The sequence below is a fragment of the Pelophylax lessonae genome, assembly GCF_965119305.1.
Source record: "Pelophylax lessonae genome assembly, chromosome: 4".
NCBI classification, from domain to species: domain Eukaryota; kingdom Metazoa; phylum Chordata; class Amphibia; order Anura; family Ranidae; genus Pelophylax; species Pelophylax lessonae.
The window spans coordinates 323,648,612-323,792,790 of NC_138771.1; the positions used below are offsets into that span (position 1 = coordinate 323,648,612).

The following is a 144,179-nucleotide window of genomic DNA, read 5'->3' on the forward strand; positions in this document are numbered from 1 at the left end:
TCTTTTCCACCCTTTATTTAGGCACTCAGTTCATATACTCACTGAGAAATGTGGTACGTTTATAGCAAATCCCTTATTCATAACCACTATAAATTGCCTCTCTGGGGGAAGAGAGAAAACACAGTGCACTACTTAATATCATTATGAACAACCATACTCAGATAATTACTAAAACAAAAGGTCTGTGTTACCTCCTGTGTCCCAGCTTTATCCAACCACTCAAATCCACACACCAGCAAAGGAGAAGTATATTGAGAAAAATGTTTCTTACCTGGGCCTCCAGAATTCCTCCCCTCCTGTAGTGGGTAGACTGGAATGAAGGAGTCGGTGACAAGGAGACACGTCTTCGGGGGCACCAATGTTAAGTTTAGTCTTTCAATGAAGGACTTTAACGCCAATCAGCTTTCTTTATCTGTATATAGTTTATTCAGAATATACAATGTAATCGGACCACAAGCAAGACGCAGTGTGGTAATCTCATGTTTGGTAACAGCAATCTTTATACACATATTTTTGGCTATCTAAACTATGGCCACATATCAGGGACAGTGGAAATTTCCTAACTGATCTTTAACAATTATCATGATCATGCGCAGGTGTCAACATGTCCTCATCACTCATTGTTTGAGCCAGTAAGGTTACACAGACCCCATAAACATAAATGATTATAAGAATAAATGGACCGTTTTAATCAAATATGACATGACTTTAAAACAATCCTAGGACAAACTGCAAACTAGGACATTTCTCAGAACTAACTTTTAAAGTCCAAAAATCTCAATATTTTTAGTCTATCTGCATTATTCCAAGGAATCTGACAAATACATTCAATGCAAGTTATGTATTAAAGTTACAATGTCCCTTTATGCATATAGAAGAAATCCTGAACAAAGTATTAGTGTAGAATACATTATTATATTTTTCAAACAATATGATCTTCATATTTAGTATTCAACTTATCAATTATAATGCTGAATAACTCCTTTACTTTCTGGATCTCAGCAAGTGTTAAATCAGTTGGGGACCTATTTACTGACCCACCTAATTTCCTTTCAACATCTATGTACACAGTAAGGACTGGAACCCAACAATTTCTACAATTACATTCGGTGCTCTCTCGTGTGACCACCCTTTTACTCTGGGGATTAGTAAAAATGTACGCTTGCTCCAATCCTCAATGTAAGAAAAAATTTCCTTTATTTATAAGCTTCTAACTGAACCGCCACCTTACCTCAAAACATCATCGATGCACTACTGGGAACGAGTGACTCAGATAACTTTTACTTCTTTATAGTGGCACCAAGCTCCTACCTCTACTTTCAAAGCATACCCTTAAACAACACAATGGGAATCTGTCCAAACAATTTTCCATAATTGATACTTTACCCTATCTAAGCTAGCACATATACTGTATACCCATCTTCTTCTTCTGCATGCTGGAAGAACTGTGGCAACGCTGGAACATTATTTAATATCTGGTAGGAATGTTCCCGCCTTACCAAATTGGGTAATATATTGCTCTTTTTTTCCATAACTCACACTCCAATTACTACTACTCCTCAGACAATCCTACTGGCAATGGAAACCAGCTTATGACTTACTAAGCTCCAAACTGTCATAACACATATTTTTAAAGTGACCTACTGCTAGAAAGTGGAGATGCCCAAAATCTCCATCACTTTGGGAGGTTATCATCATTCTAAATGACCATTGCTACCTTGAATACATGTAGCCAAAAGCCCATCTATAAATTTCTAAATTTCTAGGCAAAAGGAACACCTGGCTTTCAGACCCCAGAAGCCCGACTCTAACAAAATATCCCCCCAATGTTATATCATCCCTTCCTGCGTCAACATTCAACCAGAAAGCGGCCTTATTCATGCCTGCTAGGCTGTCTGCCTAATATCTTTTGCTTAATTGGTAATCATTATAGTATGGAACACCTCTTATATGTAGAGTTGAGCGGACACCTGGATGTCCGTGTTCGGCGGGTTCGGCCGACCTTGAAAAAAAAGTCCGGGTCCTTGTCCCGGACTTTTTCCGAACTTTACCCGGACACCGAACCCCATTGAAGTCAATGGGGACCCGAACTTTCAGGCTCTAAATGGCTCTAAAACACCAATGGAAAGGGCTAGAGTGCTGCAAATGGCAGCAAAATGTAGTTAAGAGCATGGCAAGTGCTCTTAAAAAAATCCCCTTTAAATTTGTAATTTTTAAATAGCAGATTAGAACAGCAATCTGTAGTAAAATATAGCTGAACGCTGCACACAACAGACTGATAAAAATAGATTTTTTTTTCTCCCTCCTCCTCCTCAGTGGGCTCAAGTGAGGGCAAAAAGATTGTTCACTGCACCACCCCCCACACAGCAAAATCGATGTAGACTGTCCCTGCCTAATCTCTCCAGCCTGTTCCTAAAATGCTCAAAAAGATTGTTCACTGCACCACCCCCCACACAGCAAATCGATGTAGACTGTCCCTGCCTAATCTCTCCAGCCTGTAGCTAAAATGCTCAAATAACCGTCCCTGCCTACACTCCGACCTGTCCCTGCATTCTTTTCGGGCACAATTTTTCACTGTCTGTCCCTAATCAGCAGCAGCCAGCACGTATGATGTGTGCTCTCTCCCTACACTACAGCAGAATGACGGCCGCGAACTTATAAAGACATGGGTCACATGCTTCAGATGGCCAATCAGAGCTACTAATACATTAGTAGGCATGGCTGTGATGTCACACACCAGTTAAACGCTTGTTGATTGGCTGTTGAAAGTCCGCCATTAAAAGCGCGCCATTACATACAAAACAGGAAATACAATTACCGAACACGGATTTTAAACCCGAACATACAGTAAAGTTTTCGGGTCCGTGTTCGGGTAACAAAAATCCAATTATTCGGTACGAACCCGAATAATACAGTCCGTGTTCGCTCAACACTACTTATATGTAGACATGTGCAGAACTAAAAATGTGTTTTGTTTCGTTTTGCATAGATTGGTTATGTTACTAATTTTGTTTTTGTTTTTTATTTGTTTCAGAATTCATTTAGTTTTGTTAAATTTAGTTTTGTTTATTTTTTTCTAATGAATTCCCAATTTTCTGAACAATTCGCATTTGGAGTGGTCAAAAAATTATGGCCAGTGGTTGTGGGGGTTTTCAGGCAGGAGGCTTATCAGAATTTGAAAGCCCCCTCTAACAATAGGGGGGTCCCCAGATCCTGCCTCCCCTATGTGAATGAGTATGGGGTACATACCCCTACCCATTCACCAAAAAAGTGTAAAATGTAAGTAAAGACACAACATTTGTGTTGAGTTGAGTTTTTGACAAGTCCTTTATTAAAAAAAAAAAGTGTCCCCCTGGTGTAGATCCAACATCATTTACGATGCCCGCCACACCACTGAACCCGAAAAAATAAAATAAAAAACCTGCTCCTTTGTCTGACATTTCAGGGGCAGAGTCCCCTGATGTTATCATCTGGTGACCCTGCCCCCTTCTGATGTCATTGTGATGTGATGCCTGACCTCCCAAATGCACTTCTGGAAGAAACATTCCCATAGACACACTCTGAAATATTGTGGCCCAGCTTCCAAGAAGAGTTGAAGCTGTTATTGCTGCTAAGGGTGGGCCAACTTAATATTGAACCCTACGGACTAAGACTGGGATGACATTAAAGTTCAGGTGGGTGTAAAGGCAGGTGTCCCAATACTTTTGGCAATATAGTGTATGTGGTAGATATGTTTGTGGTAGATATTGTTTCCAAGATATACAAATAAATGCTAAAAATAGTTTTGACTAATGAAACAAAATATCCTGGCATTGCTATTGCCAAAAAAGATTGTTTCTAACAAACGCCACAGGCAAAAGTCTGTGAGCCAGGGTGTTGATCTTGCACACTGCACTCTTTGCATTTACCAAAAAATCCATAATGCACTATATTGGTAAGCCATAGGCATTAGCCATGCATTATGCCCTCAAGTAGCTAATAGACACTCATCCTTCCTGCAAATGCTATTTTTTGTCCAGGTACTTTTTAATGTTTTCTTCACATTCTTACATTGGTTTATTTTATACTTTTCTGTTTGCTCAAGTTTCAATTTATATAGAAATAAAATGTGCTAAAAAGCTGATGAACCTGCATGTTAAATTGATTTTAAACCATGTTGCATTACGGCAGAGCTGGTGTAGGTGCACTTGCCTCCAGCACACACTGAACCAGCTTCTTAAATTCTGCATTACAGTGCTGAATGCCTGTGTCAAGTCATAAATGTGGGGAAGTGCAGATTAGTACATTAGCACCATGGCCCAACTTTAGCATATTTGTGATAGCTGTAATACATCAGCGCCAATTTGATCTCAAGTTCTATGCATAATAGTTTTAAGCATAGCATTCAAAATTTCCTCAGCCAGCTGAGCAGTTTAGTGGATGCTGTAAACACTGTTCCTCCCAGCATGTGGAGAAGCCATGCATGTACTGTATTTTAACTTTGGAAAGCATCCAGGCAAAGACATTGCAAAATGAGGACATGGTCAAATTGGGAAAACAGGAGGTGTTTTTGAGAATGTGGTCAGATTACAGCTAACCTTTCAACTGCATGTACAGGTGTGAACAGCTAGCTACAAATACCAACTTCTACAACCAAAAAAGTAAATAACCCCCTTTTCCATATAAAAACTGGACGGCAGCTAGAACCCCTCATATGATAGCCAAGAATCCCACTCCCCGATTTATAGTCATCTCTCTTCATATGATTAAAAAAAGGTTTGCAATAGTCTGAGCAACAACTTGATTTTGGGATTCCTATTTCCAATAACTGCTAACTACTCTGACTTGCCCCTCCACTCCCCACATCAACCCCACTGACCCCCTGCTCAGCTAGCAGAGGACCGGGCCCTCTGCTAGCTGAGCAGGTGGTCAGTGGGGTTGATGTGGAGGGTGGAGGGGCAAGTCAGGATTATCAGGTAGGAAGATGGATTAATGTAGTTAAAGGGAGTGGTAGGGGCTCACAGAAAAGGAAGGCCAGTCCTGTGTTTGTGCACCAAAACAAATTTGGCAAGTTGAGTGAAGATGTGGCGTGGCAAACACAGAGGTGGCAGCCCTGGATGTCACTGCTACCCCTAACAGCCGGGAGAGCAGCCTATCTAGTAGGGGTGGTAAGGTTAGTGCAGATAGGCCTAGACAGTTGGTGGTAAAAGGGGATTCTATAATCAGAAGAACTGATAGAAAAATGTGTTGCCAGGATCGTTTCAACTGAATGGTTTGCTGTTTCCCTGGTACTAGGGTCTGGCATGTGGTGCACTGCATTGATAAATTACTGGGAAGGGTTGGGCACGACCCAGCTGTCTTGGTCCATGTTGGAATCGATGACAGAATACACGGAGGGTGGAGGTTCCTTAAGAATCAATTTAAAGAACTAGGCTGCAAGTTGAAGGGAAGGACCTCCAATGTTACATTCTCTGAACTATTGCCTGTGCCATGTGCAACACAGGAAAGACAGGGGAATATTAGAGAACTGAATGACTGGCTAAAGATCTGATGTAAGAAGGAATGGTTTGGGTTTCTAGAGCACTGGGCTGATGTTTCATTGGGGTGCAAACTATATGTTAAAGATGGTTTAAACCTGAATAGAAGGGGGTCTGCTGTGCTGGGGGAGAGGTTTATGGGAAGGCTAGAGGAGTATTTAAACTAGGATTGGGGGGGGGGTGAACTAGAATTCAATCAGGCAGACAGGTCAGTAAGGGGTCCGACATTATTAGAGGGTGGAATGGGGGGACAGTTTTGGCAGGTGGCAAGAAGGTTTGCATGTTGCAAACAACCATTGGAAATTATAGTGCTATTTGCACTACTAAAAAAGATATGCAAAACACCAGAGCAAAATGTAATAATGCATTAAAGTGTTTGTTCACCAATGCCAGAAGTTGGAAGCTTTAAAATGAATGACAGATTGCAAGAGATAATAGGACAAACCCCCAAAAATTCTTCAAATATATTATTAGTAAAAAGGTCAGGTCTGAGCATGTAGGCCCTTTACAAAATAATCTAGAGTGGATGACTGAGGAGAAAGAAAAGGCATATTTATTAAATGACTTCTTTAGCACTGTGTGTACAAAGCATGAGGGAGCTCAAGTCCATAATGGGGATAGTATTGACATAGCCCCAAATGAACCACTATTGCTCAAAATTGATATGATCCAGAAATATTTAGACAGAATAAAGGAGAATAAAGCACCTGAACTGGATGGCACACACCCACGGATTCTAAAAGACTTGAGCTTTGTCATTTCAAAGCCTCTGTTTCTAATTTTTAGGGACTCTTTAAAGATGATAGTACTGATGGTAACTGATAGTACCAGTGGATTGGTGTAAGGCCAATGTGGTGCCTATATCTAAAAAGGAATGAAAATATTTACCAAGTAACTATAGACCTGTTAGTTTAACTTCTATGGTTGGGAAAATACAAGAGAAGATACAGGAGAGTTTAACAAAATACCACATAGATGAGTTCTTGCTGGAAAAAAATATAACAGGCAGCATGGATTCATGACAGACAGAAGTTGCCAGACAAATGTGATTTATGAGGAGGTAAGTAAAGCCTTGGACAGAGGGTGGCTTTGAGCGTGGTATACTTGGATTTTGCAAAAGCATTTGATACAGTTCCTCACACATGGCTAATGTGTAAGGTAAAGTAAATCAGTTTTTACATGGATAGAAAACTGGCTAAAAGACCGTATTCAGAGTGTAGTGGTTAATGACTCATACTCGGAATGGTCTAAGGTTATTAGTGATGTACCCAAGGTTTAGTGTTGGGACCTTTACTGTTTAATATATTTATAAATGATATAGGGTCTTGGATTAAAAGTATAATTTCAGTCTTTGCAGATGACACCAGGCTATGCAGTGGAAAAATGTCCTTACAGGATGTCTCCAACTTACAAGTCGACCTCAACGCACTGTTTAATTGGGCAACTATGTGGCAAATGAGGTTTAATGTTGATAAATGTAAAGTTATGCACTTGGGGGCTCATAATATGCATGCATCATACATATTAGGGGGAGTACAACTGGGGGAATCAATGGTGGAGAAGGATCTGGGTGTTCTGGTAGATCATAAGCTTAATAATGGCATGCAATGCCAAGCTTCGGTTTCCAAAGCAAGCAAAATCTTACTTGTATTAGGAGAGGCATGGCTTGCAGAGAGAGAGAGAGATGTAATTTTGGCCCTGTACAAATCATTAGTAAGACCTCACCTGGAATACGCAGTTCAGTTTTGGGCACCAGTTCATAAAAAAAAAAAAAAAAGATATTGGGAACTGGAGAAAGTGCAAAGAAGGGCAAACAAACTGAAAAAGAGGCATGGAGGAGCTTAGCTATGAGAAAAGTTTAGAGGAATAAATGGGAAAAAAGGGGAAGGGGTTTCAAGACCCCCCTTTTCCCCTTTTTTCCTCATGGGAAGGCAGCAGCTTTAGGCAGTTTCAAGTTTCCCCCCTTTCTCAGTGGAGTGGGAGGAGACCTGAAACGGGCCAGCAGTGTGGTACTCCTTAATCTGATTGGTTAAATTCTAAGAATATTCTGGAAAGGGGGTAAGACCCTATAAAAAGGGGGCTCCGCGGGCGCGGGACAGCCAGTTACCTCAGGAGGCTGTCAGCAGCGGAGCGACCCTTCCTCCCTTTTTTTTATGTCGCGGCCTAAGATTTATGTGGTGGGTCACCTTTTATAAAGTGGGACAAGTTTATGGTCAATTATTAATGTTTAAGATAACCCGAGCTTCGATAGCTGGGTTTTGGTTATTTGTTTTCAGAATTTTGGTTATGTGAAAAAAGTTTGATGGTGAAGTTTATATTGCATTGTTAATATATTTGTTTGAAAACCAGTAAATAAAGGCCGCGGCCAAAAAGTTATCCAAACAAGGTCTCTGGATTTTTCTTGACGTCTGTTTATTATTATTATTTAGAGTAATAGCTGCCTGCTTTCCCATGGAATTTATTCTCTCCTGAGAAATGGAGATTAAGGAGGGATATGGTCAACATGTATAAATACGTAACTGGTCCATATAATGAACTTGGTGTTGAGTTATTCACTATACGGTCATCACAGAGGACAAGGGGGCACTGTTTACGTCTGCAGGAAAGGAGATTTCATCTCAAATACAGAAAGGCTTCTTCACAATAAGAGCTGTAAAAATATGGAAAAGACTCCCTCAAGAGCTGGTTCTGGCCAGCTCAGTAGATTGTTTTAAGAAAGGCCTAATTCTTTCCTAGATACACATATTATAACTGGATACTAATAATTATAGGTAAAGTTTATCCAGGGAATATCCGATTGCCTCTTGGGGGATCAGAAAGGAATATTTCCCCTGTTGGAGCAAATTGGATCATGCTTTATCTGGGTTTTTTCCTTTCTTCTTATGGATCAACTGTGGGTATAGGATTGTATATATTGGATTGTGTATGTATGTGTGTGTGTATGTACAATATATATTTACAGTATGTGTATGTGTGTATATATATATATATATATATATATATATATATATATATACAGTATCTCACAAAAGTGAGTACATCCCTCACATTTCTGTAAATATTTTATTATAACTTTTAATGTGACAACAGTGAGTAAATGACACTTTGCTACAATGTAAAGTAGTGAGTGTACAGCGTGTAAGTGTCCTTTCAAAATAACTCAACACACAGCCATTAATGTCTAAACCGCTGGCAACAAAAGTGAGTACACTTAGTTAAAATGTTATGATGTGCAAATTGGACCAAAAGTGTCAATATTTTGTGTGGCCACCATTATTTTCCAGCACTCCCTTAACAATCCTGGGAATGCCCTTTGGCCTTCTTGGGCCAGCTTCACAGTTTGCCACTGGAGTCCTCTGCCACTCCTCCATGACGACATCACGGAGCTGGTGGATGTTAAAGACCTTGCGCTCTTCCACCTTCTGTTTGAGGATGCCCCAAAGATGCTCAATAGGGTTTAGGAGACATGCTTGGCCAGTCCATCACCTTTACCCTCAGCTTCTTTAGCAATGCAGTGGTCGTCTTGGAGGTGTGTTTGGGTCGGCATCAAGTTGGAATACTGCCCTGCGGCCCAGTCCATGAAGGGAGGGGATCATGCTCTGCTTCAGTATGTCACAGTACATGTTGGCATTCATGGTTCCCTCAATGAATTGTAGCTCCCCAGTGCTGGCAGCACCCATGCAGCCCCAAACCATGACACTCCTGCCACCATGCTTGACTGTAGGCAAGACACACTTGTCTTTGTACTCCTCACCTGGTTGCCGCCACAAACGCTTGACACCATCTTAACCAAATAAGTTTATCTTGGTTTGCTTGTCTTCAGCAAACTGTTTGAGGGCTTTCTTGTGCATCATCTTTTGAAGAGGCTTCCTTCTGGGACGACAGCCATGCAGAATAATTTGATGCAGTGTGCGGCATATGGTCTGAGCACTGACAGGCTGACCCCCCATCCCTTTAACCTCTGCAGCAATGCTAGCAGTACTCATATGTCTATTTCCCAAAGATAACCTCTGAATATGACGCCTAGCACGCGCAATCAACTTCTTTGGTCGACCATGGCGAGGCCTGTTCTGAGTGGAACCTGTCCTGTTAAACCACTGTATGGTCTTGGCCACCATGCTGCAGCTCAGTTTCAGGGTCTTTGCAATCTTCTTATAGCCTAGGCCATCTTTATGTAGAGCAACAATTATTTTTTCAGATCTTTAGAGAGTTCTTTGCCATGACGTGCCATGTTGAACTTCCAGTGACCAGTATGAAAGAGTGATAGCGATAACACCAAATTTAATACACCTGCTCCCCATTGACACCAGAGACCTTGTAACACTAACGAGTCACATCACACCAGGAGGGAAAATGGCTAATTTGGCCCAAGTTGGACATTTTCACTTAGGGGTGTACTCACTTTTGTTGCTAGCATGCACCAGCCCTCATGGAAGAGGGCTTTTGACATTTTGACTTAGGGGTGTACTCACTTTTGTTGCTAGAGGTCTAGACATTAATGGCTGTGTGTTGAGTTATTTTGAGGGGACAGCAAATTGACACTATTATACAAGCTGTACGCTCACTTCTTTACATTGTAGTAAAGTGCCATTTCTTCAGTGTTGTCACATGAAAAGATATAATAAAATATTTACAAAAATGTGAGGGCAGGTTCACCCTGATGAGAGCAGGTTCACCCTGAGCACATGTGACAGATGTGAAAGGGTCTGGAGAAGCCGTGGAGAATGTTATGCTGCCTGTAACATTGTTCAGCATGACCGGTTTGGCAGTGGGTCAGTGATGGTCTGAGGAGATATATCCATGGAGGGATGCCGCACAGACCTCTACAGGCTAGACAATGGCACCCTGACTGCCATTAGCTATTAGGATAAAATCCTTGGACCCATTGTCAGACCCTACGCTGGTGCAGTGGGTCCTGGGTTCCTCCTGGTGCACGACAATGCACTGCCTCATGTGGTGAGAGTATGCAGCCAGTTCCTGGAGGATGAAGGAATTGATACCATTGAATGGCCCCCACACTCGCCTGACCTAAATCTAATAGAACACCTCTGGGACATTATATTATGGTCCATCTGAGGCCACCAGGTTGCACCTCAGTCTATTCAGGAGCTCAGAGATGCCCTGGTCCAGATCTGGGAGGAAATGCCCCAATACACCGTTGTCTCAAAAGGAGCAAGCCCTGATGTTGTCAGACATGCATACAAGCACGTGGGGGCCATACAAAATACTAAGTACCACTTTGAGTCGTTGCAATGAAATTTCACCAAAATGGACCAGCCTGCTGCATCATTTTTTCACTTTGATTTTCGGGGTGGCTTTGAATTCTGCTGTTTGTACGTTGATAATTTTCATTTCTATTAAAAGATGTGGCATACTTTTGTTTCTAACACATTACCCAGTCCATATCAGTATAGATATCCAGCATGATATTCTTCTCCATTGAGATCTGATTTGTTTTCAAAGTGTTCCTTGATTTTTTTTTGAGCAGTGCATTATTATATACATACAGTATATATATTATTCTTTCTTTCCCTTCTATTGGTTGAACTAGGTGGACTTGTGTCTTTTTTCAGCCTACTAACCACGTAACTATGTACTTACTTGTAAATGACTTTCATGGCTGGCTCTGTACTCAGCATGCACAGTGTAGTGTAGACTGTAGTGCTGACTGTGGTGGTAAATTGGAGTTCTCTGAAGGTCTGCCATTACACACATGTAAATCCTACTTGTTAGAGGTAGAAATTAGATGACATTTTTGTGTTTGTAGCTGTGATGGAAGCAAAACAAGATAGCCCAAACAGGACACTATGCAATCTGAAGGGGGCGTTCAGCAGATAGCAACGGAGAGCAGGGGCGGACTGACCATACGGGCATTTAGGGCACTGCCCGGGGGCCCGGGGCCAGTAGGGGGCCCATGATGCTCGCCATCTTACTATATTCAGGGAAGCTGTCAGCATGGTAGTGAAGCCGAGTATAACACGGATGGACTATTTGGTGTGAGCTGGAGCAGGCACGGGAAGAGGAACACACAGCAGCTCTGTGCTCCGAGGTTGTGTTACACTTTGAGCTATGGGAGAGTAAAAACAACATCTGATGTGGGAGTGCAGAGACAGTATTTCAGATTTGATGGACCAGCAAGCTGTAAGTAGAATTGAAAGTCGGTAAAGCTTTCTGCTCTCTGTATGACCACTCTGACTTGCTGACATCCGTGGAAGAGCCCTGAGTGTTAACCATTGCTTATCTGCTGCAAGGAAATGCTACACTGCTGCTATCCTCTGTTCTTGCATTAAAGCATATGTAAAGTGAAATTCTTGCCTCTGCTCACTGATTTTCTTACACTGAGCACAAAAAGCTGACTTGCTATATGCTTGCTGACAGCAGCGTAACTAGAACTTTCAGGGCCCCAGTGCAAGAACCCATGGGGCCCCCCTGATCCCCAGCCTTGGCCCATCCCACTGATCCTTGAGGCCATTTGCTCCCATTTCAGGTTTCTTTATTACAATCCAACAGCAGGACCTTTTCACATATTGGGGATGTATGTGGACAGGCTGGGGATGTATACGGACAGGCTGGGGATGTATACGGACAGGCTGGGGATGTATACAGACAGGCTGGGGATGTATACAGACAGGCTGAGGTGGTATGCCGACAGGCTGGGGTGGTATACGGACAGGCTGGGGATGTGTACGGACAGACTGGGGTGGTATACGGACAGGCTGGGGTAGTATACGGACAGGCTGGGGTAGTATACGAACAGGCTGGGGATGTATACAGACAGGCTGGGGTAGTATATAAAAGGCTTCCCCTATGTTGTTCCATAATCAGAGTATATTCCTGTGTTCAGGGGATTTCTATGGTATTCTACATATAATAATAAACACACACAGTTTCATGTTGGACTGTGACAACAGTCAGGTGACTGCTTCTGCCAATCAGGTCCCCTCTGCCCTATGACCCCCAGTACAGAGCCCAGGAGGTACTTCTCCCCTCTGCCCCTCATCACCTCCCCTCCAGGCTAATCTCCCCAGACAGGTCCCACTCACGTTCCATGAAGGAGGCTGCATCCCGGCCGCTTCCTTACTCTGTTCGGAGCTGACAGCACACAAGGTAGCAGCAGCCTGAAACTTGGATCACCTCTGCCAGCTCTCCACCCCATAACGCGCACAGCCCCGCCCCAACTGGTGAGCCACACCACCAACCTCCGCCTCTAATACCTTAGCAACACACAGCTCTGGTAGCGTTTTGAAGAGGCGGCGGTGGGGCCGGGAGACGGAATGTCACAGGAAAGAGCACTGACAGCAAGCGCCCAGCAGCCCTTCTGCCCGGGGGGGGGGGGGGGGTAGCGCGGGGGCGGCGACCCTGACTGATGTGTGCTCTAGGCCGGCGCCTACCTTGCCTATAGTTAGCGCCGGCCCTGGACACAGCCCTCCTTACAGTTTAGCTGCTGCTAGAAGGTGACACACTGCTTTTCTTATATTGCTGCTTTTAAGCATTTGTGAGTAGTGCAATATGTAGGTGGGGCTTTGTGTGGGTGTGGCTTGAGTGTGGATGGGGACACAGGGGGCGCCATGATCTCCTATTGCCCGGGGGCCCCATGAGTTGTAAGTCTGCCCCTGACGGAGAGTCATATATATAAAGGGAAAGATATCAGGCAACAAGCAGAATTATATTCCTAGACTCAACACATGGGGCACAAAACATGTGGCTAAGCTTAGAAATGCCAACAAGCATAGTTGCCTTAAATACCTTTCTGCCCTAGTCTTTTGTTTGTAATTCTCAACCCTTTTTAATTTGGTTGCTGTTCACTGAATGGTATCTTAGTCATTTTCCGATTGAATATTTCCTGCATTTGATATTACCCAATTGACATCTGTCAAGTAAATATATCTAATTCCATTCATGATTTATAGTTTAGATTTCAAGTTATAAGCCTTTTAAATATACTTTATTTGCTATTTTTCATTCTAAAATGTTCTGCCAGAACTTGTTTAAGTTTCTGTTGAAATGCATGTGGTTTTGGAGTTATTCCAGGGACATGCTAAGCCATGTAAAACAATCAAAATGAGCAGAGCAAAAAATTTTTTCAGGTACGTTTTACACACAGAACCTATTTTCACATTATTATTAAAACCATAAGAGACAAAAATATATATTGGCTTAGGCTGTAATGGGTAATACATTTATGTTTACTGTCTATTAATGAATTTATCGGCAGAATGTACTGGGTCATTCAGAAAATCTAAATTCACATAATTCCTTTTTTTTCCCTCCAGGGCTACGATATTCTATAATTGTCTTCATCAACTTAAAGTGCATGTAGATCCAATAAATAAATTATCATATAAGGTTTAAAGAGGTTGTAAACCCTCGAAACTTTTTTTTTGCTGCAACCTAAAAGAGAAACCCATAATGAGCTAGTATGCATCGCATACTAGCTCATTATGAAATACTTACCTAAGAACGAGCCCCCGCCGTGCCTCCCGCTCACCTCTATGACGGGCGACATGTCCAGTCGCCCGTCTTCCGGGATCACGGCATCTGGCCATCTGATTGGCCGGAGCCACGGTGACGTCACCGCACGCGCGGGAGCCGACAGTCACGGCATGGGTCTCTGAAGAAACGGCACCAGTGGCCGTTCCTTCAGAGCGCATGCGCCAGTGACGTCACCGCCAGTGGCTGCATGTAAGGTAAATATCTCCTAAACGGTACATGTTTAGGAGATATTTACAGTACCTATAGGTAAGCCTTATCATAGGCTTACCTATAGGTACAAGTGTCAGAGGAGGGTTTACTTCCTCTTTAACATGCAGCAACAGGGTATACTCCGTGTTAGGAGTAGTCGAATAATCACTAAGGGATGCATGCACTTAACCATTTCAGTCCTCCAAATTTATATACTCCGTATAGCCCAGAGCAATTGTTACATCGCTGCTAAGGGCCTATTTATCCAGCGATACCTTTGTTATTACTTGCTAACAAAAGAGCTTTTTCAGGACAAACATAGTTTTCTTTTAGTAATATTGTCTTACAAAAATTATTATATTTTTTATACAATCTATACACAAACAGATGGAAAAAGGTTTAACCACTTAAGCCCCGGAAGATTTTACCCCCATTCCGACCAGGGGGTTTTTTGCGATTTTTTACTGCGTGACTTTAACGGACAATTGCGCGGTCGTGCGACGCTGTACCTAAACGAATTTCACGTCCTTTTTTTCCCACAAACAGAGCTTTCTTTTGGTGGTATTTGATCACCTGTGCGATTTTTTGATCATGCGCTATAAACAAAAAAATCGCGTAAATTTTGCAAAAATAAAAATATTTTTCACATTTTTTTATATGAAATTCCCAAAAAAAAATGTAAAAATCAAAATTTTTTAACATTTTCAGCCAATTTGTTTTATGCTACATATGTTTGGTAAAAAAAATCGCAAAAAGCGTATTTTGATTGGTTTGCGCAAAAGTTATCGCGTTTACTAACAAAGGGAAAGATTTTTGTCATTTTTGGTGTTTTTTTTTTTTAACGAGTAATGGCGTCGATCTGCGATTTTTTTTGCGGGACTGCGACATTGCAGCGGACAGATCGGACCCTTGAATTACATTTTTGACACTTTTGGGGTTACCAGTGACATTACTGCAGTAATCAGTGCTATACATATGCACTGTTACTGTAAAAATTACACTGGCAGGGAAGGGGTTAACTGTATTGGAGAGGGAGGGGTTAAGTGTGTCCTAGGGGTGTGTTTCTAACTGTAGTGGGACAGGTCTCCTATTGTAAAAACAGAGATCAACGGTTCTACATAGTAGAACCGTCTGATCTCCATTTTTACACAGGGGAGAATGACAGGCGGCTTGTTTACATAAGCCGCCCGCCTTTCTCCCGCTCTACCGACGATCGTAGTGTGACCGGCGGACATCGGGTCTGCCGGTCACACGCGCGGACTCCTCCGTGAACGAGCCGCGGCGGGCGCGCGCCTTAGCGGGCGCTCGCACGCTATTGGCTCACAAACCGGTCACAGGCTAGTGACGTATATATACGTCACTTTGCCTGGCCGGGGGTGACCACCGCAGTATATCTACTTGCGGCGGTCAGCAAGTAGTTAAAAAGAGCACTTTTTCTACTTTAACCACTGTTAGTTTTTTTTTTTCTTTTGTAAGTGTTATTGTAGGTAAAAGTTTAAATTCATTTTCAAATGTATAATGGAACCAAACTATGTTTCTGGTACAAACACTGCAAAGATATTTACAAAGAATTAAACTTTTTTCTTTGTTTCAATTTTGCATTTCTTTAACACAACACTAAAAAAAACGATCAAACAAACTGAACAAGATCCAACTGAAAAAAAAAAAATTAAAACAGTAATGGTTTTAAAAATAGCAATACAAAAATAACATTAGAGTTGATTAGGGTTAACTAAGGGTCAAAAAGCCACAAATTTTAAACTTTTTTTCTTTACTCGTAAAATCACTTTGACTGACATATGCAAATTGAACCTCATGCATGATCAATAAAATGGTACATGAAAAATAAGGATGCCACACACCAAGGAACAGCACCTGTGAGATAGTGAAAAATCATCTTCAGCCTAACTCTTCATAGGCCACACCACTCTGATGCATTCTGAGGCCTCTATGACTTTGCCCGGTGGGCAGGATGAAACACATCAGAGGATGTGGCTTATGAAGAATTAGGCTGAAGCCACTTTTTCCTCTCACAGCCAGGCTGTTCCTTGCTGTGTGGTGTCCTACCTGTTGTTGTTCGTATGATCGAGTGGGCTGGGATGAATTCCCTAAGCACCTGGCAGCAATGAGTCACCAGACATTTCTCTAACTTGGCACTTATGTACAAGTTTCTTGTGTATAGTCACATTAAATACAAAGTATTGTAGCAGAGCATTCCAGAGAGAGCTGGGAAAAGTCCTGTTCTGGGTTAATGCATCCCCCCAGGCACCTCTCATACACCTTTAGGGATCTCTGACCATGATCCAGTTCAGATCTTGGTCCTCTCCCCCAGGCCAATTTAATCTTACGTGAGACAGACAGCCAGTGCTCTCTCAGCCTGGGAAATCAGACAACGTTTGTCTATGAGAGTAGAAGGTTGGTAAAATGGTCATATTGTGTCTGTGGGAGCTGACAAGCGGTAGGCTTGCTCAGCCTGTTAGTGAGGGCCTGCATTGTGTATAGTAAGCGCAGGGACACGGCTAGGATTTTGTTTTGTTCTTATTTCTCCTGTTTGTTTTTCCTTATAAACAATGTACAGCACTTGTATATAGACTTGTATATAGCACCAATAAACACTGCACTGTTTGTCACTACCTCACTGGATTTGGTATCTGTGCCTGAAAGACTGCTCATCCCAGGGCTTTGTACCTGCTACCTGTTCCCCAGTTTACAGTATTCAATTCTATAAACTGTTACAATAAATGTTACTTTGTATCTTTGAATTCTGAGCATAAACAATGTTTTTAAACACTGAACAAAAGGTTAGTTTTTGACAGCAATAACTAGAGCTGGCTGCTATGTTTATACAGCAAGTCCAACTGAATTACTGGGGAGGGGGGGGGGGGGCAGTAGAGGGAATACAGGGTGTGCTAAAAAGTCCCTTTTTACTTCAGTAAAGTTTTTTTGAGTGTACATAGCATGCCCAAAGTACAAGACCGGTTAACATTAAAGTGGTTGTAAACCCCCCTCTAATGTTTGTATCTATAGGTAAGCCAATAATAAGGCTTACCTATAGGTACTGTAAATATCTCCTAAACTTGCTCCATAGGAGATAATATAGAGAGAAGATATTAAGTAGTACATAAAGAAAAACTGGACAGAACTTCATTGCAGCAGAGGATTTCCAGGCAAGATCAACAAATATTTTTTTTTTCACATTTAGCAGATATAACAAAATGTTTTCAAATGTATACAGTATGTAACATAGAAAAAGGAAGCAAATAGGAGAAGTTCATTGTTTACATATACTATAACCACTTGCCAACTGCACACTGTAGCTTTACTGCAACAGTGCAGGCCGGCTGTGCAGAAACATGTATATATGTGTATATATATATATATATATATATATATATATATATATATATATATATGTATATATATATATATATATATATATATATATATATATATACACACAGTATCTCACAAAAGTGAGTACACCCCTCACTTTTTTGTAAATGTTTTATTATATCTTTTCACGTGACAACACTGAAGAAATGACACTTTGCTACAATATAAAGTAGTAAGTGTACAACTTGTATAACAGTGTAAATTTGCTGTCCCCTCAAAATAACTCAACATACAGCCATTAATGTCTAAACCACTGGCAAAAAAAGTGAGTACACCCCTGAGGGAACATGTCCAAATTGGGCCCAATTAGACTTTTTCCGATGTCATGTGACTTGTTAACGTTACAGGGTTTTATATGGGAATGGGGAGCAGGTGTGTTTAATTTGGTGTTATCGCTCTCACTCTCTCAAAGTGGTCACTGGAAGTTTAACATGGCACTTCATGGCAAAGAACTCTCTGATGATCTGAAAAAATAATTTTTGCTCTACATAAAGATGGCCTAGGCTATAAGAAGATTGCCAAGATCCTGAAACTGAGCTGCAGCACGGTGGCCAAGACCATACAACAGTTTAACAGGACAAGTTCCACTCAGAACAGGCCTTGCCATGGTCAACCAAAGAAGTTGAGTGCACATGCTCAGCGTCATATCCAGAGGTTGTCTTTGAGAAAAAGACATATGAGTTCTGCCAGCATTGCTGCAGAGGTTGAAGGTGTGGGGGGGTCAGCCTATCATTGATCAGACCATACATCGCACACTGCATCAAATTGGTCTGCGTGGCTGTCGTCCCAGAAGGAAGCCACTTCTATAGATGATGCACAAGAAAGCCTGCAAACAGTATGTTTAAGAAAAGAAGACTAAGGACATAGATTACTTTAGCCATGTCCTGTGGTCTGATGAGACCAAGATAAAAATATTTGGTTCAGATGGTGTCAAGAATGTGTGGCGGCAACCAGGTGAGGAGTAAAAAGACAAGTGTGTCTTGCCTACAGTCAAGCATGGTGGCACCCCTACCTCAAGGTCTCTGGGGCTGCATGAGTGCTGCCGGCACTGAGGAGCTACAGTTCATTGAGGGAACCATGAATGCCAACATGTACTGGGGCAATAAATGATCCCCTCCCTTCAGAGACTGGGCTGCAGGGCAGTATTCCAACATGATAAGGACCCCAAACACACCTCCAAGATGACCGCTGCCTTGATAAAAAGAACCTGAGTGTAAAGGTGATGGACTGGCCAAGCATGTCTCCAGACCCTATTGAGCATCTGTGGGGCATTCTCAAATGTAAGGTGGAGGAGAGCAAAGTTTCTAACATCCACCAGCTCCGTGATGTCATCATTGAGGAGGAGAAGAGGACTCCAGTGGCAACCTGTAAAGCTCTGGTGAACTCCATTCCCAAGAGGGTTAAGGCAGTGTTGGAAAATAATGGTGGACACACAAAATATTGACACTTTGGGTCCAATTTGGACATTTCCACTTAGGGGTGTACTCACTTTTGTTGCCAGCAGTTTAGACATTAATGGCTGTTTGCTGGGTAATTTTAAGGGGACAGCAAATTTACACTGTTATACAAGCTGTACACTCACTACTTTACATTGTAGCAAAGTGTAGTTTCTTCAAGTGTTGTCACATGAAAAGATATAATACAATATTTAGAAAAATGTGAGGGGTGTACTCCCTTTCATGAGATACTGTGCATATATATATATATATATATATATATTTAATTCTGTTCCTCCGGGTAGGGGGCACGCACACTCCTTGCCGGCACCCTGGCTGTGATTAGTCACAGCACAAGCCAATCAGTGTGTGCCAGCCAATGGATGACTGTCAACACCCACTGATCATTGAGGAGAAAGACAGGATAGAGTTGTAACAGTTTTTATTTCCCTGAAAGCACGACATAGTACATCCCTAGATGTTTAACCCCTTAGCAGCCAGTGTCATTAGTAGAGTCACAGTGTATATTTTTAGCACTGATCACCATATTAGTGTCAACAGGTTCCCACTAAGTGTTAAAAGTGTCAGATTGCCCGCCAGACTGTTGCCGTCCCACTGATTGTTGATCATCGCCATTACTAGTATAAAAATAAATAAAAATTCCAGGATATATACCATAGTTTGTAGACTGTATTACTTTTGCGCAAATGATTTTATAGCAGCAAGTAAAAAACATTGTGATTTTTTTTTCAAAATGTTCAGTATTTCTTTGTCTAATTTTTTTGTCTAATACCACCAAAAGAAAGCTCTATTTTTTGGGAAAAAAAGGCTATACATTTCATTTGTGTACAGCGTTGCATGACTGCGCAATTGTCAGTTAAAGTAACGCAGTGCAGAATCGCAAAAAATGGCCTGGTCATGAAGGGGGTAAATATTCTGGGGGTCAAGTGGTTAAGATAGAGACTGAAATAGTCTGATATACTGTGCTGTTGCAAATGTTAATCTCATCTAAAAAACGAATTAAAAAAAAATATACAGAAACACTTTAAATTAAATGAAAGTGCAATTTTTTTTCTAATTACATTTCAGATATATGACTCCTTAACATTTTGCAATGTTTATTTGCTTTCTTCAAATTCTGAAAAAAATATACCTAATCCTAGGTGTTTGAAATCCAACTCCCACCCTTGTTTGAAGGATCAGGAGTTGAAAATGAATAGAACTTTTGTCCCTGTTTTTTGTAATACTTTTGTCCTTATTTCGAAATAATATGGAACCTAAGAACAATTGCAAAAGTTTGAGATTTAGGGACATTTCACAACCTTTGTTGACAATAAGATCATATTTAATGTCATGAAGTGATGACACCATATAAGGTGATGACAAATCTGTCTTGTAGGGTATAAATACATTGGCAGGTGGTGGCAGTTCTATGTCATCTTCTCTATCTACCAATCTTCTTTGGTCTGAAGAATTTATTGTCTGCCATCATGAAGACTGCAGTTGCATTTTTATTTGTGGCAGTAACCTACTGCTTTGGTAAGTTGATTTTCTTTTTCTTTTTCAGTCACTTTTTTTATTTTATTTTGTAATTTAGTATCATTTTAGATTTGAGTATTAGCTGTCTAATAAATGGTAAGAATTTAGTGTGTTGATTAATTAGCTGCTTAGCTGTCTTTTCAAAGAAGCAATATACTGTATATTAGTGGGTCATGTCTTTAAAAATGTTTGATTTGTCAATGTATAACCTTCATATTTATGTTTACTTGTGCAGCTTCTAGGGTAAATGGCTTTACTGCCCTTGGAGGACATGAGGCCAGTAAGTGGACGCATTTATGTATTATGATCCTGTATATGCTATGATCCTGTATATGCTAAAATTGTGATATGTTATAGTAAAGCATTCTAGCACTGAAATGATAAAAAATAAATTTTAGCATCTCAAGATCTTAACAAAATAAATTCATTATTTAACTAAATTGATAAGTAGCGGTAGGGAGATATTAAGCTACCTTGCAAATAAAATTATATCTTCTTTACAAGCACAGAAAATCCAGTTCTCTAAAGATCTTAAATTAATCTTCTCTAATGAGGCCAGTAAACCTCATAGGGCCAAGCCACAAGGAAAAGGGTTGCTCACTTTTAAGCATTAATCTTTTACACATAGGTCCCTTTGCAACACCTTCAATATGCTGCAAATGAAGTGAGCTTCAACACAAAGACAAAATATATGTAAAGTCAATTTTTATTATTTATTTAACATATAAATAGAGAGGGTGAGAAAAATAACCCTTATCAATATGCATCATGACTGGATTAGGGTATATTCCAGTCCCACCTTTTGTCCTTGTGATCATTGTCCTTGAGACAAAAAATGATGGGACAGCCAAAATGTCACAGTTGCCACCAGAACAAATGGTAAAGGGAAATGCTCCAGTGGGAACATCTCTTCACTGGCTCTGGTGACAAGGGAAGAATAACCCTCATTTGGTAGAGATTTCCTCTCACATTGTGTTGCATTTTCAGGACAGGAAGTTGAAGAAAATCTTGTTAACAAATAAAAAATAAACTTACAGGGGTTTTAATCTTTCCCCATTCTATGGAAACTGAGGGAAAAAGCTTAGACTATATATATATATATATATATATATATTTAATGTCTTTCTGTTTTGCACTTAATGCAGAACTTCAGCAAGATATAAAACCTCATATTTAATCTTTTTATATGTTTATTAAATCAATAAACCCTAAAAAATATATATCAGTTGCACTTAATCTGTCTTTATATAAAAAAATAAAGCAGGAAGAGGAAGGAGAAGTATGTTGCATTGCACACGACTGTCAAGGTAACATATGGTCCTTGCTAATAGAAGGCAATGGAACAGTGAGCTGCTTCTCTTCCACCTTCCAAACACAGGTGTGGCCAAGTTAATAACCAAGGTGAAGATGCACAAGATATAACATTTTTAAAAGTGCAAAATCACCTAGTAATAGATGTAGCCTATCTTCTAGCAGTGACACCTTTCCTCAAACAACAATAACCTAGATAATTATCATTTTTGGTTGTTTCATTTTTGCTCAAATATATTTCTATTCTTAACCATCATTGATGTGTAATTTGTAATACACTTCTCTCTTTATGCAGCACCTGTGCCTAAGAAAGATCTTCCTACCATCCCCAAAGATTGCCTACAGAAGTTGATTCAGGTATACATTTAGACATGTTTTTCTACAATGTAGCCTAGAGGGCAAGAAAAGGAAATAGTGATATATTTTATGCAACTAGGGAAACTAATAATATATCAATATACTGTACCTCAATAAAATCAAAAGTCTCCACCTTGCGCTGTGGATAGTGAATAAATGTACATAAGTTAAATATAGTACAGCTGCTGCTATAAACAGAATGATACAAAACTATAAATGCTTGTCATTAAAAGATGTCAAACATAAAGCAGCGCTAATGATAATGTAACACACATAAAAAATAGAGTCTTTTAAGAAACAAATATGAACAACTGTCCAAAAAGCACCAAGTGGGCAAATTGCCAAACGGAAGGTGGATGTGGCTGAAAGACTGGTAAGTGGACCGTTACCACATCTCGTGGATCCCTCTCCCTATGGTGGAAAACTCACCACAATCCGCAGACACACAGGCGTATAAGCTATTGGTCACACTCAGCTGACCATCCTCCATTAAAAGCCAACAGCTGAAGTATTTGAAGTTGATAACTTTTAATTTTTTGGGGAGAGACTGAAGCCACCTTTAAGGTTTTGTTTTTTTTTTACCAAACTTGCAATCTTATATTAAGGCTCCTAGTAAGAATATATGATTTAAATATTTTTTTTCATTTACAGACTGATCTCAAAAATACTCTTGACACACTAAGGAAATTGATATGTTTGTACGAGCAAGGACAGGTATGTTTGTTTGGATTTTCAACTATGTTGTTATAATGAAATTTGGACCTAAAACCTGTATCTCAAAATGCTCTTTGTACGAGTTAAAATGTAGTAAAACACATATTTTTCTTTTTGTCACAGAAAGAAAATAATCACAAGCTGTTCAAGGACTTCTTAGTAGAACTGCATGAGACTTTGGTAACACATTTTACATATGATTTCCACAAGTTGTCATATGCTATTCTATTACATTTGTAAGCATATTGAATCATCTGCATTTACTGTTGCCTTGTATTTACCACCTACATAATATTTAATAATGCATGATCAGTTTATTTAATTTATATTTTATGTCATGAATCTACTGCAGCCAACAATAAGGCGGCATTTATTAATGGGTTTAAATCAATTGCAGTTTTCAGTTTCAAATTAAAAAGAAAACATAAAATACCTCAACAAAGGTACTGCTGTGCACTAGATTGGAACATTTTGTATGATTGAATATTGTTTACCATATCTGAAAAGAATTGTGCATGTGTGTAATGTATGTCAGTAGAGGGATTTACTGGTGAGTTGGTCGCTTCCAAGCATCAGGCTGCCCTCTCTTGTCTACGGGTCCTAAAGTTTTACACAAGGTTAGCAGACCTGTGTATGATTCTCTAATCTTAACAAAATAGAAAGAAAGTAAGTAGAAAGTTAGGAGCTTCTTCAAATATTATTACAAGAGAGGTAAGAATTAAAAAAAAATATATATATATATATACTGTATATATTTACTCACCTAGGTCGATGCAGCATCGATCTGATCTCAGCATTCTGTGAGCAGAGAGCTGGGGATCTGATCTCAGCATTCTGTGAGCAGAGAGCTGGGGACTATCTCTGATTTGACCACCCCCCCCCCACCCCCCAATGCTCACTTGAGCACTGGGCCATGAAGGGGGCAGGAGGGGCTGGCTCAGGCTCTCAGCAGATTGGGATCTTTCAGAGCCTGGACCGGCTCTGTGATGTCATGGGCTTTTCCTTTTATATTTAAAGCTATTTTGGCTATACTGCTCCTGTAGATCCCAGAAGTGCAGTTTGTTCTTCACTCCTGTGATCGTCTGCACTCCTGTGATCTATAGGAGAAGCATAGCCAAAAAAGCTTTGGCTATACTTCTCCTTTAAAGGAAAAGCTCATGTTTAGTGGACATCTAGTAGTTCTAGTAGCCCATAGTAGGTCTTTCATAAAGCTAATCTCTTGGCAGATATAAAAACACGAACTTGTCTTATATTCTTAAATATATCTTTTTCTTTTTAAGATGTGTTAGTACATGATTTTGATCTGATATCAGCCTTTTGCAGTCCCTGTACGAAGATTGGCAGTGGGAGAAGCAGCCAAAGAAGCCAGTCAGTTATGTTGCAGTGAAAGGGGCATCCTTATGGCAGGATAGAGCATAGTGACAGAGAGGGGAACTCTTCTTTGTGCTTCTTCAGCTTTAACTGTCTACTCACAGGACCTGTAAGTGTTGCTTAACTGTAAAAATTAGGTTTCCAGGATGGCTGTGCTGTTTGGTGGGGCTGTGGAAATGACAGGACTGGTAAAACCAAATTTAGTCTAAGTCTAATTGTCTAAGTTCGGGAAGATTAACTTAAGCTGGCCATAGATGGGTAGCTTTTTTTTTTCACTCAACACAGAGATTCCTCCATCCTCCCAAGTGAAGTGGATTAAGGAATTACCTCCCAGTGGAACAATGAATTCTGACAGCTGCACCTACAGCTGTCAGAATACAATGATCAGTGGCTGCTGCTGATTCATGAAACAATTGCCTTCTGTCGAACAGAGACAGCCACACACTGATTGAAATTTGGTTTGTCCCCGTTGAACCAGCTGGATTCTGATCCTTCTATGGCCAGCTTCACTAGTTATCTAATTGATGTTTGGGGAAGGGACCAAATGTTTAGATCCCCATCAATTTTGTTGGTTCTCAATACTCACTCCAATCCAAACTCTGCACTGATGAGACCCAGCAAGCTGGAATTAGCCATATTCTTTAGAATAAATGACTCATCTTAAGGATGTATTGTGCTTTGTGGTTCTGGAGGCACAGTAGGCCCATGTGCATGGAGGCACAGTTGGCCCATGGATGACTCTGCCTTATAAAAAAATACACTTTCCATTAATCATTAATTGTTCTCTATCATTACAGAAGGATCTAGGCTGTACCGTTGATCAAATCCTGACCCTTGAAGAATTCCTGGTAAATGAAATGTGTAGAATATATGAAATGGCAATGTTATTCTAGAAACATTTGGTTATTTAGGAAGGTTCAAAAAACTGCAGGTGCAGTCATTTAGAATTCTATTTATATTTTAAATCAAAGGCAAATGTTGTTGTTTATTTTTTTAGGAAAAAGTTGGTGACCAAGTTGGTGAAGTGGCCGAACAGCTTGCATTTGAAGTTTTAAAATTAGTGGTAAGCAGTTCTGTTTAAAGCTAAAGTATATGGAAAGAACAGCTTTTGTAAAACAAAAGCAATAGAGAACTTCTCTAATGACCTTTTATGCTTATCTGTTTTCTAGGATGAACTGCAAATTCTTGGACCAGTGAATGGCCTCCTGTGTGGCTTGCTGGTAGGATATAAAAAATATTGAATTTGTGGGACAGAGTAGAGTTAGAACAATTATCTATAAATAAAATATATGATTATAGTTTGTATGTTATATTGTCTATTGTGTACTCTGCATAGTGAATAATGTATTTTTAATTATTTTTGCAGAGTGAACCTCTTGGAAATCTGATCAATGCACTGGTAAGAGTAACTAATTCCTGTTTTGAATTATTGCATTTAAATATGTCTTAAAATGTGAAATCTTTGTGCAAAAAAAAGGCAAACATAGGGCAGATGACTTGTCATCGATTTGCCTGTAGTTCCCTGCAGCTGGTTTTTCCCAATAACTGACATACCATGCCATGTTTTTACTGAATCCCTGTTGACCGGTGATGTGGTGGGGGAATATCTGTAAGAAGCAGCAGGAAAGATGGAAGGACCAAAGATTTACAAAATGTAAAGGGCCATACACACCCGGGCTGAATATGAGGCTGGTTCAATAGAAATCGGCTGACATGTGTGTGTATGGCAGCCGGTCCGACAGAAGCCGGGCTTCTGTTGAAGGGGCATGATCGAAAAAGGTCTGCCGATCAGCACCCAATCAGCGATTGGCTAAGAGCACTGACTAGTGTGATTGTTAGTACAGCGGCTCCTTTAAAGCTCTTCAGTTATTTTTTTCATTAAGCCCACTGGGTTTAATAAAAAAAATTGGATAGTGTATACCAGGCTTAAGAAACAGGAAGATCTTTACATTGCCGGTCCTCAGATGCAGCTCTATCAAGGAGAACAGTGAACAGCAAATTGAACTCACCAAATCCCATTTCAGATCTCCTAAAACAAGCAGTCAGAGGTTCAGTCAGTGCTCACACTACAGATATACAGCTATAAAAATATAAGCACCTGGCTGCATAGGGAGATTGAGTACACTAGAACTGTTCAGGAGAAATTCAAGACAAAATGTTTTTGGGTTACGTGTTGTACATAGGCACAATCAGCATATTCTTGATGTTTCTCTTAACATAGTAAATCTTCCCCTTTCTTTTTATTTACCGTCCACTTTAATTATTGCAGCTTTAAGAATATGTAGGTACCCATAAGCTCATCAGGGAAATAAACAGAAAACAAACACATTTCCATTTTGATCAATCTACTATATTTAAATGTGTATGCCTTGCATTTTGCAGGCACACGTCATCATAATTTTATTATATACAGTATATATATATATATATCTCAAATATACCAACATGTGTTATGATGTTTGCCTTAGGGTGGTAAAGCTGAAGGAGGAAAAACCGGTGGAAAAAAAGGTGGACTTTTGCCAATCCCTCTTTTGGGATAAAGACTACTGTTCTCAATGTGAGTAATTGGTTTATTTTACTTTGAATTAAATCCAATCATGTTTTTTTTTTTTTTTTTTATTGTTATACTGTATTATACTGCACATTAAACTTTATTGTACAATAAACTTCCTTTCATCTTTCAGGTACCAGTTCTAAAACAAAATTAACCCCAAATCAGAGAGTTATTACACAGCATCATATTCTTGAAAATTTCAAACCATTGATTACTACCAGTATAATAAACTGATAATAAACTGAAGTTCATATTATAAATTGTTTCCTTGTTTTTTTTTCTTTTACTATGAGTGCCTGATGTTGTTTGAAGCTAGGTGAGGTATAGGAGAGTGAAGTGGAGCTAATGTGTTCACTTCAAACACTTGAATATGTGAAAGATTCAGAATCTACATTTTTTATTTTGCTGCAGGTGATTGGAGATCTAAAATGTAGCTTTATTTGCTCAGCATTATACACTACTTGCATAAAAAATTAACTGGACAGCATGTTTACAGATAAATGGATATAGGGATTCCTCAAACGTACTACAATTACTATAGTGTTTGTGAGGGTACTGTCTTGAACACTGCCAGTGATAAATGTTTCCATTTACATATAAACAACATGATCTGGGGTGTTTTATGCTCACAGTAAGCTGAAAACAGACCCTGCACTTGACTGAAGTTGTAATCCATGATGTTATCTTCTACCTACCTACAAATGAACCTACATTATGCTTGACCTGTGAACCTTTACTCACTTTGTTTTTTTAGAATATTCCTAGTAAATCAGCCCATTAAAGTTCACTTTCAGCATCCACATACGTTTAGGTTAACCACTTCCCGACCACCCACCACCTTTTTACTGCAGCAGGATGGCTCTCCTGCGCAAACCGACGTAGGTCTACGTCGGTCGCGCGCAGGAAGCTAGGGGCGAGTGCGCGCCAGCGGCATGCTCCCGCCCCCACTTAGCAGCGGGGAAGCTGATGCACGGGTCAAGTGGCTCTGATCGCCGTCTGACACCCGCGATCGCTCCCCGCTGAGAAAGAAGTACGGTCAGCTGTTGTAAACACAGCTGACGGCTCTTTTCCCTGAAATGATCACATAGCCTATGTGATCCTTCTATATAGGATCACATGTCTCTATGGTCATTTCAGAAGGCACATCCTCCCACAGTTAGGATCATTCCCCTAGGCTTACATTTAATCCCTTGATCATCCACAGGGTTAACCCCTTCCCTGCCAGTGTCATTATTACATTAACAGTGCATATTTTTAGCACTGATTACTGTAGTAATGTCACTGGTACCCCCAAAAGTGTCATAAATGTCAGTCAGGGGTCCGATCTGTTTGCCGCAATGTCGTAGACCCCCAAAAAAATCGCAGATCACCGCCATTACTAGTAAAAAATACAAAAACAATAAATCTTTCCCGTAGTTAGTAAACGCGATAACTTTTGCGCAAACCAATCAAAATATGCTTATTGCAATTTTTTTTTTTACCAAAAATATGTAGCAGAAAACAAATTGGCCTAAGATGTTAAAAAATTTTGATTTTTAAATTGTTTTTTTTTAGAATGTCATATAGCAGCATGTGAAAACAATATTGTTGTTTTTTTTTTTCAAAATTGTTGTTTTTTTTTTTGTTTATAGCGCAAAAAATAAAAATCACACAGGTGATCAAATACCACTAAAAGAAAGCTCTATTTGTGGGGAAAAAAAGGACATCAATTTTATTTGGGTACAGTGTCGCACGACCACGCAATTATCTGTTAAAGTAACGCAGTGCCGAATCACAAAATAGGGCCTGGTCATTAATGGGGCAAATCCTTCTGGTCTTAAAGCGGTTAATAAAACAATCAACCCCTCATCACAAAATAATGTAAAATGAGAAATCAAAATCAAAGCATTCTTCTTGAATTTATAGATAATTCTCTGCAGTGGATAGCATAAAACAGACATATTATGACTAGTCACTATTAAATCTGCTAGGCTATGATCTGTAGCGAACGCCAACCATGTCCAAATATATAATAATTTCAAAATTTAAGGCAAACTCCATTGAAGTCAAATGAAAACCAGTTCTCTCCATTTTCAAGTCTAATAATCAAGGGGTTGTCAAACAAAGGGCATGGAAAGCTGGGCAATGCCAGGGAGTGACATGTTCCAATGCAAACATTTTACCATTTTTAACATTTTTACCATTCAGAAGGGAGCAGCTCTTTTAAAAGGGCTTAAAATGAAAATCTAGAAATTCCTTGAAATAGAATGCTTTGGAGATGCATTAAGCCAAGTATTTTTTAATAAGGTTTAACCTACTATATTAAAAATACATAATTCCTTTAACTAACATTCCTAGGGATGCCTTATAACTGCCTGTAAAAGGACCAAAGATGATCCCATTGTAGCGCTACATGAACCCAAAGGGGTTGGTGTTGATGACAGCACACAAAGTCAAAGATGGTGCAACACTCTATGATAATGTATAGAAATAGTTTATTTAAAAATGTTAGCTATGGACAGTATTTGACCAACTAAAAACTTAAAAACAGAAACCTCCAGACTCAAACAGACTCAAACAGAACTCAAAGGAGTGCAATTAACTCACAGTTGGCTTGCTGGGAGAAGGATGCCAGCAACCAGGTCAGTGGAGCAGTTAATTGGCCCCACTTAAGTCCTGGCCATGGAGATGGAAAGGTATCCAGGGGAAGGAATGCGGAGTGGGAGTCCCAGGTCACAAAGTGCCCACGGTGAATGGGCGAGGAGGAGTATGATGTGGTGGCGGCATCTCCGTGGCTGGTCCTGAGCTCTGCGATTGATTCACACCCGGACGACAGCCCGACGTGACAGCAGACTCTAGGAGGGAAGCTGACCAGGATGAGGCTTGAGCCGCAGGTGGCGAACAGGCTGAAACTACTGGTGAACACCAGGCTCTGGGAGGGAAGCCGGCCACAACGAGGCTAAAGGCTGCAGATGGTGGCTGTCTGAGACCACTGGTGGAATGCAGATCGCAGATATAGAGACGAAGAAACCAGGGAAAGCTTGCTGTGACAATCTGTTGTCCTGACAATGCGTTTTGGGTAGGGCCCTTCTTCAGGTCATGTGATCTGGACAACAGATGGCTTTTAAATAGGGACTGGCGTGGGGAAATTATCAATTCTTAATGAAGTTGCAGATCTTTTTTGTAGATGAATATAAGGAGATGTAAAGGAGAGAATTTATATATATATTTGTAAAACTACAAAGAATTGTAACTCTATGCACAAAAACACCGCTGCACAGTCCTAATTGGTTGAATTAATGCTAATATATAAAAAAATATATAAAAATTATTATTAAAAAACGTCTGTAGAGGATGAGGAAACATATCATACATACAGTGATTACTAGCAGATAGCACAAGCTCGGGAAGGAGAAGGGAAAGGGAAGGGTGGGAAAAAAGAAGAGTCAGTGAACTCATAGGGACTGGTGGCACAAGTAAGCAAACCTTATTTAGGAATGGAGGGCCGGAGGTTACAAAATGTTGAGTACCTCCAGCTCCTTATTGAGCCCTCCCATTGCCTGTTTTTTTCCAAATAGTGTGTTTGATTATTGTCATCCCCATTTTTTTCCTTTCTTTTTTTTTTTTTTATTTAATATTTTTTAGGACCCTGAAAATCAATCAGGCTTTCTAAGGGTGTAAATTGTTGGTTTCACTCCTCACTACCTTTCACAGTTTAGGAGGCCATGAAATACCAAGATAGCACAACCCCCCCCCCCCCCTCAAATAACTCCTTTTCGGAAAGTAGACACCCTGAGCTATTTTCTAATAGGCATTTTGAGTATTTTACATATGTAGCACCCTACAGGTAGGTGCTAGGTAAATGCATAGTGGGCCTTGTCTGCATAACAGCAGGGCTGTGATTTATTTGGTTAGGGTGTCAGGACTTCCAGATGTGCCTGCTGAGGGGAGAAGTATCCTCACTGGCTCCTTTGAGAGGCTTCTCATAGGGCAGTGTGGGAAGCCCAATCAGGGGACACATCCAAGCTTGTAACTACCCCAGAAGGCAGATTATGCTGCAGAGGATTCTGGAAGTGGATATAAGTTTGGGGGAAGTGCGTGACAGGGTGTCTTGGGCGGGAGCAGAGTCCAAGGAGGGAGAGTGCGGCTGCCTCTCCTCCTGTCTGAGGATATATACTATATATAGTATTACTGAGCTTTAAAACCCTGTGATTTACTAGCTTCAAGATAAAAAAAAGTTTTACATATTGGTGTCTAATGATCCTAGGTTTAGGTGGATTTGTCACGGATATATTTACAGGTCATTGGTATAAGAAGGTTGCGCAGTATGTACACTTTTTAATAGTAATGCATACTGAAAAGTGTCACTTTGCATTGCTCAGTGTCAACTTGTCAACCCTTAATGAAAGGGGAAATAATCATCAGAGCAACACATACTGCCTTCCCTCCTACTCTGCAAATTTGAACTCTGGCAGCAAACATTTTTGCTACAGCCTCCAGTTGACTGCTGGTCTTAGTAATATCTGCGGCTGTGGTGGTGTTTTTCCACATCAATAATCTTTATATTATATGAATAAAGCTGGCACACGAAAAGGCTTCTTCCAATTAAAATTCTTTATTCCAGCATGGATAGCAGTGACAACATGACAAATGCTGACACGTTTCGGCTTTACGCATTCCTCATAGCATGTACAATAAAATGTATAACTAACTTATATAATGTGAAAACTGCTCCTAAAACTATGGGCGGTACATACTTCATTGCAGTTAACATCAATGCATAACACCGGGGAAGAGGTGGTGTGTTAAAATCGGTCAAAAATCAAGGAAGGTGTCCAATAAGAGTATAAACATTAACCCTTAATAAACTTCACAATTATTTCAAGAACAGGTTAATGTTCATCCTATTGTTCATACCACTAGGTGCTCTTGTATTGAGCTGAATGGATAAGTATCAGCGCTGCTCAATGTATCTATAAAGTGTGCTAGTGCCAATTCTAAGCGTACATCTATTATTAAATTCATATCCTACCATAAATGATAAAGTGCTTAGTGATAAAACCATCTCATAAATATATAAATATGATGTGTGTAGGGGTGCGCTAAACAACAATATAGAAGACCCAAATTAAATGGGATATAATACAATCCATAAATGTCATAAATAAATAAATATTCATGAACTGGTGACACTCTGGTGATCCATACAATAAATCAACATAAACAGAAAAGTACATAAGTGTCCATAAGTAAAGTAATGAAGGAAACTGAAGATGAAAAACAAAAGTGCTTCCAAATCCAAAATATATAAATCCACCACTGAGTAAAATTCCTCCTTACCAGACGGAAAAAGTAAGTAGTGATGTCGCGAACATAAAATTCGCCGTTCCCGAACGGCGAACGCGAACATCGGCGAATGTTCGCGAACCGGCGAACATTGCGAACCGCCATAGACTTTAATAGGCAGGCGAATTTTAAAACCCACAGGGACTCTTTCTGGCCACAATAGTAATGGAAAAGTTGTTTCAAGGGGACAAACACCTGGACTGTGGCATGCCGGAGAGGGATCACACAAAAAAAAGTTCTTAGAAATTTTAATTTTTTGATAGAGAGCCAATTATTGGAAAAATTAAAAAAAATAAAAATGAAAAATTTCTTTGGATTTAGCATCTGGGGGGTCTAAAAAGTGTACCTGTGAAGTTTCAGCTCTGTAGCATGTCCGGAACCAGAAAAAAATATGAATTAGGGTTAGGGCTAGGGTTAGGCTTAGGGCTAGGGTTAGGGCTAGGGTTAGGGTTAGGGTTAGGGTTAGGGCTAGGGTTAGGTTTAGGGTTAGGGTTATTTTTATGGCTAGGCTTAGAGGGTTAGGGTTAAGGTTAGAGGGTTAGGGTTATGGTTAGAGGGTTAGGGTTAGGGTTAGGTTTAGTGTTAGGGGCTAGGGTTAGGGTTACGGTGAGATACTTAGGGTTAGAGTTAGTAGCCCTACCCCTACCCCTCTAACTCTAACCCTCTAACCCTAAGCACTAAAAATAACCCTAACCTTAGCCCTGACCCTAACCCTAGCCCTAACCCTAACCCTAGCCCTAACCCTAATTCTATTTTTCTGGTTCTGGACATGCTACAGAGCTGAAACTTCACAGGTACACTTTTTAGACCCCCCAGACAATAAATCCAAAGAATTTTTTTTTTTAAGTTTTTTTTTTTTTTTTTTAAGTTTTTGGCTCTCTATCAAAAATGACAATTTTTAAGAACTTTTTTTGTGTGATTTAGTGTCTAGGGGGTCTAAAAAGTGTACCTGTGAAGTTCCAGCTCTGTAGCATGTCCAGAACCAGAAAAAAATATAATTTTTCAGTAGAGCAGGGATGGTGGGAACCCCATTTACACCTATATGATCTTTTTTTCCTGGTTCTGGACATGCTGCAGAGCTGAAACTTCACAGGTACGCTTTTTAGACCCCCCAAACAATAAATCCAAAGAATTTTTTTTTTTTTTAAGTTTTTTTTTTTTTTTTTTCAATAATTGGCTCTCTATCAAAAATGACAATTTTTAAGAACTTTTTTTGTGTGATTTAGTGTCTAGGGGGTCTAAAAAGTGTACCCGTGAAGTTTCAGCTCTGTAGCATGTCCAGAACCAGAAAAAAAAGATAATTTTTCAGTAGAGCAGGGATGGTGGGAACCCCTTTTACACCTATATGAATTTTTTTTTCTGGTTCTGGACATGCTACATATATGTATATATATTAAAAAAATACTCAAATACCAGCCCTCAAAGGGGCTTTTGGGGACAATATATATATATATATATATATATATATATATATATATATATATATCACAGAACAAAAAAAATTACACAAATACCAGCCCTCAAAAGGGCTTTTGGGGACAATAGATATATATATATATATATATATATATATATATATATATATATATATATATATATATATATATATATATCACAGAACAAAAAAAATTACACAAATACCAGCCCTCAAAAGGGCTTTTGGGGACAATATATATATATATATATATATATATATATATATATATATATATATCTCCAAAAAAAAACTCAAATACCAGCCCTAGGAAGGGCTTTTTGGGGTGCTGTCCTTACAGCAGGAGTGTACCAAGAACACTGGCTAACAAGACCGGGAACTGTCCCTAGCTATAACAACAGCAGCAGCAGCACCAGCACTTTCCCTGCTCTCAGTAACACAGAAATGATCTAAGATGGATGCTGCCCTTGCTTATTTATAGGAGGTGGGAGGGTGTGGGAGGGAGGTATGCTGATTGGCCTGAAATGTGTCTGCTGACTGTGATGTTCAGGGTCAAAGTTTGCCTCAATGATGATGTATAGGAGGCGGACCGAACATCACATATGTTCGCCCGCAGCGGCGAACGCGAACATGCGAAGTTCGCTGGGAACTGTTCTCCGGCGAGCAGTTCTGTACATCTCTAGAAGTAAGGTGCCAAAAAATAACACATGTGTTGAAAACAAACAAGGAAATCCCACAGTGCTCCAAAGCGCCTTGTGAAAACACCTGAATTGGTCTCTTACCAGATAACAATCAAATAAACGCTTGCAAATGACTCTCAGAGAACACTATCTTCTCCTCCTCCTTCACATTCAAATTAATCTCTTCAATATGTCACGCTGCCGATCACTCTCCACCATATGACATAAAGACAGAAGCAGGCTGATAGTGTATTACCTGTTAAGATTTATTTACAACAAGCGGTATTGCACTTACATTGGTAGTCTTGTATTCAGCATGTATAATAGTTCGTGCAGGGAATTTCTAATGGGCGCTTGCGTCCGGCTGCAGCACGGATCGCAAGCAACTTGTGTGACGGGTACGCCTCCTATTCTTGACGCGTTTCCTCCTATTGGACTTCGACTGAGACAGGAGTGGCTTGCGTACCGTCATTTCCGTCTTTATATACACAATGAAGCAACTTGCCCTACTTCCGGTGTCTGCAAGGAAAGTCCATTGTGTATATGCCAATGCTAATATGTATTGATTAAAAAGCTGGTTGTTTATTATATTAAATAGATACTCTTTAAAATAGACTTTATTAACTATTTAAAATCAACCTTTATGCATATAAATTTGAAATAAAATATTATCACGTTTAGGTGACATCGGAAGTAAGCACTTTCCTTCCTATCCTGCATGTAACACACTCATGAGTGTCCATAGGAAAAGGGTGACACTATTCAGGTACATAAAATTGGCATTAAAATCAACATTAAATACTGCAGGTTTTAAACATGTTAATACATTAAAAACATACAAATTTAAAAAAGGAGAATCAACTGTTATTTATGTGAGCATTGATGTCCCACTCTATGTTATGTCCCAGAGGTCTGGAGCATCTGAGCTCATATATCCAGAAGGTTTCCCTCCTGGATATAGATCTCTTCAGATTGCTCCCTCTCCAGTGGGGTGGGTATTTTTCTATGGCGATAATTTTCAGATTTTTGGGATTTTTCTTATGGCATTGGGCATAGTGTTGGGACAGACTATGTCCTGGAAAGCCTTTATATATATTGGCCAAATGCTCTCCAATATGTATAGAGGCGGTACGTATGGTCCTACCCACATATTGTAAGTTGCACTCACACTGTAATAGGTATACGATCCCCTTGGTATGGCACAAAATGAATTCCTTAATGGGATATTCCTTACCAGTTACAGTGGAACAAAAGTTATTGGTCCTTATAGTGTTTGCTTCTTTACACATCCTGCAATTCCTGCAGGGGAAGTAGCCCTTCATATCTGGAAAAACTTTTGATATAGTCTGTTGATCAATGGGATTTTGGGCTATCAAATCTTTTAGATTCTGAGCCTTCCTGTAAATAATCTGTGGAGTCTCTGGTAATGTAGGTCCTAGGATTTTATCCTTTTGTAGGACTCCCCAGTGTTTACGAAACACATGGTTTAACCATTTATAGTTTTGAGAAAATTTGGTGACAAAGGCATATTCAAACCTAGAACTTTTTCTGTTATGAACATTCTTCTTTAGGTTTCACCAATGTTTCCTGTTTAACCAAACTCAAGGATTGGATCTCTCTTTCTAGCTCCTCAGACTTGTAGCCCTTTTCAAAAAATCTTTTTTTCAGAATAGGAGGCGTACCCGTCACACAAGTTGCTTGCGATCCGTGCTGCAGCCGGATGCAAGCGCCCATTAGAAATTCCCTGCACGAACTATTATACATGCTGAATACAAGACTACCAATGTAAGTGCAATACCGCTTGTTGTAAATAAATGTTAAGAGGTAATACACTATCAGCCTGCTTCTGTCTTTATGTCATATGGTGGAGAGTGATCGGCAGCGTGACATATTGAAGAGATTCATTTGAATGTGAAGGAGGAGGAGAAGATAGTGTTCTCTGAGAGTCATTTGCAAGCGTTTATTTGATTTCTATCTGGTAAGAGACCAATTCAGGTGTTTTCACAAGGTGCTTTGGAGCACTGTGGGATTTCCTTGTTTGTTTTCAACACATGTGTTATTTTTTGGCACCTTACTTCTTCCGTCTGGTAAGGAGGAATTTCACTCGGTGGTGGATTTATATATTTTGGATTTGGAAGCATTTTTGTTTTTCATCTTCAGATTCATTCATCACTTTACTTATGGACACTTATGTACTTTTCTGTTTATGTTGATTTATTGTATGGATCACTAGAGTGTCACCAGTTCATGAATATTTATTTATTTACTTATGACATTTATGGTTTGTATTATATCCCATTTAATTTGGGTCTTCTATATTGCTGTTTAGCGCACCCCTACACACATCACATTTATTCATATATTCATCAAGCACTGAATATCGGGAGCAACTTCAACATTCTATCAGCGCACCCATCCCCCCAAAACACCTAAATATATAAATATGCTTAGTGATAAAACCATCTCATACATGTATAAATCTGTGAATACAACCAAATATACAAAATTCATATAAATTATAAAGTGCTAAAAATGCATAAGTGTAAACGTATGATTTAAATCAAATAATAAAGTGTCCAGTGCTCAGTGACAATATTTAAATTATTATCCTCTTCATAAAAAGTGCTCAGTGCTTGTCTGCAGTCTTATTTGATCAAAGTGCTCAGTGCTCATATGTCCGGTTGCTCCCCTCTCAGTCCCCTACTCAACGGACTGTTAGAGGAATTGAGCCTTATAAGTATAAATGAACGATCAGGATCCCAGGACCGCAGCTCAGATCAGTATCTCCTTATATGCATCTCACAGCAATCTCCGATATATACCTTCCAGGATTAAAGATCCACCATAAAATTTAAATGGAGAGAGACTTCATTGTGCAGTATTATTAATTTTATTTAAACATAATTAAAATTGCACTTACAGCAAGTAAGATCATAATCAGCAATAACGGCTCCAAATACGGGGACGTATCCACCACACCTCATGCTGTAGTATAGTGCAGTGTATATCACCTCCTCTAACTGGTCTACCAACCTGTTCTAAACCAAAAAAGGAAAAAGAACTAAGGTTACCTCCATGGATTTCTCTGAAATGTTTAGACACACTAGAAATATTTTTGGCATTGATGTTTGACGCATCATTAAAAAGGTTCGGATATTCTTACCCTTAAATTCCAAATGGCGCATCCAACGTACTGTAATTGAAAAACACTACATTCTATGATATACAGTCAGGTCCATAAATATTGGGACAACGACACAATTACCTATTACAGATTACCTACAAGAATGTAGGATTATATCAGAAAGATTAGAAGAATGTAATTATATTGGAGAGTTGATAAAGAGAGGTAATAGATTAGCCAATGAGAAAGAATGTAATCTGTTAATTTACCCGGTCTTTGAAGATAGAAAACGTTCTTCTTGCAGAATTAGAAAAGGCATGCATTTTGTAACATCATATTCAGCACAATATGACCAGATAGTGAAAATTGTCAAATGTTGGTTTCCCATTTTGTATAGAGATAATGCACTGTACAACATTTTACAGCAAGGTTGAAATTTTTCCAGTAGGAGAGCTCCCACTTTAGGAACTATGTTATCACCGTCGGATCATATTCATGTGGTTTTCTCACATGTAAACAATGTGTAAGACATAAAAAAAGTAAAAACCTTATCTCCTTTTCTAAAGGAGAATCTTATTTACTTAGGCATTATATAAACTGCAATTCTAAAATGGTCATTTATATCATAGAATGCAGTGGCGGCTGGTGAAGTTTTAAGATGGGGGGGCGCAAGACCCTGCCCTTCCATTTTGACCCCTCCCATTTCTCAGAAGCCCCACCCCTTATAGACTCCACCCATTTTGTCCCCTGTATTTTGCTTGCGTGAACCAATTCTCCCAATATATCACATATTAAGGGGTCCATCAGTACTAGTATATCCCATAATAGGGAACAGGGGCCCTATTATGGGATATACTGTGAGAGACATCCTATTATGGGATACATGGACTGAGAGTGGCACAAACCCCACAGTACAGACCCCCCCAGCACAAACCTCACAGTACAGACCCCTTCAGCACAAACCCCTCAGGCACAAACCCTGCACAAACAACTCAAGCACAAACCCCACAGTACAGGCCCTCTAGCATAAACCCCACAGTACAGGCCCCTAGCACAAACCCCACAGTACATGCCCCCTTCAATATAGTGACCAGTATAAATGCCCCCTTTCAATGTAGTGACCAGCATACATGTCCCCAATGCAGTGACCAGTATACATGTCCGCAATGCAGAGCTATGCGTGCATGCCTCCAATGCAGTGACCACCAGTGTACATGTCCCCGATGCAGAGATATGCGTGCGTGCCTCCAATGGAGTGACCACCAGCATATATGTCCCCAATGCAGAGCTATGCGTGCGTGCCTCCAGTGCAGCCAGTGACCACCAGTATACATGTCCCCCAATGCAGAGCTATGCGTGCGTGCCTCCAGTGCAGCCAGTGACCACCAGTATACATGTCCCCCAATGCAGAGCTATGCGTGCGTGCCTCCAGTGCAGCCAGTGACCACCAGTATACATGTCCCCCAATGCAGAGCTATGCGTGCGTGCCTCCAATGCAGCCAGTGACCACCAGTATACGTCCCCCAATGCCGAGCTATGCGTGCGTGCCTCCCATGCAGCCAGTGACCACCAGTATACGTCCCCCAATGCAGAGCTATGCATGCGTGCCTCCAATGCAGCCAGTGACCACCAGTATACGTCCCCCAATACAGAGCTATGCGTGCGTGCCTCCAGTGCAGCCAGTGACCACCAGTATACGTCCCCCAATGCAAAGCTATGCGTGCGTGCCTCCAGTGCAGCCAGTGACCACCAGTATACGTCCCCCAATGCAGAGCTATGCGTGCGTGCCTCCAATGCAGCCAGTGACCACCAGTATACGTCCCCCAATGCCGAGCTATGCGTGCGTGCCTCCAATGCAGCCAGTGACCACCAGTATACGTCCCCCAATGCAGAGCTATGCATGCGTGCCTCCAATTCAGCCAGTGACAACCAGTATATGTCCCCCAATGCAGAGCTATGCGTGCGTGCCTCCAATGCAGCCAGTGAGTGACCACCAGTATACGTCCCCCAATGCAGAGCTATGCGTGCGTGCCTCCAATGCAGCCAGTGACCACCAGTATATGTCCCCCAATGCCGAGCTATGCGTGCGTGCCTCCAATGCAGCCAGTGACCACCAGTATACGTCCCCCAATGCAGAGCTATGCGTGCGTGCCTCCAGTGCAGCCAGTGACCACCAGTATACGTCCCCCAATGCAGAGCTATGCGTGCGTGCCTCCAGTGCAGCCAGTGACCACCAGTATACGTCCCCCAATGCAAAGCTATGCGTGCGTGCCTCCAGTGCAGCCAGTGACTACCAGTATATGTCCCCCAATGCAGAGCTATGCGTGCGTGCCCGACAGTGCAGCCAGTGACCACCAGTATACGTCCCCCAATGCAGAGCTATGCGTGCATGCCCGACAGAGCAGTGCACTTACCTGGAGGCTGGAGCCCTGTGAGTCACGGCGGCTTCTCCCTCTCCTCTTCTCCGGTCTCCTCTCCGCTCCACTCTCTGCAATGCCGGTCCACGCGACGTCAGCGGGGTCAGCATGGGGCCATGGGATGTCCTGGATGATGATTGGTCCAGGCTGTAGACTGGACCAATCACAGCCAGGATATCAGGAAAGTGGGGGTGTCCAAGCGCAATGACTTGAGCCCAGGTTATGCCCCCATAGCCACCACATAGGCCGGTGTAGCGGCGAACACAATTTATTTTTTCAAAACTTTATTTGTTAGTTTCTTCATTTTTTTTTTCAAAACTTTATTTGTTCGTTTTGTAATTTTTTTTTCTTTTTTAGGGGTAGGGGGGGCGGCGCCCTGGCGCCCCCTATGCACGGGCCGTCACTGATAGAATGTAGTGTTTGTTAATTACAGTATGTTGGATGCACCATTCGGAATTTAAGGGTAAGAATATCTGAACATTTCAATGATGCATCTATCATCAATGCCAAAAATATTTCTAGTGTGTCTAAACATTTCAGAGAAATCCATGGAGGTAACCTTAGTTCTTTTTCCTTTTTTGGATTACAACAGGTTGGTAGTTGATCTTTACTACAGTGTGAGGTGTGGGGGATACATAAGCTTAATACAAGAGCACCTAGTGATATGTATAATAGGATGGACATAAACCTTTTCTTGAAATAATTGTGAAGTTTATTAAGGGTTAAGGTTTTTTTCTCTTATTGGACACCATCCTTAATTTTTGACTGATTTGAACACACCACCTTTTACCCGGTGTTATGTATTCATGTTAATTGCAATTAAGTATGTACCGCCCCTAGTTTTAGGAGCAGTTTTCACATTATATAAGTTTGATTTTATTGTACATGTACATGCTATGAGGCAGGCGTAAAGCCGAATCTCATCAGCATTTGTCATGTTGTCACTGCCATCCATGCTGGAATAAAGAATTTTTCTTGGAAGAAGCCTTTTCGTGTGCCGGCTTTATTCATATAACATTTGGTTTGGACATTCAGCCTGAGCACCGACACTTAGCTCCTTATCTTCTCACAGTGTGGTAGAGCTAGGGTGAGTTGTTGTCATAATCCTATATAAACTGCTTTCAGGTAAAGTGCCTAAATAAAACCTTAACTATGACAGCAGACACAAGAGCTCTGAGCAACAGCTACTGTACATATGGGGAGAAGTCAGCTGCGCTGGACGCTTACCGTCTGACCTTCAGAACACCGGAGAGCAATCCGCTGCCATCAGAGCATACATAGCCGGACTAACTCCCGCATCCAACCCCAAGTGACTGGACACCCCTCGGGGCACCTGGGGATACCTTCATTTCCCACCCAACAGTCCAGATCGGCGAGCAGTGGGACCTGCGGCCTAACCGCGAACCACTGCCTCTGCATCCCCGGAGTCACGTAGGCTGCCATCGGCGAGAGGGTACGCCATCCAACCCTCGGTCATCCTGAATCGATCCCCCAAGACCTCCGCCCCACCACCACCAACACGGAGTTATAAGGCCCTTACCAGCACTACCAGCCCAGGCCTACTACGGCCGGCCGCCATCTTGATTAGGCCGCAATAACAATCAGCTGCATCCAGGCTCCCCCGGGGTCTCACCACTCCTGGCAATTAGCCCTCCACCCCCCATCTGCCCTGAACAGACTGCCTCTCCTCTGCTTGCACTCTGCAGATCCAGGCCACTTCTGTATGTGCTGAGGCACCCCCCCCCCCCATACCGGGCACCACAGAACATTACTTGAGCAACTTGGCATACTAGCCCACGCACCTTAAGGCCCTCACACCAGAAGAAAAAGCATCTGCTGTGCTGACAGACCCCATGCTTTAAAACTGAGGCCCGCAGAACAGCAGGGTGACCCCTATTCTTTATTCTGCACTGAAACAGCCCTGCCAGTCAGGCAACACTACCATCTTCGCTACTAGCACCTTTGCTGTAAGTGTTTGCATGCTCTTGTGCATCTCACTGTGATGAAATTGAACTACGTATACTACAGTGTTTAATATAGGAGGATACCACCACTCTTCCATACTGACTGCAGCACATTGCACCTAAGCTCCATTGGCTGTTCACCTCCAACCAACCCTGCATCCAGCTCCTATAATCTCAGTGGAAACTGGGGTCATTCTTATCATCCTATATGACAGCGGGTGCCTCACATCAACCTTTCTCTGGCTCTCATTCTGCCTGCACCCAACTCTCAGTAGTGTCTGCTCTCAGCTCCCCCCCGTCCTTACATGTTTAGGTCCTGAACCACTCCACATTTCATACAAGTTGTGACTCTGTTAATTTCATACGTTTTGGGGCATGGTCTGCACATGACGGCCTGAACCCCTACACTGACTGGCTTCTCACCCTGTGGCTATGCCTTCTAAAGCACCCAACCTTCGCCCCCTGTCTGGTAAACGTTCTGGGACCGGCTCCGCATCTAAGAAGCAAACTCCAGTCGCTATGAAACACTTCCTTTCTGCCAGCGGCTCCAGCTCACAGTTGCGCTGTGCCCAGGCCGGAACCCCGCGCTCGAGTAGAGGGGCTTCCGCACATGCGTCCACTCCCAGAGATTGATCGCCTTCCTCTTCCTACTGCTCTGAACTGTTGGAGGAGCCACCATCACCAGCTGCCTCAGATATGACCTCTCTCCTCCAGGCAAGCCATGGAGCCGTTGCGGTTTGATCACACCCACCGAGCTCTCCGCCCCCGCAACCTGTCATCAGAGCTTCCTAGGGATGTCATCTGTTGTCTTCATTATTTCGAAGACAAAAACTCGATTATGACTAAGCTATGCGGTACGCAAACCATGGATTTTGATGGTGCCGCCCTCAGCATTTTTCCGGATCTTTCTAAGGAAACCCTGGAACGTCGACGAGCTCTGAAACCGCTTATGAGGTCCGATGGGTTCACTTTCAGATGGGGGTTTCCTGCCTGCCTCATAGCTACTAAAAATGGTTGCTCCTCCACAGTGCGTTTCCCAGAGGAGCTCCCACATTTCTTGCACGAAACGGGCCTCCCCCCCCTGGACCTACCTGGGTGGCATGATGGTATCCCCACATTTTCATACATGGCTGATTCGCCCAGGTGCAAGACACCCTCTTCTGCTCAGAAGTGTGGTAATTCTCCTTCATAGCTTTTTCATTGTTGCTATGGGTACTATTAGTGCCTTAATTTGGTAATTGCTTATTCAGGTCCTGTTACTTGTGATATATTTGCTGTTCAGCTATCTCAGTTTTTTCTTTTTTGTTGTTTCCCTGAATGCCCCCCCCCTTTTTATGGGGAGGGCTTCTCCACTTGCCAGAGGTTATTTTGTTGTCATGGCTTACGCCACAATGTTTATTTTGCCGAATGTCAGTTATATGTTATGTTTAGAACTTGAGGTGTTATGTTCCCCCAGTTCTCTTTGCTTCCCCACCTCCTCTGGGGTTTGGGGGGTGCCAGAGGCACCCGCTCTATCCAACCCCTTGTATTTATTGCATGTGGTCTTGCCTCACGGCCCACCCACCCCCTAAGGGACCACTGCAGTTCACTGCGTGTGATAATTTTTTGTCCCACATGTTACAGATTGCTTTTACCATTGATTGTCTCTTGTGTGCTTCTCTTTTCTTTTTTCCTTTCTCCCTCTGCTTCTTCCCTCTAGGGCTATACGCAGGCCAGGATGTTTTACTAGAATGGACAGGGGTATTACATGACCCGATGGCTGACATTAAAGTAGTTTCCTACAATGTACGGGGCCTCAGCACCCCTGTGAAACGGCATCAAGTACTGCAGGAACTCCCCAAGGCCTCCTGTTTCATTCAGGAAACCCACCTGACTCACTCCACCAACGTTCAACTTTCTTCCTCCTCCTACCCCACGTGGTATTATAGTCTCTCATCCACCAATAAAGCTAAGGGTGTGTAACGCTCCTGCGTTTCTTATATGGTGTGGATTTTCAGCTTCAGAAATAGTTCCACGTCAGTAGTCATGTAAGAGATATGCTGAGATACCATTCCCAACCTCAATGACTCATCATGTGTGGAAGGTCTTATTTCAGCCAGTAAATACACACAATTAGCAAGCTGGTTCCTAGAGTGACTTTATGTATGTGGTAACACAATGATGAAGGTTGAGGGATAGGTTGAGTGGAGGTGATAGGTGATAGACACTTGAAGGTGAGACAGTAGCAGATGGATGCAGGAAGGTTTAGCAATGTTGTATGATAGCAGATGATAGAATAGCAGGTGGACATACAAAAGAGATCAACCCAGTGCAGAAAAGTAGCAGTAGTCTCAAGAGCTAGCAATCTAGTTTATGCAGATGTAATAAACAGTCTTTACTATGCAGAGCTAGATAGTGTAAGCTTAGTATAAGTTTATAGAGAATTCCCCTGCGGGGTACTTAGCACTATTAGCGATACAGCCGAAGGGTGGTTCAGGAGAGGCGGATGATCCAGTAGCGGGATACAGGGATCAGACCAGTGAGGTTCTGTCAGCGAAGTAAGCTCGCAAGCATGGAAGCTTCAAGCAAGGTTAGCATTCAAGTAAGGGTGTTTGAACGAACACATGTGAGTGAGAACCGACGCCTTAAATAGCCATCTAGTCCGGCGCTGAGTGATGACAGCTCCAGTCTTAAAGGTGTATGCGCACCTTTCCAAAAGTAAATGGTAGGGCGCATACACTTGTGGAAAGTGTAATTTAGGGTACCAAAGGTACCGGAACATTACAGGGTGTAGCCATCGGGTTCCACAAATCTACCCCTTTCCAGCTCGATGACAGATTGACGGATGTTGATGGTAGGTTTATTTTCATCAAGGACTCTATAGGCATTACCCGCTGCACTTTTGCTAATGTACATGGCCCTAATCACGCCCAGGCTTCTTTCCTTTCTTCTACCCTGGCTAAACTTGCCTCCTTTGCTGAGGGCCTGACATTTCTAGCGGGAGACTTCAATATGACCTTTGATACCTCCCGTGGCCATTCCACTATTTCCTTTTCAAAAGTCTTGCTGATTAAGAAGTTCCTTCATAACTTACAGTTGGTTGATGCTTGGCGCATCCTCCATCCCACAGTGAAAGATTACTCCCACTTTTCCAAAACGCATAACTCTTACTCAAAAAACAAGTTTTTAGTGATAGACAGGGAGGTACCAAGGGCTAAACAATGTCACCACATCCCCAATATATTGAAGACAGAAAAGATGGAGGCTTGTTCACTGAACTGACTAAGCAGTCAGTGAGCCACCCAAAATGTGGGACTTTAAAGGTGAGTAGTATTAGCACAGACAGATCAAAAACCATTTGTATTAAAAAATGTTTATTTCATTACACATAAAATTGTACAAAACGAATACACTATGAAATAGATCCATATACAATACAACATCACAGATATCGTATCTTGTAAACAAGAGGGATGTACAGAGTCAGTGGAATCCTAAATGTTTCGCCAATTCAATGGCTTCGTCAGGGACCACATGGCTTTTCACATCTTATAACAGTTCAACATATAGATGTTGGGGACAAACTTTCAACTGCATTGCATTGTAGGTCATATATACCCAGGAGGTACTGAACCATCCTCGGGATCTCTGGGAGACACTGGGCAAGGATTGCCTACACAGGCTAGCCAATGCTGTACCGGGCCAAGACAGAAAACGATTGGCAGATGTATCTGATCCTGATATTAGACAGTAAAGATATCCCGGCCTCTCAGACAGAGAAGCCTGTCTGTGCGTTCACCACGCTGCAGCGTCAGGTAGTCGTGATCTCAAAACTCATTGAATTGGCGAAACATTTAGGATTCCACTGACTCTGTACATCCCTCTTGTTTACAAGATACGATATCTGTGATGTTGTATTGTATATGGATCTATTTTCATAGTGTATTCGTTTTGTACAATTTTATGTCTAATGAAATAAACATTTTTTAATACAAATGGTTTTTGATCTGTCTGTGCTAATACTACTCACTTTTAAAGTCCCACATTTTGGGTGGCTCACTGACTGCTTAGTCAGTTCAGTGAACAAGTCTCCATCTTTTCTGCATAACTCTTACTCTAGAGTTGACAATGTTTTCATAAGTCATTTCCATATTCCCTGGCTGCGCTCCGCCTCCATTGGATGTACTTCTATCTCTGACCATGCTCCGGTGTCCTTCTCTGATTCTGCCCTCCCTACCCACCCGCCCCAGCAATTGGAAGCTCAATGACTCTCTCTTGTCGAATCACACTGACGTATCTATGCTGTCTACTGCCATATAGCAGTATTTTACTGATAACGCTTCCCCTGATATTTCCCCCATGCTTCTGTGGGAGGCCCACAAGGGTAAGCTTATGGAGCTGGGGGCGCGTAGGAAGCGGGAGCGCAGTCAACAACTCGCAGACCAGCTCAAGTTCTTAGCGGATTTAGAAAAGTCCCACAAATTGTCTCTACACGCTACCCATTTGGAGGCCTTGGCGCGAGCCAGGGAGTATCTGAAAAACATTTTGAATGCAGCCACTAAATGAAGGTTCCACTTGGTCTCCCACAAATTTTATGAATGGGGCAATAAACCCGGTAGATTTCTTGCCAGAGCTTTGTGGGCGAAGAAGTCGTCTTCTTTTATCTCCAAGATAAAGGTCTCCTCCGGGCATCTAGTCCACTCCTCCTCCCAGATAGCTGACGCCTTCCGAGACTTTTATCACTCTCTTTATTATGTACAGGGGGACCTTGACCATTTGTCACTCACGAAGAAGTGTCAGCAGATATGGTCTTACCTGAAGCGGGCAAAGGTGCGCAGGTGCGTGTTAATGGCGTTTTGAGCTCGCCATTCACATTGCATAATGGCACAAGGCAGGGGTGCCCCTTGTCTCCCCTGCTTTTTGCCATCTCCCTTGAACCCTTCCTTGCAACAGTCAGGAATGCTCTGGACATCCACTGAGTCACTGTTGGACGCACAATGCACACATACGCTGCTTACGCGGATGACATATTGTTTTTTTTCCAACAGCCACGTATCTCCCTCCCCAATCTCATGCAAGCTTTTCAGGACTTTAATCGTCTTTCGAATTTTAAGATTAACTTGACCAAGTCAGAAATTTTAAATATAAATCTCCCTCGCTCCAAAGTCGCCTTGCTCAAGCCTAGATTTGAGCGGACACCTGGATGTCCGTGTTCGGCGGGTTCGGCCGAACTTTAAAAAAAAGTCCGGGTCCGTGTCCCGGACTTTTGCCGAACTTTTCCCGGACACCGAACCCCATTGAAGTCAATGGGGACCCGAACTTTCAGGCACTAAAATGGCTCTAAAACACCAAAGGAAAGGGCTAGAGTGCTGCAAATGGCAGCAAAACGTATTTAAGAGCATGGCAAGTGCTCTGCAAACAAATGTGGATAGGGAAATAACTTAAAACAACAAAAAAAACCAGAAAAATAAAACAATGTTCTTCATCTCTGAAGGACGAGGCCCATATGGAGTAGGAGGGAGGTTGAGGTGGTGGTGGATGTGGCGGTGTCATAGGCGTGCGCACAGGGTGTGCCGGCTGTGCCTGGGCACACCCTAATCACCTAGGGCACATTAGCATTATCGCTCTGTTTGCCAGTGAGGAGATGGGAAAGATCTCCCTCGGACCTGCTCTGCTCTATTTCACTTTGCCAGCAGGGAGAGTAATGTATCGGGGCCATGTACATGTAGGCAAACACATGCATGTGTATTTAAACTTTGGGGTGCACACCCTAATGCAATAGGCTGCGCACACCTATGGGCGGTGTAGGTGGGAGCGGCGGTGGAGGAGGACCAGGGCCGGATTAAGAGCATCATGGGCTTGGTGCTGAGGATTTTGAAGGACCTTAAGGGCCGTGCCTTGGCATGCACCCAGAGGAGGAAGGGTGCAGCCATGCATGCCTAATTCAACATGGGATGCTGTCTCTGAAGCCCATAAACACATCCATGCATCGGCAACTGTCCCTCCTTGTCCGGCCTTCGTGCTGTGTGGGGAGGTTCTGAGCGAGCTGTCTGGGGAAGCAAGCATAGAAGCCAGACTTCTGTGTTTACAAGTGACAGAAGAGCGGTAACAGTGAATATGGCCAACCCGGGGCCTATATAAAAGGTAGGGGCCTGGAGCTGCAGCTCCAATAGCCCCTACGTTAATCTGGCCCTGAGGAGGACGAGGTAGCCAACACTGCTTCTTTTCACAAATTTTAAATGAGGGTACACCCCAAAAGAGTGAGAAAGAGCAAAAATGGAACAATGGGTGGGTAAGGTCGGTATCCATCGCTATTCTGCACAAGGTACGGAAAAGTCCCGTGGGATCCATGCCTGGTTCATTTTAATGAACGTGAGCTTGTCCACATTGTCTCTGGACAGGAGGCTGCGCTTGTCTGTTATAACGCCCCCAGCCGTGCTAAATACCCGTTCAGATAATACACTGGCTGCAGGGCATGCCAGCACCTCCAAGGTGTAAAGGGCAAGCTCAGGCCATGTGCCCAATTTGGAGACCCAGAAGTTGAAGGGGGCAGACCCGTCATTCACTACATGTAGGCGTGTGCACACATACTGCTCCACCATGATGGTAAAATGCTGCCTCCTGCTAAGACGTTCCATATGAGCTGCTGGTGCTGCTGTTTGTTGTGGCATGCTGACAAAGCTTTTCCACATTTTAGCCATGCTAACCCTGCCTTCTGAGGTGCTGGCGGTGCCCTGGTTGCGTTGGCGACCTCTTCCTCCTCCTCCTTCTCCTCCTCCTCCTCCTCCTCCTCCTCTGCCTTGTGCTTCTACTGTGGCCCCGCTGTCAGGTGGGAATGCCAGCAGCATCGCGTCTACCAGCGTGCGCTTGTACTCGCTCATCTTGCGATCGCGCTCCAGTGAGTGAATTAAGGACGGTACGTTGTCCTTGTAACGGGGATCCAGCAGTGTGGCCACCCAGTAATCAGCACAAGTTGGAATGTGGGCAACTCGGCGGTCGTTGTGGAGACACTGCAGCATGTAATCGCTCATGTGTGCCAGGCTGCCCAGAGGCAACGAAAGGCTGTCCTCTGTGGGAGATGTATCGTCCGTGTCCTCTGTATCCCCCCAGCCACGCACCAGTGATGGCCATGAGCTGGCCTGGGTGCCACCCTGCTGTGAACATGGTTCCATCTCCACCTCCAGCTCCTCCTCCTCATCCTCCTCATCCTCCCCATCCTCCAGAACTGTGCCCCTGCTAGACAATTGTGTCCCTGGCGTTTGTGTGTGCAGGAACCCACCCTCGGAGCCCTTGCGAATGACTGCCCTGAAAGCCTTGGAAATGTTACCTCTTCATCCTCCTCCTCCTCCTCCTCCTCATCCTGTGCCACATCCTCTTCCATCATCGCCCGAATTGTTTTTTCAAGGAGGCATAGAAGTGGGATAGTTAAGCTGAGAATGGCGTCATCGGCACTGGCCATGTTGGTGGAGTACTCAAAACAGCGCAACAAGGCACACAGGTCTCGCATGGAGGCCCAGTTATTGGTGGTGAAGTGGTGCTGTTCCGCAGAGCGACTCACGCGTGCGTGCTGCAACTGAAACTCCACTATGGCCTGCTGCTGCTCGCACAGTCTTTCCAGCATGTGCAAGGTGGAGTTCCACCTTGTGGGCACGTCACATATGAGGCGGTGAGCGGGAAGGCCGAAGTTACGCTGCAGCGCTGACAGGCGAGCAGCAGCAGGGTGAGAACGCCGAAAGTGCGCACAGACGGCCCGCACTTTCTGCAGCAGCTCTGACATATCTGGGTAGTTTTTAAGGAACCTCTGCACCACCAAATTCAGCACATGCGCCAGGCAAGGGATGTGCGTCAAACCGGCTAGGCCCAGAGCTGCTATGAGATTTCGCCCGTTATCGCACACCACCAGGCCGGGCTTGAGGCTCGCTGGCAGCAACCACTCATTTGTCTGCTGTTCCATGCTCCTCCACAACTCCTGCGCGGTGTGTGGTTTGTCCCCCAAACAGGCAAGTTGTAAAACTGCCTGCTGTCGTTTACCCCTGGCCGTGCTGAAGTTGGTGGTGAAGGTGTTACGCTGTCCGGATGAGGAGGCGGTAGAGGATGAGGAAGCGGAGTAGGAGGAGTTAGGAACAGGAGGCAAACTGAAGCGCCCTGCAATCCTCAGTGGTGGAAGGACATGCGCCAAATTGCTATCCGCCTCAGGCCCATCGGCCACTGCATTTACCCAGTGTGGCGTTAGGGAGATATAACGCCCCTGACCGTGCTTACTGGTCCACGTATCGGTAGTTAGGTGGACCTTGGCACAGATGGCGTTGCGCAGTGCACACCTGATTTTTTCCCCCACTTGGTTGTGCAGGGAAGGGATGGCTTGCCTGGAAAAGTAGTGGCGGCTGGGCACGACGTACTGTGGGACAGCCACCGACATAAGGTTTTTAAAACTGTGCGTCTCCACCAGACGGAATGACAGCATTTCAAAGGCCAATAATTTTGAAATGCTGGCTTTCAGGGCCAGGGATCGCGGGTGGGTAGGGGGGTACTTCCTCTTCCTCTCAAGTGTTTAGGAGATGGAAAGCTGAACGCTTCCACGGGACATTGTGGAGATGGTTGGTGACCCAGGTGGTGGTGTTGCTGACAGATCGTCTGTTTGCGGGGTGGCAGGTGCCGGTATCACTACAGATGTGGCTGGAGCGGCCGAGACTGCAGCAGAAGAGGAAGCAGGATGAGCCAGAGACGTTTCTTGGTTTTGAAGGTGTCTACTCCACTGCAGCTCATGCTTTGCACTTAGATGCCTGATCATGCAGGTTGTGCTCAGGTTGAGAAGGTTTATGCTTCGCTTCAGGCTCTGATTGCACAGGGTGCAAACCACTCGTGTCCTGTCATCAGCACATTTTCTAAAGAACTTCCACGCTAGAGAACTCCTTTGAGCTGACATTGGTGTGCTCGTTCCCTTGCTGCGTTGGGCAGTAGCAGGCGTAGTGTCTAGGGCACGGCCGCTCCGCTTCTGCACCCTGCTCCCTCTTCTGCTGTGCTGGTGGCTCTGTTCCTCCAAACTACTCAGGTCACCTGCATGACGTTCATTCCATGTGGGGTCGAGGACCTCATCGTCCTCCACATCATCTTCCACCCAGTCTTCACCCCTGCCCTCCTTGTTGGTCTCCACAATGCTGAACGCCGCAGCAGTTGGCACCTGCGTTTCGTCATCATCGGAGACGTGCTGCGATGGTCCTTGCATGTACTCATCTTGAGAAATAAGTGGTTGGGCATCGCTGCACTCAATCTCTTCCACTTCTGGGGCAGGGCTAGGTGGATGGCCCTGGGAAACCCTGCTGATAGAGTCATCAAAAAGAAGAAGAGACTGCTGTATGGCTTGGGGCTCAGACTGCTTGCCTGATTTGCAAGGGGGTGAGGTGAAAGATGGTTGGACATCGGCTGCAGGTGCCAACTCTGACCTTTCTGCAGTAGACTGGGTGGGAGACAATGTGAAGGAACTGGAGGCACTGTCAGCAGCAAACCAATCTACTATCGCCTCTCTGTGTTCTGGCCTCATCAATAGAGGCGTATGATGCCCTACCAAATACTGATGCAGGTTCTGTCGCCTACTCACACTTGAGGAAGGTGTTTCACTTGTGCATGTAGCTGGCACAGATGGACTACGTCCTCTCCTTGCAACAGGAGCTCTACCAGCAGCACCACGACCCAGGCCACGGCCCCTATTTGACGGTCTCCTCATATTTCTGTAATTTAAGATCTTGCCCTAGAAAGGTGTTTATTGAATAGCGGAACAAAACAACAACAGTATCGCACGGGTGTATCTCACAGTCAAATATGCAAACTATGCCGCAATTTAATGGTTTTTACCCCAAAAGGGTGTATATTGAATAGCGGAATAGGATAAAAAACGGTGTATCTCACACGTACAAACACAGACTAGGCCCCACCGATTACAATTTTTTGTACCCTAAAGGCAGGATGAGGAATAGGAGTAGGAGGAGTTGGGAACAGGAGGCAAACTGAAGCGCCCTGCAATCCTCGGCGGTAGAAGGAGATGCGCCAAACAAATTTAAAAAGGTGTATCTCACATGTACCGATACAGACTATCCCGCAATTTATTTTTTACACTCAAAGAGGGTGTATATTGAATAGCGGAATAGGACAAATTTTACAAAACGGTGTATCTCACACGTACAAACACAAACTAGGCCCCGATTAAATTTTTTCTACCCTAAAGGCAGGATGAGGAGTAGGAGGAGTTCGGAACAGGCAGGAGGCAGACTGAAGCACCCTAAAATCCTCGGCAGTATGAGATGCGCCCAAAAAATTGGAAAGGTGTATCTCACACGTACCGACACAGACTATCCCGCAATTTAATTGATCCCCAAAGGTTTTTATTGAATAGCGGAATAGGAAATATAATCAAAAAAAGTGTATGTAAAAGTCTAGGCCCCAATTACTATTGTTTGTACCCCTAAAGGCAGGATGAGGAGTAGGAGGAGTATGGAACAGGCAGCACCCTCAAACCTTCAGAAGTATGAGATGAACCCCAAAAACTTGGAAAGGTGGATCTCACACGTATTAACACAGACTATCCCCCAATTTAACTGATCCCCAAAGGTTTTTGATTAAATAGCGGAATAGAAAATATGATCAAAAAAAGTGTATGTATATCACACGTACACAACCACACTAGGCCCCAATTACTATTGTTTGTACCCCTAAAAGGCAGGATGAGGAGTAGGAGGAGTATGGAACAGGCAGCACCCTCAAATCTTCAGAAGTATGAGATGAACCCCAAAAACTTGGAAAGGTGGATCTCACATGTACCGACACAGACTATCCCCCAATTTAACTGATCCCCAAAGGTTTTTGATTAAATAGCGGAATAGAAAATATGTTCAAAAAAAGTGTATGTATATCACACGTACACAACCACACTAGGCCCCAATTACTATTGTTTGTACCCCTAAAAGGCTGGATGAGGAGTAGGAGGAGTATGGAACAGGCAGCACCCTCAAATCTTCAGAAGTATGAGATGAACCCCAAAAACTTGGAAAGGTGGAACTCACACGTACCGACACAGACTATCCCCCAATTTAACTGATCCCCAAAGGTTTTTGATTAAATAGCAGAATAGAAAATATGATCAAAAAAAGTGTATGTATATCACACGTACACAACCACACTAGGCCCCAATTACTATTGTTTGTACCCCTAAAAGGCTGGATGAGGAGTAGGAGGAGTATGGAACTGGCAGCACCCTCAAATCTTCAGAAGTATGAGATGAACCCCAAAAACTTGGAAAGGTGGATCTCACACGTACCGACACAGGCTATCCCCCAATTTAACTGATCCCCAAAGGTTTTTGATTAAATAGCGGAATAGAAAATATGATCAAAAAAAGTGTATGTATATCACACGTACACAACCACACTAGGCCCCAATTACTATTGTTTGTACCCCTAAAAGGCTGGATGAGGAGTAGGAGGAGTATGGAACAGGCAGCACCCTCAAATCTTCAGAAGTATGAGATGAACCCCAAAAACTTGGAAAGGTGGATCTCACACGTACCGACACAGACTATCCCCCAATTTAACTGATCCCCAAAGGTTTTTGATTAAATAGCGGAATAGAAAATATGATCAAAAAAGTGTATGTATATCACACGTACACAACCACACTAGGCCCCAATTACTATTGTTTGTACCCCTAAAAGGCTGGATGAGGAGTATGGAACAGGCAGCACCCTCAAATCTTCAGAAGTATGAGATGAACCCCAAAAACTTGGAAAGGTGGATCTCACACGTACCAACACAGACTATCCCCCAATTTAACTGATCCCCAAAGGTTTTTGATTAAATAGCGGAATAGAAAATATGATCAAAAAAAGTGTATGTATATCACACGTACACAACCACACTAGGCCCCAATTACTATTGTTTGTACCCCTAAAAGGCTGGATGAGGAGTAGGAGGAGTATGGAACTGGCAGCACCCTCAAATCTTCAGAAGTATGAGATGAACCCCAAAAACTTGGAAAGGTGGATCTCACACGTACCGACACAGGCTATCCCCCAATTTAACTGATCCCCAAAGGTTTTTGATTAAATAGCGGAATAGAAAATATGATCAAAAAAAGTGTATGTATATCACACGTACACAACCACACTAGGCCCCAATTACTATTGTTTGTACCCCTAAAAGGCTAGGAGTAGGGGGAGTATGGAACAGGCAGCACCCTCAAACCTTCAGAAGTATGAGATGAACCCCAACAACTTGGAAAGGTGGATCTCTCTCACACGTACCGACACAGACTATCCCGCAATTCAATTGATCCTCAAAGGTTTTTATTGAATAGCGGAATAGGAAATATGATCAAAAAAAGTGTATGTATCTCGCACGTACACAACCACACTAGGCCCCAATTACTATTGTTTGTACCCCTAAAAGGCTAGATGAGGAGTAGGGGGGGTATGGAACAGGCAGCACCCTCAAACCTTCAGAAGTATGAGATGAACCCCAACAACTTGGAAAGGTGGATCTCTCTCACACGTACCGACACAGACTATCCCCCAATTTAACTGATCCCCAAAGGTTTTTGATTAAATAGCGGAATAGAAAATATGATCCCAAAAAAGTGTATGTATATCACACGTACACAACCACACTAGGCCCCAATTACTATTGTTTGTACCCCTAAAAGGCTAGGAGTAGGGGGAGTATGGAACAGGCAGCACCCTCAAACCTTCAGAAGTATGAGATGAACCCCAACAACTTGGAAAGGTGGATCTCTCTCACACGTACCGACACAGACTATCCCGCAATTCAATTGATCCTCAAAGGTTTTTATTGAATAGCGGAATAGGAAATATGATCAAAAAAAGTGTATGTATCTCGCACGTACACAACCACACTAGGCCCCAATTACTATTGTTTGTACCCCTAAAAGGCTAGATGAGGAGTAGGGGGGGTATGGAACAGGCAGCACCCTCAAACCTTCAGAAGTATGAGATGAACCCCAACAACTTGGAAAGGTGGATCTCTCTCACACGTACCGACACAGACTATCCCCCAATTTAACTGATCCCCAAAGGTTTTTGATTAAATAGCGGAATAGAAAATATGATCCAAAAAAAGTGTATGTATATCACACGTACACAACCACACTAGGCCCCAATTACTATTGTTTGTACCCCTAAAAGGCTAGATGAGGAGTAGGGGGGGTATGGAACAGGCAGCACCCTCAAACCTTCAGAAGTATGAGATGAACCCCAACAACTTGGAAAGGTGGATCTCTCTCACACGTACCAACACAGACTATCCCCCAATTTAACTGATCCCCAAAGGTTTTTGATTAAATAGCGGAATAGAAAATATGATCCCAAAAAAGTGTATGTATATCACACGTACACAACCACACTAGGCCCCAATTACTATTGTTTGTACCCCTAAAAGGCTAGGAGTAGGGGGAGTATGGAACAGGCAGCACCCTCAAACCTTCAGAAGTATGAGATGAACCCCAACAACTTGGAAAGGTGGATCTCTCTCACACGTACCAACACAGACTATCCCCCAATTTAACTGATCCCCAAAGGTTTTTGATTAAATAGCGGAATAGAAAATATGATCCCAAAAAAGTGTATGTATATCACACGTACACAACCACACTAGGCCCCAATTACTATTGTTTGTACCCCTAAAAGGCTAGGAGTAGGGGGAGTATGGAACAGGCAGCACCCTCAAACCTTCAGAAGTATGAGATGAACCCCAACAACTTGGAAAGGTGGATCTCTCTCACACGTACCAACACAGACTATCCCCCAATTTAACTGATCCCCAAAGGTTTTTGATTAAATAGCGCAATAGAAAATATGATCCCAAAAAAGTGTATGTATATCACACGTACACAACCACACTAGGCCCCAATTACTATTGTTTGTACCCCTAAAAGGCTAGGAGTAGGGGGAGTATGGAACAGGCAGCACCCTCAAACCTTCAGAAGTATGAGATGAACCCCAACAACTTGGAAAGGTGGATCTCTCTCACACGTACCAACACAGACTATCCCCCAATTTAACTGATCCCCAAAGGTTTTTGATTAAATAGCGGAATAGAAAATATGATCCCAAAAAAGTGTATGTATATCACACGTACACAACCACACTAGGCCCCAATTACTATTGTTTGTACCCCTAAAAGGCTAGGAGTAGGGGGAGTATGGAACAGGCAGCACCCTCAAACCTTCAGAAGTATGAGATGAACCCCAACAACTTGGAAAGGTGGATCTCTCTCACACGTACCAACACAGACTATCCCCCAATTTAACTGATCCCCAAAGGTTTTTGATTAAATAGCGGAATAGAAAATATGATCCCAAAAAAGTGTATGTATATCACACGTACACAACCACACTAGGCCCCAATTACTATTGTTTGTACCCCTAAAAGGCTAGGAGTAGGGGGAGTATGGAACAGGCAGCACCCTCAAACCTTCAGAAGTATGAGATGAACCCCAACAACTTGGAAAGGTGGATCTCTCTCACACGTACCAACACAGACTATCCCCCAATTTAACTGATCCCCAAAGGTTTTTGATTAAATAGCGGAATAGAAAATATGATCCCAAAAAAGTGTATGTATATCACACGTACACAACCACACTAGGCCCCAATTACTATTGTTTGTACCCCTAAAAGGCTAGGAGTAGGGGGAGTATGGAACAGGCAGCACCCTCAAACCTTCAGAAGTATGAGATGAACCCCAACAACTTGGAAAGGTGGATCTCTCTCACACGTACCAACACAGACTATCCCCCAATTTAACTGATCCCCAAAGGTTTTTGATTAAATAGCGGAATAGAAAATATGATCCCAAAAAAGTGTATGTATATCACACGTACACAACCACACTAGGCCCCAATTACTATTGTTTGTACCCCTAAAAGGCTAGGAGTAGGGGGAGTATGGAACAGGCAGCACCCTCAAACCTTCAGAAGTATGAGATGAACCCCAACAACTTGGAAAGGTGGATCTCTCTCACACGTACCAACACAGACTATCCCCCAATTTAACTGATCCCCAAAGGTTTTTGATTAAATAGCGGAATAGAAAATATGATCCCAAAAAAGTGTATGTATATCACACGTACACAACCACACTAGGCCCCAATTACTATTGTTTGTACCCCTAAAAGGCTAGGAGTAGGGGGAGTATGGAACAGGCAGCACCCTCAAACCTTCAGAAGTATGAGATGAACCCCAACAACTTGGAAAGGTGGATCTCTCTCACACGTACCAACACAGACTATCCCCCAATTTAACTGATCCCCAAAGGTTTTTGATTAAATAGCGGAATAGAAAATATGATCCCAAAAAAGTGTATGTATATCACACGTACACAACCACACTAGGCCCCAATTACTATTGTTTGTACCCCTAAAAGGCTAGATGAGGAGTAGGGGGAGTATGGAACAGGCAGCACCCTCAAACCTTCAGAAGTATGAGATTGTGTTCACTGTACCCCACAAAGATTGAGTTCACTGCACCCCACAATGATTGTGTTCACTGCACCCCACAAAGATTGTGTTCACTGCACCTCACAAAGATTGTGTTCACTGTACCCCCCAAAGATTGTGTTCACTGCACCCCACAAAGATTCTGTTCACTGTACCCCACAAAGATTGTGTTCACTGCACCCCAAAAAGATTGTGTTCACTGCACCCCAAAAAGGATGTTGTTCACTGCACCCCAAAAAGGTTGTTGTTCACTCCACCCCAAAAAGATTTTGTTCACTGCACCCCACAAAGATTGTGTTCACTGCACCCCAAAAAGATTGTGTTCACTGCACCCCAAAAATGATTTTGTTCACTGCACCCCAAAAAGGATTTTGTTCACTGCACCCCAAAAAGGATGTTGTTCACTCCACCCCAAAAAGATTGTGTTCACTGCACCCCAAAAAGATTGTGTTCACTGCACCCCACAAAGGATTTTGTTCACTGCACCCCAAAAAGATTGTGTTCACTGCACCCCAAAAAGGATGTTGTTCACTGCACCCCAAAAAGGATTTTGTTCACTGCACCCCAAAAAGATTGTGTTCACTGCACCCCACAAAGGATTTTGTTCACTGCACCCCACAAAGATTGTGTTCACTGCACACCAAAAAGGATTGTGTTCACTGCACCCCAAAAAGATTTTGTTCACTGCACCCCAAAAAGATTGTGTTCACTGCAGCCCAAAAAGATTGTGTTCACTGCAGCCCAAAAAGATTGTGTTCACTGCAGCCCAAAAAGATTGTGTTCACTGCAGCCCAAAAAGATTGTGTTCACTGCAGCCCAAAAAGATTGTGTTCACTGCAGCTCACACACAGAAAAATGGATGTGGATCACTGACACCTGCCTATCTCCAATCCCACACCACACAGCAATATCGATTGTAGTTTGTAGAACACAGTTTCCCTAAAATTCAGCAGACTCTGTCCCTAACAGGATTGAGAAGAGATCGTAGATCAGGATTGAGTGCAGACCCCACCCCCCACACAGCAATATCGATTGTAGTTTGTAGAAGACACTGACCCTATAATTCAGCAGACTCTATCCCTAAAATGCCTACAACTCGCCCTGCCTAAACACTCCGACCTGTCCCTCAATTCTATCCGGACACAAATGGTTTTTTCCTGCCTATCTTTCCCTAATCAGCAGCCAGCACGTTGATGTGTGCTCTGTCCCTGAATCTAAGCAGCATAATGACGCCGCTGCGGCTGCCTCGAACTTATAAAGACTTGGTCACATGCTTCAGACGGCCAATCACAGCTACTGAGACATTTGCAGGCATGGCTGGGATGGCTTAAGGCACACCAGTTAAACGATTGTTGATTGGCTGTTGAAAGCCCGCCATGAAAAGAGCGCCAAAGCATGCAAAACCCGGAAATAAAACGACCGAACACGGATTTTTACCCGAACATACAGTAAAGTGTCCGTGTCCGTGTTCGGGTACAAAAAATCCAATTATTCGGTACGAACACGAATAATACAGTCCGTGTTCGCTCAACACTACTCACAAACGCATTATTGGAGTTGTCCGTTCCTTGAAGGAAGAGGTTTTGCATGGTATAAGTTTGAATTCACCCCCACCACAACTAAATACTGATGCAGAAGGCTTCCTCTACTACAACGACAAACTTTACATACCACCTACCATACGCACCAAGATTTCGGAATTATCGCATGATGTGCCTATGGCAGGACATATGGGTATGACAAAGACTCTTAATCTGATTACCAGGCAATTCTGGTGGCCTGACATGAAAACATCTATACAAAAATTCGTCTCTTCATGCAATGTCTGTGCCAGGTCCAAAATTGACACTACGAGACCATCCGGTCTACTATGCAGTCTACCAATAACCCAAACTCCATGGGAAGTTGTGTCCTTGGACTTTATAGTGGAATTGCCTCCTTCCAAAGGATTTAATACCATCTTAGTGTCAGTGGACCATCTGACAAAAATGGCACATTTCATTGCTATTCGCAGACTACCTTCGTCCAAACAAACGGCAGAACTCCTGATGAAACATGTCTTTAAGTTACATGGTATCCCAAAAACTCTTCTGTCTGACCGTGGATCACAATTTATTTCCAAGTTCTGGCAAGAACTATGTCACATACTACGGATTGAGCGGAAGCTCACTTCTCCTTACCATCTGCAGACCAACGGACAGACTGAAAGAGTCAACCAATGCATCGAGCAATATTTACGTTGTTACACTTCTTACCAACAGGATGATTGGGTGGATCTTCTCCCTCTGGCAGAATTTGCCTACAAAAACGCAACCCACAGTACGACCAAGCAGAGTCCATTCTACTTGAACTATGGGTTTCATCCCTCTATTCTTCCACCACGCATCCTTCCTTCAAATAACCCAGTAGCCTCAGACTATCTTACCCAAATAAAGGACTCTCTGGGTTTGCTTAATACTACCATTGCACACGCTCATAGTCAACAAAAGAAATACTATGATCTTCGCAGAAGACCTTCTCCTCAGTACACTATCGGGGACCTCGTTTGGCTCTTAACAAAAAATTTAAGACTGAAAATCCCTAGCAAAAAGCTTGGACCTCTGTTCTTGGGACCTTTCCCAATCAAGAAACTTATTGGAAAAGCTGCAGTACAGCTTACATTGCCAATAGACCTCAAAATACATCCCATTTTCCATGTGTCGCTACTGAAGCTCCATGTTCCTGACCAAGGAATAAGGCCTACTATCCCACCTCCTCCTCCTGTACAAGTTGAAGGTGGAGAAGAATATGAGATAAAAGAGATTCTGGATTCTCGTATCCACAGAGGAAGACTTCAGTACTTGGTTCGATGGAAGAACTATGGGCCCCAAGACGACACCTGGCTAAACACCTCTGACATACATGCCTCTAGATTAATCCGCAATTTTCATGCGAAGTACCCAGACAAACCAGCTCCAGAGGCCTTCAGGAGCCGGCCTTAAGGGGGGGGGTACTGTAATGTTCTGGTACCTTTGGGTACCCTAATTACTCTTTCATAAGTGTTTGCGCCCCACCATTCTCTTTTGGTAAGGTGCGCATACACCTTTAAGACTGATGCTGTCATCACTGAGCGCCGGACTGGATGGCTATTTAGATCGCCGGCTCTCACTCACATGTGTTCGTTCAAACTGCTTTGTGCCTTGATGCTAACCTGTCTTGAAGCTCTCATGCTTGCAAGCATACCTCGCTGTCGGAACCACGCTGCGCTGATCCCTGTATCCCGCTACCGGATCATCCGTTCTTGCCGAACCTCTCCTCTGCTACATTGCTATTAGTGATAAGTACCCCACAGGGGAAACCTCTATAACCTTTATACTAAAGCTTACACTATCTAGCTCTGCATACTAAGGACTATTACTACATCTGCATTATCTAAGATTGCTAGCTCTTGAGCCTACTACCACCTGTTCTTGCACTGGGTTGATCTCTCTTGTATGTCCACCTGCTACTCTGTCATCTGCTACCATACATGATTGCTAAACCTATCTGCATCCCATCTGCTACTATCTTACTTTCAAGAACATTTCCTTTCAAGTGTCTGTCATCTACCATCTCTACCCAACCTGTCTCTTCAGCCTATCATCACTGTGTTACTATATACATAAGTCACTCTAGGAAACATCTTATTGAGTGTGTGTATTTACTTGCTGAATTGAGATCATCCACACATGATGAGTCATTGGGAGTTGGGATTGGTGTCTCAGCGTTTCTCTACATGACTACTGAAGTGGAATATTTCTGCAGCTGAAAATCCACATCATACATAAAACGCAGGAGCGTTACAGATTGAACGAACCACAAATGGATTCAGCAGAAATAACCACTCAGATGACACAATTAAAACAGCAAGTACCTGCGTTAATACACGCACTTGCTGAATTAAAAGAAGACAATCAGGCTCTGTCGCAGCAGGTAATTAGACTGACACAACTTACCACTGCTCAGTCCCCTGAACCCAAAATAAATCCTCCTTTGGTATTTACAGGCGATCGCAAAAAATTTCGCGAATTTAAAAACGCATGTGAGTTACTTTTCTTGCTAAAACCCCGTACCTACCTTACTGATCACGTTAAGGTTTGTACTATCATTTCTTACCTAACAGGCGATCCTCGGGCCTGGGCAGACTCTCTTTTTGAGAAAAGCGACCAGCTTCTCAACTCCTATGCCTTGTTCCTAGCAGAACTCACTAGCCTATATGATGATCCCAATAGGCAGAGTACTGCCGATCTTCAATTAAGATCCTTGAAACAAGGTAGGAGACCTGTAGAAGACTTTGTCCCAGAATTCAAGAGATAGACCCTTGATTCAGAATGGAATGATGCATCTCTGAAAACCCAATTTAGGCTTGGCCTATCAGAGGCCGTTAAAGACGAGCTCGCCCGAGCGGATCTGCCAAAAACCCTGGATGCATTGATACAACTCAGTATCACCATAGATAGAAGACTACGAGAAAGAAAGGCTGAGAAAATGGGAATGCCATTATCCAGTTCTTCTCGGATTTCGGCCGTTGACCCCGTTCCTATGGAGGTAGGAACCATACGCCCACCTCTATCAACTATGGAAAGAGCCAAAAGACGATCTGGTAATCTCTGCTTGTACTGTGCATCCCCGGATCACAAGATAAACGTCTGTCCCCTAGTCTACAAAAAGAAGGGTGAGTGTTCACATGTCCTCCTAGGGGGATTGACAACTTCAATCACTAACCCTTACCTTTCTGTTTGCTTAACATTACAGTGGGACCAGAACAGGATTACTACTAAGGCCATGATTGACACAGGATCTTGTGGAAATTATATTGACATACGTTTTGCTGCTTTAAATAAAGTTCCTATTATTTCTAAACTTAAACCTGTCTCAGTGAGTCTTATTAATGGTGTTCCTTTATCCTCTGGTCCGATCACTGATCAGACACAGGCACTCCTAGTCACTACTAACGGGTCTCATATGGAGACCACTACCTTCGATCTAATACCTTCACCCCACTTTCCCATTGTGTTGGGACTTCCCTGGTTGCACACACATCAACCAACCATAGATTGGAAGGAACGGACCCTGGCCTTCCTCTCTTGCTATTGCAAAAGTAAGTGTAACCTCCCGTCTTTCGGGAAGATCCTGTCTGTGGTGACAGATGAGATTGCACCACTATGTTATCAGGATCTCTCTGAGGTTTTTCTTGAGAAAAATGCTCAAGCACTACCTCCCCATCGAGACTATGATTGTAGCATTGATCTACTCCCAAATAGCAAATTGCCGTTCGGTCATGTTTATCCTCTTTCACAGGATGAACTTTCCCATCTCAAAGACTATTTGGATGAGAATTTGAAGAAAGGTTTTATTAGACCTTCCACTTCTTCCACAGCAGCAGGACTCTTTTTTGTCCGCAATAAGGACTCAAGTCTCAGGCCTATCATCGACTATAGACAATTGAATGCTATTACAATAAAAGATCGCTATCCTCTACCGCTTATCCCTGAGCTCATTGAGCAGGTGCGTGGAGCTACCTATTTTTCAAAATTGGACCTGAAAGGAGCATACAATCTCATTCGAATCCGTGATGGACACGAGTGGAAGACTGCATTCAGAACCAGATACGGATTGTTCGAATATCTTGTAATGCCATTCGGGCTATGCAACGCCCCTGCAGTTTTTCAACGATTTATAAACGATATTTTCAGAGACTTACTAGATGTCTGTGTTGTGGTATATCTGGACGATATACTTATATATTCACGATCCCTGTCTGAACACATAAGACATGTAACACTAGTATTATCGAGATTGCTTGCACACAACCTTTATGTGAAACTGAAAAAATGCTTGTTTCATAAAGAAGAGGTACTGTTTCTAGGCTACATCATATCCAAAACAGGAATCGAGATGGACATGAGTAAGATATCCTGCATTCAGGATTAGCCTACACCAACCACACGCAAGGCACTACAGCGATTCCTTGGATTTTCGAATTTCTACAGGAAGTTCATCAGAAACTTCTCTGCCATTGTGAGACCCCTCACACAGCTCACTAGCATTAAAAAACCATTCAAATGGTCAGATGAAGCAAATAAAGCTTTTCACCTGTTAAAGACAAGGTTTACTTCTGCTCCCATACTACGCCATCCAGACCCATCCCTCCAATACATTCTGGAAGTAGATGCGTCAAACATGGCAGTAGGAGCAATACTCTCCCAACGACCAACTCACACTTCACCACTTCATCCAGTCGCCTTTTTTTCTAAATCCCTAAGCAGTCCAGAGATAAATTACCCCGTGGGTGAAAAGGAACTGCTTGCTATAAAATTGGCTCTGGAGAATTGGCGACATCTACTCGAAGGCACCCAATTACCAATACTTATATACACGGACCATAAAAATCTCCAATATCTTCAGACTAACAAAACTCTCTCTCACCGACAGGTACGATGGTCACTATTCTTTCTAAGGTTTAACTTCCTAGTGACCTACACACCTGCAGATAAGAACAAAAAGGCGGATGCACTATCACGACTAACTGAAGAAAACTACTTCGAAATCCCTTCCGTTCCTATAATACCTCACAAACGCATTATTGGAGTTGTCCGTTCCTTGAAGGAAGAGGTTTTGCATGGTATAAGTTTGGATTCACCCCCACCACAACTAAATACTGATGCAGAAGGCTTCCTCTACTACAACGACAAACTTTACATACCACCTACCATACGCACCAAGATCTTGGAATTATCGCATGATGTGCCTATGGCAGGACATATGGGTATGACAAAGACTCTTAATCTGATTACCAGGCAATTCTGATGGCCTGACATGAAAACATCTATACAAAAATTCTTCTCTTCATGCAATGTCTGTGCCAGGTCCAAAATTGACACTACGAGACCATCCGGTCTACTATGCAGTCTACCAATACCCCAAACTCCATGGGAAGTTGTGTCCTTGGACTTTATAGTGGAATTGCCTCCTTCCAAAGGATTTAATACCATCTTAGTGTCAGTGGACCATCTGACAAAAATGGCACATTTCATTGCTATTCGCAGACTACCTTCGTCCAAACAAACGGCAGAACTCCTGATGAAACATGTCTTTAAGTTACATGGTATCCCAAAAACTCTTCTGTCTGACCGTGGATCACAATTTATTTCCAAGTTCTGGCAAGAACTATGTCACATACTACGGATTGAGCGGAAGCTCACTTCTCCTTACCATCCGCAGACCAACGGACAGACTGAAAGAGTCAACCAATGCATCGAGCAATATTTACGTTGTTACACTTCTTACCAACAGGATGATTGGGTGGATCTTCTCCCTCTGGCAGAATTTGCCTACAACAACGCAACCCACAGTACGACCAAGCAGAGTCCATTCTACTTGAACTATGGGTTTCATCCCTCTATTCTTCCACCACGCATCCTTCCTTCAAATAACCCAGTAGCCTCAGACTATCTTACCCAAATAAAGGACTCTCTGGGTTTGCTTAATACTACCATTGCACACGCTCATAGTCAACAAAAGAAGTACTATGATCTTCGCAGAAGACCTTCTCCTCAGTACACTATCGGGGACCTCGTTTGGCACTCAACAAAAAATTTAAGACTGAAAATCCCTAGCAAAAAGCTTGGACCTCTGTTCTTGGGACCTTTCCCAATCAAGAAACTTATTGGAAAAGCTGCAGTACAGCTTACATTGCCAATAGACCTCAAAATACATCCCATTTTCCATGTGTCGCTACTGAAGCCCCATGTTCCTGACCAAGGAATAAGGCCTACTATCCCACCTCCTCCTCCTGTACAAGTTGAAGGTGGAGAAGAATATGAGATAAAAGAGATTCTGGATTCTCGTATCCACAGAGGAAGACTTCAGTACTTGGTTCGATGGAAGAACTATGGGCCCCAAGACGACACCTGGCTAAACACCTCTGACATACATGCCTCTAGATTAATCCGCAATTTTCATGCGAAGTACCCAGACAAACCAGCTCCAGAGGCCTTCAGGAGCCGGCCTTAAGGGGGGGGGTACTGTAATGTTCTGGTACCTTTGGGTACCCTAATTACTCTTTCATAAGTGTATGCGCCCCACCATTCTCTTTTGGTAAGGTGCGCATACACCTTTAAGACTGATGCTGTCATCACTGAGCGCCGGACTGGATGGCTATTTAGATCGCCGGCTCTCACTCACATGTGTTCGTTCAAACTGCTTTGTGCCTTGATGCTAACCTGTCTTGAAGCTCTCATGCTTGCAAGCATACCTCGCTGTCGGAACCACGCTGCGCTGATCCCTGTATCCCGCTACCGGATCATCCGTTCTTGCCGAACCTCTCCTCTGCTACATTGCTATTAGTGATAAGTACCCCACAGGGGAAACCTCTATAACCTTTATACTAAAGCTTACACTATCTAGCTCTGCATACTAAGGACTATTACTACATCTGCATTATCTAAGATTGCTAGCTCTTGAGCCTACTACCACCTGTTCTTGCACTGGGTTGATCTCTCTTGTATGTCCACCTGCTACTCTGTCATCTGCTACCATACATGATTGCTAAACCTATCTGCATCCCATCTGCTACTATCTTACTTTCAAGAACATTTCCTTTCAAGTGTCTGTCATCTACCATCTCTACCCAACCTGTCTCTTCAGCCTATCATCACTGTGTTACTATATACATAAGTCACTCTAGGAAACATCTTATTGAGTGTGTGTATTTACTTGCTGAATTGAGATCATCCACACATGATGAGTCATTGGGAGTTGGGATTGGTGTCTCAGCGTTTCTCTACATGACTACTGAAGTGGAATATTTCTGCAGCTGAAAATCCACATCATACATAAAACGCAGGAGCGTTACAGATTGAACGAACCACAAATGGATTCAGCAGAAATAACCACTCAGATGACACAATTAAAACAGCAAGTACCTGCGTTAATACACGCACTTGCTGAATTAAAAGAAGACAATCAGGCTCTGTCGCAGCAGGTAATTAGACTGACACAACTTACCACTGCTCAGTCCCCTGAACCCAAAATAAATCCTCCTTTGGTATTTACAGGCGATCGCAAAAAATTTCGCGAATTTAAAAACGCATGTGAGTTACTTTTCTTGCTAAAACCCCGTACCTACCTTACTGATCACGTTAAGGTTTGTACTATCATTTCTTACCTAACAGGCGATCCTCGGGCCTGGGCAGACTCTCTTTTTGAGAAAAGCGACCAGCTTCTCAACTCCTATGCCTTGTTCCTAGCAGAACTCACTAGCCTATATGATGATCCCAATAGGCAGAGTACTGCCGATCTTCAATTAAGATCCTTGAAACAAGGTAGGAGACCTGTAGAAGACTTTGTCCCAGAATTCAAGAGATAGACCCTTGATTCAGAATGGAATGATGCATCTCTGAAAACCCAATTTAGGCTTGGCCTATCAGAGGCCGTTAAAGACGAGCTCGCCCGAGCGGATCTGCCAAAAACCCTGGATGCATTGATACAACTCAGTATCACCATAGATAGAAGACTACGAGAAAGAAAGGCTGAGAAAATGGGAATGCCATTATCCAGTTCTTCTCGGATTTCGGCCGTCGACCCCGTTCCTATGGAGGTAGGAACCATACGCCCACCTCTATCAACTATGGAAAGAGCCAAAAGACGATCTGGTAATCTCTGCTTGTACTGTGCATCCCCGGATCACAAGATAAACGTCTGTCCCCTAGTCTACAAAAAGAAGGGTGAGTGTTCACATGTCCTCCTAGGGGGATTGACAACTTCAATCACTAACCCTTACCTTTCTGTTTGCTTAACATTACAGTGGGACCAGAACAGGATTACTACTAAGGCCATGATTGACACAGGATCTTGTGGAAATTATATTGACATACGTTTTGCTGCTTTAAATAAAGTTCCTATTATTTCTAAACTTAAACCTGTCTCAGTGAGTCTTATTAATGGTGTTCCTTTATCCTCTGGTCCGATCACTGATCAGACACAGGCACTCCTAGTCACTACTAACGGGTCTCATATGGAGACCACTACCTTCGATCTAATACCTTCACCCCACTTTCCCATTGTGTTGGGACTTCCCTGGTTGCACACACATCAACCAACCATAGATTGGAAGGAACGGACCCTGGCCTTCCTCTCTTGCTATTGCAAAAGTAAGTGTAACCTCCCGTCTTTCGGGAAGATCCTGTCTGTGGTGACAGATGAGATTGCACCACTATGTTATCAGGATCTCTCTGAGGTTTTTCTTGAGAAAAATGCTCAAGCACTACCTCCCCATCGAGACTATGATTGTAGCATTGATCTACTCCCAAATAGCAAATTGCCGTTCGGTCATGTTTATCCTCTTTCACAGGATGAACTTTCCCATCTCAAAGACTATTTGGATGAGAATTTGAAGAAAGGTTTTATTAGACCTTCCACTTCTTCCACAGCAGCAGGACTCTTTTTTGTCCGCAATAAGGACTCAAGTCTCAGGCCTATCATCGACTATAGACAATTGAATGCTATTACAATAAAAGATCGCTATCCTCTACCGCTTATCCCTGAGCTCATTGAGCAGGTGCGTGGAGCTACCTATTTTTCAAAATTGGACCTGAAAGGAGCATACAATCTCATTCGAATCCGTGATGGACACGAGTGGAAGACTGCATTCAGAACCAGATACGGATTGTTCGAATATCTTGTAATGCCATTCGGGCTATGCAACGCCCCTGCAGTTTTTCAACGATTTATAAACGATATTTTCAGAGACTTACTAGATGTCTGTGTTGTGGTATATCTGGACGATATACTTATATATTCACGATCCCTGTCTGAACACATAAGACATGTAACACTAGTATTATCGAGATTGCTTGCACACAACCTTTATGTGAAACTGAAAAAATGCTTGTTTCATAAAGAAGAGGTACTGTTTCTAGGCTACATCATATCCAAAACAGGAATCGAGATGGACATGAGTAAGATATCCTGCATTCAGGATTGGCCTACACCAACCACATGCAAGGCACTACAGCGATTCCTTGGATTTTCGAATTTCTACAGGAAGTTCATCAGAAACTTCTCTGCCATTGTGAGACCCCTCACACAGCTCACTAGCATTAAAAAACCATTCAAATGGTCAGATGAAGCAAATAAAGCTTTTCACCTGTTAAAGACAAGGTTTACTTCTGCTCCCATACTACGCCATCCAGACCCATCCCTCCAATACATTCTGGAAGTAGATACGTCAAACATGGCAGTAGGAGCAATACTTTTTTTCCAACGACCAACTCACACTTCACCACTTCATCCAGTCGCCTTTTTTTCTAAATCCCTAAGCAGTCCAGAGATAAATTACCCCGTGGGTGAAAAGGAACTGCTTGCTATAAAATTGGCTCTGGAGAATTGGCGACATCTACTCGAAGGCACCCAATTACCAATACTTATATACACGGACCATAAAAATCTCCAATATCTTCAGACTAACAAAACTCTCTCTCACCGACAGGTACGATGGTCACTATTCTTTCTAAGGTTTAACTTCCTAGTGACCTACACACCTGCAGATAAGAACAAAAAGGCGGATGCACTATCACGACTAACTGAAGAAAACTACTTCGAAATCCCTTCCGTTCCTATAATACCTCACAAACGCATTATTGGAGTTGTCCGTTCCTTGAAGGAAGAGGTTTTGCATGGTATAAGTTTGGATTCACCCCCACCACAACTAAATACTGATGCAGAAGGCTTCCTCTACTACAACGACAAAATTTACATACCACCTACCATACGCACCAAGATCTTGGAATTATCGCATGATGTGCCTATGGCAGGACATATGGGTATGACAAAGACTCTTAATCTGATTACCAGGCAATTCTGGTGGCCTGACATGAAAACATCTATACAAAAATTCGTCTCTTCATGCAATGTCTGTGCCAGGTCCAAAATTGACACTACGAGACCATCCGGTCTACTATGCAGTCTACCAATACCCCAAACTCCATGGGAAGTTGTGTCCTTGGACTTTATAGTGGAATTGCCTCCTTCCAAAGGATTTAATACCATCTTAGTGTCAGTGGACCATCTGACAAAAATGGCACATTTCATTGCTATTCGCAGACTACCTTCGTCCAAACAAACGGCAGAACTCCTGATGAAACATGTCTTTAAGTTACATGGTATCCCAAAAACTCTTCTGTCTGACCGTGGATCACAATTTATTTCCAAGTTCTGGCAAGAACTATGTCACATACTACGGATTGAGCGGAAGCTCACTTCTCCTTACCATCCGCAGACCAACGGACAGACTGAAAGAGTCAACCAATGCATCGAGCAATATTTACGTTGTTACACTTCTTACCAACAGGATGATTGGGTGGATCTTCTCCCTCTGGCAGAATTTGCCTACAACAACGCAACCCACAGTACGACCAAGCAGAGTCCATTCTACTTGAACTATGGGTTTCATCCCTCTATTCTTCCACCACGCATCCTTCCTTCAAATAACCCAGTAGCCTCAGACTATCTTACCCAAATAAAGGGCTCTCTGGGTTTGCTTAATACTACCATTGCACACGCTCATAGTCAACAAAAGAAGTACTATGATCTTCGCAGAAGACCTTCTCCTCAGTACACTATCGGGGACCTCGTTTGGCACTCAACAAAAAATTTAAGACTGAAAATCCCTAGCAAAAAGCTTGGACCTCTGTTCTTGGGACCTTTCCCAATCAAGAAACTTATTGGAAAAGCTGCAGTACAGCTTACATTGCCAATAGACCTCAAAATACATCCCATTTTCCATGTGTCGCTACTGAAGCCCCATGTTCCTGACCAAGGAATAAGGCCTACTATCCCACCTCCTCCTCCAGTACAAGTTGAAGGTGGAGAAGAATATGAGATAAAAGAGATTCTGGATTCTCGTATCCACAGAGGAAGACTTCAGTACTTGGTTCAATGGAAGAACTATGGGCCCCAAGACGACACCTGGCTAAACACCTCTGACATACATGCCTCTAGATTAATCCGCAATTTTCATGCGAAGTACCCAGACAAACCAGCTCCAGAGGCCTTCAGGAGCCGGCCTTAAGGGGGGGGGGGTACTGTAATGTTCTGGTACCTTTGGGTACCCTAATTACTCTTTCATAAGTGTATGCGCCCCACCATTCTCTTTTGGTAAGGTGCGCATACACCTTTAAGACTGATGCTGTCATCACTGAGCGCCGGACTGGATGGCTATTTAGATCGCCGGCTCTCACTCACATGTGTTCGTTCAAACTGCTTTGTGCCTTGATGCTAACCTGTCTTGAAGCTCTCATGCTTGCAAGCATACCTCGCTGTCGGAACCACGCTGCGCTGATCCCTGTATCCCGCTACCGGATCATCCGTTCTTGCCGAACCTCTCCTCTGCTACATTGCTATTAGTGATAAGTACCCCACAGGGGAAACGTCTATAACCTTTATACTAAAGCTTACACTATCTAGCTCTGCATACTAAGGACTATTACTACATCTGCATTATCTAAGATTGCTAGCTCTTGAGCCTACTACCACCTGTTCTTGCACTGGGTTGATCTCTCTTGTATGTCCACCTGCTACTCTGTCATCTGCTACCATACATGATTGCTAAACCTATCTGCATCCCATCTGCTACTATCTTACTTTCAAGAACATTTCCTTTCAAGTGTCTGTCATCTACCATCTCTACCCAACCTGTCTCTTCAGCCTATCATCACTGTGTTACTATATACATAAGTCACTCTAGGAAACATCTTATTGAGTGTGTGTATTTACTTGCTGAATTGAGATCATCCACACATGATGAGTCATTGGGAGTTGGGATTGGTGTCTCAGCGTTTCTCTACATGACTACTGAAATGGAATATTTCTGCAGCTGAAAATCCACATCATACATAAAACTCAGGAGCGTTACAATAACTCTCCCTAATTGGTCACTGTACCTAGCAAATGTATATTGGGCACAGCCTGATTGGATGAGTCAAAGAAGGCTGCTGTGTACTATTCATGTAGTGATCAGGGTAAACAAAAGGCCAACCTTTGAACTGGAACTGCACCAACCACTGGGAATTGCTATGAAAATGAATCACTAGATGGTATTTTACTCCCTACCAACTGTCCAAATTCTCCCCTCAGAACTCCACCTTATTTATGCTGGAGAGGCTGTGGCAGATTGGTACCCTTTATCATATTTGGTCATGAAGAAATATCTCTTGTTTCTGGAGAGAAATATTTAAACTGCTTTCTAACATCACAGGGAATTTTCCTTAAACCTAACCCTGCCATAGCAATTCTAAACTTACAAATTGATGACCTTTTGCCATCTTTCCGCACAGTGACGACCCTTGTCGCCGCAAGAATGGTAATAGCCAGACACTGGAAAGCGTCTCAAGCCCCTAACAAATCGGAAGTCTTATGTCTAGTACAATTAAATTACTCTTACGAAAAATACCTTTCTACCAGAACAGGCAAGAGCCAATTATTTGACAGCTCATGGAAACCGTGGACAGACACTGATGATCTTGACAATACTATACATTACTGCTTTTACCCCTTACTCCTTTCTGTAAAACTTAAGAAATGTATTCTCATCTGAGTTTAGAGTAAATTATGTATGGATTTTCCTGACATGTTATTTCCGGTCTGTGTTATACTATGATAACCTATTTTTTACGTTTTTTAATTTTTTCTTTTTTTGCATCCTGTACACTCTCTTGATACTCAATAAAAATGAATTGAAAAAAAATAATCTTGTTCCCTTGTTCCTTGAAAAACAAAAGCATACACTTTTTAGGAATTTATTCAGCCACACCATCAGTACAACTATAGTTACTATAATAACTATGGTAGCTTGTTAAAAATGTTGGTTCTGAACTCAATTGCCTGTTCAAATCTGGGTTATCTTGGTTGGGGCACATTGAAGCTTTTAAAACGCTTCTGCTGCCCACAATTCTTTATTTTTTAAGGACAATTGTGATAATTATCCCTACTCACTTTTTCTCATTATGCTGTCCTGAAACAGTTTATATGGCAAAACCAGAAAGCAAGGGTGTCTTTTGCCATCCTCACTAAACATAAATCCATGGGGGGCATGGGGTTACCAGTATTACAAGATTATTACAGGGCAATGCTGTTGTATCAATTAAAAGCATAGATCACTCCTTTCTCTCATTAACATTGGGTACTTCTGGAATTGAACATGGTTTATAGCAGGAACCTGCTATGAGTGGCGGCCGCCACTCAACGACCATTGCAGGTCCCAGATAACCCTTTCATTTTGGCCTCTGTAGCATCCTGGTTGTAAAACACAGAAAGTATTCATAGCCATTCCTGCAAATGACCTGCCTCTGAAGGTTTACACATTTCTAACAGTACAAACAAATGGCCACTGCCCCACCTATAACTGGTCTTCGCGGCACAGATCACATGTATAGGTGGGGGCAGTGGTCATATTTTTATTCTGTTGGTATTCTGGTGAGGGGATGCACTGGAAACCATTGTTGCCATTGTGCTATATACTGGGTTACCAGTGTGCCCCTCCCTGTGCCTTTAAGGAGGGGTGGGCTCCCTCCAGATTAACCTGCCCACTATCTATCCGTTATTATGCATGTGCTTCTACTATGGAGACTCTCAAACATTTATAGGGTTAGGACTGCAGATAATACTGGGGTGCCGTGAAGTGGCTCTTTGGCTCACGCATGTATTTGCAAATGTGTGCAAATGAAACCCCTGTTTTTAACACAAACTGTTAGACAGGATAATTTGGTTGGTTGCAGGCTGGTTGGTAAGTTGAGCTGGGAGTTTTCTTTGGTTTTGTTTTACGAATTTCTAATACCATTTTGCTCTGTTAAGTCATGGTCAGACAGAGGGTATACTACCTTAAAGCGGTTGTAAACAGCTGGTTGCTTTTTTTTTTCTGGACCTGCAAGGTAAAAGCATAATGTACTAGTATCCATTGCATACTAGCACATTATGTAAAACTTACCTGAAAAAGGAAGCCCTCCAGCTATGCAATGTAATCGCTGGAGGCAGCGTCCATTTTGTCCCAGTCTTCCTTCCGGGTCCACAGACCCCGGCTGTGTAACAGGCCAGAGCCACAAAGCCATCATTCACAGCACAGGCATCTGAAGGAACAGCACGGGTGGCAGTTCCTTCTGAGTGCATGCACGATGACGTCATTGGCTGCATGCAATGTAAATATCTCCTAAACAGTACACGTTTAGGAGATATTTATAGTACCTATAGGTAAGCCTTATTATAGGCTTACCTATAGCTACAAATTATAGCTTAGAGTTTACTTCCTCTTTAATACATGTGCCTCTAGAGGATCAATATAGGGAAGCCTACAAAAACTCCAAATTAGGCATTTTTAACGTGCACTCTCTGACACTTTCATCTCTATTGACAAACTGGCATGGGAATCATAAGCAGAACTCCATAAAATGTGGGATTTCCTGGTTTTACTCTCATCTTCAACTTCGCCATCGGTCAGTCAAATTTACCTCCTTATTAAAATGGGAAGAAGTGTTGTGGCATTCAACTATGGAAAAGGCGTTGGACTCTGCCTTTTAAATATTCTTATGCAATAACTCATCGTGTTTTGCCTTGGCAAAATGGCCTACAGATAGCCCACAGATGGTACCGTACTCCAAATAGGTTATCATTGAGTTATTCCCAAACTCCTCCTGACTGTTGGTGAAACTGTGAACAAACAGGTAACCTAATTCACATATTATGGCACTTTAAATCCATTGCTAGTTTTTGGAAGTTAGCGTTTGTCCTGATATCTTCCATTACAGGTTGCATCATCTCCCCTGATGCTTCTCTAGCCCTACTAGGTCTTTTGATGAATCCATTTCCTAAACAATTTTGAATTGTGGTTTTACACATTATCGCAGCAGCCCGTCTTACTATCATGAATAGGTGGAAGCAGGATGAAGCTCCTAATGTTTCAGAAGTTATTCACAGAGTGCATTTACAATGCTCTTATGAATATTTTTTCACTTTATCAAACTAAAGGGGAACAAATTTCAGGAAGCTTGGGAACCTGGGTTAATGACAAATAATAATGGGAACTTACTTTGATAGTAGTGCTTTAAAATACCTTGGTTGACTGGATTGATTAAGCTTATACCTTTATACCTCTGTGAGAATAACTTGTTTGTTCTGTTTTTTTTTTTGTTTTGTTTTTGTGTTTTTGTTTATATAATCTACCTTTGATTTTTGTATTGACTGGCCATCTTTACCTACATAGATTGCAGATATGTGATTTGTAACCATCTAGAATATGTACTGTATATGTGATTGTGGATGTCTATTTTTGGAGAATGCAGAGAATGCATATTACTGCTTCCTTTACTAAGACTTTGTACTATGTCAATCCTTTGTGCAGTATATGTTTGAAAACTAATAAAAACTATTGAAATAAAACAATAGTGTTAGTGTAGATACAAATTATAAACTTTATTTTTATAATTTTCCTGTTTACAATGACACAAAAAATGTGTTTCTAGTATAAAGCAATGCAAATATATTTACAAATGAATTTTACATTTTTTTCAATTTTTCACAATTTGCAATAGAGGGTGGGCATATGCATTTCTAACTAAGAATTACAAAATGCACCTGATGCCTAATTGTCAGTGTTGACTGTGCAAAGGATGTCTAATGGGCTGCTAAACAAGAGGGGAGTCTCTCCTGCATTAACTGTGTCAGTGTTCAGAAAAGAATTGATGTTCAGCTCATCACTGGTACACAGGGATCTAATCCAGATTACTTGGCTGTCTGCAGTCTTTGAAGTCAGGTCCCATGAGGCTCAGTCTTTCTGCTCAGGTTCTTACAAGGCTCACAGGTCTTAGCCCCCTGATGCAGGCACTCACAGCAGCGGGTCTCTCAGCTCTGGTAAAGACACCGCAAGAGCACCGGTTCTCTTTACAGGCTCAACAAAGGCAACACGTCCGTGCAGCTCAGCTTCCTCTCAGCAAAGACCCTACGTTCTTCACATTTGCTTGGAAAAGCTCCAGTCTCTCCTTTTATGTGCAGGTGATCCTGAGTATTGTAGTTTGCTGCCCCATTGCCTCCACAGTGCACTTCCTCTTCAGAACTAAGTTCCCAGTGTCCTTATTGGCTCCTGAGCAACTTGTCTTCTCACACTGATTGGATCTGATCTGCACTATGGGTAGTGGCAAAGCCAGAAAGAGTGGAAATTTGAACCCACAAGGAGGGAGGCCGGTTTAAATGCACACAGTCATCCCAGGGATCTACCGTTTCGTACAGTGCCTGTTTTTATTACAGAAAATGTGAGTTTTTTTCTTTTGAGACAAAATAAATTCATTGTTAAGCAATATTACGCTATTGGGATTCCTTCTTTCCTTCCCATATGGTTACCATCTGGTGAGACTGCATAGGGGAGCCTGCATCGGCTGACATTTCCATCCATAGCACCTTACCCGGATTGTATGCCGGACTCTGCCTGTGAGACCCTTATGCTATAAGGTTTGAGGGTCCACACTGTCCGGTAAGTGCAATTACCTAGGGGAGAGGAGTGAATCACCATCATCGCACCATTGCAGCATGCATTTAATTTCCAGCACTTGAGCACTTTTTCGGGTTGTTTCTTCATCAAACGACTTTCACTGGCTATTTGCTGGCTACTGCATTTTGGGACTTTTTTATTGATATTGGACTTTCTATATGTTATTTATCCTTTCATTTATAAATTGCACTACACCAGGTGGTGATTTGCACTATTAGCACATTTATATGTCATGAGAATTTATTTATTTATTTAAGAGTATATGTGTTTTATACCCATACACGCACCAACCATTACTACCTACATATTATTAATCTTTTATCATTTGCACATTGAGCACTTTATAAGTACAATACACCAAATCTGCGCTGTCTTCTTTGCACTTACATTTTTCCAGGATGTTTCTGCGGTGGCCTATGCTGCGCACTTCAGGGATGATGCCCCACGTGTGGAGGAGTGCAAGGCCTTTATCCAAGGTGGTGATGCTGTGTGATATCCCATTTATGTCAATGAGTAGCCTAGCAGGGTTGCTCCACTTGTAGGGGATGTGATGGTTGTGACATGTTTTAGTCACGCTGGTGAGTTGTCTCCGCATATCCAAGGTATATTTGGATAAATCTGCATACATTTGGATGTTGGCGTATGGGGCGGGGAGTTGGCCGAGAGATCTGGCCTTAGCTAGAAACTGCTCTTTTGTGTGAAAAAAAGGAATTTGCATGATAATATCATGCGGTACACTGTCTGGCAGGTGAGGGGGCTTGGGTAAGTGGTGTATGTGGTCAATGGTGAAATGTAATGGAGACGCCTCAGGAAGAAGGGAGCTAAGCATTTCCTGTGAGTAGCGCAGTAATTCACCTGTTTGGACGGTTTTTGGGACACCTCTTAATTTTTAATTATTCCTTCTTGACCTGTCTTCTAAATCTGCTATTTTGGCCTTCATCCATTGCCTTTCTTCTAAGTTGTCATCATAAGCATCAATGAGATCATTAACAGTGGTAGTGATTTCTTCAGTTGAATTTTCCACATGATTTACTCTTTCTCCCAGAAAGTTTATTTCAGAGGAGAATCCGTGGGTTAGTGTGGAGAAATCAGCATGCAGGTAGTTCTGCAAGGAGAGGAACATGTCCTTAAGCAAGGTATCCATCACAGGATGGTTTGAGGTGGGAAAAGATGTGATAGAGTGTTGTGGCTGACCATGTGAGGGGGAGTCAGTGCTAGTAAAGCTCACCTCTGATTCCAGCAGCTTTTCATCCAGTCTTATCCGAGCCCTGGCTGGACTGGCACACTGAGGACTAGTTGAAGGAGGAGAGGTGCCTGGTCCTTCATCCAACACATTCCTGTCGTCTGGGAGGTTTGTGTAAGAGCCAGACTGCAGTAGTGAGGAGGCAGGGGCCGGAGGGGCGGTGCCAACTTGTCGGCCTCCTCGACACTTGCTTGCTGTACTATATCTGTGAAATAACAGCACTATCAACTTACTAAGTTCACAGATTATTTGGACTACAGAACACCTCCCTCCTCTTCATCATCTCACCTTCATAATATAGAGAGGAGGTGATCTGTAGCTCATAGAGGAAAATTGGACAGCATTATTAACACCTAAGATTTCATTACAGCAGAGGCTGAGTGTACAGAAGGTTACAGACTCACTGGATTTCTGGCAGATTCAACAGACTTTTTTTCTCACTTATGGAACAGACATAATAACATGTTTTTAACTGTATATTTAACATAACACACATACATTCTGTATATGTGCAAAGTAGTGTTGCAAAGGTTGACCTCCCATATAACACAAAAAATAAATTAAAGAAAAAGAATAAAAATATACAAAAATTACTATTTAAATGCAAGTGGACATTTTATTATAATCACATTTCATATGTATGGCTCCTTGATATTTTGGCAATGTTCATTCTGAAAACAAAAAAAACTTCATCCTAGGTGTGTGGAATTCAACTCACCCACCCATGTTTGAAGAATCCGGCATTGAAAATAAATAGAACTTTTGTCTTTATTTCGAAATATTATGCAACCTAAGAACAATTGCAAAAATGTGAGATTTGGGGACATTTCACAACCTTTGTTGACAATAACATCATATTTAATGTCATGATGTGATGACACCTCATAAGATGATGACAAATCTGTTATGTAGGGTACAAATACAGTGGCAGATGGTGGCAGTTCTATGACATCTTTTCTATCTACCTATCCTCTTTGGTCTCAAGAATTTGTTTTCTGCCATCATGAAGACTGCAGTTGCATTTCTATATGTAGCAGTAACCTACTGCTTTGGTAAGTTCATTTTCCTTTTCTTTTTCAGTTATTTTTAAAATGTAGTGTCAGTTTAAATGTAGTGTGTTGACAAATTATCAGTTTGAACGTCTTTTTAAAGAATATACTGTATATTAGTAGGTCATGTCTTTATCAATGTTTGATTTGTCAATGTATAACCTTCATATTTATGTTTAATTGTGCAGCTTCTAGCCTCAATGGATTTTCTGCCCTTGGAGGGCATGAGGCCGGTAAGTGGACACATCTGTATATGTTATGATCGTGTATATGCTGATATTGTGGTATGTTAAAGTAAAGCATTCTAGCACTGTAAAAGATAAAAAATTGCATATTAGCATTCCTTGATCTTAACATACTTCGATAAAATAATTAAATTGATATGAGGAGCTAGGCAGATAGTAAGCTCCCTTGCAAATACAATTATATTCACTCTGCTAACATAGAAAATCAAGTTCTCTAAACACCTTAAAGCAATTTTCTCTCCTGGCTAATGAGGCCACTGTACATTGTAAGGAGGAGCTACATGGAAACTGCTTATTCACTTTTAATCAGTTCCTCTTTTACACATAGGCCCCTTTGCAACACAATTCAATATGCTGTAAATGAAGTGAGTTTCAACAGAAGGATAAAGTATATGTTATTCTAATTTTTATTATTTTAGTTGTAGATATAAAGGGTAAGGACTAGAAGCTCTGTCAACATGTTATTGCTGTATGTTCCCCAACTGGACCCTGGCAGATTTCAACCCTCCCATACTTGTGCTTGTGACCATTTTTGAGACAAACATTTATGGGACAGCCAAAGTTTCACAGTTGCCACCAGAACAAAAGGTAAGGGGAAATCCTCCAATGGGAACATCTGCTCCAAAGACAACTTTCCACTGTCCCCAGTGTCATTTGGTAGAGATTTCACTCTGTAGAATTTTTGAGACAGGAAGTTAAAGGGTTTCTCTCTAACCTCTTTCAGACCGGAGGATTTCCCCCCCCTAATGACCAGGCCCTATTTTGTGATTCGGCACTGCGTTACTTTTAAATAAAATTGATGTCCTCTTTTTCCCACAAATAGAGCTTTTTCACATTCTGCTATATGACATTCCCAAAAAAAAAAATTAAAAATCTAAATTTTTTAACATTTTAAGGCAATTTATTTTCTGCTACATATTTGTGGTAAATAAAATTGCAATAAACATATTTTGATTGGTTTGCGCAAAAGTTATTGCGTCTTCTACTAACTGCGGGAAAGATTTATGTCATTTTTATTGTTTTTTTTTATAGTAATGGCGGCGATCTGCGATTTTTTGCGGGACTGCGACATTGCGGCGGACTGATCAGACCCCTAACTGACATTTTTGACACTTATGGGGGTACCAGTGTACCAGTGACATTACTACAATAATCAGTGCTAAAAATATTCACTGTTACTGTAATAATCTCATTGGCAGGGAAGGGGTTAACATTGTTAGTGATCAAGGGGTTAAATGTAAGCCTAGGGGAGTGATTCTAACTGTGGGGGGGGGGGTTGGGCTTGTGAGATGAACACAGAGACATGCGATCCTATATAGCAGGATCACATAGCCTCTGTGATCATCCAAGGGAGAAGGATTGACGGCTGTGTTTACATCAGCCGTCCATCCTTCTCTGTCAACGGGGAGAGATCGCCGGTGTCTGGTGGCAATCGGAGCTGCCTGACACCCGTACTGGCTTGCCCCCTAGCTCCTCCCAGGTAGATTGCATTTACTAACGTGATTCTGCCTGGGACAGCCACTTTGCTGTTGTAAATATAAAGTAAGCTGTCGGCAAGTGGTTAACAAAGGAAACAAAAACCTTTGATATATATATATATATATATATATATATATATATATATATATAGTATATATTCTTTTTGCTCAACATTAAATTAAATTTAACTACAGGGATATAGAACTTCACATTTAATATATGTATACATTTATTATACATTAGTCCATTCTTATATTTATTATACATCTTTATATAATATTATTTATTATAATTCTACATTTATTTTACACCTTTTTGATGCATTTAATATGCACTTAAAGCATGTTAAAAATGCACCCTAGACTCCCTCCAAGTGATTTCTTGGGAAATGTTTTTGTTTCTTTTTCACCTCATTGATATTTGATAAATGCTTGTTAAAAATGCTGTAAACGCATTACGGTGCATTGCTATAGACTTGAATTGAAGAATCTGACACACTTCAACTCCTTCCAGACTCAACACGTAGCTTCATTTTTGCCACACCGCATTGCGAAGAGATACATTCACAACATGTTTTTCAAATGTGAACAGCTCTGACCATTGTCCAATTTATTCATTTTAATCTGCTTTGCTAGGCATTTGGGGATCAAAAAAAAATGTGGCCTAAATGCCTTTTTCTTACCCCAATGTGAACAGGGCCTTGCAGGGAGCTACTTCTCCTCCACCATTCAAACAAAGGTTTGGCCAGGTCCATAACTAAAGTGAAGAAGCACAATATAAATAAAGCATTTTTAAAAAGTGCAAAATCACCTAGTATTTAATTTTTATCTAAATTAAAAATATATTAAATATATTTTAAATTTATTATTATAATTTTTTTAGTCTTTTTTTAACTTTTCTCAAACATATTTCTATTCTTAATCATCATTAATGTGTTATTTGTAATAAACTTGTCTCTTCGGGCAGCACCTGTACCTAAGAAAGATCTTCCTACAATCCCTAAAGATTGCCTACAGAAGTTAATCCAGGTATACATTTAGACACATTTTTCTACAATGTAGCATAGAGGGCATGAAAAGGAAATAGTGATATATTTTAGTTCTTAGGTAAGGATATACATTTCTATGAAAATCCATTCTAGCAGAATGGGGGGGGGGGGGGGTGCATTTTGATACATCAAATTTGATGTTTACTATGTTAAATATCCATGACTGGACTTCAGAATGTTTGGCTTTTTTTTACAACTCCAATACATGGGGGGATGATGAGACTAGTAGTTTACAAATGGTTGATATGCTTCCAGCTCATATTATAAGAAGTGACAAGGACACTACATTTTTGGCAAGATCAAGTGTTTTCTGTACTTTCTGAAAATCTTTTTACCCTGCAAAAAATAAATAAAACGTATGCAGCCAACATATCTAAGGACCTGTACATTTTTTTTCTTAGCTATTCTTTAAGCATACTCTTAATTGCGTCTCTTGGTCATCTAGAAATTTCACTAAAGGTACAACTTAAAATAAAAACCTTCCCCAGCATGGGAAATCTGCATACAGTATTTCCTATAAACAATTATTGTCTTAGCTTTTGGTAATTAAAACACTAAATATTATTAAATATTAAACTCAAATTATTCGTTTTAAGAAATTAATTCAGTCCTTTGGTAAATTCCATTGCTGTCTTGTTATTACTACCTCATGCGGTAAAGCATGGCACAGCTTAACCACTTTTACTTCCTAAACTGATATAAAATCTTCTTTCTTCAATGTTCATGTGAATTCTCCTTGACCTGTGTACGGTCCTTGGTAGAGATGGGCTCTGGTGCGTTCGGGATCCTAGTCCCCACCCACCTGCCCGATCCCACCAGGAAGCTGACACTGCACACCGCTAATCACAGGCAGTGATACATTTCCTGGTCCGCAGCTGCACAGACGGGGAAATGTCTAACAGCCTGTGATTGGTGGTGTGCAGTTTTGGCTTCCTGGCAGAATCGGACAGGTGGGTTGAGACTAGGATCCCGAACATGCCAGAGCCCATCTCTAGACCTTGGGATGAAGAAACTATATTTACAATATTCATAGTAGCTCCATATGAAAATATGATACTTAAGTCACCTGTAAGTTTGTTTTTTTTACCAAACTTACAATCTTCTATTAATGCTCCTAATAAGGGTATATAATTTAAATATTATCTTTTATTTACAGACCGATCTCAAAAATACCCTTGACACACTAAGGAAATTGTTGTGTTTGTACAAGCAAGGACAGGTATGCTTGATTGAATTTTCCTTTATGTTGTTTTAATAAAATATTGAGATTTCATTCCTAATTCCTGTATCTAGAAATGCTCTTTGTACCAGTAAAATGTAGTAAAATGCATATTTTCCTTTTTATCACAGAAAGAAAACAATCACAAGCTGTTCAAGGACTTCTTGGTAGAACTGCATGAGACTTTGGTAATTCATTTTATATATGATTTCCATATGTTGACACATGTTTTTTCACTATATTTTTAAGTATTTTGAATCAATTACATTTACTGTAGCCTTGTATTTACCACTTACATAATATTTAAAATTGCATGATTCGTTTTAATTATGGCAAATTATATTAATATCATACAAAGCAATCTTGGCCGCTTCTGCAACCAGCAATAAGGAAGGTATTTATTAATATGTCTAAAAACTATTACAGGCTTCAGTTTTAAAATGAAAAAAATTGGAACACTTTGTATGTTTGAATATTGTTTACCATCTCTCTTACCTATGGGTCCTGCAGTTTTACACAATGTTAGCAAACCTGTGTATGATTCAATAATCTTACCATAACAGAAAGGAATTAAGTCAAAAATTGAGAGCTTTTTCAAGGATTATTAAAGGAAAAGTCTATGTTTAGGGACATCTTATAGTTTAGCAGGCCCAATAGTAGGGCTTACTTAAAGTTGAACTCCTGACTGATATAAAAAGGCAATGTTGTCTTACATTCTAAAATGCATTTTTTTGCAATTTAAGCTGTGTAGAAATATGATTTAGACCTGGTATTAGCCCATGGCAGTCCCTGTGCTCAGATTGGCAGAGGGAGAAGCAGCATAAGAAGCCAATCAGTTGTGTTGCAGTGCAAGGAGCATGCTGATAGCAGGGTAGAGCACAGTGACAGAGAGGTGAACTCTTCAGTGTGCTTTTTTAACTTTTACTCTCCACACACAAGATGGGGTGGGAATGAGATCTGTAAGTGTTGCTAAACTTTAGTAAATAAAAATCAGGTCTCCAGGATGGCTGTGCTGTCTGGTGGGGCTGTAAAAATGTAAGAACAGGTAAAACTGATTTTTTTTTTCATCCAGCAGGCTGAAAAAAAAAAAAAAATATATATATATATATATATATATATATATATATATATATATAGATTCCTCCATCCATATAAGTGAGGTGGATGGAGAAATCACCAACCCCTGGCACTGTCAGAAAACATTGATCAATAGCTGCAGCTAAATAATGAAATAATCAACTTATGTCAAACCATATACTGGTTGGAATCCGGTTGGTTACCATTGAACTGGCTTGATTTTGATCCAATAATGACCAGTTATCTAAAGTCACTACTGCTATTTAATTAATGTGTGGGAAAGGGAACCAGATGTTAGGATTCCAAGCAATGTTCTTGGTCCTCATTACTCACTGCGTTGCAAGCACTGCACTGATGATACCCAACAAGCTGAAATCAGCCTTATGCTTTAGCATAAATGGCTCATTTCAAGTTGTATTGTGCTCTTTGGTTCTGGAGGCACAGTTGGCCAATGGGCATAAAGGAATAATTTGGATGACTCTGACTGCCATCTAAATGAAAAATATTCACCTTGCTTTATAGATGGTAGACCATGAGATGCATACCATGAGATGTATATGTATATATATATATATATATATATATATATATATATTGCTTTCATTATTTGGACAGTGTATATAATATACAAGATAGTATGATTTTTGTATTTTTTATCATTGCATACGTTAATTATTAATATTGATCAATAAAATAATAGACTTTCTACTAATATTTAGTCTTCTCTATCTTTACAGACAGATGCAGGCTGCACAGTTGATCAAATCCTGACCCTTGAAGAATTACTGGTAAATCAAATGTGTAAAATATATGAAAAAAAAAGTTGTTCGGAAAAATTCAATAATTTATTGATGGAAGGGAAAAAAAAACTACAGGTGCAGTCATTTAGAATTCGGTTTTTAGTTTTAAATCCAAAGTTAATGTTGTTGTTTATTTTTTAGGAAAAAGTTGGAGACCAAGTTGGTGAAGTGGCCGAGCAGCTTGTACTTGAAATTTTTAAATTAGCGGTAAGCAGTTTTGTACATAGTTTATTAAAAGGAACAATTAGAATAAAACAAAAGTAATAGAGAACTAATGAACTTTTATGCTTATCTGTTTTCTAGGAAGAACTGAAAATCCTCGAACCAGTGAATGGCCTCTTATGTGGCTTGCTTGTAAGATATAAAGCATATTAAGTATGGGGAGTAGAGTTAGTACAATTACATATTGTTAGGTTACAGTTTTTTTATGTTATATAGTCTATCATGTATTCTACATGGTGATTATTTTATTTTTAATTATTTTTGCAGGATGAACCTCTTGGAAATCTGGTGAATGCATTGGTAAGATTAACGGATTTATGTTTTGGATTATAGCATTTAAAGTGGACTTGAAATGTGAAACCTTTGAGCAAAAAAGGCAAGCATAGAGGCACAATGTTTTAAATCTATAAAGCTGCATGTACCTGTGTGCATAGGGAGAGGAAGTACACTAGTATTGTTCAGGAGGAATTCAAGACAAAATGTTGGTTTTGCAGGTTATATTCTATACATAGGCACAATTAGCATTTTCTATATGTTCCCCATAACATAGTAAATCTTCACTTTTTTATTAAAAGTCCGCTTTTATTATTGTAGCCATGATCCATTTTAAGTATGTATGTATGTAGGTACCCATAAGATCACCGGGGAAATTAACAGAAAACAAAAACATCTTCCTTTTGATTAATCTACTATATTTGAGTGTTTATGCCTTGAGTTTTGCAGACACACCCTGTCTTAATTTTATCTCAAGAACTATAATATATATTGTCCAGTTAGATCTCATCTGTCAAAATGGCGTTTGCATAGAGGGGTCTGCTAATGTGGCAAGGTGCCCATGAATATATAGTTTCTGCCATAACCATTTAGATCTATTTTAGGTTAGTGGTTAATCACTGAATGTCAATGGATAACTTTAAAGCTCTTCCTATCATAGTGTGGCAGAAGGGATTGGCATTTTCTTTTCCTTGAAATATAGGGGAAGGACTGCTACACTTGGCACCAAATTGACCAACTATATATTTTTTCTCCTTGGGAAATATCTGAGCCCAAATGACTTTTTAATAAAATAAAACATTATACAGTTCCTTATTTGCTTGCAAGCCCCTAAAGTCTCTGCTAAGTAAATTATAGGATGCTAATTGTGACAGTTTTTCAGTATTTATGCTAGTACTATGTAAAATAAATAAATAAATAATATATTTACTATAAAAGGTATCAAAATATCCCAACACGTTTTATGATGTTTGCCTTAGGGTGGTAATGGTAAAGCTCAAGGAGGAAAATCTGGCAATCTTCCGATCTCTATCTTAGGCTAAAGACTACTGTTCTCAATGTGAGTAATTGGTTCATTTTGAATAATTTTATGCATGTCTAATAATGTTTTTGTTTTTGTTCTATTATATTATATTCAACCATATTGTACAATAAACTTTCTTTTGTCTTTCAGGTACCAGTTCTACAACAAAACGAACACCAAATCACAGTTATTACACAGCATCATATTCTTTAAAAATTGCAAACTATTGATCACTACCAGCATAATAAACTGATTTTCATCATTATGACTTGATTCTTTGTTTTATTATTTTACTCTCTGCATGATGTTGTTTAAAACTAGATGACATATAGGGAAGTGAAGCAGAGCAAATGTGTTCACTTTAAACATCCGAATATGCTTAGCATCACAAACTTGTAAATAAGGTGCTGTGTGTATTTGATTTCCATACTTCCAAAATAATCTTGACAGCATGATTACAGCTAAAGGGATATAGGGAATATTAAAACATACCACATTCCCTATAGTGTTTGTGCGTGTACTGCGTTGAATACAGCCAGTGATAAATGTTTTCCATTTACAAAGAGCCAGCATAATCTGTGGTGCTTTATGGGCAACAGACTAACTGAAAACAGACTCTTCCCCTTGACTTAGGTCCATAAGGTTATTTTCCACCAGAAAATGAACCTATTTTCTGCCTGTGAACCGTTACTCACATTGGTTTTATACAATATTCCTAGAAGATCAGCCCCATTAAGTTTGATCTAAAGCATCTGCATAAATGTAGGTTAATATTACAATCATCCCCTCAAACATGAACGAATTTAGACATTTTTTTGAATTTGTGAAGTGTTCTCTGGAGTGGGTAGTGTGACACAGATATAATATGACTGGTAACGAGCAAATCTGCTTGGGTCCTATTCAATGGTGGATTCTGAAAACATGTTCAAAAATCCACAAATTGCAAACATTAATGTGATCTCCATTGAAGTCAATTGAAAATCATTTCTGTCCATTCTCAAGGCTAATAGGCAAAGGTTTATCAAACAAAAGAAATGGAAAATCCAGAACTGCCAGGGATGGACATGTACCAATAGAAACATTTTTTTTTTTCACAATACAGTTCAACAGAAAGGACCCCTTACAAAAAAGCCTATATTGAACTTTTAGAAATTATTTTAGGTATGCTATGGACTTGCCTTTGAAGTGCCACACATGTAGGATGCACTACAGCTAAAGTGACATTTAAAGAAAAAAAAAAATACTATTTGCTACTAAATGTCATTTTCCTGCAGGCTTGCTTTGTTTGTTGTAAATAATGACATGGGAAGCCCCAAAATCAAACAAAGCACATGGGGAGCAGGGAACAGCCCTGGGGATATAAATAAAAAAATAAATATAATTCAGTGATGATCAGCTATTTTAGTGCAACATTAAAAATACACTTTTATTTCCCTTATTAACATGTTTGGGGGTGTCTTAAACCTGCCTGGGAAGTGGCAGACTTGTAGGATATAATAAAGCAAAAGTGACATTTATAAAGACAAAATACCATTTAATTTTTCAGCCTCAAAATGCCAAAGGACCTAGCATCTATGGGGACCAATGGCTCTTACCCACAATATTGGCACAATGGTTATGGGGGGAAGTCTCTGAGGGGGAGGCTTACCATAATCTGGATAACCCCTTTAAAATAAGGGGGGCCCCAGATACTGACCCCCCCCCCTATAAATGAGTATGAAGTACATAATACTCTTAGTTATGAATTTAAAAAAAATAGAAAAGTAAATGAACACACACACCTTATAACAATTCCTTTACTTGGAAAAAATGCAAACACCGGTATCAAAGTCGTTCAATTAAAAAAAGTTCTACTATGTAGATTCTTTGCAAGCCATATTTTCCAGCAATGTAGATCTATGTCAATCATTATGAAAGACACCCTCCAAAAAAAACCAAGCCGACCTACTGTGAATGACAGCTCCTGACCCCACAACTGGATGTAAACAAAAGGTATACCCGTGACATCACTGACCCAATATGGTATGTCCATATATACTTTTAGCTATGAGGGTAACAGCTGTCATTTGTGGTGAGCAGTCATGGGTTGACATTTTTTTTTCTACACTTGGACAGTGGGCATTGTTCATTAATAGAAATACAGAGTAGAAATACAAAGTGCCAAGTGCCTGATAGCATACTCCAAATGAATGGTAAAAACAAAGGGTCACACCATAAAGGATATGGAGGATGTTATGTCTAATATCTAGTCTTTTTGTTCTCTGGAAGTGTATCATGATGGATCATGGATAATCAGTATACCATGCTGATCAACAGACTCTGTCCTGGGAGAATCAAGCAGAGAATATACAATTTCAGTAAAAAGTCATATTAAAAATACCTTTAATAGTAAATAATACCCACTTACATAAATGCGATCTTGAATCTAGAAGCAAACCCTAAACCCATTTGCTGAAAGCCGCCTCCCTTCCCTCCTTGGCCTGTAGTGGGCTTTGCAGTGATCTGGATGGTCAGATAGAGCAGCCTTTTTCAACCATGGTGCCCAGGCATCCTGGGGTTTCTTTAAGGGTGCCTTGGCAAAATGACTAAAAATTGCCCAAACACGGTATAGAAGCCACAGCAGCATGGGGGAGAAAACCGTCTCTTTTAATTACGCTAATTACACAATGCTACAGTGCTACAGGTTTACATTGTGTTCACTAATACAACCTTTCAGCCGCTGGCCTCCTAACAACCAATAATGCCATTAATTAATAAGGAGGATGTTGGATGTCTGCACAGAATCCTTTTTTCCCCCTCCCCTGCCCCTCTCCATACTGGGGTCACACCAGTGTTCAAAGGTGTATATGCTTTGGAAAAATAAATCACCACTAAGGTTGAGTGTCCTACGTGTATGGATGTTGCTGTGTTGTGTAAAACTATTAGTTTAGATTTTTACATTTTAGAATTAGGTATCTCAAGATTTTGCATTATTTTAAAGGGTGCCTTAACTGGAAAATGGATGAGAAACACTGAGATAGAGGACCCACTGGCAGGTCAAAAGATGCTGGTGTTCTCACTCGCTGAGTGGTGGGAAGGCAACCCGCTTAGTGTCCACTTCTGGGTAGGCGATTTCTCCACGGACACGTTTTGTGGAGAACCTCCTCTTTTTCAAGCCTAGTTTGCAGAGACTGTTGTCAATATTATGTTGCACAGTTTTGACAGGGATCAGAAAGAGAGGAAGATTCTCCACAACTAATATCCTGCAATATCAAACTGTCCCCATAATGACATGTAATCAAGAATTATCAGTTAAATCTATACAATGCATTATCGTCTTCCATGTTGCATAAAATATATCCCTGTTTGAAAAATGAAATATGTAAATATATAAAAAAAAAAAAAAAACTGCTGGAATGTTATAAAAAAATAAGTAAATACTATAAATTAAAAAAAAATCAATAAAATGTTAAATAGAATATTTATTGATTAATTGATAAATTACATATTTCATTGCAAACAATAAAAAAATGAAAGGGTATACCATGATCCCACAAAAAAAAATCCTTTTTTTTTCTTTTACATCTATGTTTAAACTGATTATTGTTGGTTGCCAATGGTTAATAGTTTATTCCTATAGCCAATAGTCAAAATTATACGTGTACGATGGATCCCAAATGACATGGTCTACCAACTCATAAGCTAGTGTGTAAATCTAAATATTTATATAAGCCCTAAAAGGATAAGTTTGCCTTTTTGGAACATGGTACATGTTCCCCACCATATTTAGGAGGGAATGTGTGACATGTTCTAGCTTCTGCCGCTGCTCTCCACGTTCCCGTCCTCAGTGTGACAGGAGACAAGGGTTCTTCTCCCTGCACCTGCTGTCACAATTCAAACACAGTGTCTATTCACAGTTTCCTCTGAATTAATGAACTACAAATACCATCAGCTGTGGCGACAGATGACTTATAGTTCTAAATGAACTGCGATGATGCTGATGAATGCTTTTGTAGTTCACTCACAAGCCCTGCAGCTTTCAAACTGACAGCCCATATGGAGGTACGTGCTGAAAGCTGCAGGACTTGTCTGCAGAAGCCTGAAACTGCACCCATGCAATCCTTTCTAGGCTGCTGCAGGAAAAAATAATAAATGCACTTTTTTTTTTTTTTTGCAAAAATAAGTGTATTTATTAATTTTCTAAAAAGGTATTGAGTTTTTAGATACATTTCTTTCTTACACAATCTTATAAATCTATTTTCTGGAAACTGGGGTGAGATCATCTCAATAGCTCTTAGATCCTCTATACATTTATCATGTTTCTGAACTTACATTGTCATTGCTTTCTGAAGTTCGGGAGACCTGTATTATTTTATTTTTTGGGGCATTGTTCATTGTGATTGACATGGTTGAGGTAATTGATGATAAATTTACACAATAAGACTTGTATTTCTATTTACAATTATATTTAGCTAGACTCTATCTAGTGGTAAAGAGTAGGGATGATAGAACTTTTGAAAAGTTTGGTTCGACCAGAACACCCGAATTTCCCGAAAGTTCGAAAGAACCCCATTGAAATCAATAGGACTTGAACTTTGGGAATCAAAAAACACAATTTTGAAGCCCTAAAACCTAATAAATGCCCCTAAAAAGTGCCCAGGGTTCTGGGCAATGCCCCAGGAACTATGAATCAGGCAAAAAAAGTTCTTAAAAATTGTAATTTTTGATAGAGAGCCAATTATTAAAAAAAAAATATTGAAAAAAAAAAAAAAGAGATTTCTTTGGATTTAGTGTCTGGAGGGTCTAAAAAGTGTACCTGTGAAGTTTCAGCTCTGTAGCATGTCCAAAACCAGAAAAAAAAAAAAACAGATTATTTTTCTTAGAATTTCAGTAGCGCAGGGATGGTGTTACCCTCCTTTCATAAAGTGCACATAAATAAAGTGCATAAATTGCATAAATAATCCAAAACATCCAACTAAGCAAGAACAGAGTCCTTCAAAAGTCTTTGTTTATGTAGTGCCAGAGCAATACACAGTGCCTTTAATGCAGGGTCATTGGTGTCAGTTATAGGAACCACCGTACAATGTCACCACCACCAGCTCTGGCACTACATAAACAAAGACTTTTGAAGGACTCTGTTCTTGCTTAGTTGGATGTTTTGGATTACTTATGCAATTTATGAACTTCATTTATTTGCACTTTATGAAAGGAGGGTAACACCATCCCTGCGCTACTGAAATTCTAAGAAAGATAATCAGTTTTTTTTTTTGGATGAATTTTAATTTATGTATAGTTGTCACTGAGGCTTCACCAGAGTCCTGTCACCCTAAACTATGGTCACCCTGACATGGCAGAGTGGGGTCACCCTGGCATGGCAGAGTCAGGTCACCTTAAACTACGGTCGCCCTGACATGACAGAGTGGGGTCACCCTGGCATGGCAGAGTCAGGTCACCCTAAACTCCGGTCACCCTGACATGACAGAGTGGGGTCATCCTGGCATGGCAGAGTCAGGACACCCTAAACTATGGTCACCATGTGCTTCCTGTAAGGGGGTGTGGTATTTTGCTGACTAGCAAGCACGTATACCTGCTGTAGATATATCAGCAGTGCAACATGCTCACTAGACGGAACCCTGACACTTAAAAGTATCCCTAGAAAAACTAGATTATTGAATCTAACTATAGTGGTATATAGTACCCTAACTACACTGCATATCCCTTTCCTCACACTAAAAGAACAGCTCCATACAGCAGAAGATAATTGCAAAATGACATTGGAGCTTTACAAGCAATGCAGAAAACGTTGTAACAAAGCAGGAGAAACACAAATGCTTCCACTCTCTTCAAAAGCCTCTGTATTACAGTGCTAGAGGTTAGGCGGGGCTATGTTATATACTGGGGGGCGTATTCACTCCTGATTGGCCTCTGGACCCTGTAGTCACTCCAATCATGTTCCTAGCAGACTCCTCATTGGCTTTTGCTGACGTTTCTGGGCCAATCACGGGCTTTTAACTACTTGCCGTCTGCTCACTAGAGCTCTACTGCGGCAAAGTGGTTCGTTATCGTCTGGCGACGTAGACCTACGTCGCCAGTCACTCCTCTTTCTCGGAGGCACGCGCGTGCCGCCGGAGGCTCGCTCCCACTGTATTCAGTAACAGCGGGAGTCGGGACAGGGGAGGAGCAGCGGCGATCGGGGAAGAGCAGCAGCCAGGGGAATCGAGTGTGGAGATCCGCCTGCTTGTGTAAACACAAGCTGGCGGATCTCCTAAGTGACAGGCAGGGTCAGATTGCAGGGTTCAGCATAGCTGAACATGCGATCTGTCCCTGTGTCACTCAGTCACCTCCCCCCACACACGTTAGTAAGCACCAGGCATACATTAACCCCTCCCTCTCCAATAAAATTAACCCCTTCCCTGCCAGTGTCATTTTTACAGTAACAGTGCATATATATAGCACTGATTACTGCAGTAATGTCACTGGTACCCCCAAAAGTGTCAAAAATGTCAGTCAAGGGTCCGATCTGTCCGCCGCAATGTCGCAGTCCCGCAAAAAAAATCGCAGATCGCCGCCATTGCTCGTTAAAAAAAAAACACCAAAAATGACAGAAATCTTTCCCTTAGTTAGTAAACGCAATAACTTTTGCGAAAATCAATCAAAATACGCTTATTGTGATTTTTTTTTACCAAACATAGGTAGCAGAAAACAAATTGGCTAAAAATTTAAAAAATTTTAGATTTTTACATTTTTTGGGGGGGAATTTCATATAAAAAAATGTGAAAAATATTGTTATTTTTTCAAAATTTACGCTCTTTTTTTGTTTATAGCACAAAAAGTAAAAATCGCACAGGTGATCAAATACCACCAAAAGAAAGCTCTGTTTGTGGGAAAAAAAAGGACGTAAATTTCGTTTGGGTACAGCGTCGCACGACCGCGCAATTGTCAGTTAAAGCCGCACAGTGCCAAGTCGCAAAAAGTGGCCCAGACGTAAGACAGCAAAATCCTCCGGTGGTAAAGTGGTTAAAGCCCACTTCCTGGCCCATTGCATTTTGGGCAGTTCTGGTGACCGAATTCCGACCTTTTACCACAAAAATTCAGAATTTGGCCGAATTTCGAACACCCAATGTTCGGGTTGAACCGATGGTCGGCCCGAACCGTTCGATCATCCCTAGTACAGAGCAGCAGTGTCTTTTTTCCATAGTTACATTGTCATCGCTTTTTGCATTTTTAGGCACCTGTGTTATTTGATATTTTTGGGCATCAGTCATTGTCATTGACATGGATCTACATCCCTGAACAATGTGACTGACTGATAATGAACTTACAACATGAGACATGTTTTTATTTTTTCTTATTTCTTTCTAATAAAACTACTTTTCTAAACTGCAAATTGTGTGGAGAGAAAGGGTATAGAGATCAACTGGCACTGTCCCCGTAGTAAATTTTGAATAGTACTTTTCTAAACATATGGTCTGTTTATTTACAGATGATTATTTATTTATTTATGTGTTTATTTATTTTTTGAATGAGTACACTGAGTCCCCGTTCACACTAAGGCGACCTGTGAGGCGACCTGGTCGCCTCACAGGTCGCCGTAGGTCGCCTTCCATAGGGAAGCTGCGGACCCATTCTAATAGGAGCGACACAAGTCGCTCCAACCTATAAAAAGGGTCCGGATCTTCTTTGGGGCGACCCGGAGGCGACCGCCATAGAATTCAATGTTAGGAAATCCGTGGCGGCCGCTCTGAGGTCGCGGCGCGCGGCTCGCACCGCGACCTTGCAGGTCGCCCCCCCAAGTCGGATCGCGGCAATGTGAACGGGGCCTGATGGTAATATGTACTCTTTACTCCTTCATGTAGGTAGTTGGTGTCTGTTGGACCTCTTTATTTAAAAGGGGCTTTCAGATTCTGATAAATTAACTATACAAAGCCCCACAACCACAGGGCCAAGGTTGTGGGGAAGAGAACGTTGTCCTCATCAGATTGAGGACAAGATGCTTTGCCAAGGTACCCTCCCCATGTTCAAGGCATGTGGCTTGATATGGTTCAGGGTGGGGGAAGGGGGAGGAGGCACATGCTCACTGCCTCTGTTTTCCTTTCCAATCAGGCTAAATTTTCAGGTTAGGTTCTGGTATGTTTTTTTGGGGGACCCACACCATATATGTTTTTTTTTTTGTATGGGGTCCTCCCTTCACCACTTAAGGACCAGGCCTATTTCTGACACTTGTTAAAAAAAATGGGGTGCGCTGATATAAAGTAAAGCTGATACCGAAACTATACCTAATAGTGCTAAAATGTTGTGAATTGAGGTGCGCTAAACAAAATTAAGGTTTCTAGCGTAAACACACTGAAACAATAAATGAAAATACACATGTGACCATCTCCATAACATTCAAATCAATAGTCCAACAAGTGCAATAGTAAAACTGTAATTATGAAGTATGACATCACGGGGGCAGAAATACAGAATGTGTGTATGAAGGAGGAAGCCAAGGAAGCTGCTTCTGTTTGATCTGCAACTGCCATGGAGCTGCACACGTGATCAGTTATGACACTAGCTGTTTGATGGTTTGACATTTTGAGGACACAAGCAAATTTTACAGTTGGCAATCCAGGAAGTACTTGGTGGAGTTTATTAGGAGAGCGGACCGATAAGGTGGGAAGTCTGCCCAGGGCGTCTGGCCATTCGAGAGAACCTTCATTCAGGGTGATTTTACCATGCTTTACCTGCACCTTTTGGTAAGAGGCCCATCAGTGTGTGTACACAGAGTGGGAGTGTGGTGAAGGATCTCTCCTTAGCAGTTGGCCGCATTTATCAACCTTGCCCATTAGCTGTCAATATCTGGTAAGGAGATAAGCCTGAAGGTGGTGGGAATCACTCAACCACACAGTTGTTTTATCACCAGAGTTGATTTTCATCAAGAAGTTTGGTCACCGTCACAGGGTGAAGAGTGTTCAATAGATTGGACCAATTGTGGACTTATTGATTTTTCATCACCGTTTATCATCACTTGAATATTTACAGTTTTACTATTGCACTTGTTGGACTATTGATTTGAATGTTATGGAGATGGTCACGTGTATTTTCATTTATTGTTTCAGTGTGTTTACGCTAGGAACCTTAATTTTGTTTAGCGCACCTCAATTCACAATATTTCTGACACTTGTTTACAAGTTAAAGTTAAAATCAATATTTTTTGCTAGAAAAGTACTCAGAACCCCCAAACATTATATATATACATATAAATATATATATATATATATATATATATATATATATATTTTTTTTTAGCAGAGACCCTAGAGAATAAAATAGAGATTGCTGCAATACTTTATGTCACATCGTATTTACGCAGCGGTCTTACAAACTAACACAATTTTTTGGGAAAAATTACACTTTTTTAATAAAAAAATAAGAATACAATGAAGTTAGCCCATTTTTTTCTATAATGTGAAAGATAATGTTACACCAAGTAAATAGATATCCAACATGTCATACTTCAAAATTGCGCATGCTCGTTGAATGGCAACCAATGTTGGTACTTAAAAATCTCCATAGGCAATGACGTATGACGAAACCGGTCGGGTGGATTCAGACACAATGTGACCACGCCCCCACTAGCCGGCTTCTAGATTTGGTTTGCCTATGGAGATGCTGCAATTCTTTGGATCCTTGTACCTGACTTTTAAACGTTTTATGATGTCTTCAGAAATGTGAGTTTGCTACTTTATGTTTTAATAAAAGGATTATGTTTTACAGAGTCACACTATTTCCCTATCATCGTTTTTTTATATATGTTAACTGGATATCGGATGTGAGGTGCCTGACACTAGTGAAGTGACATCTAGTGGATCGTTTTGGTATTAGTATTAAGCCTACAGTGGTCTACTCATTAGTTTGGGTGACCAACTTGCTCTGGTAAGCTGCTAATCGGCTCCTTTGGTGATCTTTGCACGGGTGTCTCTTCCATATCCCTGGTTTTTGTGAAAACTAAACCTATCTGCTTGGACTTGTGGTTCCTTGATTCTTCATCCAAATACTTTACATCACATCTGAGGAATTTGTTTGGACACTGCCTGATTGTCTTTTTTCATTTTTTTTTTGCATGGACTTTGTTTTATACACATATTTTTTTGGGCACTGATATTTTCTCATTATCACAGAGTGTTCATTTACATTTGATTACATGTTTTGGCACTAATTTTATTATTTGTGTCGTTTAAAAATTCATATTATTTTTAGCGCTACACATATTGCTATTGAATGTTTTAAAAATGTCTACAGGTTTAGTAGTTTAGAGTTTCAGAGGAGGTCCAGGGCTTGGATTATTGCTCTCACTCTAACGATTGCGGTGATACCTCACATGTATGGTTTAAACCCCATTTACTTATGTGGGTGTGGCTTGCGTATGCATTCGCTTCTGCGCGTGAGCTCGGAGGGAGGGGGTGCTTTACATTTTTTTTTCTTATTTATTTTGCTCTTAATTTTTTATTTTTACACTGTCCCTTTAAAAACTTTTTTTATCACTTTCATTCCTATTACATGAAATTTAAACATCCCTTGTAATAGAAATAGGCATGACATTACCTCTTTAATGTAAGATCTGGGGTCAAAAAGACCTCAGACCTCACATCTACATTTAAAATAAAAAAAAGTAATTTTTTTCAACATGAAAAAAATGGGCCCTTCAAGACCGTTAGTAGGAAGTGAGGTATGACATTGCTCCGGTCCTCCAAGGCCATAGAGTCGAGTGGGGGCTATCTTGCCTGGGAGATGGATGGACCAGATCAATTTTCTGGCTACTGACAGCTCCAGTAAGCAGGGAAAATGACCGGGCAGTGGTGGGAGGGGGGGGGGAACCTCTCCCGCCACCCATAACAGTGATCCCGCGGAGAATCCACCACTGGGACCACATTTATGTGAAAGAAGAACATCAAAGCATGGACGTAAAATTGCGGCGGGTGGTCCAGAAGTGGTTAAAGTTCAGACCAGACCCCTATTTGGGATAATCCCAGTTGTTTTTTTTTTTTTTCAAAACCATCATTAGATATTATAATACACCAAAACAACCAATGGCCATATGGCTGCTGGCTTTCTAGCAGCTGATGATATCCTTGGTTACTAGGATGCTGGTGGTCGGATCACACCACATCCTAGCAACTAAAGATGCTTGAGCCTGCACTGCAGGAAGCTGACATCTAGCGGCATTATTAATATTGCCACTAAATTAATGACGTAAGTATGCAGCTGGAGATTTGTGACGGTGGGTCCCATTCATAATTATGTCCATTTTTATTAGAAATCATTTATATTGTAAGCAAACCTAAACATTAAAAAGGTGTAAATAATTCCCTTTTTGTCTTGTAAATATAATTCTGCAGTTTTTTTTAACACTGTCGTGAATAAATGTTTAATAAATGCCTAAATGCCTATTGATCCTGTTAGTTTTTTCTCTCTCTCAGGCCTGCTTTATCAAAGTGATCACCAGCTGTCAATGATGAAGGATTGTTCTGCCAAACCAATGTGTGAGCTACAGGCAGCTGTGCTGTCATACAGTCTGCAACAATTAATGTTACAGGGACTAGACAAATAAAAACAGCTGGGTTTGACAGATTGACAGATACACTGTACCTGTATGCCATGTTTTATTTTGGCCATAGTACTACTTTAACATATTAAAATAGTATGGATTAGGTGACACCTGAGGAAAATACACCCAAAGAAAAAGATACAGAATAAACTTTGTTTATGTAGTATCTAGGGTTGAGCGGACACCTAGATGTCCGTGTTCGACGGGTTCGGCCGAACTTTAAAAAAAAGTCCGGGTCCGTGTCCCGGACTTTTACCGAACTTTTCCCGGACACCGAACCCCATTGAAGTCAATGGGGACCCGAACTTTAAGGCACTAAAATGGCTCTAAAACACCAAAGGAAAGGGCTAGAGTGCTGCAAATGGCAGCAAAACGTAATTAAGAGCATGGCAAGTGCTCTGCAAACAAATGTGGATAGGGAAATAACTTAAAACAACAAAAAAAACAGAAAAATAAAACAATGTTCTTCTTCATCTCTGAAGGACGAGGCCCATATGGAGTAGGAGGGAGGTTGAGGTGGTGGTGGATGTGGCGGTGACATAGGCGTGCGCACAGGGTGTGCTGGGTGTGCCTGGGCACACCCTAATCACCTAGGGCACATAGCATTGCCAGTGAGGAGATGGGAAAGATCTCCCTGGGACCTGCTCTGCTCTATTTCTCCTTGCCTACAGGTACATGGCCCCGATACATTACTCTCCCTGCTGGCAAACACATGCATGTGTATTTCAACTTTGGGGTGCACACCTTAATGCAATAGGCTGCGCACACCTATGGGCGGTGTAGGTGGAAGCGGCGGTGGAGGAGGACCAGGGCCGGATTAACAGCATCATGGGCTTGGTGCTGAGGATTTTGAAGGGCCTTAAGGGCCGTGCCTTGCCATGCACCCAGAGGAGGAAGGGTGCAGCCATGCATGCCTAATTCAACATGGGATGCTGTCTCTGAAGCCCATAAACACATCCATGCATCGCCAACTGTCCCTCCTTGTCCGGCCTTCACGCTGTGTGGGGAGGTTCTGAGGGTGCTGCCTGGGGAAGCGAGCATAGAAGCCAGACTTCTGTGTTTACAAGTGACAGAAGAGCGGTAACAGTGAATATGGCCAACCCGGGGCCTATATAAAAGGTAGGGGCCTGGAGCTGCAGCTCCAATAGCCCCTACATTAATCTGGCCCTGAGGAGGAGGACGAGGTAGCCAACACTGCTTCTTTTCACAAATTTTAAATGAGGGTACACCCCAAAAGAGTGAGAAAGAGCAAAAATGGAACAATGGGTGGGTAAGGTCGGTATCCATTGCTATTCTGCATAAGGTACGGAAAAGTCCCGTGGGATCCATGCCTGGTTCATTTTAATGAACGTGAGCTTGTCCACATTGTCTCTGGACAGGCGGCTGCGCTTGTCTGTTATAACGCCCCCAGCCGTGCTAAATACCCGTTCAGATAATACACTGGCTGCAGGGCACGCCAGCACCTCCAAGGCGTAAAGGGCAAGCTCAGGCCATGTGCCCAATTTGGAGACCCAGAAGTTGAAGGGGGCAGACCCGTCATTCACTACATGTAGGCGTGTGCACACATACTGCTCCACCATGTTGGTAAAATGCTGCCTCCTGCTAAGACGTTCCATCTGAGCTGCTGGTGCTGCTGTTTGTTGTGGCGTGCTGACAAAGCTTTTCCACATTTCGGCCATGCTAACCCTGCCTTCTGAGGTGCTGGCGGTGCCCTGGTTGCGTTGGCGACCTCCTCCTCCTCCTCCTCTGCCTTGTGCTTCCACTGTGGCCCCGCTGTCAGATGGGAATGCCAGCAGCATGGCGTCTACCAGCGTGCGCTTGTACTCGCGCATCTTGCGATCGCGCTCCAGTGAGTGAATTAAGGACGGTACGTTGTCCTTGTAACGGGGATCCAGCAGCGTGGCCACCCAGTAATCAGCACAAGTTAGAATGTGGGCAACTCGGCGGTCGTTGTGGAGACACTGCAGCATGTAATCGCTCATGTGTGCCAGGCTGCCCAGAGGCAACGAAAGGCTGTCCTCTGTGGGAGGTGTATCGTCCGTGTCCTCTGTATCCCCCCAGCCACGCACCAGTGATGGCCATGAGCTGGCCTGGGTGCCACCCTGCTGTGAACATGGTTCCATCTCCTCCTCCAGCTCCTCCTCCTCCTCATCCTCCTCATCCTCCAGAACTGTGCCCCTGCTGGACAATTGCGTCCCTGGCGTTTGCGTGTGCAGGAACCCACCCTCGGAGCCCCTTGCGAATGACTGCCCTGAAAGCCTTGGAAATGTTACCTCTTCATCCTCCTCCTCCTCCTCATCCTGTGCCACATCCTCTTCCATCATCGCCCGAATTGTTTTTTCAAGGAGGCATAGAAGTGGGATAGTTAAGCTGAGAACGGCGTCATTGCCACTGGCCATGTTGGTGGAGTACTCAAAACAGCGCAACAAGGCACACAGGTCTCGCATGGAGGCCCAGTTATTGGTGGTGAAGTGGTGCTGTTCCGCAGAGCGACTCACGCGTGCGTGCTGCAGCTGAAACTCCACTATGGCCTGCTGCTGCTCGCACAGTCTTTCCAGCATGTGCAAGGTGGAGTTCCACCTTGTGGGCACGTCACATATGAGGCGGTGAGCGGGAAGGCCGAAGTTACGCTGCAGCGCTGCCAGGCGAGCAGCAGCAGGGTGAGAACGCCGAAAGTGCGCACAAACGGCCCGCACTTTCTGCAGCAGCTCTGACATATCGGGGTAGTTTTTAAGGAACCTCTGCACCACCAAATTCAGCACATGCGCCAGGCAAGGGATGTGCGTCAAACCGGCTAGGCCCAGAGCTGCTATGAGATTTCGCCCGTTATCGCACACCACCAGGCCGGGCTTGAGGCTCGCTGGCAGCAACCACTCATTTGTCTGCTGTTCCATGCTCCTCCACAACTCCTGCGCGGTGTGTGGTTTGTCCCCCAAACAGGCAAGTTGTAAAACTGCCTGCTGTCGTTTACCCCTGGCCGTGCTGAAGTTGGTGGTGAAGGTGTTACGCTGTCCGGATGAGGAGGCGGTAGAGGATGAGGAAGCGGAGTAGGAGGAGTTAGGAACAGGAGGCAAACTGAAGCGCCCTGCAATCCTCGGTGGTGGAAGGACATGCGCCAAATTGCTATCCGCCTCAGGCCCATCCGCCACTGCATTTACCCAGTGTGCCGTTAGGGAGATATAACGCCCCTGACCGTGCTTACTGGTCCACGTATCCATAGTTAGGTGGACCTTGGCACAGATGGCGTTGCGCAGTGCACACCTGATATTTTCCCCCACTTGGTTGTGCAGGGAAGGGATGGCTTGCCTGGAAAAGTAGTGGCGGCTGGGCACGACGTACTGTGGGACAGCCACCGACATAAGGTTTTTAAAACTGTGCGTCTCCACCAGACGGAATGACAGCATTTCAAAGGCCAATAATTTTGAAATGCTGGCATTCAGGGCCAGGGATCGCGGGTGGGTAGGGGGGTACTTCCTCTTCCTCTCAAGTGTTTGGGAGATGGAAAGCTGAACGCTTCCACGGGACATTGTGGAGATGGTTGTTGGTGACCCAGGTGGTGGTGTTGCTGACAGATCGTCTGTTTGCGGGGTGGCAGGTGCCGGTATCACTACAGATGTGGCTGGAGCGGCCGAGACTGCAGCAGAAGAGGAAGCAGGATGAGCCAGAGACGTTTCTTGGTTTTGAAGGTGTGTACTCCACTGCAGCTCGTGCTTTGCACTTAGATGCCTGATCATGCAGGTTGTGCTCAGGTTGAGAAGGTTTATGCCTCGCTTCAAGCTCTGATTGCACAGGGTGCAAACCACTCGTGTCCTGTCATCAGCACATTTTCTAAAGAACTTCCACGCTAGAGAACTCCTTTGAGCTGACTTTGGTGCGCTCGTTCCCTTGCTGCGTTGGGCAGTAGCGGGCGTAGTGTCTAGGGCACGGCCGCTCCGCTTCTGCACCCTGCTCCCTCTTCTGCTGTGCTGGTGGCTCTGTGCGACCACCGCCTCTTCCTCCAAACTACTCAGGTCACCTGCATGACGTTCATTCCATGTGGGGTCGAGGACCTCATCGTCCTCCACATCATCTTCCACCCAGTCTTCACCCCTGCCCTCCTTGTCGGTCTCCACAATGCTGAACGCCGCAGCAGTTGGCACCTGCGTTTCGTCATCATCGGAGACGTGCTGCGATGATCCTTGCATGTACTCATCTTGAGAAATAAGTGGTTGGGCATCGCTGCACTCAATCTCTTCCACTTCTGGGGCAGGGCTAGGTGGACAGAGTGGACCTGCTGACAGAGTCCTCAAAAAGAATAAGAGACTGCTGTATGGCTTGGGGCTCAGACTGCTGGCCTGATTTGCAAGGGGGTGAGGTGAAAGACGGTTGGACATTGGCTGCAGGTGCCAACTCTGACCTTTCTGCAGTAGACTGGGTGGGAGACAATGTGAAGGAACTGGAGGCACTGTCAGCAGCAAACCAATCTACTATCGCCTCAACTTGTTCTGGCCTCATCACTTCTAGGGGCGTTTGATGCCCTACCAAATACTGATGCAGGTTCTGTCGCCTACTCACACTTGAGGAAGGTGTTTCACTTGTGCGTGTAGCTGGCACAGATCGACCACGTCCTCTCCTTGCAACAGGAGCTCTACCAGCAGCACCACGACCCAGGCCACGGCCCTTATTTGACGGTCTCCTCATATTTCTGTAATTTAAGATCTTGCCCTAGAAAGGTTTTTATTGAATAGCGGAATAGGAAATATGATCCAAAAAAGTGTATGTATCTCGCACGTACAAAACCACACTAGGCCCCAATTACTATTGTTTCTACCCCTAAAAGGATGGATGAGGAGTAGGAGGAGTATGGAACAGACAGCACCCTCAAATCTTCAGAAGTATGAGATGAACCCCAAAAACTTGGAAAGGTGGATCTCACACGTACCGACACAGACTATCCCGCAATTCAATTGATCCTCAAAGGTTTTTATTGAATAGCGGAATAGGAAATATGATCAAAAAAAGTGTATGTATCTCGCACGTACACAACCACACTAGGCCCCAATTACTATTGTTTGTACCCCTAAAAGGATGGATGAGGAGTAGGAGGAGGAGTATGGAACAGGCAGCACCCTCAAATCTTCAGAAGTATGAGATGAACCCCAAAAACTTGGAAAGGTGGATCTCACACGTACCGACACAGACTATCCCGCAATTCAATTGATCCTCAAAGGTTTTTATTGAATAGCGGAATAGGAAATATGATCAAAAAAAGTGTATGTATCTCGCACGTACACAACCACACTAGGCCCCAATTACTATTGTTTGTACCCCTAAAAGGATGGTTGAGCAGTAGGAGCAGGAGTATGGAACAGGCAGCACCCTCAAATCTTCAGAAGTATGAGATGAACCCCAACAACTTGGAAAGGTGGATCTCACACGTACCGACACAGACTATCTCGCAATTGAATTGATCCCCAAAGGTTTTAATTGAATAGCGGAATAGAAAATATGATCAAAAAGAAAGTGTATGTATCTCGCACGTACACCACCACACTAGGCCCCAACTACTATTGTTTGTACCCCTAAAAGGATGGTTGAGCAGTAGGAGGAGGAGTATGGAACAGGCAGCACCCTCAAATCTTCAGAAGTATGAGATGAACCCCAAAAACTTGGAAAGGTGGATCTCTCTCACACGTACCAACACAGACTATCCCCCAATTTAACTGATCCCCAAAGGTTTTTGATTAAATAGCGGAATAGAAAATATGATCCAAAAAAAGTGTATGTATATCACACGTACACAACCACACTAGGCCCCAATTACTATTGTTTGTACCCCTAAAAGGCTAGATGAGGAGTAGGGGGGGTATGGAACAGGCAGCACCCTCAAACCTTCAAAAGTATGAGATGAACCCCAACAACTTGGAAAGGTGGATCTCTCTCACACGTACCAACACAGACTATCCCCCAATTTAACTGATCCCCAAAGGTTTTTGATTAAATAGCGGAATAGAAAATATGATCCAAAAAAAGTGTATGTATATCACACGTACACAAACACACTAGGCCCCAATTACTATTGTTTGTACCCCTAAAAGGCTAGATGAGGAGTAGGGGGGGTATGGAACAGGCAGCACCCTCAAACCTTCAGAAGTATGAGATGAACCCCAACAACTTGGAAAGGTGGATCTCTCTCACACGTACCAACACAGACTATCCCCCAATTTAACTGATCCCCAAAGGTTTTTGATTAAATAGCGGAATAGAAAATATGATCCAAAAAAAGTGTATGTATATCACACGTACACAACCACACTGGTCCCCAATTACTATTGTTTGTACCCCTAAAAGGCTAGATGAGGAGTAGGGGGAGTATGGAACAGGCAGCACCCTCAAACCTTCAGAAGTATGAGATGAACCCCAACAACTTGGAAAGGTGGATCTCTCTCACACGTACCAACACAGACTATCCCCCAATTTAACTGATCCCCAAAGGTTTTTGATTAAATAGCGGAATAGAAAATATGATCCAAAAAAAGTGTATGTATATCACACGTACACAACCACACTGGGCCCCAATTACTATTGTTTGTACCCCTAAAAGGCTAGATGAGGAGTAGGGGGAGTATGGAACAGGCAGCACCCTCAAACCTTCAGAAGTATGAGATGAACCCCAACAACTTGGAAAGGTGGATCTCTCTCACACGTACCAACACAGACTATCCCCCAATTTAACTGATCCCCAAAGGTTTTTGATTAAATAGCGGAATAGAAAATATGATCCAAAAAAAGTGTATGTATATCACACGTACACAACCACACTAGGCCCCAATTACTATTGTTTGTACCCCTAAAAGGCTAGATGAGGAGTAGGGGGGGTATGGAACAGGCAGCACCCTCAAACCTTCAGAAGTATGAGATGAACCCCAACAACTTGGAAAGGTGGATCTCTCTCACACGTACCAACACAGACTATCCCCCAATTTAACTGATCCCCAAAGGTTTTTGATTAAATAGCGGAATAGAAAATATGATCCAAAAAAAGTGTATGTATATCACACGTACACAACCACACTAGGCCCCAATTACTATTGTTTGTACCCCTAAAAGGCTAGGAGTAGGGGGAGTATGGAACAGGCAGCACCCTCAAACCTTCAGAAGTATGAGATGAACCCCAACAACTTGGAAAGGTGGATCTCTCTCACACGTACCAACACAGACTATCCCCCAATTTAACTGATCCCCAAAGGTTTTTGATTAAATAGCGGAATAGAAAATATGATCCAAAAAAAGTGTATGTATATCACACGTACACAACCACACTGGGCCCCAATTACTATTGTTTGTACCCCTAAAAGGCTAGATGAGGAGTAGGGGGAGTATGGAACAGGCAGCACCCTCAAACCTTCAGAAGTATGAGATGAACCCCAACAACTTGGAAAGGTGGATCTCTCTCACACGTACCAACACAGACTATCCCCCAATTTAACTGATCCCCAAAGGTTTTTGATTAAATAGCGGAATAGAAAATATGATCCAAAAAAAGTGTATGTATATCACACGTACACAACCACACTAGGCCCCAATTACTATTGTTTGTACCCCTAAAAGGCTAGATGAGGAGTAGGGGGGGTATGGAACAGGCAGCACCCTCAAACCTTCAGAAGTATGAGATGAACCCCAACAACTTGGAAAGGTGGATCTCTCTCACACGTACCAACACAGACTATCCCCCAATTTAACTGATCCCCAAAGGTTTTTGATTAAATAGCGGAATAGAAAATATGATCCAAAAAAAGTGTATGTATATCACACGTACACAACCACACTAGGCCCCAATTACTATTGTTTGTACCCCTAAAAGGCTAGGAGTAGGGGGAGTATGGAACAGGCACCCCCCTTAAACCTTCAGAAGTATGAGATGAACCCCAACAACTTGGAAAGGTGGATCTCTCTCACACGTACCAACACAGACTATCCCCCAATTTAACTGATCCCCAAAGGTTTTTGATTAAATAGCGGAATAGAAAATATGATCCAAAAAAAGTGTATGTATATCACACGTACACAACCACACTGGGCCCCAATTACTATTGTTTGTACCCCTAAAAGGCTAGATGAGGAGTAGGGGGAGTATGGAACAGGCAGCACCCTCAAACCTTCAGAAGTATGAGATGAACCCCAACAACTTGGAAAGGTGGATCTCTCTCACACGTACCAACACAGACTATCCCCCAATTTAACTGATCCCCAAAGGTTTTTGATTAAATAGCGGAATAGAAAATATGATCCAAAAAAAGTGTATGTATATCACACGTACACAACCACACTAGGCCCCAATTACTATTGTTTGTACCCCTAAAAGGCTAGATGAGGAGTAGGGGGGGTATGGAACAGGCAGCACCCTCAAACCTTCAGAAGTATGAGATGAACCCCAACAACTTGGAAAGGTGGATCTCTCTCACACGTACCAACACAGACTATCCCCCAATTTAACTGATCCCCAAAGGTTTTTGATTAAATAGCGGAATAGAAAATATGATCCAAAAAAAGTGTATGTATATCACACGTACACAACCACACTGGGCCCCAATTACTATTGTTTGTACCCCTAAAAGGCTAGGAGTAGGGGGAGTATGGAACAGGCAGCACCCTCAAACCTTCAGAAGTATGAGATGAACCCCAACAACTTGGAAAGGTGGATCTCTCTCACACGTACCAACACAGACTATCCCCCAATTTAACTGATCCCCAAAGGTTTTTGATTAAATAGCGGAATAGAAAATATGATCCAAAAAAAGTGTATGTATATCACACGTACACAACCACACTAGGCCCCAATTACTATTGTTTGTACCCCTAAAAGGCTAGATGAGGAGTAGGGGGAGTATGGAACAGGCAGCACCCTCAAACCTTCAGAAGTATGAGATGAACCCCAACAACTTGGAAAGGTGGATCTCTCTCACACGTACCAACACAGACTATCCCCCAATTTAACTGATCCCCAAAGGTTTTTGATTAAATAGCGGAATAGAAAATATGATCCAAAAAAAGTGTATGTATATCACACGTACACAACCACACTAGGCCCCAATTACTATTGTTTGTACCCCTAAAAGGCTAGATGAGGAGTAGGGGGAGTATGGAACAGGCAGCACCCTCAAACCTTCAGAAGTATGAGATGAACCCCAACAACTTGGAAAGGTGGATCTCTCTCACACGTACCAACACAGACTATCCCCCAATTTAACTGATCCCCAAAGGTTTTTGATTAAATAGCGGAATAGAAAATATGATCCAAAAAAAGTGTATGTATATCACACGTACACAACCACACTAGGCCCCAATTACTATTGTTTGTACCCCTAAAAGGCTAGATGAGGAGTAGGGGGGGTATGGAACAGGCAGCACCCTCAAACCTTCAGAAGTATGAGATGAACCCCAACAACTTGGAAAGGTGGATCTCTCTCACACGTACCAACACAGACTATCCCCCAATTTAACTGATCCCCAAAGGTTTTTGATTAAATAGCGGAATAGAAAATATGATCCAAAAAAAGTGTATGTATATCACACGTACACAACCACACTAGGCCCCAATTACTATTGTTTGTACCCCTAAAAGGCTAGATGAGGAGAAGGGGGGGTATGGAACAGGCAGCACCCTCAAATCTTCAGAAGTATGAGATGAACCCCAAAAACTTGGAAAGGTGGATCTCTCTCACACGTACCAACACAGACTATCCCCCAATTTAACTGATCCCCAAAGGTTTTTGATTAAATAGCGGAATAGAAAATATGATCCAAAAAAAGTGTATGTATATCACACGTACACAACCACACTAGGCCCCAATTACTATTGTTTGTACCCCTAAAAGGCTAGATGAGGAGTAGGGGGGGTATGGAACAGGCAGCACCCTCAAACCTTCAGAAGTATGAGATGAACCCCAACAACTTGGAAAGGTGGATCTCTCTCACACGTACCAACACAGACTATCCCCCAATTTAACTGATCCCCAAAGGTTTTTGATTAAATAGCGGAATAGAAAATATGATCCAAAAAAAGTGTATGTATATCACACGTACACAACCACACTAGGCCCCAATTACTATTGTTTGTACCCCTAAAAGGCTAGATGAGGAGTAGGGGGGGTATGGAACAGGCAGCACCCTCAAACCTTCAGAAGTATGAGATGAACCCCAACAACTTGGAAAGGTGGATCTCTCTCACACGTACCAACACAGACTATCCCCCAATTTAACTGATCCCCAAAGGTTTTTGATTAAATAGCGGAATAGAAAATATGATCCAAAAAAAGTGTATGTATATCACACGTACACAACCACACTAGGCCCCAATTACTATTGTTTGTACCCCTAAAAGGCTAGATGAGGAGTAGGGGGGGTATGGAACAGGCAGCACCCTCAAACCTTCAGAAGTATGAGATGAACCCCAACAACTTGGAAAGGTGGATCTCTCTCACACGTACCAACACAGACTATCCCCCAATTTAACTGATCCCCAAAGGTTTTTGATTAAATAGCGGAATAGAAAATATGATCCAAAAAAAGTGTATGTATATCACACGTACACAACCACACTGGGCCCCAATTACTATTGTTTGTACCCCTAAAAGGCTAGGAGTAGGGGGAGTATGGAACAGGCAGCACCCTCAAACCTTCAGAAGTATGAGATGAACCCCAACAACTTGGAAAGGTGGATCTCTCTCACACGTACCAACACAGACTATCCCCCAATTTAACTGATCCCCAAAGGTTTTTGATTAAATAGCGGAATAGAAAATATGATCCAAAAAAAGTGTATGTATATCACACGTACACAACCACACTAGGCCCCAATTACTATTGTTTGTACCCCTAAAAGGCTAGATGAGGAGTAGGGGGAGTATGGAACAGGCAGCACCCTCAAACCTTCAGAAGTATGAGATGAACCCCAACAACTTGGAAAGGTGGATCTCTCTCACACGTACCAACACAGACTATCCCCCAATTTAACTGATCCCCAAAGGTTTTTGATTAAATAGCGGAATAGAAAATATGATCCAAAAAAAGTGTATGTATATCACACGTACACAACCACACTAGGCCCCAATTACTATTGTTTGTACCCCTAAAAGGCTAGATGAGGAGTAGGGGGAGTATGGAACAGGCAGCACCCTCAAACCTTCAGAAGTATGAGATGAACCCCAACAACTTGGAAAGGTGGATCTCTCTCACACGTACCAACACAGACTATCCCCCAATTTAACTGATCCCCAAAGGTTTTTGATTAAATAGCGGAATAGAAAATATGATCCAAAAAAAGTGTATGTATATCACACGTACACAACCACACTAGGCCCCAATTACTATTGTTTGTACCCCTAAAAGGCTAGATGAGGAGTAGGGGGGGTATGGAACAGGCAGCACCCTCAAACCTTCAGAAGTATGAGATGAACCCCAACAACTTGGAAAGGTGGATCTCTCTCACACGTACCAACACAGACTATCCCCCAATTTAACTGATCCCCAAAGGTTTTTGATTAAATAGCGGAATAGAAAATATGATCCAAAAAAAGTGTATGTATATCACACGTACACAACCACACTAGGCCCCAATTACTATTGTTTGTACCCCTAAAAGGCTAGATGAGGAGTAGGGGGGGTATGGAACAGGCAGCACCCTCAAATCTTCAGAAGTATGAGATGAACCCCAAAAACTTGGAAAGGTGGATCTCTCTCACACGTACCAACACAGACTATCCCCCAATTTAACTGATCCCCAAAGGTTTTTGATTAAATAGCGGAATAGAAAATATGATCCAAAAAAAGTGTATGTATATCACACGTACACAACCACACTAGGCCCCAATTACTATTGTTTGTACCCCTAAAAGGCTAGATGAGGAGTAGGGGGGGTATGGAACAGGCAGCACCCTCAAACCTTCAGAAGTATGAGATGAACCCCAACAACTTGGAAAGGTGGATCTCTCTCACACGTACCAACACAGACTATCCCCCAATTTAACTGATCCCCAAAGGTTTTTGATTAAATAGCGGAATAGAAAATATGATCCAAAAAAAGTGTATGTATATCACACGTACACAACCACACTAGGCCCCAATTACTATTGTTTGTACCCCTAAAAGGCTAGATGAGGAGTAGGGGGGGTATGGAACAGGCAGCACCCTCAAACCTTCAGAAGTATGAGATGAACCCCAACAACTTGGAAAGGTGGATCTCTCTCACACGTACCAACACAGACTATCCCCCAATTTAACTGATCCCCAAAGGTTTTTGATTAAATAGCGGAATAGAAAATATGATCCAAAAAAAGTGTATGTATATCACACGTACACAACCACACTAGGCCCCAATTACTATTGTTTGTACCCCTAAAAGGCTAGATGAGGAGTAGGGGGGGTATGGAACAGGCAGCACCCTCAAACCTTCAGAAGTATGAGATGAACCCCAACAACTTGGAAAGGTGGATCTCTCTCACACGTACCAACACAGACTATCCCCCAATTTAACTGATCCCCAAAGGTTTTTGATTAAATAGCGGAATAGAAAATATGATCCAAAAAAAGTGTATGTATATCACACGTACACAACCACACTGGGCCCCAATTACTATTGTTTGTACCCCTAAAAGGCTAGGAGTAGGGGGAGTATGGAACAGGCAGCACCCTCAAACCTTCAGAAGTATGAGATGAACCCCAACAACTTGGAAAGGTGGATCTCTCTCACACGTACCAACACAGACTATCCCCCAATTTAACTGATCCCCAAAGGTTTTTGATTAAATAGCGGAATAGAAAATATGATCCAAAAAAAGTGTATGTATATCACACGTACACAACCACACTAGGCCCCAATTACTATTGTTTGTACCCCTAAAAGGCTAGATGAGGAGTAGGGGGAGTATGGAACAGGCAGCACCCTCAAACCTTCAGAAGTATGAGATGAACCCCAACAACTTGGAAAGGTGGATCTCTCTCACACGTACCAACACAGACTATCCCCCAATTTAACTGATCCCCAAAGGTTTTTGATTAAATAGCGGAATAGAAAATATGATCCAAAAAAAGTGTATGTATATCACACGTACACAACCACACTAGGCCCCAATTACTATTGTTTGTACCCCTAAAAGGCTAGATGAGGAGTAGGGGGAGTATGGAACAGGCAGCACCCTCAAACCTTCAGAAGTATGAGATGAACCCCAACAACTTGGAAAGGTGGATCTCTCTCACACGTACCAACACAGACTATCCCCCAATTTAACTGATCCCCAAAGGTTTTTGATTAAATAGCGGAATAGAAAATATGATCCAAAAAAAGTGTATGTATATCACACGTACACAACCACACTAGGCCCCAATTACTATTGTTTGTACCCCTAAAAGGCTAGATGAGGAGTAGGGGGGGTATGGAACAGGCAGCACCCTCAAACCTTCAGAAGTATGAGATGAACCCCAACAACTTGGAAAGGTGGATCTCTCTCACACGTACCAACACAGACTATCCCCCAATTTAACTGATCCCCAAAGGTTTTTGATTAAATAGCGGAATAGAAAATATGATCCAAAAAAAGTGTATGTATATCACACGTACACAACCACACTAGGCCCCAATTACTATTGTTTGTACCCCTAAAAGGCTAGATGAGGAGTAGGGGGGGTATGGAACAGGCAGTACCCTCAAATCTTCAGAAGTATGAGATGAACCCCAAAAACTTGGAAAGGTGGATCTCTCTCACACGTACCAACACAGACTATCCCCCAATTTAACTGATCCCCAAAGGTTTTTGATTAAATAGCGGAATAGAAAATATGATCCAAAAAAAGTGTATGTATATCACACGTACACAACCACACTAGGCCCCAATTACTATTGTTTGTACCCCTAAAAGGCTAGATGAGGAGTAGGGGGAGTATGGAACAGGCAGCACCCTCAAACCTTCAGAAGTATGAGATGAACCCCAACAACTTGGAAAGGTGGATCTCTCTCACACGTACCAACACAGACTATCCCCCAATTTAACTGATCCCCAAAGGTTTTTGATTAAATAGCGGAATAGAAAATATGATCCAAAAAAAGTGTATGTATATCACACGTACACAACCACACTAGGCCCCAATTACTATTGTTTGTACCCCTAAAAGGCTAGGAGTAGGGGGAGTATGGAACAGGCAGCACCCTCAAACCTTCAGAAGTATGAGATGAACCCCAACAACTTGGAAAGGTGGATCTCTCTCACACGTACCAACACAGACTATCCCCCAATTTAACTGATCCCCAAAGGTTTTTGATTAAATAGCGGAATAGAAAATATGATCCAAAAAAAGTGTATGTATATCACACGTACACAACCACACTAGGCCCCAATTACTATTGTTTGTACCCCTAAAAGGCTAGATGAGGAGTAGGGGGAGTATGGAACAGGCAGCACCCTCAAATCTTCAGAAGTATGAGATTGTGTTCACTGTACCCCACAAAGATTGAGTTCACTGCACCCCACAATGATTGTGTTCACTGCACCCCACAAAGATTGTGTTCACTGCACCTCACAAAGATTGTGTTCACTGTACCCCCCAAAGATTGTGTTCACTGCACCCCAAAAAGATTCTGTTCACTGTACCCCACAAAGATTGTGTTCACTGCACCCTAAAAGGATGTTGTTCACTGCACCCCACAAAGATTGTGTTCACTGCACCCTAAAAGGATGTTGTTCACTGCACCCCAAAAAGATTGTGTTCACTGTACCCCCCCAAAGATTGTGTTCACTGCACCCCACAAAGATTGTGTTCACTGCACCCCAAAAAGATTGTGTTCACTGTACCCCCCAAAGATTGTGTTCACTGCACCCCAAAAAGATTGTGTTCACTGTACCCCCCAAAGATTGTGTTCACTGCACCCCACAAAGATTCTGTTCACTGTACCCCACAAAGATTGTGTTCACTGCACCCCAAAAAGATTGTGTTCACTGTACCCCCCCAAAGATTGTGTTCACTGCACCCCACAAAGATTCTGTTCACTGCACCCCACAAAGGATTTTGTTCACTGCACCCCAAAAAGATTGTGTTCACTGCACCCCAAAAAGGATTTTGATCACTGCACCCCAAAAAGGATGTTGTTCACTGCACCCCAAAAATGATTTTGTTCACTCCACCCCAAAAAGATTGTGTTCACTGCACCCCACAAAGATTGTGTTCACTGCACCCCAAAAAGATTGTGTTCACTGTACCCCACAAAGATTGTGTTCACTGCACCCCACAAAGATTCTGTTCACTGTACCCCACAAAGATTGTGTTCACTGCACCCCAAAAAGATTGTGTTCACTGCACCCCAAAAAGGATGTTGTTCACTGCACCCCAAAAAGGATGTTGTTCACTCCACCCCAAAAAGATTGTGTTCACTGCACCCCACAAAGATTGTGTTCACTGCACCCCAAAAAGATTGTGTTCACTGCACCCCAAAAATGATTTTGTTCACTGCACCCCAAAAAGGATTTTGTTCACTGCACCCCAAAAAGGATGTTGTTCACTCCACCCCAAAAAGATTGTGTTCACTGCACCCCAAAAAGATTGTGTTCACTGCACCCCACAAAGGATTTTGTTCACTGCACCCCAAAAAGATTGTGTTCACTGCACCCCAAAAAGGATGTTGTTCACTGCACCCCAAAAAGGATTTTGTTCACTGCACCCCAAAAAGATTGTGTTCACTGCACCCCACAAAGGATTTTGTTCACTGCACCCCACAAAGATTGTGTTCACTGCACACCAAAAAGGATTGTGTTCACTGCACCCCAAAAAGATTTTGTTCACTGCACCCCAAAAAGATTGTGTTCACTGCAGCCCAAAAAGATTGTGTTCACTGCAGCCCAAAAAGATTGTGTTCACTGCAGCCCAAAAAGATTGTGTTCACTGCAGCTCACACACAGAAAAATGGATGTGGATCACTGACACCTGCCTATCTCCAATCCCACACCACACAGCAATATCGATTGTAGTTTGTAGAACACAGTTTCCCTAAAATTCAGCAGACTCTGTCCCTAACAGGATTGAGAAGAGATCGTAGATCAGGATTGAGTGCAGATTCACCCCACCCCCCACACAGCAATATCGATTGTAGTTTGTAGAAGACACTGACCCTATAATTCAGCAGACTCTATCCCTAAAATGCCTACAACTCGCCCTGCCTAAACACTCCGACCTGTCCCTCAATTCTATCCGGACACAAATGGTTTTTTCCTGCCTATCTTTCCCTAATCAGCAGCCAGCACATTGATGTGTGCTCTGTCCCTTAGCTAAGCAGCAGAATGACGCTGCTGCGGCGGCTGCCTCGAACTTATAAAGACTTGGTCACATGCTTCAGACGGCCAATCACAGCTACTAAGACATTTGCAGGCATGGCTGGGATGGCTTAAGGCACACCAGTTAAACGATTGTTGATTGGCTGTTGAAAGCCCGCCATGAAAAGAGCGCCAAAGCATGCAAAACCCGGAAATAAAACGACCGAACACGGATTTTTACCCGAACATACAGTAAAGTGTCCGTGTCCGTGTTCGGGTAAAAAAAATCCAATTATTCGGTACGAACACGAATAATACAGTCCGTGTTCGCTCAACACTAGTAGTATCCATTGTAGGGGTTGAACCCAACCCCCCTAAACTGTAAAGTAACAATGCTGCCAGGTAATAACAAAAATAAGTTATATTATATAAAAACTAAAGAAGTTCTGATTTCCCTATATAGATGTTTAGTTAAACCTCACTTAGAATACTGTTACCTGTATACTATGATTTTCATGATACCTCAGACAATATCCAGGTTAAATGAGAGTTCTTTAACCAGCAATATTAATTTGATTGGTATATAGCCTGGAAGCCTAAATTAATTTACAACAATCTATCTATAGTACATAAAAAATGGAAAATATTCATAGTTTAACTGAACAAATGTAGAGTATGATACTCATATACAAACAGTGCAATACAGACACAAAGAGGACAAGCATGTATACATTTTAACCTTCCTAGCGGTATTCCCGAGCGTGACTCGGGGTTACATTTCAGAGCCAAAAACGGTAACCCCGAGCCACACTCAGGGTAGCGCTAGGAAGATCGCTGGATCCTGGAAGAGGTTTTACTTACCTTTTCTCTGGGATCCAGCGATGTATCCCGGCGGTGTGCGGTGGCGGAGCTCTCTCCCGATCGTCTGCGAGCCCCGGCTTCCGTCTCCGGCAACGTGACGTCCGCCGGGGGGTGGAACCGGCGGCAAATTCAAATGTAAAACACACCAAACACACTGATACCATTCAAAATAAAATCACATTACATTGCCCCCCAGTGCCCTTTCCTGCAGTCTTACTGTACTTTTTATGTAAATATATGTATATATATATATATATATATATATATATATACGTAATTCTTGTGAATGAGCAGCCCAAACCAACTGTATACATATATATATATATATATATATATATATATATATGTATATATATATATATATATATATATATATATATATATATATATATAATAAATGTATACAGTTGGTTTGGGCTGCTCATTCATAAGAATTACATGCAAAATAATGGTACCGCTTTCAGCACCTAAAATCCAAAAGAATCATACCGCCAGGGAGGTTAAGTGCAGGAGATAGAGTCCATAGTTACTATTCCCATGAGAGTTTCATCCTAGTCTCAATGAGAGCTTTCTTCTCTTCCCACCTTCACTAATATGGATCCATATCGCCTTGCTTAGAGCCATTCTGAATGGTGTAGCAATCTTACCCTTCTCCTCCCTCTGGGCATATCTTATTCGGGATTGGACAATTTCCCCATCCCCTACATTTAGCATAACCCAGCTTCTCGATAGCCCTCCTCTCTGGGGGGGGGGGGTTAATCATGCTAGGTCAGCTGCTGGGCAAATTGTCCATCCCTGAACAGAGAGCCACCTTCATCACATATCTAAAGAGAAAGTCTTTGAAGAGATGACAAGGGGAGTGACACGGCCTATTATCATTAGAGGCCGAGATAACGAACCTTGGACCCGTGATGTCTGGGGAAAAGGAACATAATTATGGGGTTGTACTACTTTGCATATCAGTATGTGTAAATAGCAGACCCCTCTCTGGTAGCTCAGGCATGCATTTCAAAACGACTTGCTAATCAAATTACTATTGACTTTTGTTTTCACACAACTTAACCTTCTACAATCATATATCAACTATATGTTTGAAATCAAACCTCAATATCTCGTACATATATATATTTACACCCATCTATTTACAATTACTATAGGAGATTACACATAAACTCCTCAGAAGGCAACAAATACTATGTTCATTTCTGGAGATCCCACTTACAAAAATTTATTGATGTTGAGATAGTGAAAGTCTTTAGGAATTTCATATGTACAGAAGGGGTCTCCAAACTTTCTAAGCAAAGGCCAGTTTGTTGTCTTTCAGGTTTTAGGGGGGGCCAGACTGTGGCCATTAGTAGTAGAAAATGCCCCAACATTGGCTTCAATGGAAGAAGTAGTGTCCCATTGTTGTTATCAATGTAAAAATAATGCCCTATTGATGGTGTCAGTAGGAGCAATGATGCCCGTTCATTGGTGTCAGTTGGTGAAAAAAAGCCCCAAGGACCAGATAAAGGCAAGCAAAGGGCCACATCCAGCACCTGGGCCTCAGTTTAGAGACCACTGGTCTAGAGGAAAGAAGGGAAAGAGGAGACATGATTAAAACATTTAAATACATCAAGGGGGTGAATAAGGCTTAGGAGGGCAGGATTTTCAATATGAGGCCGAGATCAAGATCATGACCTCAAACTATCAGGAGAAAATTTTGAAACTTATTTTAGAAAGTATTATTTTATCAAAACATGGTTGATGCTTGGAATAGACTTCCAGCAGAGGTAGTGAGTCAGTCAGCAGTAAGTGGATTCATACATGATTGAAACATACATAGATCTACGGTATACTCAGACAAAAAAAAAAGTAAAACAAATAAACATATGGATTGAAACAAAAGGGGAGACATGATGGATCGCTAAGTCTTTTTTCTGCCATTACTCTTCTTTGAGATGAAGAGAAAGAAATCTTTAGCTTTTGCTTGGAAGTCATGTGTCAGCTACCATAGGTCAATAATTGTGTTTAGGAAGAGCCCTTGATTGGATCACTCTGACTAACCAGCCAATCATGCACTTTAGCTGAAAAGTTTATCTAGGATTATGGCAGATTATAGGAATAGACACGTAACATCACAGCCACAAATTGGACTAGGACCTGCAGTTCGCTAGAGTCTGGAGTAAAAATGTCTTATTGCCTGAGTATAAATTAGCAGAGCAAGAGGGAAGGCAGTATGTGTAAAAGGTTTTAGGTCCACTTTCATTGAGGGTTGAAAACAAGTTAACACTGAGAGCAATACAAGGTGACCCTTTTCAGTATACATTTCTATTAAAAGGTGTACATACTTCACAACCTTCTTATACCAATGACCTGTAAATATATCCATGACAAAACCAACTAAACCTGGAAGGTTAAACATGAAAGAACAATAAACACTAAGATGTAAACATCTATTCTTTATTCATCTTGTACCTAGTAAATAATAGGGTTTTAGAGCTCACAAATACTATATAAATAAAAGAAGGCAAACTTTAAAGATTGGGAAGAAGATAAAACTTTATTCACTTCTGGAAGCTCTGTAAATTACTGTAAAATCTAAACACTCAATCCTTTTATAAATAGATCTATTAAGACATTTTACTCAAAGAAGATTTTATTAGCATTCTAATTGTGTGACTCCAAACAAGCAATACAGTTCCATGATGAAGCTTGCTGTGGCTTTTTTGCTATTGACTTTGACCAGCAGTCTTGGTAAATGAAAAATAATCAAAATTTAAAAACATACTGTTATATATGTTTCAAGGCATAAAATATATTTGTATATTGTTAGACTGTTTAGCTTTTGATGTCATTGTTCTTAAATGCATATTGTTTTGAAAAAGAATCCAAAGGTTTTGTTATAAAAACACATATTATAGAGTATATTTGACAGTTGGAGATGGTACAAATACAATCCTTAAAAATGTTATTCATTGTTAATTCGTTTTTTGTGCCTTAGACTTGTCAGCTGCTACTGTTCAAAATACTTGTCTTATACAGCTTTTTCAGGTAAGTACACCTATATTACTATGCAAATGCTAGATTCAATGATATAAACTTTGAAAAGAATATAAGTTTACTTAGTTAAATGTAATTTAATGGTTTAACAAAAACTAGGATGTGTCTTATTTTAAATCAGACAGTTGACATTTTCAGAGAAGTTTAACAGATCTATTTATTAATGTTTTTATCCAAGAGGCAAAAAATATTTTACTACAATCGAATCAGAAAGTTGTATGAATCTTGAATGAAAACATGAAAAAACAGGCCTGTAAAAGTTGATTGAATAATGTATTATTTTGTAATGTATAATTATTTGTTAGTTACTTTGTCTTTCTTTACATGACACAAATTTATTACCTCACAAAATATGCATGTTTAGATTGTAGATTCTGAACCACAAAAATGCATTTCATAATTTACATATATATATATATATATATATATTTTTTTTTTCTAGAATGATGCACCACAATTTCTTCAGCAGTTGGGGAATCTTTTGTGCAAATATCAGCTGGCAAAGGTAAAGATAAAATGACATTGACAATTAATGTCAGAACATAAAGCCCGGGCTTTTTTTTTCTGAAATCTAAACGTGAAACCTGCAAAAGTAGCAAGAATTATCAACACCAACGTTAAAAAAAAAAGCCAGTCGAAAAACCTTTAGCTAATACTACTATAGTATGGTGGTGATTTACTAAATAATTTACATTGTAAAGATACATAGATGGGCTCTCATGGAGATAAACCTCATGTGCGCAATTAGCAAGAATTTTTTTTTTTTTAAACATACAGCTATTTTAACAATAAGACCATATAACTAACTAACTAACTAAATAACTAACTAACTATAAGACCATATAACTAACTAAATAAAAATGCCCTTGACCTTGCTATACATAATTGTAGCATGTAATATATATGAATAAACTTTGCCTTACAAAATGAAAAACATATATTTTTTTTAATTAATACATTTTATCTGTTTAACTTTTCCTCTTGTGCCATAAGTATTTATCAAATTGAATATCAGATGGCTGTTATTGTTTAGAATTTTGACAAAATATTTAGCTATTAAAGAGGGGGGATTTTGGCATTTACTATATTTGTTTTGTTTTGTTTATTTTTAGACAACCCAAAATCAAGAACTGTTTATGGATTTTCTAAATGAAGTTAACACATTGTTGGTAAATAATTGACTTTTTCAGACTTAAAGTAAAAGTAAAATTTAAAGTGAAATTATATTAATTTGGTTTTGATAAACCACATAACCCATTTTTATGTACATTAAACAATTTATTTTTCTAGCCTCTATCAAAATCATGGAACATGTACTGGATATTAAAGTCTGTCTAAAGGCCAACCTTTTTTTTTTAGAGTAGTGAAGATTTAGAAACTCTGTCATGTTTTCATTGCTCTCTGTATCGCTGCTCAGGAGATTTATTTTTTCCAATTTCCCTGGTGACCACTTTCACTGCTACTGAAAATGAAGGAGAAATTTAAGTTTGGAGTTCTCACCAGAACAAAAATGAAGTGTAAATCTTACAATGAAGACACTTCTTCCAGTGACAAATGTCTGAAAGGTGATTTATATCACTTCGGGACAATTTCCTCTTACTTGCTGTTAGAGCAGGAAATGGAACTCTCAAAAACTGGATGCCATAAAAAATGAAAAAAGTTTTGGTTTTAGATATTCTTACTCTACTACTTATTAGAAGTCATTATTTTAATTTTGTGCATGATGGTGACCAACTAGCCTGAAAAAAATGTATGCAGTTTATAATAAATATAAAAAAAATATATATATTATAAATATTGATTCTGCATCGACAGTTGGCCCAGGGAAATTATTGCTCATGGCTCTGCCCTGTATTCTTAAACAATATTTTTTTAGGAGAGGACATGTATATCATTTCTTTCTTTGCTCTGGATTGTTGGTGGACTTTCCTTTAGGCCCACCTTACCATAAGGGCTCATTTACACTTGCTTCAACTTCAAGACACATTAAAGCGCCTATCGCTTCAACATGCTTTTTTATGTGTTTGTGATGCTTCTGCGATGATTCGGTGGTGTTTCGGTGGTGCATTTTTGAAGCTTTAATGAAGCTTGGCAGATGTCCTGCATGTGTGTGTTGATATATTATACCTGCAATACCTTCAAAACAGCTTGTTATAGGCTTCTATGGAGGCTTTGAAGATGCTTTGAAGCACCACTTAAGCGACATGGGGTATAAGTTTTAAAGCAAAGCAAATCAAACTAAAGCAAAAGCAAAGTGTAAACAGGACTGCAAACTAACCATTTTATTTAGTGACAGGCGCTTTGACTGGCGTTCAGAGGGCTTTAAAAAAGTGTGTACGAAGTTATGTTTTGAAGCAAGTGTAAACCAACCCTACCCTGTCTAATTATACTTTGTAATAATGGCTTAGTAACAACAAGTTCTAGCATGATCAATAAAGGCTTGTCAGGCTAGCTAACCTATGTTCACCACAAACATCCACTGAAGAATTTTTTTTAATTTTATATTTATTTCTTAGACCTTGTTTACATTTGCTTCAAAATATGGCATTTGATACACATTTTAGAGCTCTCTGAATGCCAATCAAAGCACTACTCGCTAAATAAATTGGTTACCTTACATTGCTGTAAAAGGGTTGAGTTTGCTTTGCTTTGTTTTTCTTCAGAAATTATACCCCATGTCGCTTTCATTGGGCTTTGCAGTATCTCAAAGCCCACATAGAAGTCTATGGCCTTGTTTAGACTTGCTTTGCTATCTAAACAAGATTGCTTCTCTGACAGCATTAGACAGGCAATGAGGAGGTGTTGTGATGTCTCCTCGCTGCCTGTTTTAACTCCCTAATTACTGGACGACCCCCTCCTGCACAGACGCATTCACTTGAATGCACAATGAAAAATGTACTAGTGAGCGGGGGGGTGTACTACTGAGTGGGGAGCTGAGGGGAGGTAATGTACTACTGAGTTGAGATTACTACTGAGCAGAAGGGGGTTGGGGGTTATGGGGTATGTATTACTGAGTGGGGCTGTTGGGAATGTACTACTGAGCAGGTTGGGTACTACTAAGTAGGGTGGGTGTACTACTCACAAGGAGATAATGTGCCACTGAACAGAGCGATACTACTGAGGGGGAAATGTACTACTGAACCAGGAAATTGCTTAATGGGCAATTTTACTGAGCTAGGAAACTGATCTGCCGAGTGGGGGTACTAAAAAGCCTGGAAACTGATGAGTGGGTGTACAAATGAGCCACCAAAAAGACCACATACCATAACAACACCTACCCATACCTTAAATCTGGTGACTTCCTCATCATCACTTTCCATTTGACACCACTTTCCCTGAAAAACAAATATAAAACACACAAAGGACATTTGCCAAGCTTCAATAAAGTTTTAAAAAAGCATCACAAAAGCAAAAAAAACATAAAAAATGCATGCTAAGTAGAAGGTACTTTATTCGCTTCAATACAGGGCAATTTTACCCCCTTCCTGCCCAGGCCAATTTTCAACATTCAGCGCTGAATGACACTCACTCTGAATGACATTGCAATTGTAGTGCAACGCTATACCCAAATTTATACCCAAATATGTTCACACAAACAGAGCTTTCTTTTGGTGGTATTTAATCACTGTTGGGTTTTTTATTTTTTGCTAAAAAAGAAAAAAAAAAAAGACAGAAAATTTAGAAAAAATAAATACTTTTTCTCCTTCACAGATGTGCGCTGATGAGGCTGCACTGATGGGCACTGATAGGCTGCTCTGATGGGCACTGATGAGAAGACACTAACATGCAGAACTGATGGGCACCACTGATGAGCACTGATAGGCCGCAGTGATGGGCACTGATAGATGACACTGCTGGGCACCAATAGATGGCACTGATGGGTGGCACTAATGAGCAGGCACTGATGGGCATGGAAAGGCAGTATTTGCATCGCTGGTGGGAAAAGATTGCCCTCACTGATGGGCACAAATTGGCATCACTAATGGACACAGACTGGCATCACTGCTGGGCACTGTTGGGGCTGCACTTATAATCAGGGCACTGATAATCAGTGCCCTGATTATCTGTACAGGTCTCCCCTGTGGGGAAATGCTGTTGATCGGCTCTCTTCTCCTCACACCCTGTCAGTGTGAGGTGAGGAGAGTCGTTAACTGGCATTTTCTTGTTTACATGTGATCAGCTGTGATAGGACACAGCTGAACACATGGGTAAGATTCGCCTCATCGGCTCTTTACTGAGATCAGGGTTGCGCTATGTCCTAGTGACACAGCGCACCCACGATTACCGCACTGCAGGCACCTGTGGGCGTTCAAGCACGGTGAGACTGGGGTGATATCATCCCAGAACAACAGAGCATCCTGCCCGTCGTTATTTGTTTATACCACGGACGGCAAGTAGTTAATGTATGTTAATGTATGTTACTAAGCAATGCAAGTGTAAACAAAGCCTTATAGTGACTTGATGGGAATAGAGGTCCTCAATATTTCCCCATGTCTAAAAAATGCAATAACTAAATAGTTAGGCACCTCCTATAATTGGCATTTGGTTAATTCATGCAACAGTGATGTAAAGGGAGATACAGAAATTGTAATAGCAGGGACAGCAATGACATTGAAACAAATAATTGCCAGAAATAGAAGTTCTGTTTCCTTTCTTCCTCTTATTGTTTCCTATCTTTAGCTAAATATTTCCTATTGCCCTGAATGCTTGGTAATTTTTTTCAGAAAAACTTGTAAGACATATACTTCTCACTGCCACCTGTCAGTCACAACATGGCATTGTAAAATGCTCATCTGACAGGTAAACAGTAGAATTTTTTTAGAATTCAATGCTGAATGCAGAGGGCAAGGGCAGTAGCCTCCTATGCAAATATTACCCATTATGCAAAAGTTTCATACAAAGCAGCGGTCGGCTACTGGCTTTTGCATATGATATGTTATTTGGCATTGTTTAGTGTAGAGAAGAATATATTTATAAATATCATATATATTTAAAAAAAATGCACAAATCACAAACATATAATTTTGCATTTTCAAATTCAGCATTTCTTTTCTAAATTTGGATGTTTTTTTCTTTCAGGAAGCTGTTGGCTGTACTCTGGACAGTTTGCTTGGAATTAGAGTGGTAACATTTCCTATACCAAAAAAAAAACTATGATACAATGTATTTGGAAAATGCAAATGTAGATAGCATAGCTTAGCTCTCTATTAATACATTATAGTTATATATTGTAGCCTTCAGCCTAATGACAGGTACAATATGTTAGCAACACACATTTATGTAAAGTCCAGATCTAAGATGAAATTAACCCCCTCCTTTCTCTGCCACCTATCTCTCTCACTGATTGCTGGGTTAGAAAAAAACAGGAAGAGAGAGGATATTTTCCACATGCGGTAAAAATACCTTCTTAAATGGTTGTGTTGAGAACAAGGTTCTTGTTATAGGCACAACTCAAAAATTTTCAGTTAAATTTTTAGTGACATTGGTGATAGGGACAATTAGAATGAATCTCCCAAATAGGGACAAAGACAGCAGTTACAATCTGACCATGGTTCTAACCCACACACCACTCTATCTAAATCTTAAAAATATTTTGCCTTTAGTCAGATGTTAAATTTTTTTGGAGATCAGCAGGACAGCCAAGCAACTACGTAGATTGTTTCAGGAGATCACCTATGGCATCCCACAAAATTCTCACACTGCAGGTTTCCGAGGAGTGAGAAAGCAGTATCAAATATACTTTCCGAGGCTACAGTCAGAATTGATAACATTTAAAAAAAATCATATCAAACGTACTACCCTTGAAAAGGCTTATAACACTTGGGGGTTGATTTATTAAGGGCAGATAGACTGTGCACTTCGTAAAGTGCAGTTATTCTCCAGAGCTTAGTAAATGAGGTAAACCTTCACTTTGCAAAGAAAACCCAATCGTGCGCAAGGAAAATTTAAAAAACATAATTTTTTCTTGCACATGATTGGATGATGAAAGTCAGCAGAGCTTCTGCTCATTTAATAAGCTCTGGAGCAACTGCACTTACAGAGCGCAACCACACTTTACAAAGTACACAGCCTATTTGCCTTTAGTAAATCCACCCCAAGGTGTCCACTTTACAATTAAAAAGACACATTTAGATCTCCTAACAGCTGCAAATTCAGTGAATTGTGCAACCTCCTGTGACTCAGCCAGTGCTCTTTTGTATGCAGATTATTGTGTGTTCAGTTGACTTTTGGAAAATATGTCCTTACATTGGAAATATTGTAAAACCACTGTTTTGCTTCTTCAAATAGCTGCACTATCTCTTGAATTATTAAGTAAACCTTAAAATATATCCCTTGGCAAAGCATATTGAGGGAATAGTTTTTGGACAGGATGAAAAACATTTTCTAATGGCACAGCATGCACGAGCAACTGCTTGAACCAGCTAAAAGATGCTGTGTCAACTCACTGTTTCAAAAAATATTTTTTGACTCTGCATACATTTTTTATATATTTCTTCAAGTCCTGATAAAAGGGTTGCAGTACAGCCCTCAAATTGTGTTGGTTTTTGGAAAAACTTTTTTTATAATAAAATAAAATCTGGACTTAAACATTAGAGTCAATTCCAGAATTATCCAATTTAAAAAGAAAGTTAGAAGAAAACTGTCAGTGATAAGAGCAGTAAAGTTTAGACAGAAGTTCTAACATACTATCCAAAACTAAAAATAGTTTAGTCTAGAGAGAGGGTTTACATTATTTTATTTGTGAGAGATTTCAACATTTATGTGTAGTTTCCTCAGTCACAGCACACCGAAAAAACTGAAATGCAAATGACAGGATTTTCAACTTGTAGTTAAATTCTTCAATTGATGTTTAATTTCCAGTGTAGCACTAGGTTAATTTACATCTGCAATATTATTTTTAAATGACAGGAGCACATTGTTATAAAATGTCATGTAGTAAAAGAAAAAAAAAAATGAAAAGGTTATAAAATATAATAATGTTTTAACACTAAAGGTATTAAAATTTGAGAGTCAGTCAATACAATGCAATATATATCAAATGTTTCACAAAGATAATATAAACATGATAGTGGGTCTCAAATGATATGTCATATCCATATCAGTTTTGTAGTCAAAAATAATATGATTGTATCTCTCAGATGTAATTTTTATTTTCTTTTTAGGTGCCTACACTTAAAAATTGTGAACAAATTGCTGACCAGGTTGCTGAAATATTGTTTGATTTTATGGTAAATACAAATATTACACATATTGCATTAAAAAATATTTTTTCATAATGGTGATTAAACTATACCACAAGACAGGAATTTAAAAAATGTTTAGCATTTTATCCTTTTTGCCCTAGTCATTATCTTTTTGATACTGAGGGGAATTCACTAAGACTAGAGCATTCAGAATCTGGAGCAGCTGTTCATAGAAATCGATAACCTTCAATCTCATTTATAAATTTAACAAGCAAAAGCTAAAAACCAATTGGTTACTATGCACAGCTGTTCCAGACTCTGCCTGCACCAGTTTTAATAAATTCCCCCAAATGCATTTTTTGGCAAAATTGAATGCAGTCAGGAATGATCCACTTTACCACCACAGGATTTTGCTGTCTTACGTCTGGGCCACTTTTTGCGATTCGGCACTGTGCGAATTTAACTGACAATTGCGTGGTCATGCAACGACGTACCCAAACAAAATTTACGTCCTTTTTTTCCCCACAAATAGAGCTTTCTTTTGGTGGTATTTGATCACCTGTGCGATTTTTACTTTTTGCGCTATAAACAAAAAAAGAGCGACAATTTTGAAAAAATAACAATATTTTTCACATTTTTTTATATGAAATTCCCCCCCCCCCCCCAAAACCAAATGTAAAAATCGAATTTTTTAATCATTTTAGGCCAATTTGTTTTCTGCTACATATTTTTGGTAAAAAAAATTGCAATAAGCGTATTTTGATTGGTTTGCGAAAAAGTTATTGCGTTTACTAACTAAGGGAAAGATTTCTGTCGTTTTTGGTGTTTTTTTTTTAACGAGTAATGGCGACGATCTTCGATTTTTTTTTGCGGGACTGCGACATTGCGGCGGACAGATCGGACCCTTGACTGACATTTTTGACACTTTTGGGGGTAACAGTGACATTACTACAGTAATCAGTGCTATAAATATGCACTGTTACTGTAAAAATGACACTGGCATGGAAGGGGTTAATTTTATTGGAGAGGGAGGGGTTAATGTATGCCTGTTGCTTACTGACATGTGTGGGGGGAGGTGACTGAGTGACACAGGGACAGATTGCAGGTTCAGCTATGCTGAACCCTGCAATCTGTCACTGTCTGTCATTTACACAAGCGGGCGGATCTCCAGACTCGATTCCCCGATGATCGGGGAAGAGCAGCGGCGATCGCCACCGCTCCTCCCCTGGCCTGACTCCCGCTGTGACTGAATACAGCGGGAGCGAGCCTCCGGCGACGCGCGCGTGCCGCCGAGAGAGGGGAATGTCTGGCGACGTAGGTCTACGTCGCCAGACGTTATCGAGCCACTTTGCCGCAGTAGAGCTCTAGTGAGCAGTGCGGAAGTGGTTAATTATACTAATCATAGCAATAAGATGCCCTAAAGACAATACACTTTTACCAGATCTAACGTTAACTTAGGTATCTCCATATATCCTTCTTGACATCTGTTATACTGCCTGAGCCTTATTGTTTGCTTCTATTATATTTGCTTTTTTTTCCTTAACTCTTAACACTAGCCTAGTCCTAAGTTAGGATAAGCAAATCTGCCTGGGTTCAGTTCACAGTTTTGTGAATTCTGCACGGTGAATCCCATTGAAGTCTACGAATCTTGTTATTCAAATCTGCTCAGTTGTAGGCTGATGAGCAAGCTATTACCAAACAAAAGGCATGGGAAGCCGGGCCTTTTCATGGGGGGGAGTTTAATAAATAGTATTTTCCTACGCAGGATTGTCAGCGCTCTCTAACAGCCCTAACACACACTGGCAATGCTGACTTTGACTGCTGTATGCCCACTGTTTTTTTAGAAAGGGGGCTAGGTTACAAATTCCCCCAAATTATTGGCACTTGTGACTCAGCTGGTCAGGAGTAAAGGCTACCTACACTCTACATTATAGGTTGTTCCCTATTTTCATTGGTGAATCTGTAAAGTTTTCGGTCAAAAGTTTACGATCTTCAAACTTCACAAATCCTGGTAGTGTCGAATCTGAACCTTATGCCTAGTCCTATGCCCAACCCTTAAATTAAACAAAGCCTTAGGCACAGCCCATTTGAACTATGACACCAACATTTTCCACTACCCCGAGGGTAACATTTGTATCAGATACCCGGTGCTAAAATTTTAAATGTTCCTCATTCTGATGTTCCCTGCTCCCTTCTTCAGAAAAAAGCATATGTATCTTTCTGATGCATGATTGTACAATAACTATGCTTCTTTTTAAAGCGCAATTAAACTTTCAATTCAAATGAGCTAAAAGGACTTAAGCTGCGACAAAATAAAATGCATAAAAAAGTCTTATAAATTAGCCACAGAATGAGTTAAAAGCCTGTACCCTGACAGCATGCTGCAGAGTGGGACAGATTTCATGCTGAGTTAGATGTAGAGCTCTCCAATCTGCTGGCAGCATGAACGTAGCTGATTGCAGAGAGATATGTTGGACTCACATTGGAGAGTTTGTGGACCTCTGCAAGGAGACCAATGCTTCCTCAGGACAGCAAGGGTGCCACTCTGCAGCTGCTGACAGTAGACAGGCTTTTCTACTGAGATTGGCTGCTTTAGAAAGAAATTACCTGTAAGACATTGAGCATCTTTTGTGCTGATGCACCAGGAATGTATTTAGCTGATTTAAATTGAGGGTTTAATTGGGCTTCAGGATTTGCTAACTATAGGTCTAATTTTGTTATCCTTTGTAATTTCTTAATTATCTGGAGAGGGTTAATACAGTTCAGACCATGATGTTTTTTTGTTTTATTATTATGAAAGGTAAAAAGAATCAGGGTAGCAAACTTTAGTTTGACATATAGATAATATTTATTGTCATTGTAGAAAACCAATTCACAATGAAATTACATTTCTACTCCACACATTATTCATACATCACAATCATCAACTACGCATTTGCCATACATAATTTAATTATACCAAAATATTAAAAATGTATATTTCATATAAATCAAAGGATGAACTATAGAGTGCCATGTTTACTTTGATGTTTGTTTTAATAATAAAAATAATCATTCTATCTTCCCATCTAGAATAACATCCTAGCCTGCGTCACTGATGTTATGGTAAGAACTCTGAGAATGTATACCAGTTCTTTGCATTCCATTTATTTCCCTGGACATCTCAGTGACAGTAACTCTACTGGGGTCTATTTACTAAAAGAGTTGAGTGTTAACTTTGCATAGTGAATGTTCACTTTTCATAAAATCATATGCAAGAGTAGTTTAAAAAAAAAAAAACAGGCTTTTTAAAAGCACATGATTGATTGAAGTAAACACAGCCTCTTCTTTCACACCATATTTACTAAGCTTAATAAACAAATACTTTGCAAAGTGAAAACTCACTATGCACAACAGTCTCTTAAAATAAATTAGCAAATTAGCCTCATTGTATGCCCTGTTATACATAGAAAGGTTAATTTACTAAGGGAGTAGAAGCAGTAAGATTAAAAAATGTATGTTTATTTTCAGTTTTTTTTTTTTTATTATTATTTCAATTAAATAAGCATGTGCTAACTATTTTTTTTTTTTTTTTGTTATTTCCCTTGCACATGATAAAATATTTCAATAAAAAAGATTTTCCTTAATTAAAATTAAAATTCATGCTGCAAACTTAACATTCACTTTGTTGCATTAACAGTCTTTCTTCCCCTATTAAATTACCACACATTGTATAATTATCAAATAGTAGTATACGGCAGTAGTACAGCACTGTAGTATACTGTATGCTCTTAAATAGTACTTGATATGTGGAATATATAAAAGCCCTTTCACTCAAATGTAATACTCCTAAAATGTTTGATAATAAACAGACTATCTCGCATTATGTATTTTTTTGCAGTTATTATTATATGAACAGTGACATAAGTAGTATTAGGGCCAACTATGCTGGTGTTAAATATAATTTTTTTTATTATTATTTTTATTATTTAGAAAGATCTTCCATCAGTTGTAACAGATGTAGTGGTAAGCATGATGTTTTGTGTTTGGAGTGTCTATATAAAATATGCAATGGCACAACACTATGTAACATTACATAGTTTTGTCAGAAGTGTATAGTGATAATAATTTACAACCACATGCTATTGTGCCCTGCCTTCCTTTGGTAAAGGGGAACTTTGCCTAAAATGGTTAATTTGACAAACTGATTCTCATAATGAATGTAATATTGTGCCATACATGCCCTTTTTTTGAATGCCAGTGTAACCCTATACATTTTTCCCCCAGGATTTATTGCTGCCTGAAGTTGCTACAGTGCTGGTAACAAATACTTAATTTACATCTACATACAAAGAATCTTGTATTGAGAGAAAGGTTCTAGTTTACTGACCCACAGAAAGCATGCAGCCAGTACAAATAGATCTTCCGAGCTACTTGCATTTCATTGGTCAGTGATTATCATGGTAGCTATACTACTCACAGAATGAACAGAAATCAATGATATCTAGCCTATTTCTGCCAACAAAAGGCTTCTCCTGTAAAATGCAGATTTCCTATGGTATTGAAATCTCCATGTAACCGTTAGACATGAAAACTGATTAAAAAAAAAAAAAAAAAGAATACAGTGTAAGCATAAAAAGAGTAAGAGTCATTGCTATAGCTAAAAAATGAGACCAGTTAAAAGATTACTTTTTTTTTTTTACTAAATCTGCCAAAAGCATTGCATCAACATAAGGCTATATATTTGCAACAATCAAAGTTTCTAATAATAAAAACGCATTATCTTTCCCTTACCTACTCCCAAATGAGATGCACATAACCAGTCAAGATTGGCTATTGTTGTAACAGATTTCTAGCAGTTTTTTTAATTGATATCTATTACATGAGCCATTACATGAGCCTAATTAATAAAACAAATCTCTAAAGTAGAAATATTAAAGAAAAGGTATATATGGTATAAATTATTTTAGCTGATTATTTTTAGGATGATTTAATACCCAAATAAGGAATACTATATATCACGTCTTATAAGCTCAGAATATATTTTGTTATCTTTTTTTTGTAGAAAATTCTTAAACATATAGCAGATGTCAAGGATGTTGCATGTGATGTACTAGTAAGTAACAACATAAAAGTACAAAAAAAACAAAAATGTCAAGAAATAATATTTTCAACAGAAACTCATACATTAAATAATGCACCGATGTCAATGATGTTGCATGTGATGTACTAGTAAGTAACAACATAAAAGTACAAAAAAAACAAAAATGTCAAGAAATAATATTTTCAACAGAAACTCATACATTAAATAATGCACCGATGGTTTAAATAATTAGAGCTTCACTTACAATTTAAAAGATTTGGATTAATAGTTACAACTGCTTTTTTCCATGTTATATTTATTCGTTTCTTTCTCTTCTTTAGGAAGATATCCTGCCAAAAGTTGCAGACATACTGGTATGAAGGCATAGAATTGTATATTGATATATAAGCTATTATACATTAATTAAAGGTGAAATCCAAATGGATACTGGCAAGCTGAATCAAATACAGACTTTTAATATTTCTCAGTAATTCTTAGAATTTACAATCTCTTCCCATGACCATTACAATTTCAAATGATAATGTCATACTTACTTAATGTAGCCCCTTAAAAAAACAGAATAATCAAAAGCATATAACAGCCCAGCTGCGAGAGAGAGTAATGTCTACAAGTGATTGAAAAAGACTAAATACTGTAAGTGATTCAATTCACACCAGAAATTCTGTCCCAAAAACGTTGTCATTGTCACTACAGTTTTGTTTTATACTGGAATATATGCTGGAAAGCCTCATGGCTGTGAATATTTGTACAATGGTTATATAGGAGGTTCCAATATGCTACAACACGGTCTAAAGTCTATATTTCAAGTATATTTTTGAGTTATTTAAATCTCAGGACTTTTTTCTTTCTACCAGGGAATCCTCAACATTGTGTACTTTTTGAGCACCTAATTATGTGCAGATGGATTGAACAAATCGACATTTTAACACTCTCCTAACCCTTACCAATCTCCACATTACCCACCCCAATATTTGCAGCGTTCTGGACCAATTTGCCCAATTATCAAGCCCTAAATTAGTATTAAACCCAAAAGCAAACATTTACTATATTGCAGCTTACCCTTTCTTAGATGTGATGGCTGCATTTATTTTCTTTTTTAGGCTTTCTTCTTAGCTAGTGATGCAGCCAAAATCTGTTGTTTTTCAAAAGAACAAACTCTCCAGCAGATTGTAACAGTTATATAGACCATTTAACATCAACAGGGATGCTTACAAAGATCAGTTTTTATTTATTTACTTATATAAAACCTTTATCCCAAAAGGAAAAAAAAGTTTGCTGTAACTGCTTTTAAAGTATTAGCTGGTTTGGCTTCAATTTGTTGTAATAATACAATTAGTGTATATAAATCTGCCAGTACATCTAACACTCCCCTCACCCCAGACTGACAATGCTGCTGTCTAAATGTGTTCTGTGCTCAATCATCCAGACTGGGGGTACTATAATTCAGGAGGTATGTTACTGACCAGATCACCAGGTGAAATAGAGGAAAAAAGCCTAAGAGAAGCCTGATGCAGCCACCACATCTAATGATTGGTAAGCTGCAATATATTACATTTTAGGTTTGGTGTTTAATACCCCTTTAAGAATAATCAGGCCAAATCCACATCTCTAAATGTTTTCCTTCCTTCAGAGTTTATAAATGTCCTATAGGACAATTTCCTATCCCAATAGGTGGATTCCCTGAGTAGAAACAATGCATTACTAGATCTATTAATTACAAGTGACTCAGATCTGGTCACATTTATGGAAATACGGGACAACTTGGGATCTAGCGATCACAGGATGATCACTTTCAGCATAAATCATAAGAAAAGAAGGCACGAGGGCAGTACACGAACACTACATTTCAGGCAAGCCAATTTTTCAAAACTGCGCTCAATAATACAAGATATTAAATGGGACCAAATCTTAGATATATTAAACACAGAAGAAAAATGGGATTACTTTAGGAACATATTAATTAGGGGTATCGCTGAGTGCATTCCAATGGGCAATAAATATAGTAGAACAAAGGTATACCTAGGTGGCTAAACCGTAATGTAAAAAGTCTTATTAAAGACAAAAAAATGGCCTTTAAAAAATATAAAGCAGATGGTTCACTGGCAGCATTCCAATACTACAAGGAATGCAACAAGAAGTGTAAGAAGGCAATTAGGGTGGCTAAGATAGAGCATGAGAGACTCGTATGGAAGGAGAGTAAAAAAAATCCCAAGAAATTGTTTAAATATATAAACAGTAAAAAAGTGAGGTCAAAGCACATTGGCCTCATAAAGGAGGATGAGGGGGACTTGGTTACAGAAGATAAAGAGAATGCAACTGTACCAAATGCTTTCTTCTCCTCATTTTTGGTATAACAACCATGACTTTACTGTTAGTGACACATCACAGGATGTAACCTTGTGGCTAACAAAAGTCAATGCCCAGAAAAGACTAGAAAAACTTAACACAAACAAATCACCAGGTTGCTCAAGGAACTTAATCAGGTTATAGCCAGACTGCAATTCCTAATCTTTATGAACATCATACTGACAGGAATAATACCAGATGATTGGCTAAAAGCCCATGTGGTACCAATATTCAAAGAAGGGCAGAGGTATTCCTGGTAACTACAGACCTGTCAGCCTAACATTAATATTATGTAAACTATTTGAGGGGATAATAAGGGATTATATCCAAGAATTTGCTGATGAAAACAGTATCATTAGTAGTAATCAGCATGGGTTTACGAAAGGTAATTCTTGCCAAACCAACCTAGTAATCTTCTATTTTGCTTTTGCAAAAGCATTTGATACAGTCCCCCACAAATGCCTAATCGATAAACTAAGATCTGTAGGCATGGACCAAATGGTTTGCTCCTGGATAGAAAACTGGCTACAGGGGCACATCCAAGGGGAGGTGTTAAATAATGTGCTTAGAATGGTCTAGAGTGGTAAGTGTGGTATCCCAAGGCTCTTTCCTGGGACCAATTCTGTTTAATTTATTTATAAACGATATAGAGGATGGGACAAATAGCTCTATCTTAGTGTTTGCCAATGACACAAAAATAAGTAGGGCAATAACATCACAGCAGGATGTAAAGTAATGCACTTGGGGTTAAAAATATAAATGCAGGTTACTTACTAGTGGAAGAAGCTCTGGGGGATTCCAGGATGGAGAATGATCTGGGCATCCTAGTAGATGACAGAATTAGCAATAGCATGCAATGTCAAGCTGCAGCAAGCAAAGCCAGCAGAATACTAGCTTGCATTAAAAAAAGGATATACTCCAGAGATAAAACAATAATTCTACCACTTTAATAAACTCTGGTTCAGCCACATCTGGCGTATTCTGTGCAGTTCTGGTCACTAATCCTCATAAAGGATGCACTAGAGCTGGAAAGAGTTCAGAGAAGGGCAACAAAATTATTAAAGGGGGCTGGAGAACCTTAAATAAGAGGCAAAAAGATATTAGGGAACTGGAGAAAGTGCAGAGAAGGGCAACCAAACTGATAAGAGGCATGGATGAGCTAAGCTATGAGGAAAGATTAGAGGAACTGAATTTATTCTCTCTTGAGAAGAGGAGAACATTTGGAATAGACTCCTCTCTCCAGAGGTGGTTCTGGCCAGCTCAGTAGATTGCTTTAAAAAAAAGCCTGGATTCTTTCCTAGGTGTACATAATATAACTGAGTACTAATATTTATAGGTAAAGTTGATCCAGGGAAAATCTGATTGCTTCTCAGGGGATCAGGAAGGAATTTTTCCCCCTGCTGTAGCAAATTGAATCATGCTTTGCTGGTGTTTTTAGCCTTCCTCTGAATCAACTTTGGGTATAGGATTGTATATATGGGATTGTATGGTTGTGTTTTCTTTTTTGTTTTTTTTTTATTGGTTGAGCTAGATGGACTTTTTCAACCTGACTAATTATGTAACGACTACAAATGCAAAAATGTATTCTTGCAGAAGAGACACTTGAGAGGTGATATGATAGCGATATACAACTATCTCAATGGTAATCCCTGTGTAGGTAAAAAACTATTCAGTCTCAGGGAGGGTAACCATAAGCTGCATAGGGGGTTTTTCACTGTCAGGGAAGTAAGGATGTGGAACTCTCTTCCACAATGAGTGGTGTCAACAGGAAGTATTGATAGTTTCAAAAGACTCTTGGACGTGCATCTTATATAACACAATACACAGGGATATGGGAAATAAATATCTACACGTACACACACACACATACACACACACCAACATAGGTTGAACTGGATGGACTATTGTCTTTTTTCAATCTTACCAACTTTGTAACTATATTTCATATTCAGTCATAATTTCCCCATTGCCTGGGCGACTTTATCACTGGACTATTTAGGGATTAAGCTCATTCTGCATTATACCTTCCGTTTCAGAGTAAATTATTTCCCTTTACTTAGATACCTATCTTATCTCCCGGGACTTCCGTTTCCTATCCTGGACAGGCCACATCAGTGCAGTGAAAATTACCCTCCTGGCTAAGATCTTGCTTTAAGACTTTCAGAGCTGCATCCTTACATTTATCCAGGCTAATTGCATGACCCACACTTTATACATATAAACTGCAAGGCGGTTTAAGTATCCACCACATGAAATACTTCAGGCTGCTTAGCTTCCCAAACCTAATTTGCTACATGCAACCAAGGACACTATCAGTTTTTCTAGAACCTAGGAACTGTGGCCAAATCCTGATCACAGCCCTACTCTGGCTCCCCCATTCAGCTCATCACTCCTTTCAGCCCACTGATGCTTTGCAGTTTGAATGTACTGGATTTGCTGTGATACCTCAGAAACCTAATGTCCTCTTTCTAGGTTTTGAGAATCGCACTCCCCCATACCAATGTCCCCTTTCTTACCCGTATTGCTGATAGTCAAAAACCTCCTTTTTTCAGATTGGGATAACTGATCCTAGGTCCTTTGCTTGGCAGACTAGGTGACCTGCATTTTTTGTACCTCCCAGTTCTATCTGTCTTGGTCAGACTTACAGAAGCATTATGATGCTCCCCAGAAGTACTATAGATACCTATTAGGCGATGGATCTCCTCCTTCACATAAAACTGAGAACTCCCTTATACTAAACAGATCTTTAAACATATTTGTCGTTATTCGCTGTGGTCCCTCAAACTGATCTTAACTGTACACTTGACTCTTAATTGGCTATTTGTTGCAGACCCCCCCCCCCACACACACACACACACACACACGCACATATGTTAGAAACTGGGACGCTACTTGACACAACAAACATCTTGAGAGGAGGGGAACAAAATATGGTCTCAAACAGCTATTATTCTTTTGACAAAATCATTATGGAAGCAGTCTATAAGGTTCTTTGTAGCTGGAAATATATATTTATATATATATATATATATATATATATATATATATATATATATATATATATATAACATTATAGAAAAATAATTGAGAAAAAAATGGGATTTAGATAAACTTTGACAATGCTTACACCGAGCAGCATTGTTAATAAAAGCAGTGTGCAGGGAGGCATTTTGGACCGCTGGAGAGTCAAACCCCTGTGTTGTGAGTGAGTGCAGCATAAACCTCATTCATATTTATTACTGCATATGCAGCCTAATTGCTTTACAGTGATAATGGTTCATTTGGGTCTTAATGGGTCTAAGTATTATAAGTAGCAATTTAGGAAATGGGTTTGACTTGTCATAGAACCCATTCTGAAATTAGTGTACCTATGCATAACAGTTTCAGGTTAAAATGTAAATGTAGAAACATTTACCTTTTTAAATACTAGAGTAAAGCAAATTTCATGTTTTTTTATTTATTTTTTAAACTAGAGTCTTGGAGGTGAAATTTTGGATCGTGTTTTGGTAAGGGTCATGTCTAGATGAATTGCAGCTAAACACTCTATTGATTCTCAACATTTGCTATAAAAAGTACTATATCTTAATTTTCTTAGAGTGACCTAGGACTTGCAGAAACCAGACCAGTCCACACTGTGGCCTAGAGAAAAAAGAAATACAGTACATGTAAGTAATCGTAACACTTTGGATTAATAATTGGTCCACAAGAATTGTATAAAAAGATGTAACATGTTAGTTCATAGAACTTACAAATATCTCAAAGCAACAATTGTGTAGCAATAAATACTCATGTAGAATAAGGGCTTTGAAAGAATGGAGCTCAGTCATAAAATGTTTAACCTCAATAAATTTGTTTTTATCCTGTTGACTGCTTTGATTTGTCTCATCTCCTGGAAATATGTAATCAAGGAATATTACTTATGGGAATATGGCAAGATTTTTTTTTTTTTTAAAAATGCATTGGATGGTAAAATTGTAAAGAAATATGATATGAATAGTGCAGCGAAAGACAACCTGTACTGAGATGGTTGGTTAATAACATGCCTTTTCTATTCTCTTGTAGGAAAAGATTCCCATGAGTCTGCCCATTCATCACAATGTAATCACATTTGTTTTAATATTTCCTGTGTATATATTTACCAAATAAAAAGAAACAAGCTGCGTGTTTGAATTTGCACGTATTTTATTTACAGTATTTATGCATTGAAATGCTTGAAATATTCTTGAAATAGTTGTTTTCAAAGTGCAGTAACCTATAACAATTAAGCAGACATTTTTTTCTTAGCCAGTTTGAAGTCATGGATGTTGATGCATAGTACATAATGTACAGTAGGCAACTATACTGCATACAGAAATCCAAGATTTGAAGACAAAGAGATGCAAAAATTGTTTAATTATTCAGAGACCAAAAAAAAAGAGCTTAACTTGTTAAGCAATATGGAAATGTAAGGCTGTTCTCAGTTTCCTCAGAAATATGGATGAAAAAAATGTCCATCAATTAACCACTTCTGGACCGGAAGATTTTGCTGCCTAATGACCAGGCCCTATTTTGCGATTCGGCACTGCGTTATTCAAGGGGCAATTGCACAGTCGTGCAATGCTGTACCCAAACAAAATTGACGTCCTTTTTTTTCCACAAATAGAGCTTTCTTTTGGTTGTATTTGATCACCTGTGCGATTTTTATTTTTTGCGCTACAAACAGAAAAAGAGTGACAATTTTGAAAAAAAAAAAAAACAATATTTTTCACTTTCTGCTATATAACATTCCCCCCAAAAAAATAAAAATCAAATGTTGTTAACATTTAACACAATTTGTTTTCTGCTACAAATTTTTGGTAAAAAAAATCACAATAAGGGTATTTTGATTGATTTGCGCAAAAGTTATTGCGTTTACTAACTACGGGAAAGATTTATGTCATTTTTATTGTTTTTTTTTTTTTTTTTTTACAAGTAATGGCGGTGATCTGTGATTTTTTGCAGGACTGCGACATTGTGGCGGACAGATCGAACCCCTAACTGACATTTTTGACACTTTTGGGGGTACCAGTGACATTACTACAGTAATCAGTGCTAAAAATATGCACTGTTACTGTAATAATGCCATTGGCAGGGAAGGGGTTAATGCTATTGGTGATCAAGGGGTAAATGGGACCCTAAGGGAGCGATTCTAACTGTGGAGGGGTTGGGCTTTTGAAATGGTCATAGAGACATGCGATCCTATATAGCAGGATCACATGGTCTCTGTGATCACTTCAGGGAGAATGACGAACAGCTGTGTTTACATCAGCCATCCGTCCTTCTCTGTCAGTGGGGAGAGATCGCCGGTGTCAGATGGCAATCAGAGCCTCCTGACACCCGCACTTGCTTCCCCGCTGACGATCGGGGCGGGAGCTCACCTCCGGCAGCGCGCACTCGCCCCCTAGTGGCCTCCCAAGCAAATGACGTTAATTAACTTGATTTTGCTTGGGAGAGCCACACTGCCGACGTAAAAAGGCAGTGCAGCGATGGGAAGTGGTTAAAGCATATCTAAACCCAATAACAAAAATGTAATAAATTGTAGCTTACCAGTTCTTAGATGTGATGGTTGCATTCATTTTCTATTTTTTTTTCTTTTTCTTTCCCTTTTATAGTCACCAAGTGATTCCACCAGTTACATACTTCCTGTTTTAGGGCAGCAACACTCAATCACTGTACTGATTTTTAAAGACTTTGGTAGAAAGATAAGACTGTGAAGAGATAACACTGCAAAATTCACAAAACAGGAATGCAAGGGATTTCTGGCAGAATCAATAATTATTTTTTTACCCTTATATTATAGAATACAGTAAATCCAAAAACACTAAAATGAATAAAAACATGAAAAACATATATTGATATGGATCCACTATTTAAAACTTAATTTACTTAGTCACATGAATATTGATACCCAAAATACAAATATCAATGCTTCTTTGAGTAAGGAACCGTGCTCCACAGAAAGACATTTGTCCTGAATGGGAATGTCACGCTTGCACATTAACCTGTGAATAAAGGGAAGAAGAATTCTAGTTTTATTTTCTTGGATTTTACCTGAACCAGGAGTATTTTTAGTATTTAGACACAATCTTTCCTATCCTTTTTAAAATTTTAGGGGAAATATTTCTGAACATCAAATTGTTTTTGTTTTTTTTTGTAAAAAACAAAAATACATCGCTGTCTTCAGTGGAAACTTCAAGTCTCCCAAATTTCACTGTATTAATATTACACCATAGTTAAAGTGGAATTTTACCTATAACAGTTTGATAACAATAAGAGCTGTTGTTACTTCCTTCCACAATCAGTGGTGTCAATAGGAAGTGTCGATAATTTAAAAAATCTCTTAGATAGGCATCTTAGCAAACATAAACTACAGGGATATGGAAATTAGTATTGACAAAAAATAAACACATTCACAAACACATACACACACTGATACAGGTTGAACTGGATGGAATGGTGTTTTTATTTAACCTTACAACTTACTTACTTTAACCACTTAAGCCCCGGAAGATTTTACCCCCATTCCGACCAGGGGGTATTTTGCGATTCGGCACTGCGTGAATTTAACGGACAATTGCGCGGTCGTGCGACGCTCTACCTAAACGAATTTGACGTCCTTTTTTTCCCACAAACAGAGCTTTCTTTTGGTGGTATTTGATCACCTGTGCGATTTTTTGATCACGCGCTATAAACAAAAAAAGAGCGTCAATTTTGCAGAAATAGCAATATTTTTCACATTTTTTTATATGAAATTCCCCCCAAAAAAAATGTAAAAATCAAAATTTTTAAAAATTTTCGGCCAATTTGTTTTATGCTACCTATGTTTGGTAAAAAAAATCGCAAAAAGCGTATTTTGATTGGTTTGCGCAAAAGTTATCGCGTTTACTAACAAAGGGAAAGATTTTTGTCATTTTTGTTGTTTTTTTTTTTAACGCGTAATGGCGGCGATCTGCGATTTTTTTTTGCGGTACTGCGACATTGCGGCGGACAGATCGGACCCTTGACTGACATTTTTGACACTTTTGGGGTTACCAGTGACATTTCTACAGTAATCAGTGCTATACATATGCACTGTTACTGTAAAAATACACTGGTAGTGAAGGGGTTAACTTTATTTGGAAGGGAGGGGCTGTGTGTGTCCCTAGGGGCGTGGTTTCTACTGTGATTGGCTGTGGCTCTAGCTGTAAGGACACTGATCAACGGATCTACATACTAGATCCGTTTTATCAGTGTCTTTGCAGCGAGGAGAATGACAGGCAGTTTGTTTACACAAGCTGCCTGACATTCTCCCTCTCCCCCGCCGATCGCCGAGTGGCCGGCGGACATCGGGTCCACTGGTCACACGCGCGGGGGGGTCCGTGACCACGCGGGAGCGGGAGCGCGCCTCCGGGGGCGCGCGCTCGCTCCCTAGACCCTCACAAGCAAGCAACGTAGCCCTACGTTAGTTTGCCTGTGAGGGGCTGACCGCCGACGTAGATAGTCGTGCGGCGGTCGGCAAGTGGTTAACTGGTAATGGTGCAGTCATGCAACGCTATACCCAAACTAAATGTATGTCCTTTTATTTTCACGCAAGCAGAGCTTTCTTTGGTGGTATTTGATCACCACTAGGTTTTTAATTTTTTGCAATATAAATAAAAAAAGACCATAAGGTTTAAAAAAAAAATGATGTTTTCTAATAAGCCTACATTTCATCATAAATGTAGTCCAAAATGTTTTCTGTAACATGCCTTCCCAAAAAGTGTATATTCATTGAATTGTTTGAAAGTTATAGGGTTTACAAACTATGGTATATATATATATATATATATATATATATATACTGGAATTTAAGCAGCTTTTAGTTTCTGACTGCCTGTCACATTTCTTGAGAAGCTAAAATGCCAGGGTAGTACAAACCCCCAAACTACCCCTTTTTGGAAAGTAGAAACCCCAAGCTATTTGCTGAAAGGTATTTGCACCCCAAGCTATTTGCTATTTGCAAACGTTTCTGGAAAATGACAAAAAATGTTTTTTGTTTTACACAATGCTGTCACTTAAATTACATATTGCTCACACATGCCATGGGTATATGTGGAATTACACCCAAAAATACATTCTGCTGCTTCTATGAGGATACCACATGAGTGAGAATTTTTGGGAGCCTAGCCATGTACAGGTGTCAAAAACCAATCACCGCCTTCAGGATTTCAAAGGACATAAATTGCTCATTTTACTTTCTCACTACCTACCATAATTTCAGGTTCCCCGAAATGCCAGGATAGTACAACCCCCCCGCCCCCAAATGACCCCCTTTCAGAAAGTAGACACAAGGTTTTGAACAATACATTTTGGGTTTCTCTTTTCATTTTTTCAAAAACTTGTGGCAACAAATGTGAGCTGCAAAATACTCACCATGCCTCTTATCAAATTCCTTTGGGTGTCTACTTTCCAAAAATTTGGGGGTGTTTTGTACTATCCCGGCATTTCAGGGCCTTCAAAACTGTGATAGGTAGTCAGGAAGTGTAATGAGGAAATAACGCTCTTTAAAAGCCTGAAGGTGCCTATTGGATTTCTGGGGCCTGCACATGGCTAGACTGCAACAAAGTCTTTCACATATGGTATCCCCATTTTTAGGAGAAGTAGCATAGCAAGATGTATTTTAGTGGTGTAATTCCACATATACCCATAGCATGTGTGAGCAATATATAATTTAAGTGACAACTTTGTGTAAAAGTTTTTTCCATAATTTTCCAAAAACTTGTGCAAATAGCAAATAGCTTGGGGTGTCTACTTTCCAAAAAAGGGTGATTTGGGGGGAGGGGGTTTAGTACCTCAAGAAATGTGACAGGCAGTCAGAAAGTCAAAGCTGCGTAAATTCCAGTATATATATATATACCATAGTTTGTAAACGCTATAACTTTCAAACAAATCAATTAATATACACTTGTTTGGATTTTCTTTTTACTAATAAGACGTGTTACAGAAAACATTTTGGCCTACATTTATGATGGAATGTATATTTAAAATCTTCCTTGCACTTAACATGCCTCTAATCAAATACCTTAGGGCAGTGATGGCAAACCTTGGCACCCCAGATGTTTTGGAACTACATTTCCCATGATGCCCATGTACTCTGCAGTGTAGTTAAGCATCATTGGCACTGTAGTTCCAAAACATCTGGGGTGCCAAGGTTCGCCATCACTGACTTAGGGCGTCTACTTTCCAAAAAGGGGTCATTTGGGTTTTTTTTTTTAACTGTCCTGGCATTTTATGCCCAACATTAGAAGCTTTTGGCAAACATCACCCACTCTTCTAACCACTTGAAGACCAAGCTTTTCTGACTCTTTTTGTTTACATGAAAACTTCTTTTTTTTTTTTTTGCTAGAAGATTACTTTGGGTGTTTCATTTTTTTATGCCATGCAGTATTTGCACAGCAGTTTTTCCAAACACAATTTTTTTTGAAAAAAATACACTTTACTGAATTTAAATGCACAAAACCACAATATATTGCCCAATTATTTAATAAGGTATAAAGGATGATCTTAGGCTGGGTAAATAGATACCAAACATGACATGCCAAACTACAAACATTTTTAATATCTATAGGCAATGCTTTAAAAGCCTTTACAGGTTATTACTTTAGATTTACACAGGAAGTCAAGTGCTAGAATTACTGCCCTCGATCTGATGTTTATGGTGATACCTCACATAAATGGCACAATTGCTGTTTACATAACGACAAAAGACCGATGCTTGCGTTCATCTAGGGAGGCCGGGTGTTTTAATTTTTTTTGTATTTTTACACTGTCCCTTTATTTTTTTAACCACTTTTATTGTTAACACATGGAATGTAAAAATCTGGGGTCTATTAGACTCTAGATCTCTCCTCTGTCCATAAAGCATCTGACTACACCAAGATCGATGTGATCAGATGCTTTGCCAATTAAAAAATGGCGTTGTTCATATTAGGCAAAACTGAAGTGATGAAATAAAAATAAACCACGCTAATGTGTAAGCAAAGTAAGCAGTTCTATATAAGCAGCAACTTATATGTGAGATATACACAATTCAAATGATAATGTTTGTTAAGTTGCGCTAGTAATAATAAGTGTCCATATAAAATCAATTATTGTCAAAATGAAATCCACAAGTGATGAAAAAAATCCTTGATAGAAAAATCACCGCTATCCGTCACCTTAAAAAGTGAACTTAGGTAACACTGTCACCACCAAAGGCAACAATGCTCACTTACCAGCTCTTATTGACCTCATATTATTGAAGCTCAATGATGCTTTTGGCCTAATACTCAGCCGGGGCCTTTATGCAGTCCAGGGACCTCCAGTGACTTCACACAGTGATATCTCTAATAATAACATCATAGGGGCATCCCAAAACACAAATAGCTACACATAGCATAAAATAGTTAAAACTTGTATTAACATTCTCATTAAAGGTTGCACTTACAAAATATACATGTCCAAATCGCTTTGAAAACAAGCACGCCGGCCGGTACATGTAAAACAGCCCATCCTTCTGGGATTGCACGATTGCAGTGACGTCAGCACATTTTGACTCAATATCTGGCACGCTTGGTGGGGAGAAACTGTTTGAATGCAAGGCGGCCAGAAAAATTCATGAGGGACTCATCTACACAGACGTTTTGTTTGGTTGTGTACAAGTCTGGAAATTTCTGATTAAGGTGATTTACGAGTCGCCAAATTTTGTGGGGCCAATCATATCCAGGGTCACCCCAAGGATGACAGAGTGTATTGTTGTTGAAGTACATAAATTGCATTATATTTTCATATCTATCCCTGGCCATAGCAGCAGAGAACACAGGCACATGATGAATTGGGTCTGTGGACCAATATGACCGCAACTTATTATTTTTTAGTAATGCCCATGTTGAGGGTTGGGCCCATAAAAATTCGGAAACCGTGATACATTTTCATTTGAATTGTCTGGCAAGGTTTGATTTTGCATTGGCGGTGATAAATCGATTGTGGACCAAAGCAATTTATATGCCAAGCAATCAATATAGATCTTCCGTAAAGGACAGCTTCAAAAATCAAGGGCAGTAGTTAAATTTGCTGTTTCCACCTGCATTTCAGGATGGGCAGTAGATGGGGGAAGTACGGGGGCTGCAGAATCTGTGGGCTGCCAATCAGGATTTGCAAGCACATCAGGAAGGACACTATGGGCTCTACAGGCCTGCGTTCTAATTATTGGTGGCTGCTACTTGTGCTAACCACTGCACCAGCTTGAATTGCACTTATGGTATTTGTCACATCACAAGTGATACTTCAGTGCTGGTGTGTAAAAGACCAGGATGTACTAGGCCGCTGGTGCTCGCCAGTTTACCAAAAGGTAGTGTGGCACTATTACTGGCACGCTGCTGCATACGAGAATCATCATGCAATTGTAGCACCTCAGCAACCTGGGTAAGGGGTCGGGTATGTCTGACATTGGCATGAACCTCTACTCCAGCATCTGAGGGAACTGCTCGGGTGCCAGTATAGTTCTGATCATAACAGAGATATGATCAGTTCAGACACTATACTAGTAATGGAGGTTTATAGTGTGTCTGTGATAGTGTTGAACAGTCACTTCCTTACTGGTAACTTTCCCCCTCTACTTGGTCTCAAAAACTATATGTCACTTACTGTAATTTAAATATGTACATTTCCAGCCTTGACTATATGTCTTGTAACAGCAATAACTCCTAAAGTTGTCAGCTGATCGGCATCTAGTGGCTCTGATTTTAGGCAGTGTAGGCACTTATTTTAATGTTTTTCATAGCTATACCTGCAAAATGGGTCACCCTAAAGTGATTTACCAGAACTTAATTTTCTGACTAAAGTTCCAATTTAAATTCACCAGCACTAATCACTTTAAAACCTTCCACATTCTATTTTTTTTTTTTTTTTAATTTTCTTTATTACTTTTATTGATCTATTCTAATTTTATCAGTGATTTACCTTTAAGTCACAGCTGACTGATGTGCAGCTCCATCACACACTCAGTCTTACTTCCTTATATTTCCTTGTGATAACTTCCTTATCAACTTGTATATTTGTCTCAATGCAAATGAGCACTTTAGGCTGAACCCCTTATTTTCCAGTATTACCATTTGCCCCTGCACCCAGTGCTGAAAAATGTTATCATCACTGAAAATAACAGAAGTGAAAACGGACAGCTTTTGAAAATATCTAAAAACCCTCAAACTGCTACATAAAAACACTCACAGCTTCATTACACAATTCAAGTCTATACAGTTTTGGAAGACACAGGGGT

The 144,179-nt window shown here is 41.0% G+C and overlaps 1 protein-coding gene across 1 annotated transcript; it reads left to right on the plus strand.

Annotated features, from left to right (window-relative positions):
* Positions 1–20,434: 20,434 nt before the first annotated feature.
* LOC309552640 (uncharacterized protein) lies at positions 20,435–76,342 on the plus strand (the record flags this gene model as incomplete). The annotated part of the gene is made up of 10 exons (XM_082253578.1): positions 20,435–20,566; positions 20,802–20,846; positions 22,173–22,234; positions 22,886–22,948; positions 23,072–23,128; positions 25,117–25,167; positions 25,317–25,382; positions 25,489–25,539; positions 25,686–25,718; positions 76,247–76,342. Exons 1-10 carry the CDS (start codon positions 20,518–20,520, stop codon positions 76,340–76,342), a joined length of 573 nt encoding a protein of 190 aa, XP_082109704.1. The 5' UTR covers positions 20,435–20,517.
* Positions 76,343–144,179: the final 67,837 nt, after the last annotated feature.